This window comes from Tympanuchus pallidicinctus, unplaced genomic scaffold (assembly GCF_026119805.1).
Source record: "Tympanuchus pallidicinctus isolate F22 unplaced genomic scaffold, pur_lepc_1.0 scaffold1, whole genome shotgun sequence".
NCBI classification, from domain to species: domain Eukaryota; kingdom Metazoa; phylum Chordata; class Aves; order Galliformes; family Phasianidae; genus Tympanuchus; species Tympanuchus pallidicinctus.
This window is the reverse complement of record NW_026294618.1, coordinates 91982679-92124044: the sequence shown is the minus strand read 5'-3', so window position 1 is coordinate 92124044 and position 141366 is coordinate 91982679. Positions and strand designations below refer to the sequence as shown.

The window sequence follows — 141366 nt, the reverse complement described above, 5'->3', positions numbered from 1 at the left end:
CCAGTGCGTTTTCATTGCTGTTTGTGATTACTCAGTGTTAGGAAGAAAACATCTATCCGTGGTGGACAGATGTATTAAATGAAAGAGACTAGGAAAAAAAGAAGAATTAAATGACTTACTTACAAAAAATAAAAAATTTTAAAAAATCAAGATGTATGTAGATTATCACAAATTCCAATGGTCAAAACAAGATAGGACAAAGGATGTGCATATTATTTCTGTCTTTGGCACAACTATGCTGCGTTATCTCAGCAAAGACACAGCTTTCCTGTGGCCTACAGGTTGAAAGACTGAGCAGAACTGGAGAGCTTCAGTACTACTGCCTGAATCCACATAAGAACACAAGCTGAGTGAAACAAAGTTGAATGTAATCTAAAGGAAGAATAAAGCAGCAACATAAACATTTGTGTCCTGTTAAAATTCAAGAAAAAGCATGTTTACTTGTCATAAGCATTTCTCAAGAGAACAAATGCAGGCACTGTGAAATTTTCACTCCAGCTGAGCCTAATCTAGAACAGTATTGCCATCATTTCACCTACATCCCACAAAGGTTTTATCCTTTTAGGAAAACACTCTTCCTACACTTCAATTTAACTCCTGGTCTTAGACCTGGAGCAAAAGCAAGGTCTGTGAACAGCACACTTTTAGATTTTCTTTATATGCTTGAAGAATAACAACAAAAGAACCTCCAGAGAACACTCTCCCACATATTACAACAATCACTTCAATGACAGGAGGCACTTAGATACACCACAAAGCACAGACTTCTTCAGCATCAACACTTGTTTGGATTGGTGTCCTCATTCCCGAGTAGAATCATTTAAACCTCTCTAAATTCATGTGCAGCAACATTTACTCCAGAAATTACTTCTTGAAATACAGTAACATAAAGAGAAGATTCAAACACACCCACCTGGTGCTGGAAGTTTGCAGCTCATGGTAACAGGTTTAGACTTAATCTGTTCCCACCTGATCCTAGCTTAGTCATTCACACCCCCTCTTTTTACTGCGCTCAAACTATTTTGCAATCCAAGATTTTTCTGACTACTGTACCATTTGGCCTTTAAATAACTGAGGCAAACTTAAGTTTTACCCCAAAACATCAGATTCCCTCTCTAACACTACACACTTGTTTTTATCAAGCTGTATCACCTTCACTATGGATGTGACAGTCCAGGCTGCCAGTGTGGGTAAAAGCCCTTGATCCTCAGAAAGGAGGCAGGATTAACAGTAGAGCCCTAACTAACATTTCGACATCCTCTGTCAGTATAGGCAAAGTATCACATTGTATTCATTTAATAAGTGCATTGCACATCTAGAATTGAGGAAATAAACCTGGATTTTAGGTACTGTGAATGACAAATACAACAGCTGTCAATGTAAAAAGACAGCACTCAAAGCTTTCTGTCTGAAGTGTGGAAATGGTGATCTCTGCATCATTAGCTTGCAGAATTCCTTCTGACAGGTTGGATGGGAAAACAAGAGGCTACTTTACACATTAGCATAAGTGAAAGGAAGTAGCAAAGGGGAAACTAGTGTAAGAAATCTCAAATCCAAAGAAAATGCATTCACACTCTAGTGTCTCTGTAGAAACACGCTACTCTAAAAGAAACATAGTAATACTACACTCAGCAGCAGATACCAAAGGGAACATCAGTCATTTGGTGCAACAGCATTGCACAAGCACACAGCTGTACACACAGGTGGCCAAACAAAACTATCCCCATGTGGGCCTTTAGGCAACGCTCAGCAATTAACCACAAAGCGCTTCATGTTTCTTCAACCGAGAAACATTTGAGATCTTTGCTAGAAGCCTTTTGCAGAAAAGACATAATTACGGAGTTACAGTTCCACAGAACAATCAGGATAATAGGAAAGAAATCTCCTCTTTCATGAGAGCTACAATACCCTGTTTTATTTAACCAACAACCCAAAGTGTCCCACCAGTCAATCCCAGCAGGTGTGTGGAAACAAGAATTACAACCAATCCTACAACTTACACTGTTGGTCTGTTAACGGCCTGTAGTACAGGGAATGATTTGCCAAAAACCCATATTCAGTTTCATCAGCATAAACACCCCTTAGGACTCAATTCTCTGCACATCAAGTGATATCACATATTTCAAAATGATACAAAATAGAACACATTTGAACCGCCCACCCCAGTGTTGCCACATGCAAAGCTCTACTGGGAAGCAAACCATTCCAAAGCAGCAGACAGCTCACTGTGTGAAGACCTGCACCACAGGCAGCTGTCATAAAGAGACTCATATGGAAACCTTTCCAAACGGTGGACCCCAAAACTCTAGTAGATAAAGCAAGTGAGGGGAAGAAAGTGAACTGTACGCAAAGGTGGGTGCTGGGGATAACCAGGCAGATGATTTTATAGCCACCAGCCAGGCTACGTACTTTTGTGCTGCTATCACTCTCAGACACAGAGGTAAAGAATGAAAGGCAGTAGCAACTGTCCCTGCAGCAGTACTTCATACCCCAACTAACATGCTGTTACTTCCTTCAAGCTTAGGAACTGCTCACATATCAAGATTTGTCGATCTTGATTTAAAATCTGTTCATGAGAAAGAATTACAAACAAAGGCCAAAAGCTTCACGTGCTTTACTCTGCTGTGTTTCTTCTAATATTAACTGCAAAGAGAGGTGTATGGGAACTGCTGAGTCATGGCCTGAACCTCTGATTGATCACCTGAGGCGAGCCATGAGTCAGCCAGAGGAGCACAGGTGAAGGCAATTCTCCTGTGCTGCAGGAAGGGGTGGAGCCAGGCCCCAGCCCTCCTAGACCTATTTAAGAGCTGGCTGCCAGTGGGGAAGGATCTCTTCTGGAGATCTGCTCTGCTGTTGTTCTGTGAGTGAGCCCAGGATAGTGGTAAGCCTTCTATCTATTCTCTTTTGTTATCATAGTCTGCTTTGCCTAAACTCTCTTGTTTATTTTGTGATTATAACAGCCTAATATTCTTTGATTATACGAGAGGAGAGCCTTGTTAGTTAGATCTGTGGAGACTTAAGAGCTCAAGAAACTGAAGTGTTTCATTAAGATGTATTACGTTCATGCTAGCCTTAAAGCTGAGCTACTAACAGTGAATGAAAAGCACGCAAAACCATTTGCACTTACCGATATATATTCCATGTTGCTATTGGCAAATTAAGGAGGAAGATGAACCAGTGCAATGAAATAAGCATTAATACAGTGACAACAGCATGGCCAATCACCTCAGGGACAACCCACTGTAAAAAAATAATAATAATTTTTTAAAAGATAGAAAATAAAGTTACATAGACAAATGTAAATTCCTTTCTGAAATAAAAATCTGCATCATTCCCTAATCATATCAAACAGAAAACTCATGGAGGCATGTGATTTCATCATTATGTGGGGAAATGAATACCTTCAATCAGATTCCACATGAGTAAGCCAAAAATCATGCCTTAAAGTACTAAAACAGAGGTTCTATATTTAACACAGTGTTTTCTAGAATGAAACACAGCAGCCATTCAATCACAGCTATATTACACAAATGTTAAAGAAAATAAGAAAGTATGCAGAGCTCATCTGAAATCACTGCAGAGAATGCTTGATGTGGGAATGTAAGAAGCAGATAACTAAAACTGCAGACACAGGACATACAAGCACCTTCAGGCATGGCAGAAATAAGAACATGGACCAATATGAAAACAGACATGGGTAAACTGGGTCAGCCCCTAGCAAGAACGCATTTTTGGCTTGACAATACCTTTGAATCAGAGCAAACAGACATATGAATGTCATACTGATTTAGCAAAACAGTTCCAAGTGGATTTGATTAAAATTGTGCTTTTTTTTTTTTAATCTCAGCAAAATTCTCTGCTGCTCAGGAGGTTTGGAACTATACACAAGTGTCAAAGACAGCTGCTGTAAGGATCCCTGAGTTCAGCCACAAGCAGACATCGCTACTTGGTGGCACACTCACACAGAGGAAAGCTGAAAAGCTCCATGATGAGTAAAGTTCACGTGCCATGAATTCAGAATAGCAGCCCACCTCTGAGCTCTGACAGCCAGCAGAATGGCCTCTGGGAACTAACTTACTGACAGACAGGGACCTGACAAAGACAGGCAGACTGAAATAAAGGATAAACAGTTTGAAAAAGTATTGCCAATCCAGGCTCTTCAGATATACATTAGCTTTTGTTATTTGTGATGCGGAGATGCCAGATTGCATTTGGTGGGGCTTTAAAAAACAAAGAATAATCATTTACTTTATTGAGTTTTGAACAGCAAGACCTCGCGTTGATGTAATCGCATTCCAAATCTGACAGCGTAATTATCTGAAGGTAGCAATAAGGAACAACTGTACTCTAAGTCAGAATACTCAGGCACTCAAAGGAGAGGTTCAAGCTGGTTCTGCCCAGAGGGTGGTGGGCACAGAACAGGCTGCCCAGGGCAGTGGGTACAGCCCCAGTACCGGAGTTCAAAGGGCATTTGGGCACTGCTCTCAGACACAGGGTTGGGATTTTGGGTGGAGCCAGCAGCTGGACTCAGTGATTCTTATGTGGCCCTTTCAGCTTGGAATCTTCTATGATTCTATATTTGCATGCAGGATGCTGAGGAGAGTGCTGTGCCCTGGGTGCAGATGGCTGTTCCGCAGCACACCTGCCACAGGCACATTTCCATCAGCTCTCCCTGCAGCACAGCGTTAGGCCACGCTTCACTATCAGTCTCAATGACTTTATGGCACTTCTCCACCGGCAGCTATTGTACAAAGTTCAGCTCGAGGCCGAAAGGAGAGCAGGGAGGTACACTCAATGATTTCACAGAACAGCGAGGGTTGGAAGGGACTCAAGGATCATGAATCTCCAACCCCCCTGCCACAATGCAGAACCACCAACCTCCACATTTAACACTAGACCAGGCTGCCCAGGGCCCCTTCCAATCTGTCCTTGAATACTTCCAGGGACAGGGCATCCACAACCTCTCTGGGCAGCCTGTGCCAGCACCTCACCACTCACTGTAAAGAACTTCCCCCGACATCCAATCTGAATCTTCCCTCCCTCAACTTAAAACCATTTCCTCTTATCCTACAGTTATCTACCCTACCTATCAAAGAGTTGATTCCCCTCCTGTTTGTAGGCTCCCTTTAGGTACCGAAAGGCTGCAATGAGGTCACTCTGCAGCCTTCTTTTCTCCAGGCTGAACAAGCCCAGCTCCCTCAGCCTGTCTCCATAGAGGAGGTACTCCAGTCCTCTGATCATCTTTGTGGCTCTCCTCTGGACCCTCTCCAACAGCTCCCTGTCTTTCTTGTAGTGGGAGCTCCAGACCTGGGCACAGTACCGCAGATAGGGCCTCACAAGAGCAGAGTATAGGGGGACAATCACCTCCCTGTCCCTGCTGGCCACCTCTCTTGTGATGGATCCCAGGATACCATTTGCTTTCCGAGCCGCAAGCATTAAGCGTTTCAGCAGTAAGAGTCGGGAGCACGAGGGGCAGCACGAAGAGCGCACCGCACCCCGCCCCGCCGAGCGCCCTCCCCAGCCGCACACCGCCGCAGCCGCAGAGCCAGGAGCTCAGCACCCCCCACAGCCCCGTCCCGAGGTCTCTCCCCGCCGCGAGGCCGGGCCCGCTCCGCCCGCAGCCCCTCGCAGCCGCCACAGAGCCCGGCCTCCGTCGGGCGCGGCCCCGATCCGGCGCGGCGCGGCCCCGACCCGACCGCAGAAGGATACGAAGTAGACGGAGAGGAAGATGAGAGCGCAGCAGTCGATAAGCGAGAAGATGAAGACCACCGACTCCATCCCGCCGACCTCCCGGCCGCCGTACGCCCCGCCCGGATCCCGCAGGACCCGCCCGCCGCCGGGCACGCCGGGAAGAGGAGTCCAGCCAGCCACGGCGCGGGCGCGCGGCGGCGATGCGGAGCCGGCCGGGCTCCTTCGTGGACCTGCGGCTGAAGCAGCGCGTGAAGCAGGTCCGTGCCTCGCCTCTTCCCTCAGCCCCGGGGAGCGGGACGGGCCGCGGGCGGAGGGCGCGAGGGGAAAGGCCTCGTCTCGTCGTTGTGCTTCCCGCTGCCGCTCCGGCCTTAGGATGGTGCCGAGTGAGCGGAGGGAAGGAGAAAAGGCGCGGTTGCCTCCGCAGCCCGTCGATGAGGGGCAGACCGCGCCGCTCCCCCCGCCGCAGCCCGCCTGGGTTTGTGGAAGCTTCGCTCGCGGGCGGGACGGCTCGGAGCTGTGCCCGGCCTCCTTGTGACTGCCGAGCCTCGAGCAGGCGGGTGCTCTGGTGAAGTGAGTGACCAGGTCTGATTCGCCTCCAAACGTGTCTAAGTTCTTTACAGAGACAGTGGAACGGGCTGCCCAGAGAGGTTGTGGATGCCCCGTCCCTGGAGGTGTTCAAGGCCAGATTGGATGGGGCTCTGGGCAGCCTGGTCTAGTATTAAATGTGGAGGTTGGTGGCCCTGCGTGTGGCGGGGGGGTTGGAGATTCATGATCTTTGAGGTTCCTTCCAGCCCTGGCCATTCTGTGATTCTGTGTCTCATTTCAGTACCTTGCAAGCAGCAAGTGTGGCCATTATGTGGACATTGGGATCCTGGCCTCTGATCTGCAGAAAACCTATAGGTGAGCAAGGATAGGTGTCCTTATATTCCACACTCGGGATATAAAACGTATCATTTTGTATTTGTGTGCTGTCAAAATTCTAATTTTCTGTTACCTTCTTTGTCCGTTGTTGAGGTTAATTGGAACAGTAAGATTGTTTCTGCTCCCGTGTTTTCCTCTGCTGGTGTATCAACTTGCTTACATTATATCATTATGTTAGCTTCATGATTCAACTGTTACTGAAGAATTACAGATGCATTAGAGCATGTTAATCCTTACCCTACAGAGCTGAAAATGTAGAAAAAAATAACACCTGGGTGCAGGCAGATGAGGTGGCTGCAGGACACTGACTTTTGCTCAGTGGGACAGCCAGCCATGCCAAATTATTTGTCAGCCATTTTCACTGTGGGGAGAAAGATTGTGTTCCAGTAGGTTGTGTATGGATGTGGGAGTAAAGGATGGTAGAGAAGGATGTTCATTTATGTTTGCACTATCTATTTTTTAATGTCTTGTTAGAGAAAGGATGATAGAATAAGGGGAAATGGCTTTGTGTTTAAATAGTGTAGGTGTAACCTGGCTATAAGAAGAAAGTTTTTTACACTGAGGGTAATAAGGCACTGGAACCGATTGCCTAGAGATGTGGTTGATGGCCCATCCCTGGAGGCTTTCAAGGTCAGGCTGGACAGGACTCTGAGCACCTGTTCTGCTGCAGGTGTCCCTGTTCATTGCAGGGGAATTGGACTAGATGGCCTTTAAAGGTCCCTTCTAACTCTAATGATACTGTGATTCTATGAAACCCTTGACTTGGATTTTTATGGATCTTGGCATTTTGTTTTTCTGTCAGCTATTATATAAAACCAAACAAAATGGTCTCTCCTGAAGTGAAAGTAAAATGTTAATGATAATTTATTTGCAGTTAAGGATGCTCATTGGATCAGGTTTTCTTTCATTGACATGTTATTATACATCCCAATTGTTCTAACTGGATTGTCCTTTCTAGGATGTAGTCCTGTGTCCACATGTTCTTGTCTAAATTAAAATAAGAAAATCAGTAGTGTTGTTGTGAAATAGAATCCATTGTGCTCATCTGTACATTATGTCTCTCTATAGCAAAAGAAGGCTTAAGTACTTTTTACTAAACATCCCTTTAGAGATCGAGGTATTCTGATGTTGTTTTCATCCTGCTGATTGACTTATTCCGGCCTTAAGAAAAAAATGATCATGCAATCGGGCTGGTTCTTAATAAGAATTTGTGCAGAACTTTGGCTACCAACTAACAATGCATACATGACGTTTTGTTGGTTTTCTTTTTTTTCAGTACTGAATACGGACGAAGAAAACGAAATGCTTTTAGAATACAAGTTGCAAAAGGTAGTTCTGTCAGTATCGTGTCCACAGTGCCAGAATTTGGTTATGCTTTGGTTGTTTGGCTAACGTGTTTCAACTTTTTCTTCAGTGTTTGGAATAATCAGCAATGAAAAAAAAAAAGAAGATTTAACAGCTTTAGAAGCTGAACATTTGGCAAAAAGAGCAAGGCATGAACACAAGAGAAATGAGTAAGAAGAATTTTTACCATTTGATAACTTTAACACTGCCCTTAATATTTAGCTTTTCTTTAAAGCTTTCTGTCTCTGTATTATTAAGTTTTGGTAGTTCAAAGGTTATAGGCCTGTCCTTAATTTCCTGTAGGCTTGTCTTCCAAGCATATGTTAAAGACTAAATTATAGTTTCTCTACAGTAGTAAACGTATGGCCTTGAATTACTGGATATCCTTGTGACTTCCGGATAGTTTTCTATATGTTTAAGTTCCTTTGTTTTGTTTTGTTTTTAATCTTTGATGTGTGTTATAGATATCATCTAAATCTGGAGGAGAAGGCTACAGGAGAAGCTATTCTGAGTAAATCACAGCTAGCAGGGAGGTTGGCATTAAGCTTCCTGACTTCTAAATCTATGCATAGTCTCATGGAAGATCATGTTTTCTAACCTGTGATAAATATCAAGGATCTCAAGAACAATTAAGACACTGTAATCAGAAGGACTACTATAATTCAGCAGTGATTTACAGTAGCTTCCCTTGTGCTAGCCTTGGTGATTATGTGGTTTCATGGTAAGCTGGATCACGTTGGCACCACATTCCTACCCTGTCTGTCTTTCAGGCAGGATACCACATCGATCCAAACCATCGCAGCCATGGAAAGAATGCATTTTTAGACTCTTCACAGTAGTAAACTTAGAACACTGTTTTCACCCTTATCCTGCGTTTCTTAATTGCAGGGAGCAATGTTGTGAAAATTGCATTTGTACAGTTTTGTGCGTGTGTCTCTCTTTCGGTTTTTCTCTGATAGATCTTGTTTTTATCTTCTTACCATGTAAAGGACTACAGGAAGTTCTACAGAGGACTCTGAGGATGATGATTATCCAGAAGATTTAGTAAGTTATATTAAATTATGATTTCTTGTATTTATGTAACATATGATTGTGTTTTGTAAAATTGCAGTGGAAGTTTAAAAATAGTGCTAAAAGTTGGCTAACTTCTGGCAGTAAAGGAAGAAGCTGTGGTGAGGAATCACTCTTGAAGAAAGCATGCTGGAGGGCCAGAAGAGTTGAGCATCAAATGATTGAAGTGATGGAAGGAACTGACACATCTGACTATTACTGAAATTATAGCTGTTGTTTCAGGGTAAATCGTAAAGCCTATTGCCTGTTCAACCAGCAGATGTGGTTTTGTCTGCAGTGTTTGACCTCAAATGGAGTTTGATGGAAGATATATGATTACTTTTTCCAATGAGGCTAATACTGACTGATGTTTATGGAATGAATACTTTTCATTGACTTCTTAACACACATAACCCAAATTACAACCTTTATTTTCTGTTTTTCTTTTAAAATACATGAATTTGCAGTCTACAAATCACATGAACAGTTCTCTGATGACATTATACAAGAAAGGAAATCCTGATTCTGTTCTAGTCACTCCAAAAAATGAACCAATGGAAGCCTCCACTCCTGTGCAAACAGCTCCTCAGACAAGCACCCTTTCACCAGCACCTCAGGTTGAAACACGCATCTCTAAAGGTGGCTGGTTCATCGATAAGACTCCAAGTGGGAAAGACTTCTTCATTGACCTTTCTGAGGATGGAGAAGGAGATGAGAAGAAAGTGATTTCTGAGGTATTGTATTTTACAAACCCCATGTAATTTAGTAGCAGGTGGCTATTAATTCCTATGTAATTTAACAGGCTTCCGAAGTCAGATACTAAGACCAAAAGGACTGTCTGTCTTTGTGGATTTTAAAATTACTTTTATTACAGATATGCATGCTTTTTTAACTGCAGCAGAAATCTTAAATAGAAGGGAAGATTGGCTTGAGCCTGGTAGACTACAAATTTTTAGCTTGGTTTCTAAAGAAGATGAGGCTTAGGCCGTTGATCTGTCATGTCAGAAGTGATTTTTGAACCTTCTGGCAGATTTCAGTCCAAAAGTTAAGAAAACTTGTATAATTTTGGGGAAAGATGTAGTCCTTAGTAGTAGGGAGACCCAAATTAGTGCCCCTACTGAGGGAAAGGTAAGTGGAACTTTATTATTATTTATTCCATTTGCCAGCGACCAGTGTTACTATCACCAAGCGTATTTTTTGCTGTAGCCATAGCATATGGTCTCCCTTAGTCAGTGGCTACTTTCAGTGAGCCTGGAGAGATTGTTTGGATGGATGAGGATTGGGGAAGTTGAAAGGCTTGGAAGTATATGGATGTATAATGCAGTTAAAAATGGAAGGTACCTCCTATCCAAACCTACTGCTGGCTTTGTGGTTTTTCTCCATGTGTTTTGTTTTTTTTTTTTTTCATTTCACAACCTTTGTTTAGCTATTACAAGCTCTATTTATTTGTAGGAAACAACATTTAATTTTATTGTGTATTTTATTTTAATGAAGGGATAACTGCATTTACAGCTACCTTTTGAATAGACAAAGTGCTTATTGAATAGGCAGATTTGACAAATTATCCCTTGATTAGGTTAGATTGTGAGGTTTTTTTAGTTGTTGTAATGTGGTTATGAGTCTGTACTTCTAGCAAAAATGTGACTGATATAATGTAAATGTGACTGATATAATGCTTGTAAAAAATAATTTAAAAAAAGACAAGGCAAAATTTAAATCTAAATAATGTGTAGTTAAGCATCATAGACACTGTGATGTTTTGTTCTTTGAAGTATTTGCAGGAATTCACTGACTGGTTATATTATTCTGTTTTTATACATTAGAAATCAACAGAATTTTCTGTCTTGGAAAGTGAAAAAAAGAAGGCAAAGGGTAAAAGAGCAAAAAGGAAAAAAGAAGAATTTCCAGATGTAGATGAAGAAATTGAATCCATCTTACTTAAAGGGAAAGGTGAGAAGTTATTTTGGGCATGCTGCTCTAAACAGAGAGATGATGGTGGGTGACCATGGAATCCATTAGAATGGATTAGAATGGAGAGCTGTTACTTTTCTGAGGTACAAAGAAGTGACCTCGAGTGTGTTGTTCATAGGCTTAGCCTTTATGTTGCATTAAAACATATTCCAGGCCTGTATGTGCTACCAAAAATAATACTTATGTACTTAGTGTACCATGTACTTAGCTCACTGTTGAGGCTGAGATCTTTTTTGTTTTATATCAGTAACTTTGATTGTGCTTTGCCTAAATTTGCATGACTTATTTTCTCCTGAGCAGGTAAAAGTAAGGGACCAGAGCTTTACCGCCCGTCAGTGAAGTTTGAGGATGTAGGAGGCAACGATGAAACTTTGAAGGTTAGTTTAAGTGTTGATTAAAACATCATGAGAAGTCCATCAGAATTCATCTGTGTGGCACTAAGAATAGTTGCTTATACCAACAGCAAGAGTTGCTGTTCTTTTTTTCCTCTGATGAATTTTTCTGAAAGCAGTCACTAACACTGTATTGATAAACCAAAGTTCTTTTTGTTTTGGTCTGTGTATAATATTAACAATTTGTAGTACTATTTTATTTTTATTTTTTCCGTTTTAAATGGAGATATCTCTTGTTCTTAATAGGAAATATGCAAGATGCTGATTCATGTTCGTCATCCTGAAGTCTATCTCCACTTAGGTGTGGTTCCACCTCGTGGTTTTCTTCTACATGGACCACCAGGATGTGGAAAGACACTACTTGCACAGGCAATTGCTGGAGTAAGATAGCTCTAAATTTAGCTTTTTCCTTTCTTAATTATGTTCAGAAAGAGAAGAAATAACCCTTTTTCATGATAGAGTAGGTCTTTTCCTCTTTTCTCTGTTCTCTTAATCCAAACTACATTATTCACTTCCTTCCCATCTGTGTTTGTACTTTATGGGACCTCCTATGAAGAGGGGATGTAACTGAATTAATTGTGCTGAGGCATTCCCTGGTGCAGTAGAGGCATGAGTAATGGGAAGGCTATACATGGAAGGCACTTTTGTTAAAATTACCATAGCAAACTTGGCTTTTGTATTCAGTTCTAGTCATACAGCAAAATGGCGTTGAGGTTATTAATTTGAGGTTAAAAAAAAATAAAATGAGGTTATTAATTATCTTTTTAAAAGGCACTTTCAGACTTATTCTTGAATACAAAATCTTCAGGTGTAAAAGATGTTGTATTGGAAAATACTTATCCTTTAGGACAATCAACATTCCTGCTGGTAATACTGTAGTGTTCCTCGTTTCTTTCAGGAACTTGAGCTCCCAATGCTGAAAGTGGCAGCAACAGAGATGGTGTCTGGAGTGTCGGGAGAATCTGAGCAGAAACTGAGAGAATTGTTTGATCAGGCTGTGGTAAGGCACCCATTGGAAATAACATTGAGTTGTTTGCCTTTTTCTTTGTAGAGATTCATGTTTTGTTGCTGTGGTTTGAATTAGAGTGAATTATTAGTGACAATCTTTATAGCGCTGCACACAAGCTACAGTGTCTCCATTTCTGTGACCAGGATTCCGTTGTGCTGTATGCAGTCACAGACCACAAAGGTTACTATTCTAAAGTCTTGACAGAAGATAGTGTCAGTGGAATGGGAGCAATGTAAATTATTTACCCATTTGGAGCTACTTGGAATTATTTGTAAAAATTAAAAAAAAAAAAACCTGTACAGGCTTTTTACTCTGCTTTTTTTTTGTGACAGGTTATTATTGTAGTTTTTGTGTGGCTTTGAATTTGAGTTAAGGCTTTGGGCCTTTAGGCATGAAGTAAGAAGTCTGGGACAAATACCAAAGAGCAGAAGTAAAGTTGCATTTAAAGTTTTGCTCTGCTTTAATATGAATATTAAACACGTAAGAGAACTGAGCTGCTATGTATCAGACATTCAGATTTGCAATGATGAAACACTCTTGTGATAAAGATGCAACTTTCAGACATTGTGAGAAACAAAGAGAACCAGGATGAAATAACTTTAGTTTGAATGAAAGCAGATTTTGTTTGTTAATAACAAAATAATGAAGACAGTTTTCTGTTTCTGGTCTCTGAGAATATTCTTGTTTTCTAACTACTCCTTTATTCTCTTTCCCCATAATTGTATGCAGGTGTTTAGGGTGTGTATAAAACAGTGATAAATAGGGCAAAGTGCTTAATTTTGAAACTGTTAGATTATGATGTTTCAGGTTTCTACTATACTTTGATTTTCTGAAGGCCTTATTAAGATGTTGTTTAGAACAGAATTAAGTAAGTGATCACAGAGTATTTAAAGTTCAATACCTTTTGTCTATATATTAGTTCATAAAAGGTTGCCTTAAAGGTTATTTGTAATAGATGAAATGCGTTGTAGAGAATAGGTTTAAAAATAAAAATCTGTTGCTTTTCCTGCTGAACTCATTTAAGTGGATTTTCCTCTTGGCTTTTGTACTTTTGTAGGGAAGGGGCCGTTCCACCGCATGTCGTGCATGTGCTGTGGAATCTTTGTGGCTCCGTTGTTTTCTTTGTCCTCTGTCAAAAGGAAGAAAAGTTGAACGACCGCTAGATGGCGCAGTTGGTGCCTGATAGCACTGGACGCTTGGGCTTCGAACACCGCTTTTCTGACTGGGAATTCAGACTTTTTTAGATGATGATTCAAGTGTTTTCCATAAGTGTTCCTTTGCACCAGAAGTGCTTTTTGATAGCATAATCTTATGTCAATTAAATGCTGCTGTTATTGTTTTATGTTAGTGTTGGCTTCTATGAATGCAAAGGGCTTGAAATGCTAGAATACACCTGGGTAACTTTGTAATGATTAGTAATTCTTGTACCTAGCTCAGTGCACCATGTGTCCTTTTCATTGATGAGATTGATGCAATCACCCCAAAAAGAGAAGTTGCTTCAAAGGACATGGAACGGAGAATTGTTGCCCAGCTCCTAACTTGTTTGGATGGTCAGTTTCACAAACCTCTGTGCTGATCTTTCTAATTATCAATCTAATTAGCTTTTCTTCATTAGTGACTTGTGGTTACTTTAGTGGAGATGGTAGTAATCGTTTTTCATGTTTTGGCACAGTTTACCTGTGTGTGAGGGGGGTGGGAAACTTCTAATAAAGCCAAGGGGATGTTACTGCATTATTTTGACATCTTCTCTGTAAAAAGACTTGATAGAAGAATATGTCAAATATTATTTGAAATGCATATTTCTGCTTAACTGTGCAAAACACCTGTTGTGGACAGTAGAAATAATGATATACAGCATCTTAGTGTGATTGTTGGTTACTTTGTGCTGTTCTAAGTATTACTGAGTGTGGCAGAAACAGAGGAACACATATATCAGAATAAAGTTGGGAAGGTGGTTATGAGTACTAACTTTCTTTCCTTCCTTTAGACTTGAATAACGTGGCTGCCACAGCCCAGGTCCTCGTTATTGGAGCAACTAACAGACCTGACTCACTGGACCCTGCGCTGAGGCGAGCTGGGAGATTCGATCGAGAAATTTGTTTAGGGATACCAGATGAAGCAGCAAGAGAAAAGTATGTGTGATAAAGCTTCTTCCTTATGAAAAAAAATAAATGGAAGGTTCCCAAACAAATTAGGGAAAAGTACTTTTATTACGCTTAGTTCTTTTTGTGCCTGCATGCACATACATATCAGCACAAACTGAAAAGCACTGAAGAGATTTAAGTGTACTTGAGAGTGCATCTACTCTGTGGCTTGGTAGCTGTACACTTGGAGTGGTTTCCTTTCTTACATGCAAATCTCATTTTAGCACTATAATTATGGGTTATGTATCTCCCTACGTAACTATTGAATTAGGGACATAAACTAAGTATAGCACTTATTTTAGTCCTCTTGAGCACATTTTAAGAAGGCCCAGATCCTTCTGTTCTAGTTCTTGTAGAAATACAGCAGTCCAGGCATTAAGCCAGGCTGCAATCACCCTGCTGTGTGTTACTGGTATTTTTTATTCAAAAACCTGTGACCCTTAGATTAGATTTTAAAACATATATTTGTCTTTCATGGTTTTTTTTGCTATTGATTTCCAGAACAGCAGAAAACGCATGAAGAGAAGTATAAAGGCAGCTGTGGCTTATTTTGTTGTCATGGGAAGGAAAGTAAAATTAAAGGATAAGTTACTGTAGCTCAAATAACCTTATTTGTGGGTTGAAAAAGCAAGCCATTTTACATGCAGCATTGATATGGTCATTTGTTATTGTCAGCACTACTGCCATTCTTCCCTCTTTTCATTCCACCTCACTGCAGATTTATAGCTCTATATGTCTGTGTTCCTCTCCTTGGTTGTGGGAAAACATGCAAGTGGTTAGAAGTTGAGACTGATTCATGAAAATTCTGATTCAATGGCATTTCTAATGTTAGTGTTAAAAATATGATGTCCCCAGAGACAGCGCTGCCTCAGAGGGTGTGAGTTGTGAATAGATAAGCCACTGTGTGCAACAGAGATTGTGCACAAGTTGGAGCATAGTTGCATTCTCACATTTTTTTGTTTTGTACAATTGTTTTATTCCTGTCCCTTGAGGTATACCCTTATTGGAATTATTTCCTCCTTTTCTGTTTTGTCTCGGGGTGTTTTTTGTTTGGGGATTTTGTTCCCTGCATTAAGGTAAAGGATCATTTAGAAACAAATAAAAGGTGTATGGAAACACAGCACTTAGCTGTCAGTTACATGGAGCTGTTCAGTATTAGTGGTGAAACTGCATAGGTTTGAGTAATTTTAGCTCTTGGCATAAGAATGAGGTAGCAACTTGACAGGAATTCCTTTTAGCTTGTTTTCCCAAATAAATGAGCCTAGTACAGTCAGATTGTTTGCTTTTTCAGTCACAAGCTTTTACCCACTGAATGACATTACCTGACTGATAGTGGTGTTTTTCACTTACCCTCCGAAAGGAAATAATGTGGCTTTCAGCTTAGTTACTTTGTAGCTGTGTGTAAACTGTACACACCGTACTGCTTCAGTTCATGTGGGCTGAAAGAAACCTTAAATTGTTGCTAACTTTTTCATATGAAAATTTTTGAAAGGCCACTTTCATCTTTATTTTGCTGTTCTTTTTTTTTCCCTTCTTGATCAGAATTCTTCAGACGCTGTGTCGAAAACTTAAGCTCCCCGAGTCCTTTGACTTTCTTCATTTAGCACATCTGACTCCAGGTTATGTGGGTGCTGACCTGATGGCACTTTGTCGCGAGGCGGCCATGTGCACAGTGAACAGGGTGCTGATAAAATCTGAGAAGCAGCAAAGGAAATATGACCAGGCTGGAGGAAACACAGCTGAAGAAAGCGTGGGAATAGAAACAGAGACCCCGGTGAAAGAGAACAGCAAACAGCTTCCTTCTAAGGTATTTGTTCTCCAAAGTGCCTGTGTGTTGTCTTAATGCTGAGCTATTTTACAGCTGTGAAAGCCTTTGCTCAGAAACCCTTAAACATCTGTGGCCAGTGTAGTGTTAAATTTAGATTTAGGCACATCAGTTTGGAAGCCAGAAGTTTAGCTCATAATGATCTGTATAATGGGATGGGACTGAACTACAGGCTCCCAAAAACCAGACCTTCTATAAATTGTGCTAATATTTTACAAAAGGTGGGGTTTTGTAATTTGTTGTTGTTCGTGCTGTGGTGTTACACTGATTGTAAGAGAATTGTAAAAATACCAAAGTTGCACTGAGATTTTACCAGGCCATTTGCCTTGTCCTCGTTGAAACATCTGTCATGATGCCCGACCATCTTCCCTAACGTGGTGGACTTAGAGCTAGCTGAAGTCTAGAAGTATTTATGCCATTTACATTTTCCTTCCAGCTGTGTGATTGTGTGCATTAAATCCCACGCAGTATGTAGTACCTACAGCAGGTTTGAGAAAGAGGCATTTAAAAACTCTGTGAAAGAGAAGTTGGATTAGTAAATGCAAATTTAGCTGCAATATTAACCTGTGGTACAGCTGGAATTCTGTTGCAGGAAATAGTGTTTGCAGTGCTGGAATTATTCTATACCACAAGTGTTGTGGCATGTGTGACATGCTGGGGACAGTGAACCAGAATATCTTTATAGGCTTTTGGCCCCGTTGCTCAACATTTTGAGCATATTGCTGGCTGTATGCATTACATGCAGGATTCCTAAAGATTCGTCTTGGAGAAGCTGAAGTTGTTTTTAAGTCCGCAGTGCCATCAGATTCTGGTTTTAGAAGGACTGTCAAAGAAAATTGTTAATGTAATTAATAAAAAGCAGTGTAAAAACCTGCAGAGAGCCTTTGTGTGAAAGTAATAGGGCCATACTGCGTACCTCCCAGCGTTTCCTGGGGCCTGATGTAACTACAAGAAAAGGGGAGGGACAGGTAGTGGCTGCTTTTATCAACAGCGCCATGATCAAAGGAATTATTGAGGATAAGGAAGTCTAATCATAACAGAGACATATTTTGATAGCTGGCAGGAGGTTGACACAGTCTAATACAGGGTATTGTCATTAAAACAGTAGCATTATATTTATCATATAAAAATAAACATATAAAACCCTTTTAAAATAATTCGCACAATTCAATAAACAAATCTGTTGGTCTCAACTATTTCATAGTTTCTCTTAATGCCTCTGTTAGAAAGAAGAGAGAGATCTTAACAGAAAATACTGGGCTCTGTAAAACACACGTTGTGGTGAGTTTCAGGGCCATCTTAGTTGCAATTAATACAAAGTGACAATTTTCCCATATTCTGCTGTGGAGAAGAACGTTGAAACTGGAAGGACTTCTGCAACTTTTTATTCCCTTTGTCTTCTAGTGAAAATTCTAGTTTTGCTTGAGGTGCAGTATCATATTGCTTTCGTATGGCCTTTCTGTATTACAAGTGTTCTTTAATGAGCTGTTTTCTCAGATGGCTTCCCGAATTAGGAATTGGTTTTCAGTAACTGTTACATACCTGTCTTCCCCAGCCCTTGGCAGGCCGTGCTCTGCAGGATGAAAAGTGTTAAAAAGCGTTTTGCTGTATCTCTTTGTTTTCCATTTGCCCAAACTTAATCAGGTCCTGGTTACAAAACCAGGTCTCATCAGCCTGAGGAAATGAACTGCCAACTTGAAATCAAATTACATCAAATGAACACTTATCATCTAAGCGTGTATGTTAAGAGTTCTAAAGATCTACATGAAATGTGGTATTCCACAAATTGTCCAGTTTGGTAGAGTTGTGAGAGAAACAGCAGGGAAAAAATCGAGGACAGAATAGATGTGTTAGTTCTGGTTGTGTAGCATTTAAATCAAGATTGGTGTCTGTCAACTCAACGCTTTAACTGAAAAAAAATTTACGTTGTGCTTTTCTGGAGCACTTTTATTAATGTCAGTCTTTAATGCTATTTTTATGTTCTACGTTACATTCTGCTATGTCTGTATTATACACAATACTTTGTTTTACAATAATGAATATTATCACTGGGGAAAGTATTGCTCAAAAAAAAACCCTTGGAAAAGGTTTTAAACATCTTAACTCGTGCAATGTTTTCTCTGCGTTTCTCTGTACCCTAAGGAAGAATTACAGAGACTTTTAGATTTGCTGAAGAAGCCAGAGCCCTTGCCTGAGGAACAGCTGCAGAAGCTGTGCATTGAGATGAATGATTTCATTGTCGCACTGTCATCAGTGCAACCCTCTGCCAAGAGAGAAGGCTTTGTCACAATTCCTGATGTGACGTGGGCAGATATTGGAGCCCTGGAGGATGTTCGGGAGGAGCTGACCATGGCAATATTGGTATGTGTTCATGTTACTTTTGAAAGGTTTTGGGTTTTTTTTGCACCTCCCCCTATGCAGGAAAGAAAACTATTCCTGTATGTTTGTTTGTGTTTATTTAAGCTATAATGTGTCGCTCGTGAGTTCTAGCGTGCTACAAACTAGAAATATTGCAACATCTTCATTTAAAATAGACTTTTATAATTTGCTTTCCAATTTGTTACAAGTCTGGTGCGTGTATTAAATACTTCATTTTTTGTATTCAAGATTTGATTTTTCAATATACTCATAATTACTGAGTGCTAAGTATTCTAGAAGTTTTCTACCAATAACCTTCGTTAGACAGTTGCTGTATGGGGGGAAAAAAACCAACATTGAGACTGCTTAATAGTCTTGCTGCTGGTCATAGCATAGAATCATTGAGGCTGAAAAAGACTCTAGGATCATCTAGTCCAACTGCCAGCCCATCCCCACCATGGCTGCTAACCCATGTCCCTCTGTGCCACATCTCCATGGCTCATGAACACCTCCAGGGACTTTACCATCTCCCTGGGCAGCTTGTGCCACTGCCTCACCACTCTTGTCTCTGAATAATGATGCTTCTCCCTCTTTTGGGAGGTATTTATCAATGCAAGGTAATAAGATTCCTGTTGACTGACTGTGTATATTCATTTAAACTGTAAAGCATTAGAACTACTTGCTTACAAATGAATTTTCTTCCAGCTGCAACTGAAATGTTGGCTTGTTTGTCACAGATAACCATGATAACTTATTTCATAGGCACCTGTGCGGAACCCAGAGCAGTTTAAAGCTCTGGGCCTGACTACTCCAGCTGGTGTTCTGCTTGCAGGGCCTCCTGGTTGTGGCAAAACACTCTTGGCTAAGGTAATACACTTTTCTGAACATGTTTAAAAATAATGGAGAGTCTTGGTGAAGTGGGTGTTTTTGTGAGAATGACTGAGTTTGGATGATACTGCCAGAAGCATCATCCCCATTAAAGTAGAAGTATCACTGTCCCAATAAAGGGAGAGCACCTTGCTAAATCCTCCAACCTCTGACACTCTTAACTGCATACAGTGATGCTTCGTGCTGTTTTCAGTAGGTGACCACTATGCTATGTTCCCTCTCCAGGCTTTTGTAGTTTTGTGGACAGAACCAAAGAATACATGAAAAAATGACTTTCTCTGTATACATCTTTTTGACAGGCTGTGGCAAATGAATCTGGGCTGAACTTCATATCTGTGAAAGGTCCTGAACTGCTAAATATGGTATGTGCTGGTCATTGTGCTTCTGTTAGAAGCAACAGAAGTTGTGTTGTTTACTCTCTGCTTAAAATGTTCAGTAGTGATGGATGTCTTGTGATAAGGAAAAAGTTATCTCTGTAGCTTAAATACTTCTTGGTTTAAATCACTGTTTAATGTGTTTCTGGGCAGATGGATCTTCTTGAGTGAAAGAGAATTTCTAAATGACCAACTACATGCATTAGTGCTGTTATGTAGATCAGAACAAAAATTCATATCAAAAGTGATTTTGATTGGTAATTGGTAGCAGCAAGTGAGCAGTTTGCAAAGTTTTTGATTTCCAATTTTGGTCATGTGTTTGGAGAATCTTCATCTTCTTAACAGAAGACTGAAACCTTGGGAAGCCATGGTTTTGAGTTGATCAGAGTAATTGATGAAGTTTTTATATGTTAACAGATAAAGGCACTGTAGTCTGATTATATTTTTTTTAGAGTTAAGAGTGTTGAACTGAAAGGAGATGGCTGCATTCCATATCTTAGAAGAATGACAGTTATGGATTTATCAGTAATTTGGAAGCTGAAGCCAAAACACTGAATTTGTTTATTCTTTCTCCAAGCTTTTTGCTGTGTATTTCAAGTAATGCTATCAGCCAAGAAATATAAGTTAATAAAGAGTCCCATTTCCTTGTGAAGGGAAAAAGTGCTTGGCTGTGATTCAGAGACTGTGATGAGAAGTTAATTGTATCAAAACACGTATGTTTAGAAGAAGCTGTTTCCATTTGCAGCTTGACAAACCCACTCATAATGACTCAAAGTGAGATTCCGGCTTATATTCCAGTTCCCTGTCTCCCAGTCCCCCTGTCCTTGAGCAATTCTGTTATGAACTTCAAATATTCATTGTGTTTTTACTCCCATTGTTTATAAGCAGATAAGGAACAACAGGATCCTTAATGAAGATTGTACTTGTTATTTCTCATCATCAGAATGACAGCAAGTTAGATTAATTCCCTAGAAAGTAAGAATTCTCTTAAACTCGTAGAGTACTGGGAACTGCCAGAAGTGAGCTAATGACAACCAGTTCCCATGCACTAGTCCACTATTGTATTTAAGGCTGATTCTTTCTTCCAAGCATTATTGTCATGGCTTACACTGTTTCATTGTGATGTGTCACTCATTTCAGTATGTTGGTGAAAGCGAACGCGCTGTACGTCAAGTATTCCAGCGTGCCAGGAATTCAGCCCCTTGTGTTATATTTTTTGATGAAGTTGATGCTTTGTGCCCTCGGAGGTCTGACCGTGAAGTGAGTCTGAAAATACTTTCATAAATAAACTCTCAGTTTGCCTTTTGAGGCAATGTGCTAGCAATATGTTATAAGCGTTTTATTTTAAATTGTATAAAGCTTAATTATTGTGTTAGCATCTGTGTATTTAAAAAATAATAGCTGGAGAATGTGACTGCCTACCAACTTGAGAAAGCCATAGGAAAAAATGAAGGAGTGCAGTTTAATACCATGATTAATTTGTGGCCAAATCCTGATGCTTATATGCAATGTAATGCTTGCATGAAGTGCATACAGATTGGAACAATGTGAGTAATGAATATATTTGAGACCAGAGCAGGTCTGGAATGCATTACACTTCAAAGCTATTCCACTCATCAAATTTTCTGTCTTGATTTTTGTTTTGGAGTTGTTGTTTATATATACCTAAAATTAACATGTGCTTTGGGGATGGGGAGGTGTTGTTTCTGCTGCAGACTGCTTGTATGTTGAATGGAAAGGTGTTCTTTTTTTTATGCAGAGAAAATGTGTCTGCTTTAATGATGATGTACTGGGTCATTGGCTGGAAGAGATATATGCTGTTTTCAGTATAAAAGCTGAGTAAAGCACTGTTCAGATATTGCCATCCATGCCTTTAACAGAAGTTAAAGTTCCAATCTGTAGGAGAGAGGAGGTTTGATCAGCTGTTTGAATTGAGTCATACCTTGTCTTCCAAATTTGCATACTTTTTTTCCTCTAAAAGACAGCCAAGCTGAAATGTTCAGACTTGACTCCTTGAAAGTGCTGAGCTAGTGGTTTCCACAGGGCCTTAAAAGAGAATGTTGAGTATTAGCTATCACAGTAGGCAGTGGTGATAGCCAAGGAGTGGAATAAGCATGCTCTGGCCTTGCTATGTTTCCTTTCTGTAGCAGCAACAGGCAAAAACTGGTTGCTTAGACCAGCTTGTCCTGCTCTTACAGCCACTTTGAACAAGTAGAGGTGTTGTCTGAGCAGAGTGATGCCTGTCTTTTGCCAGCTGTAATTGAGATTCGCAAGTGTTTGGTGTTTTTACTGACTTCTTGAAGCCTGCATGCCTTTTCATCATCTATTCTACTTATCTATAGGCAAATGTATATTTTTGTATGTTTAATATACAGCGTTGCTCAAAACCACGAAGCAGTTTTGCTGCATATCTAAAACTGTTGTTCTCCAACTCCAGTGCTTTTTTTTGTCTCCTCAGCTCTAGAATGAAATTCAAATTAATCTATTGAATTAGGTCATAGAATCTTAGTACTATGAAGTCAATATTAAACTATGAGTTGCTCCTTTCCAGTGAGGACAGATGCAGAAACTTTTTTTTTTTTTTTAAAGCCCCAGTAATGAGGACTTCTGGACTTTTTTGTGCAGGTAGATGGGAGAATACTTAGTACACTTATCCAAGTGTATTTAAGTGAGTCCTTCATTTTCAGTGGGGAAGAAAAGCTTTGCTAAGGTACAGCAAGCATAGGGATAACTTGTTTGTACCCCAAATTTATGCTGAGGATATGAAGAAATTCAGAATGCATCTGTATTAAAGATGTTAAATAGAAGCTTTCTTAGGGGAGTGTTTCTGTGTGGAGAATGAATACATCTTTTGTTTCTTTTATTTTAAAATATTTACATTCTCACTGTTCTTGTTTTGTTTGTTTGTTTCTTTGTTTGTTTTGGCATGTTTCTCCTTCTGAAGTCAGGAGCCAGTGTTCGAGTCGTGAACCAGTTACTCACAGAAATGGATGGGCTGGAGAATCGCCAGCAGGTTTTCATTATGGCTGCCACAAACAGGCCAGGTGAGGACCCAAAAACCATAAGCAAGAGAGACATAACAAATCAAACATTACTTCTCTTGTCTGGAAGTGACGTGTTCTTATATGTTTGAATTTAGTAATTAGCCTTGTTTTGTACTTAAAATTACAATGTGTCATCAAATTCAATCCTTTCCCAATCAATTTATTTGGTTTCCAAATCTCAGTATGGAGAGAACATTATGATTTATTGTGATGGAAAGCTTTGAAATTCCTAAAAGGGAAGCATCATTCCTTTGTTCAAAGTGCATGAAGTGCACTTTGATGAAGTGCATCTAATTAGTGAATTTGACCAAAGAGTAAATACTAATGGCTGTGCTACATGGTTTTAATTTTTCAGGTTCTATAGAGAACTTGAGTCCCAAAGGTTGAGGAAAAGCCCAGTTCTGAGCTAACAGTGTGCCATGAATTTATTTGTACGATGGGCAGCGCAGATCTGTTTTGAACTGCCATATGGGCTTTGCTTTGTAAAACTTCATTACTGCAGTTTTTGAGTTAGTGGGAGTTATGTCAATTCTTTGAATGCAGGCCATGCATTTGTTTCCATAATAAATGGATGAACACATCTTTAGCCTGGATTAGTAACTTGGACGTGTGGCAAGTGCTGTTATCCCAATGTGTAAAATGGAAACAGTATTTTCCATGCCAGTACTGTTAAAGAGCTTTTTAATGGAAAACTTAAGTGCATGATGCTGTAATACAATCCCTATGGAGAGTTTTTGTTTTGATTATTACAATTCATCTGTTGTGTAAACTTTATAATCTCATCTTAATAGGCAGCAAAACTTCCTTCTGCAGAGAGAGACAAAAACAGGAAAGTGCTTTTGTGCCGATAGCAAGAGAAAGTCTGATCTAACACTGAGCACAGAAGTACAGGAAAGAGATTCTTGTCTGGGCCTGCCATGGCAGTGTTGTGTTCAAACCATGTTTCATCTGACTGGATTAAATTCGTACATCATCTTAAAAGTTGTTTTCTTTTTTCCTGCCATTCCTGTCATATTCACAATAGCTGGTTTTACCAGAACATCTATGACCAGAGGCATCTATCTTGGGGGGAGGGGGAAATGGTTTTTATACTCCAGAAAAAAATAGCGGAGCAATTTTTAATGTATGCATTCATTCCAGTTTTTGCCCTCTAAGCACAGGTGGCTGCTTGAGCAAAACTGTGTTCATCTTTCAGAAGGGGAGAAAGATCATACTGTGATAGGACCAGGTAGCTGGAATCTCAGTGGAGTCAAGCAAATGTTTTTATTTTTTCCTGCAAAATAGGTTTGTTTGGTTGTATTTTTTTTGCTGTAGCTGCCCAAGACATCTGTAGAGCTTACAGACTTAGTTTGTTATATTAAAAATACAATTTTCTGTATCTTCGGTGGGTGCTTCTGTGACTTTGGTCTTCACACTACTGTAGTACATAGGTATGGATTTTTAGAATCCCATAGAAGTAGGGCAAGTAATACCTTCATCATTTTTGTAGATGGGGAAACGAGGCATCAAGGAGCTAAGTCGTTTAGAATCCAAGTATTTGTGCTGAAACATGGACAGGAATGACAGGAATTTAGGTCTTTCCCAGATTATACATCCTGTTTGTGTCTCCTGTTATACCAGTATAACAATGCTCAGTATTTATATCCTGATCTGCTGTTTGTAGAGGTTCTGTAGTGGAACCCATGGTGCTGAAAGCTTGCTGGAGATTTCTATTACATTTAAGTTTTAAATGTTTTTCTAAAAACTTCTGTGATAATTTTTGATTTCTTCTTCAGACATGGTAAGATCTGAAGTACTTCCTGGGAAACAAATTCTGTACTTTGAAGGTCTATTTTGTGTCTTTGTGGGAATCTTATATTACCATCCATAAAGTTACTGAAATTAATGTGTAGTAGAAAAACAAACAAAAAATAAGTTATGTGTGAGTAATTATGATTGGCCCCATGTACTTGTGAATTAATTTATCATGGTGGCTGTCATGCAGATTTGCAAGGTTAATATAGGTAGAGTTTTTTCTAGCAGAACAAAATGAAAAGCAGAGTTTTGCCTTTTTATATATTGTGAAATTCCTCACTTGACTCTGCTAGGTCTGGCAGAAAAAATGTTCTACTGTATATTCAAGGAGAGTCGTCCTTGTTTGTGACCAGATGAAACTAGTGCTTACGAGCCATATTTGACCACATGCAGCTCAGCTGCACTGGGTAATAATGTCTCCTCCTGGACAGAGATGAAACTACTTCAGTCGATAGTCCTAGTGTTCAGAGCTTCACCTCGTGGCATGAACACTTTTTGAAACTCTGTTCAATTCCCTCCATGTATCACTTTTCATTTCCTAAGGGCACATCTCATTTCTGGATTGTTTTGTCTTTTTCCCCCCCGCCTAAGATATCATTGACCCAGCTATCCTGCGTCCTGGTAGACTGGATAAAACACTCTACGTGGGATTGCCACCTCCTGAAGATCGCCTTGCTATTTTAAAGACAATCACCAAGGTGAGTATTTGGAAATGAATTCTTACCTGGGACCTCGGTGGAATGATGTAAAACAAATTAAACCTGACAAAAGAATTGCAGGATCCTGTCTCATGAAGCATTGTTAAATATTGCACAAAGCCATGAAATACACAATCAGTCACATCTGCTGCTCAATTTGCTCTAAGGGATGATAAATGTTGAGCAAAGCTCACCTGTTAAACATAGAAGCTGCTGGCTTTATAGTCCCAATTTAAAGAGATTTAATTAAAAGATTCCTATCTATGTGAGTAAAGGGCCTGTAAGTGTTTTGTAAGCATTTTGAGGGAGGAAGGAGGTTTCCTCACATTCAGTGATATGATTCAATAGCTCCAGCTGTATTTACTCAATACTTAATTGTGACACTTAATTCTCTTTACGAGTAATAGCAAGCATGTGATGAGGAAGCTGTGGGTCCAAGTGTATGTTAAAACTTTAAAAATTGTTAAAATGTATAAAGATTTTAAATATTTTAAGGTGTAAAAATGTTAAAATAAAAAGACTGGTCCTCATGGGCCTTCCTTACTCTACTGGCACATTCCACCACTTGAGAGATTTGGATTTCTCTCAGTACAGCAGTAATCAAAGCCTTACAAGAAGAAGCCTTAGAATCAAAGCCTTGAATGCTTAGAAGCATCATGAATTATTCAGATATCTGCTACTTTTTCTAGTAGATCAGATTTTCTTGAGCTGCAAAGGAGACCAGGTATTACTTATAGAGGAGATAAAGTGCTGATGTTATAAAAAATATGGAAAAATGTTATAAAAAGAGAACTCTCAGACTTACATCAGCATAAAGTGATGGCATAGGCACTAGTTAATGCTGTAGGAGAATTCAGGAAGTTAGGACAAATTCAAGTGTTTTTTTTCATGCCAAAATATTTGTTCAAAAATCAAACTGTTGATATGAATTCAAAGTCTTACTTCCCTATGTTTGTTTCATTACTTCATTAAGGAAAAAAAAAAAGTATATATTTGCCATTAGCATTTTATTGTTTCTGAGTTTTATAAAAATATCTCAGTAGAAAGTTTATACAATGTGATTCTTGCCTTTTAAGAAACAGCAATAATGTGAGTGTTTAATCCAGATTACAAGCCATTTTTCAAACATCCTATAAGGAATTACTTCTTTTTCTATTTTGCAATTTATTTGAAAATTTGAAACTTATTTAAAAATCGGGCTTATAAGATTGTTCTGACTTAAACTGCCTCCTTCTTCTGGAAGAAGTGGGTGGTAATGGTCGGTCGTTAGACTTTCTAAACGGAATGGAAAGATTCTCTGATTAGGATAGTGTATACTTGCTCTCTTCTTATTTTTTTTTACATACAGGTATTAATTCTCACTATTTTTTGCTGGAGAACCTTTGGATGTTTGTAACCATCAGTTACAATTCAGGTTGTGATTAGACTAATTAGTGATTTTAGTAAAATGATGCAGCAGATCTTGGTTCAAGACTATGTGGGAGAAGAAGGTGGTATTAAACAAGACTTACTTCTGTCACTCTCAAACTTAACACTTGCTCACACTCTCACAGTTATGTGTAGTCACCAAGATGCACGCACCCAAGTGGAAAGGCCAGAATCACATCAAAGATAAGGACTTCGGAGTGTTTTGACCTCACTTCATCTCTTGGCTTCCTCTTGACTAGCAATGGCAAACTTGCTGTTAGAGAAAACTGTTTTCTAGGTTCTCAGACTCTTAGTTCAGCTGCTGTAGATCTTGGTGAGTTTGCTGCAAACTGTCCTTGTTCTCTTCTTCTGAATAACTTTATGGACACAGTCTGCACAACACAAGAGGAGTGGTACATCTGATGTGGTAACCTTGTCATTATCCTGTTATCAGAGCACAGATTTTCTATTGACAAACAATCTCTGCTGTGACCTTATCTGATTATGGTCTTCCCTGTTATCATAAGCAACACATTGCACAGTGTTTACCAGCTTGATTCCTGTCTTTAGTTATCAGTGCGTGTTATTTTTGGAATGGCAGACATTTCCGTGCACGCTTAATTCATATTAGTCAATGTTTTGGCTACAAATCTTTATAATGAAGATGTTAAGTCACTAATTGATTATTTTTCTCAGTTTTTAGTTAAATGACCCTGAGGATAATTAGAGGGCTGTAGAACCTTTTCTATGGATTGTTCAGCCTGGAGAAGAGGAGGCTTTGGAGAGACCTTATAAGTTTCCTTTAGTACTTTTTGAGGGCCTACAGTGGGGAGGGACTCATTATAGGGAGTGTAGTGATGGACCAAGGCTTAGAGTTATAAGGACGATTTAGGTTAGGTGTTAGAGAGAGACATTCTTTGCTCAGTGGTGAGGTGCTGGTACAGCATATCCAAAGAAGCTGTGGTGCTTGTGAATTTCAAGGTCAGGTTGGACGGGGCCCTGGACAGCCTGAGCTGGGGGGGCCAGCCCTGCCTGTGGCTGGGGGTTGGGGCTGGATGATCTTCCAACCTCAGACACTCCATGGTTCTGTGATTTTAAGATGCCAGCAGAAATGAGATTCGTTCCATGAGTGAATCTTGTTGCTTAGTTCTGTGCTCGTTCCATGATGAGAATGGTGCTGTTCTTGCTGTACTACTACTGCATTTATAGAGTTTTTACAAAGTTAGGTAAAGATCAGTATTTCTAACACTAAGAACAGGAAATATGTTATTCTCTTGAAAAATATATAGGAGACATTTTTCTGTCCCCTGGTTCCTGTAGATATTTTAAATTAATTGAAATGCCTTATTCTCTGTCAGACTTCATCCCTGCACTGTGAGTAAGAAAACTTGAACAATCTCTGTGCAGGAGCACATGTTTAAGTGGACACTCAGACACAACAAAAGATGTTATCTAGATGTGTGTGGATTCTGGGTGATGGTAGTCATTCCCCAAAATCCTAGAGGAATACTTGCACAGTAATGTTGAAGGAAAATCTGCTTACAAAGGCAGTGGGAGGAGTAGGAAGAGGAGTTGTGAGAGCAGTGGGGTATAAGGAAACACCATAGATGGAGTTTGAAGCTTTGAGTTTTATTTCAGATCACTTGTACAAATCAGTCATTTTCAAATTGCATATTAATTATGCAAGAGAAGCATGTCTTCACACGCCTATGTTCCCAGTGTACTGATGTTCCTGTAAGCTCCATCAGCTTCTCTGGTGCACGTAGTGCTGAGCTCATCCCACTCAAAAATGCTCAATGTATTCTACTCACAGTAATTGGTAAAATGTTTCTTGTTAGTAGAGGTGTCTCACTGCCTTGCAGTCTTGTACAACAATTATTAAAGTATCCCACATGCAATTGTATAGAGCTTCCTTGTGCCCATGTTAGGGTCTCTTATCCTTTCAAGGTGTTTCAACATGACGCTGTTCCCTTGCCTCTATTTCTTCCTTTCCAAGTTGGCATTCTACCCAAGGTTCATTAGAAATTGCTCTCTTAGTCTACCTAGGCCCCCCTGCTTGGTTATTTGACTGTCAGTTTCCTGTTCAAGGCTTTTAATTTGCCAGTTGCTATACACTTTCTTTATCTTGAAGGCGTTTTAGGTATGTGGTACTTTAGATTCACCTGAACAAGTCAGAAAAGGATTATTTGTGTATTTCTGTCAAATGAGTTAAATTTCATGGCAGAACTGAATCAGTCCTATCAAAAAATGTCCTTTCACATCTAAATTCAGGTATTAGTTCATACTGTAGACATCTAGAATCTCTATACTGCCTTGATATTGCCTTACTGTACGGGCTTACAGTATTTGAAACAATTTTGTTGGCTGGCTTATACAACATATAATGCTGAATATTTTTTGTTGTTGGAGATGCAAAAATAAAAATAAGCCACTTCTGTGGTCTTTGTGGAGAAAGCAGCACTAGTATGCAAGCTTGGTGTCAACAAGTTTACTTTCTATATGAACTCAAAGAATCCAGAATGAAAAACTTCCAGGTCTGAAAGTGTATGTTTGTCTAGAATATAAAAGGTATGCAGTAATTAAGTTTTAAAGGTGATGAGGCAAGACTAAATCTCCATGCCTATTGCTGAGCTATATGATTTCAACATCTAACAAAAGTGGAGGAAGTTCAGATAAACAGTGCTGTTGATACAAGCAGCTACATGAGCACGTCTGTGTATGCAGTGGTGTCAGTGTGACCACACTGTGACAAGCTGGCCGCAGTTTTGACAACAGAAAACCTAATCTGCTGGTGGGAAGTTACAATTGACATCATAAATTATTTCGTAATTAAATGCTGTTAAGGCTGATGATCCTTCCTGTCAGTTTGACACAAAAACAATGGTGGTATTTGTGAATATCTCAGAGAGCTTCTCAGACTCCTTGATCCCTATTTGGTAAAATTAATCACTTAGGAGATGGCATGTGTAAAAAATATATATATATATATATATGTGTGTGTGTATATATATATATGTGTGTGTGTGTGTGTATTTATACACATGTATAATAATAATCAAAACAAAAACTTACATTTTTATCTCTCATTATCAACTCACTTAGGATGGCACCCGGCCTCCGCTAGATACAGATGTAAACCTTGAAGAAATTGCTTACAGTCAACAATGTGATTGTTATACGTGAGTATTTCCTAATTTTTACTTTAATTTTCTTGTGCAGTGATGCACAGTAATTTGTGCTGTTTTTCTTACATTCATGTGTGCATTTTTCCAAAGACTGGGTGGGAGTCTATGGATGCTAAAATCTTTGTCATGTGGGATAGCCTTCTTCATCTTGTAAATCCAGATTGGGAGAGACTATTTTTTCATCTTAACATTGCTTGGCCTTGTATTTCTTGCATCATCTGAGGATAAAAGAGCCCTGTTTAAGCTGTTGATCCATATACAGCGATGATGAAAGCAAATAGGTTAAACAACCAGAACTAACTTGTTCTCTCACACAACTGAAAGCAATGTGTTTGACACAGTAATAGGGAGGGCCTATTCCAACCTGTGCTCTGTGAATACTGACGTATGTTTTTTAGGAAATCTTGATAACCATCTCTGTCAGAGTAATTTGCAAAGTCAGTGTTTTACAGAACTCCAGAAAGTTTCAGTCTGTTAGATATTTTAGTATTTGTGTTACTAGTTGATTATTTTCTGGAGTTCACAAAAGATAATGACATACCGCATGTCACAATATTGCTTTTGAGTCTAGAAGTCGAGGCTACCACAGCAGTCATTTATAGTTTGTCTCTGTTTTAGATCTAGGAGGTTGTGTTCTCTCCCCAGCCTGGGGCAGAGGGGTGGGGAGTGTTTAAATACAGGAATAGTCCTGCCATCACCAAAGGAAGCATGGGGTGTTAATTGCAAGTGTTTTATTTCAGCAGCTTGCACTAATCTGAAGGCTTGTGAAAAGTTTAACAGCTGGAAAGTGGGAACAAGATTTCAAAAGTCTGTTCTGACCGCATTTTGTGGATGATGTTATTTTAAGAGCATGTTCATTTATCTGGAGATCCAGCTTTGGGCAATACCTCTGTGTTGTAATAATGGCTGATTTCATTTGAATCTTTCATAAGACCAATTGAAAAAAAAAAAAGTATCATGTTCCCACTGAGTGCACAACATTAAACAATTCCTGGATATTTTTGATGAGGCTAGATGGATTTTGCCTCTTCCCTTGATTCTCATTCTTTTGATCTAAATCTGAGGCTGAAAGCTGGAGGGTTTCATTCCACGATAGAGCTTGCAGCACTGGACAGTCCTTGAACATCTTCTCAGAGTTCATACAGTGATCCTTCTCTGTCATATTTTGCTTTCTTTCTTCTGAAGGTACCCTATAGCTTTTCTGTGCTCTTTCTGTTGGGTAGAAGGAAGAATGCAACCATGTACAAGAGAGCAAAGGGGAATGTAGCCCACTGACAGCATTTTAACTGTTGATGCATTTAGCTCTGCAACTAAACAATCTTCAATTTCTAAGCCTGCAAGGTATTCTAGGTCTTAAATTGAAACTAGAGTGAGTATTTTTTCATTTTTTAAGTGTAATAATTTCTGTGGTAGGTATTCAAGAAGCTTTTGCAAATTCCCTTACCTTTTGCCAATCTCCTCTAACTATCTGTAGTGTCTTCTATATCTATAGATTTTATAAACTCATTCTAAGATAACTTGCTCTGGTTTTGTACATAGAGGTGCAGATCTTTCTGCTTTAGTGCGTGAGGCTTCGATTTGTGCGCTGAGACAGGAAATGGCCCTGCCAAGCACTGAAAGCAAGAAAGGTAAGAAAGCTTTCCAAAAATCCTAACTGAACAGTGAGAAGATAAATGGAATGTGAAGTGTTTAATACAAGTACAGATGTGTTTGCTTTCATAAATGGTTGATATCTACTGATCCAAACAAAAATCAAGTCAGATTTGTTTTCAGAAAATGTATGAAGCAGTTATAGTGGAGAGGAACAGGGGAAAAACCACTGATCCTGGAGCCCATTTGCTCTTCTGAACTTATCAAAAGCCAGCATTAAGTGGCAGTATAAGCAGATAATTTACATGCCTGACTGAATACATCGTTGCCCAATTTTCACATAATTATCAAAGACTAATTATACTGATCTATTTGCAGATTTGAGTAGCAGTAGCAGCAGTAGTTCCAAGCCTGCCTTTGGCATGCAATTGGGTTGTGTAATTACGTGCAAGCAATCAATAGTAATGGTGCTAGGAAAAGCTGAGTGTTTTTCATTTTAGGTGTTGAGCTTATCTTTGGCTTTTATTTATCCTGGCCTTTTTGCCAAGATTTTAACAGGGAGTTAAAATTGTTTCATGTGCAATTTCTGCCTTTTCTATATCTCTACAATTGTTTCATTTTTCTTTCCTTTCTTCAGTGCATTCAGATAAGAAAATGTAATTGAAAACTGTTCTTTGTGTGCATCTATTTTTTTTCTTCCAGTAACAACTTCTGTTATTTTACTTAAGTCAAAATGAGAATGGTAAGATGGAAAGCTAAGGTGTCAGATTGCCTTGAAAAATACATTCAGCTTTCATTCTGCTTCTGCTTTGTGAGAGTCACACTGGCATTTTATGGTTCTGAATCATTCTTTTTGATCCCAGCCCCTTGCTGCAAGGGAGCAATTTAGAGGGAGAAAAAGAAAAGTCTACAAAAAGTCACATTGTTGTGTGAAGGGATTACTCATTTGCTTGCTCTTGATTCTTAGATGGAAATCTTTGAACTTATCTCGTTTGGTTTTATGACTATTCCAGATGGAGCACATTTGATTCAAAAATGTTATTCACTTCAGTCTGGTCTTTAAGCCCAAGGTCCCAGCCTGACCACTGATTGTATTGATCAGTGGCAGCCAGGAAGTCCATCAAATGGGCACAGATTGATCCACATGCATAGCAGCTGTTTGTGTGAGATGTGGAGTTCCAGGGTGTCACCCTTAGCCAGGATGAAAGGTGAAAGGTACAATTTGATTTGAAGCCTTGTTCATTTACACCTTCAGAAGGGCAGTGCCCATGCACAGTCTGGGAGTTTCTTTCTTCAGTCTTACTACAGGACACACGCAAGGCTTGAAATCATCTATAAAGCTGATCTTGTTAAGCAAAGCGTATGTGGAGTTTTTCTAAGAAAATTGCTAAAAGTAACCACACATACTTAATTTCCCCACACTAAATAGTTTTGCAGGCAAAAAAAGCAAGGCAAGCTATATGAATGCAAGTAGCAAAGGTACAGATTACTGACACTAACAAGCACTGTGCCTGCTCTTACCACACAGGAAATGCAAAGCCCCCAACGCACTCTTGCTGAGAGGTAAACTTTTACATAGCAGTAGATGAGTGAATGCTTGTCACAGCAAATACATTTAGATTTGTATCACAAACTATTTCACTAGAACTTTTTCTGATAGTCAGTGAGGAAGACACTAAGGACATCACTAATGCTGTTTTCTTTTTATTCTCCCTTTAGCTGAGACTGTATTTTGTTTAATAATTCAAGTAAACAGACTTTAAAAAAAAAAGTGAAAGCAAACAATTCTCATTGCTGTCTTTTTATATTTAATGGAGTTTTGATGACTTGCTATTGAAGGCACATGACTTCTGTGAAGTTGAGCTTTTTCCTCACTAACTGTAGGTGTTGTCTTGGTGAAATAGGATACTGACATTCAGATGTTAAGCTTACACCTTTTATTTTTTTACTAGTATAAAATCATGTTGTAGTGGGAATCTTGAATAAAAGATTCAGAGAACCAAGATGAGAAGCGGCAAAGTTGTGTGCTTAGTTTGCTGAACTTAATCTGCAGCTTGAACACGTTCTCATATTTAGGCATCTCCACCTGCTATGCAGCAGAACACTTTTCTGAATTCTGACATCAAATATATTGAAAAGTTTAAAGTATTGTAACATCTGCACATCCTATTCTCATGACAAACATGTCTGCAAAGGCACTGGCTGTACATATCCCTGGAAGCAAAAGGTTTCTTAATGAAATGCATGAAAAATGCACCAAATTAACTGTAAGCATACTTTTGTTTACCTCTACCTTTGATAACTATGCATGCTAGCACTGTACTGAATCCGTGGTAGTGGCATCTAGACTACAGAAGGGTTGCTTTCTGAGAACAGAGGAAGCCATGATTTATTTGAGGTATGCTTACCTGGTAGCAGACCAGAAAAACCAAACCACAAACCTGTTCCTCAAGTATATGGTTAGGAAAAAATTACTCCAGGCAGCTGCTTTAGGGTCAGAAAGGGGATTTGTATACACACACAAAAAAACCAGCAACTGAAAAAGTAAAGACAGCTTTCAGTTCTGGTTGAGGTCAAACAAAATGATACGAAGTGAATTATTTAGGAATTGAGCATCTTGTGGTGGAATCTGGATAACAATCTAGGTATTCAAATAAACATAATTAAATATTAATTTATACATTTATATAAATTTCTAGGTGTTTATTACATAGCATTCCGTAGGGAAGCTTGATGTTGAACATATCTAAGATAGTAAAGCCCAGAAATAAAAGCAGCAGGATTAGCACATGGAATTAGGTTTCATGAATGCTGCATTACAATACATGCAAAAAAAAAAAAAAAAAAAAAAAATCACTTGATGTCACATACCTGCAGTCTCCCTGTATAATGTATTCACTTTGTTTTTAAGGAAGAATCAAGATTTCCCATAAACACTTTGAAGAAGCTTTTAGAAAAGTGAAATCTTCAGTATCAAAAAAGGTAAGAACAGCTTCAGGTGTGTGAGGCTGACCGCCCCTCTGAAAAGGGTTCTTTTTATTTGCTAGAGACTGGTAGAAGTACTTAAAGCTGCAAACTATTTGCTTGCATTTCACTAACTACTGACGCTACCTGTTTCTGCATTAAACAAACCAGACTTTCGTTTCTGAACTTCTGGGAAAGACCTCCCTCTTCATCTGCAGATAAATGATGGCTTGTGGTAAATGCATTACCACAGTGCCAAGGTTAGCATTTAGGGTAGTACCTTGAACTTTTAATTGATGTTTCCAGACTAGTTATTCACCTGACCCTCACCTCTTAAATGAATATTCCACAGGCACAAAAGTCAAGGCATTGCACTTTGCCACCACTATTTTCCCCCCAATGGATATGCACTTAAAGGTGCTCAGCCATCTCTGTTAAGGTGAAGATGCATCATTTAAAGTTTTCTTTATGTCCTATCATTTTTGTTTTTAAATCATTTGCATTTGTCAAGGAAGTTCATTTTAAAGGTTATCTTATGACTAGTTATTTTGAAATGAAAGTTGCTCAGTTATCTTAATTACTATAATTGAGAATATAGAAATTGCTAGTTAATAGCTCTCCCTGTACAGCCAAGAGTGTTCATCAAAATAAATATTTTGAACTGTCTTTTAAAGTACAGAATACTGATCCCCCATTTCCATATGCTATTTCTTACCTGCTAGATAAATTGAATCAAGCAAATCTCTACATACTCTCCTGTCAATACTGGGAAACAGCTGAATCTGACTGATTCATTTCTCAGTCTTTTCCCTCCTACATACATCTCTCAGTTGACTTACTGTGTATTTGATTGACCTGAGGCTAACCATAAGTTATTTTTGGAGCCAGATATCTACTGAATGCTGCTAATTTTAGTAGAAGTTAACATTTTTAAAGTATTCGCCTTCCTCAAAACTATCATTTTGAGTGATGGGTGGAAAGGTAAAGGAACAGTTACTGTTAACCAAGACCAGCAAAAGATATACTTGTCTGCTTATTTTTGGCAGAAGTAGACAAGAGAGTGACAATTTGGGAGCTCTCCTAGCAAAAAGAACACTAGTGCTCTTGTGATGTTCTGAGCCTAGCATGGCAACGTGAATGACATGAACTCTGCCAAAGCCTTCTGTTAACTACATACCACTGCTGAAAGCCTCATTCACAAGGCCAGCAGGATCTTGTTTGCCCTTAGTTAGCTTTCTTTCTGGTAAATATTTTAAAAGTAGAGCTAGTGTCTCATATAGGTGTTAAGTTTTGTTTTTTTTTAAAAAAGAAGACAGAAGACAAGCTCTTAAGTGCTGCATATGTTTTTTCCCATTGTCTAAAGTCTTTTCTTCTCGTCTTTGCACTTTTAGGATCAAATAATGTATGAAGAACTGCGTCAGTCACTGTGCAGGTGATACATTTTCTCCTAGAAGAGACTTCTGCAGAGAATTTTGTAACACCTGTGCCAGATTTCAAGATGCAGGTTGGAAAGTACCTCATCTCCCTGAACTTGTCATCGTGCACCTGAAAAAAGTCACTGTAATCTACTGTTGTAAGCAATCCTTAAACTATTTATAGAATAGAAGATGCAATATACGTTTTCTACTCATCATATTTACAGTTTAAAAATAAATGCTTTTAGTGCTAAAGATCTGAAGCCATTCTGCATTAATATTTGGTGTCCTTAATCAGAAATCCCTCAGAAGCAGACAGGCTTCTTCCACATTTGTGCTACTCAAAGAGGTATCTTCAACAATTAATTAAAACACCTATGTTTTCAAGAACAGGGATTCTGGAAGAATTACATGGAGAAGAGAGTTGTGAAAGGAGACTGGGAATATAGTGCAGTGTGTAACTCTATTAATCATGCTGTTTGGAAATAGTGATACACTGATTGTGCCAGCACAGCTACTCACAGTTTGACATACTGTATGAAAATGAGCTAGCCAGAGATGGCTGAAAAGTTACCTTGGAAATCTCAGAAAGGGTGTGATGTTATGATTAAGCTACTTAAGAAGTACTTCAAATTAACTGTTAACAACTGTTAGAATTGTTAGTGTTAAAAACCCTGAAAATTCTTACCAACTTGAATTTCTTAATTCAGCATTCTGATATCCTTTAGATGATATTACTGTTGTAAGAAACAGGCCAAGGAAGAGCCTCAAACTACATTTTTTACTTTAAGTGATCATTAATTCACAACTGAGAAACAGCCTTAATCAGCCGAAACACACTTGAAAGACCTCATTCTTTTACACGATGTAAAAGAGACTCATTTTGCTCAATTTCATTCTTCCAGCCACCTTAAAGCGCTGCTGGAAATCCAGCTTGATGGCATTTTTCAGTATGTTCTTGATCAGATTCTTTCATTTGTTCTCACAGTTGGGTCTTAACACAAAGTTGTATGTTTTGAAACAAGAAAATTGCATCTTGGAAAGATGGCTATAACATTCAGCATCAGCAAGCTGGGAAGTATCTAAGTTAAAACACTGAAGCATTACTGATGGGGCAACTGATTTCTGACACCTACTTGCCTTCAGATTTTTACTGCTGTCATCATTCTACAAAGTTCCTTTAAGAGGCAACAAAAGGAACATTAATCCCTATAGCTACCTATAATCACTCTTCCTAAAGGCAGTCCAACTATCAGTCAAGCATCAGAAAAGGAAATGTTTCTACTAGCAAACTTCACAGAAAGCCTACAATGGAATCTGTGTTTAAAGAGCATGTGCTGAATCAAACAGCAATTCTGAAATTGCAAGCAGTTCTGCTTTTAGAATGATAGTTCTAGCCATCATAGTTTTTGGGTTTTTTTTTTTTTTTAAACTCACTGGCAACATGCAACAGTTTCAAACAAGAAATAAGCTACATATAAAATTTAGAAGAAAAGTGTGTATCACTGAAGTTGCACCACAATGCAGAAATACCTGGCATCCTTTCTTACAAAAAGGTGTGGCAAGCAAGCCGCTCTTTCACAACTGAAAATAACCACATGGATGTTTTCCTCCATATATCCATAACAGAAAACCCTGCTATCAGACTTAAGTATAGCTATAGTTAACAAGCTTACAAATGAGTCAAATCCTCAAGTCCTGGCATATATGTTAAGAATTCTCTCCTCCTTTTCTCTTGCCATGATATTATTCCTATGTATATACAAGAAACAAGAAAGCAGGGTAGAAGCAAGATCAAGAAAGAAATACTATGTAAGTAGTAGTAATAGCTTGTCTTGCTGAAATATGTGTAATGTTCAAGGTGTCTGATGATCATTCCTCTTAAAGTGTGACATTTGAAAAGTAACTCAGTGTAGGAAGATTTGAAATTACCAAAAATTTGAAGTTGAAGCTGCTTACCATGTCTGGGCTACCTGTTTGTCAAGGAGCAGGAAAGCATTCAGCTGTACTCTGTTTGAGTGCTCACACAAGTATACCCACACTCCTTTTTCTTGTGAGGAGTTCTGCTTAGGCTACAACATTCATCACTGAAAAACTGTTCATAAGAAAAAATGCAAGATTCTTTGTGCCCATACATAAAAAAAAATAGACATCACTTCAAGAACAAGCCTGTTCTTACTGCACAGAGAAGACTTTGTTCTGCATATGCAGCTGCTTGCTTAATAGCAGATGTATCTAAAGGAAGTTTTCCCTCTAGTCATCTTATTTCTGTTGGGACAAGATCAAGAAAAAGTTTATCATGCCATTCTTCCCTCCTTTTTCCTGAGGCTAGCCACGGATCTAAATCACAATGAGTCTCTACCAGGGCATATTATGTGGTAGCTTAAGCATGCATAGGGAGCGGAGATGGTTCAGAGAAGTCTCAACACAAAATCTGCTGGTGTAGGATCAATTGGAAAGTTTTGGAAATTCTTCTCCTAAAGAAGTCTTATCTATTATTGCAGGCTTGATTGAAATACAGGATTTGACAGAATTGCACATGTACAGTTACAGATTGCTATAAAGGCATATCTGCATGCTAGAAATACCTGGCTTTGTGCTAAGTACAACAGAATTTGTTCTGCCCTAAGTCTCAAAACTCAAGTTACAAAAGAGTGCACTTTTCTAAAGCTGTATCTTGAACAGCACATAGTGCCCTTGCCTACTATCTGAAACCAACTTTTCTACTCGTCATCCACCAGAATGGGCATGGCAGCCTGCAGATTCATCCATAGCACTGGCACTTTAAGCAGAGGAGAAGTGCCAGTGACCAAGTACATGGCATGAGGCCACCTTACTGATTGTGGAACTTGGTTATATATTGGAAAATGGATGAAAGTTCCGCTGCAGCACTGCACTTCATCTGGTGTGAGAACAAAGGGCGAGGGGGCGGAGACACTGCTGAGCTCATTATGTAACACTGCCTGCTAACCTAGAAAAGATCATTTCTCAGCATTTATAGATTTTCATTTAAAGCACGTGTTATGTACTTGCAAGCTACATTTAAAGCCTTAGCAGAAAAGTTTTAATATAGATACAGAACCAGAAACCATAACTACTTTTTGATTGACATATGGCTCCAAGTAAAAAGACTTGCTTGGATCTGAAAGTATGGAGTCATACAGACAGAAGGGTGCAGCCATTTAATCTGGGATAATTTGGCTACTGTCCTGCAACAGACAGGTTCCACAGCAAAACTGGAATGCCAAAGGCATTTTGAAAGAGGAATTAATCTACACCTGTCCTGTGGGAAAACTGTCTTGGATCAGATTCCAGGATGCATTACTTACTGCACTTAAGCAACTTCAAATAATCGGGGGCAGGGGAAGGAAGTGTGGAGAACCATGAACAGCAATTTACTCTGAAAACTTTGCTCAGAAAGAGTTGCTCAGAAAGCCCTGAGGGGCATTCAGAGCTCTGCACTATTTAACTGCAGCTACAATACTTGGATGACATTTAACAGTTGACCCTTGGTCAGCTGTGTTTTGACAGTTAAACTCCAGGCTGATTTCACATAAAGGAAAAGTTTAACTGACAACCTAGTAAGATGCTTTAGTCACACAGGACAGAATAAACTCAAACAGCTCATTAATCTAAGCTCATTCCATCTGACTAGAATTGAAAATAACTGTCAAAGTCCTTAGTGCTCTTTAGGTTGAGTTTCATCTTCACTGGCTAGTTGATGCTGCCTCCATCATGTTATGTCTTTCAAGAATAATACCAAGCTGCTTCTGCCAGACACATTTTAGCAGCATTAATGAAGACTATTTAATTCCTTAAACAATAACTACACTGTCCGTATAAATAAGAAGTTTGTTTATGTTTCTTATTTGTGTTGTACTGTCAGACTGAAAAATCATAACAGTTAAGAATATATCTAATACAAATGCAGTACTCCCAAATGATCTTAATTTCTTCACAGTGGTTCAGAAGGGCTCTTAACTTTCTCTTTAAGAATGAAGCTACGCTGCAATATAGGTCAGCTCTGAGATGATCTGCTTCTAGCACAACGCCTGCTATTGAAGTTAGATGCAGATAACTCTTATGCAATGCAGAGATTAGACACCTCAGAAGGGTAGTTACCCATGCTGGCAAAAACCTAATGAGTTCAGATCCAAACATTAAGTCTTACTGGCTCAGATTAACCTAGTACAAGTGTTCCTCGAATCATAGCTAGAGGTTTCAGAAAGATGATGGCAAGCATAGATAACTTCCTCAGATCTCTCCACCATCCTGCACTTAAAAGTGTTTGTGATCAGAGTTGAAAGTAGGCTACTAAGCCTAACAAAAGAAGTTCATCTCTGATCTCAGTTTTCCTAGGTAACTAAAGATAATTGATTTATCCAGTCTTGTAGCTATAAAACCTTATGGAGGGACTTCCCATCCTTCATTTTGCTATGGTGAGCCATCAACACTGAAGATACTTGCTACCACCATTCAATTCCTCACTTGAGCAGACATACAAAAGGGGCTTAAAAATAAACTGTTTTACAATTTAACTCCATTCAAATCTTCCAAACCAAATTTTCTTCAGAGTAGAAAGAATAGGCAGTAATTCTTAACAGTTCATTCCACAACACCACTCAGCAGGACAGCTCTTCTTGCAGCAACCATCTGAATACTAGCTTGATCTAGAACTTCAGTGTTAAGGGATCAGTTAAAAACTCACCCAATTATTACTTCAATCTTTGCTTTTTAATCACATGTAAAAATACTGAATAAGGTCTACTTGGACATTACACTGTACCCTGAGCAATATGCTGGCTAAATACTACATCATTAGTATCACAATGAAGTCATGTTGTAAATGGTTGGTTGGCATACCTTCATACCACTTCTATTACTTAATCACATATAAGGGCCCAGGCTTCTATAGAAAAAAAGCAAAAGCTCTATTAGAAATAGAACTGCAATCAAGTGAGGATTAAGATGTAAGGATGTATGCTTCTCAGGTATTCCATCTAAAAAAAAAAAAATGCAGGCATGAAAGGCATCAAAAAAATGAAATTATAGCAGACCAGCATAGACAGCAGCCTGAGCCTTCTACCTTTATCAGATTCCACCTTTTAAAAAGAAGAACACGTCATAGAATCACCGTTTGATATTTGGGAGCAATTTGTATCCATCTTCCACAACTTAAGATTATCACCAACGCATTAAATGATACAAAAGAAGTATGCTGTGTTGAGGTACATAAAGGTTCTTCAGTGCTCAGTAAATCCATTCTTTGTTCCCACTTTAAATGCTTCAAGTAATTCAATAGCATCACCTGTGCTCTCACCACATTTTATTATGTAAGTAAGACCAGTGTTTATGTAGGGTAGGTTTAAAAAAAAAAAAAAAAAAAAAAGAACATTTAGCAACAGCTTTCTGCACACATAAAGAACTAATACACTGAAAAGGTCAAGTTGCAGTTGTTGTAGCTAGCATTGTTTGCCAGAACACTATCTGGTTCAACTGATTTGGTCGTCCATACCAGCCAAATTTCCAAGCAAGTGTAAATATTAGAGGCAGTATTTAAATCCATGGAAACAGCAGAACCAACCAGATTCTACCTTCTCATTTTCCTTTGTAGATAATAAGAATTCCAAACCATAGCAAGATTTTTGCAGTAAGAGAAACCTCAATTATGCCAAGTTCCCTCACAGCAGGTACAACTTCAGGCACTGGCTGTTCAAGCTATATACTAGCACAAGTCACTTAAGGAGTAGGTGAGGACACTCAACAACAGTGATACCATCAAATTCCCCCCTTTTAACAAGGCCACCACATAAGCCATCTAGAACATGGCTATTTCATTCTAAGTGACACGTTGCTCCTTTAGAGTACTCTCTGTAGAGCAGGTAGTTTTGAGTAATGCTTCAAACAACATTACCTACTTCAACAAGAACAGATATTTTGTTTTTCCACCCCTGAACCAGGAAATAAGTTCAACAGGAGATTTAAGTTGACCGAATCATGTTAGTTTAGAATTAACAGATAAGTACAGCATCTTAATACTACCATCGTCTAAACTGCATGGTAGGGGCAGTGCATTACATTAAGAACTTGTAAAATATGAGCGCCAAACACATTTCATACAGATTTAACACCTGCCAAAGTAAATCCTGTAACAAAGAGATTTAGCGTTGTGTATATAACACTGATCCTTAGGCAAACAAACACATTTAACCAATGAATCTGAGTACTGCTAGGAATGCTGTAGATGGAAGTAGCCTCCTACAAAATAACCTTAAGAATGCATTGCTGTGTTGCTGTGGATCTTAACTCAGGACACTAGTTAACATCTTTAGCAAGAGACTTTGTACCAGTCACTTCAAAGCAAGCAGACAAAGTTTTTTCGGTTGCCAGAAGTTTAATCTTGCTTCACTTCACCCTTTAATTGCCTTTTCATGCGTGAGTAAGGGCTGATTGTATCATCCATCACGAAGTCATAAAGTACTTTTATCCAAGAGTTATACTGTGGCAGGTTGTCATAGTATTCAGCTGCTATTTTCTTCACCTAAAGAGAGATACGAGATTCATTTACTATTTACATTACTATTTCCACTAGCACCAGTTTAGATGTTAGACTCTAGAACAGCTATTAGTGTCATAATGTGGCAATTTGTTGAAACAACTCAGTAGTTTGAAAAGCTCGTACACTGGAGAGGAGAGCCAGAACAAGCTGAGCCTACCCCTGAGGTCTGTTTACCATGCTGCCTACAGAACCATGCAGCTCACCAGCCCTGAGAAAGCACAAAAGCTGTTGGCTTGCTGGCTGAAGTGACTCAGTCCAGAGCTGGCTCATGCATATACAAGTCTCACTTTAAAAAAAAAAAAAAAAAAAAAAAAAAAAAAAAAAAGGGATGTTGCGAAATTGAAAGAGTTAACAGCCATTTTAAGATAGAGTTTCAAACCTCACTCTGAACACTATTTCTCTTTACTTTTTTACTCTTAGATGTAGAGGCTGAACAGACTGCTTTTCTAAGCTAGAGGTCTAGAAATGCTGGAGTTTCAATCAAATATCCTTGACATTTATTTCTAATTAACCATCCTGAAGCCATAAGAGCCTGAACACAACAAAACTGAGCTTTCACTGAGTTCCACAGAATTTACTCTCAGAGGATTATCATTAATCTCTATAAGCAACAAACAGAACCAAGTTATTTACATGCTGGGTTCATAGCTGAGGATACTTCTGATTTATCATCACACCTATGAAATAGGTCATTAAAGCAGATGCAGCTCAGCAGTACCCCACTACTTCAGCTATCTTCAGCTCTCCAAATAGCAGACTCTAGTCCAACAAAATTAACTACACTTCTTTTAAAAACAATCCTATTTTCTTATTCAAGCCATAGCCTACCAGTTCTGTAGCAGCAAAAACTAATTCCCTATTTAGAATTTAAATACATATATAAATTAAGTAAAATCTGGTTCACCAGCACAAAGCTAGGTATGAACAGCAAGTCAGTGAGTCCCAGCATCGAGCTGAAAGAGGGAGAAAACCAGTGTGAAAGTCCCACCTGCCACTCGTGCAGATGCCGCAAGCCTAAGTCTTAGCTTTGAAGCCTTAACTGTCAGTGTACAGCTGACACTTATCAAAGAGTTCAAAGGTTCTCACTAGACAAAACTGAAACTACTCCAGAACAGAAAGCTATTGGACGTTTGTAGAATTACAACACATAGTAGCAGTATCTCTGGTCTTATCTTTTCCTTACCAGAGAATGTCTTTGGTAAAGGTGATTGAAGGATAAATACACATTATTATTTTACTTAAGATACCTGAAACAGAGCTGACAAAATTTTGGAGGTGCCTCTAACTTCTTAACTACATTTCTGCATACTTCCAAACTGAAAAAGAACACTGGTGGCCTGCTGTAATTACAGAAACCTAGGAGTCAGATAAAACACAGAGCCAAGATAGCATGAGGACAGGCCTTTCCCCTCCTTTAAGGAATGGTGGAACAGCAAGTTAGAATCTGTTCAGCATTTCTCCTTCGTTCAACTCTTGAACTTAAGAGATTCTCCATACTCAAACTTCTGGGGTTTTTCTAGCTTCCATTCTTCTAATAGCACGTGTTCTTCCCAATTCTCACATCAGAGTAGGGCTCAGCTTAAGAAAAAGAACTGCCTCAGAACTAAACTTACCAGTGGAAGGCTCTTGCCAGGAATATTGGGGAAGTCATGGTGCTCGTTGTGATAGCCAACATTAAAAGTGAGCAAATTAAGTGGCCCATAATAGGAATAAGTCTCGTGCCCCTTTAAGAACATGTAATGTTCAGCTATGAAGTGTCCTGAAATCGGGTGCAACCCAAGGCCAAGTAATGAGCCAGCAAGCATGTAAAAAAGGGATTTGGCTCCCCACAAATAGTAGATCACAATATCGAAGGAAAGCTGAGCCAGCAAGTTGATGATTTCAAGTCGAGTAATTGGTTTGGGATTAATGCAGAGGGGTCTAATGGCATAGAAAAATGGCTGAAGAACAATCCAGATGAACTTCCTGAAGCGAGTGCAGAAAAACCAGCCTTCAAAGTTGGTGGGAATGTCCACATCAATTCCATCGCCTCCCAAGTATCGATGGTGATCCATGTGGTATCGCTTGAAGGATATTGAGTAGGGCAGCCCAAGGGGGAGGTTGGCAAATATTCCAAACCATCGATTCCACATCGCTCTGCAGTTGCCAAAGGCACTGTTGTGAGAGATTTCATGAATGGCCAGAGTCATGGAGTGGCTGATGCAGCTTCCAAACACATATGCCCAGAATACCACCCACTTCCAGTCCAGGTCTCTAACCAGATAGAAGGCAGTCAGCTGCGCCGCGACCATCAGCACCACCACCCAGATCAGGTTGTAGTCAGGCTTCATCAGCTCTTTGATCTCCGGGTGTTTGGCTACGGGGAGAGAGTTACGCAAAATACAGATACCACAGAACCACTGAGGTCAGAAGAGACCTCTAAGATCATCGTGTCCAACCATCAGGGCACCACCACAAACCTTCCCTTACAGAATTCTAGCCTAATAAAGCCACAGAAACACACAGACATGCTTTCCCCTCCACTAAGCAAGGACTCATCTACCACGGGAACAAAAACACGCTTCTAATGATACCTATAAGAGGTCTTTCAGAATTCAGCCATTTCTGCATTTTTCCGTCGCTCAGCAGCTTGCCAGTAACGTGGCAAGAGCTAATGTCACCTCAACCTATCTGGGAAGGAAATGGCGTGGAGCCGACAACCCACACACAACGCACAAGCCCTGATGCGAGCTTTCCGGTCACTATCCAACACCGTCGCTGTCCGCCCTCTCTCTCTCTCTCCTTCCTTCCTTCCCGCTCCTTCCCCTTCCCCCCCCCGCCCCGATCAAGGCGGCGGCCGCCACCCCCACGTCCTCAGGCCCGGCCCGAAGCCCCATCCCCGCACCCCCCCGCCCCAGCGGCTCGGCCCGGGCGCTCCGCCGCCTCCAAGGCTCCTTGACGGCGAGGCCGGCAGCCATTTTGCGGGGAGCCCCCTCGCCACGCAGCCCGCGCCAAGGAGCGCCTCAGCCGCCTCCCCTCACCCAGGATCTCCTTGCGGCGGTCGGCGTGAGGCTGGTCCGTGTACACCCACTCGAAGTCCTCCCTGGCGACGGTGTTACCCATGGCGACAACTCTAACGCCCCCACTCTTCAGCCGCCTGACTGCCGGCGCCCACCGGCACGGCCTTTTTTATATGGCTGAGAGAGAGAGTGCCCGCCCCCATATCGTTCTCTCTTCTGATTGGGCGTCTCGAGCTGTCAGGCTGTCAGGCCTCGCCTCCCAGCCTGCCCTCAGGGGCCGCCTGGCTGCCGGCGCCTCGGCGCAGCAGGGTGGGGCGGGCTGTTGCCCTCGGGGTAGCGGTGTCGCGGTCGCGCCGCGAGGAGAGAGCCGTCCCTTTGCTGCCCGGCGGAGCGGAAGCCCGGTCGCCCTCCCTGGGCCTCGTCTGAACTCAGCCCCGCTGTCGTAAGGGCTCCTTAAAGCCACTGGGCCGGAGCAAGGAGACGCATGGAAGGAACTGGCGTTTCGAACTGGTAACAGCGTTGTCTGCATTATTAGTTTGTAATAATGCTGTATGCATGATTAATTAGGAGTTAAGGACACTCCTTGGCTTGTAATTCTCGCTTTACCACTGCGAGCCCTCTGGTTCCGCAGCGTCACGGAAACCAAACGTCCCTCTGTCCCCATCCCACAACTCAAAATGGCAGAAAGCACCGCCCGTCCTGTGGGGAAGTGAGTTTGCCGCGACCCGCGCACCCGGCTGCCACCACAGCCACCTCCCCGGCCTGCCCTGCGGACGCGAGGCAGTGCACTGTAGGACAGCTCTCGTGCTGGGGTCCCGGCCCGCCTGCCCTTCAGAAACGCTGTCTTCAGACAGCAAGGTTGGACTAAGGGCAGGGGGTACGAGATGGAACACAGGAGCTTCCATACAGACGCAAGGAAAAACTTTACTTTGAAGGTGACGGAGCACTGGAACAGCTCCCAGAGAGGTTGTGGACTCTGCTTCTTGGAGTTGAAATTCAAGATCTGCTTCCCTGTGCAACCTACTGCAAGGAATGGCTGTAGCAGAGGGTTGGACATGATGATCTTCAGAGGTCCCTTCCAAGCCCTACGATTCTGTGAGTGTGATTTGGGTGATTCTGTGCCCCTTTCGGCTGTTTGGACATGTCCAAAAGCTGTCAGAGGCATGTGGGCAGACAATGCACTTCCCTGTGACTCATTTTCTTAGGCAGCGAGAGTGCAAATAACAGTGTGTTACAGCAGCTGTACTCAGGATATAAATAAAGCAGTAACATATTTTTGGATCATTAAAATATTGTTAGAATAAATAGGATGTTAAAATAATACAACGAGAATTAAATACATAATAAGAAAGTATAGCAGTTCTTTAAACAAAACATGTTCTATTCCAAAGGTAAGGGATGTGTGGCTTTAAGGACTTGCCATCATCTGGCCAAAATACACATTTCTAAAGGTGCCAAAAGGTATTTAACTGCAATTCAAAATGCCCCAGCCAGTGTCTCTGATTTCTTCATGTTTTCTATTATTTTAGGAAGAATTTTGGCAAATTCCTCTCTAAGAGCCAAACTCAATTTAATCTGCTCCTGCATCTCTGTTTTGTACAATACTGTGAACTGTTTGCCTACCAGGATGATTTTAAGTAAAACAACTGTTTGCTTGGAATTTTTGTTGTCCACAAACCCACTGAAATTAAAATAATCAAAATCCATAGCAGCTATAAAAAGAACAGGAAACATTATCACAAAGAAAACTAGACCTTATCTATTAATGTCACATGAATATCTCAGTGCTCATGATGACTCATTTAAAATGTATTAATAATAATGAATCAAGGTTAGTACACATGAGCTTCTAAAAGTCTGAGCCGTAGCTGTACCAAACACAGGGGAAATACAAACTCCTTTTCAAAACGGTGTAAAGTAATGGACAAAGCACAGGCTCTGTAAAATAGAACAGTAAATGTCTTTGGTTACATGCATTTTTAATCTCTGTGTTAAAATGTGCAGTGAAAAAAAAGGAGCACTCTAAGCCCTGTATATAACATTTCTGAAAATTATCCCTTAGGGTTGCAGTTCAAATATTAGCACTGCTATCCATCGTGGCACTAAACGCCTTCTCATCTGTTGGGATGATCCTGCCAAAGAATGAATGGGTCTGCCTGATAAGAAAGGTTTCTGATGGTTTCTATGAGCACTCAAGGAGTACTAGAGCTCGGTACACAGAGGCAGTGTTATTGTGCTGAAGGTTTGTGAAACCACAAGTTTCAATGGGAAAAATTAATACAGCATTCCATAAACATTCATAAACTAAACAGCTCATGTCAGCCAAACAAAGCTTAAGTAGCTGAGAAAGATATTAAATAGGAAAGTGTTGTTATTATTATTATATATTTTTTTTTTCTGTTTAATCGTTGAGTCTTTCTGGTTTAAGCAGTCCATAGAACAAATCCAGATTCATTAGGTTTTCAGAAAGCTAACAGGTTTCCTACCTGATATTTTCTTTTTAGAAGACAGAGACGCAGCATGTAGCATGTCATCAGATGGCACAAGGGTAGGACAAAAATCCTGCAGTGTTTGGTTACACAGAAACCAAAGCTGGCCCAACCAGGAAGGTGTGATGCAGTGAGCAAGACTCCACCACAGCAGAGGACACGCAGGCTGCTCCAAATACGGTGCAGAGTGCCACAGGCATGGAACTGGATTGCTTTAGTATAGTTGACAATTAGTAGACACTTTACTATAAAATACTCCAAAGTGAAATTACTGATTAACATAAGAATGGTCTGACACTGCAATTTTCCAGTTATGTTCTCAAAACCAGGAGGAATACCAAGAGATTGGTTAGTCCTATTTGAAGACTGATTTAACTACATGCTATGCCATCCTATTTACAAGAGGGTCTTGATGCTGAAAATTCCCTCGACAGCCTCAGCTGATAAGACAACTTCCCATAGTTAACTGTTAGAAGAGCTCAACAAAAGCAATTGGATTTCTGTTTCAAAACAGCCTTAACTTTTATGTGAAGAAACTATGTGAAGATATCCTCATAACATCAGTCACTTCTGTGATTAATGCATTATGAAAAGGGTATTAGGAATTTAAGAATTTACCAGCTCTTGAATCTGAACGATCTATTTTGCTAAGCAGGCAGTCTTCCTTACTGCAGGGCTTTCACCAATTACATTCATCAGGCCTTGTTCAGAAGATGCTTGTGTTCTGTACTTCCATACTCACAGGAAAATGCCGTGTTGTTCCATTTGGGGAGCAGGATGTGACTGCTAACAGCCCCTTCCTCAGAAAGTATCACTGTACAGCTTCTAGAGTCTTCTGAGGCCGTCTGCACCACGTTCATTACATATACAAATGTAGGAAAAAATAACCCACCAAACAACTGTGAAACAAAAAGGAAGCTGCTGGTTTTATAAAATAAGCTCAAGAAGGAAAGCCAGCCTTGCTGTTAAGCCATTTCCAGAAACGAACCACGGAAAACCAGTGCTATCGCTTTCCTTCCACTTTGAGTTGCTCAGTCCCAGCCCTTGCTACAAGTCATAAAGCTACAGTCTGATAACTGGCTGCAAATAAAACACTTTTCGTGTTACTTCATGAACAACACCTCAGTCTGACTGGTTTGAGGTTCTCCTTGATTGTATGGTCACTAGTTGCAACGATCACTGCACTTTACCATGTTGACACACTAAGCCTTGTAAACTTGCACAGAAATCAAAATTAATTTAGTTTTACTTCAGCCTAGGTATCAACTTGTTAGTGTATTGCAAAATGCATCCTTTTTTATTTAATAAGGTACAACACAGAGTCAGAAGTTAACGTCCAGCTATTTTCTCTAAGCTATTAATTCACTCTGTTTTCTACATTCTGTACCACTGATGTGTATTCCAGTCCTTTTGGGACCATCCAGTGCTGAACTCTCCCTTCCCAGGAAGTGGAAAGGAAAATAGGCTGTGCACTTTTCTTGAGTCCTTAGTGGCATTTCTTAGAGCTTGTTTTACTGCTCCTCTCTACCCGTGCAGCTGAGTGGGCTTGGTTCAATTGCAGTGTGCTTGGCAGTGTGCCGAGGGTCAGGATGCACCTGCTGACTTGCAGCTTCCTTGAGCTGAAGGTTCCGACTTGGCACCACACTTGGATAATGTTTCATGTAACAATACACTGTTGTTCTTTGAATCTCAGTTTACACATAGCTCTACAGGTTCACCAGCATATTAAAAAAAGGCACTGCTGCTGACTATCTCGAATGTCCCTGTGTGTTGTGAAGAGTGTCATTTGCATCTCGCAGAAGCACACAAAGACACTAAAGTGAAAGATGTTAAGAGATGTACCAACAAGCCTCAATAAATGCAATAAAAATAAGTTTATGCTTGTTCAGAAGTATTTAACCACAAGTATCTGGTAATTGGATCGTTATGTTACTTTGTCTACCTGAAAGACCATCAAATGAATTTATATTGAAAGATACAGCTAGCATGCTGGCATGTGGAATGATTCATAGTACCAACCTTCAGGAGTAAAAAATACAAGAGCAGTGGAAGACCAGTAACAGCAAATCGGCCTTTACCGGGTAATGTCTCCCCCAGGTAACCTTGCACCACTTGTTCAGTGCTCTTCTTCAGAAACATGCCTTCTGAAAAGCCTAAAACTGTCAAACAGGTATATTTGAAAATCATCTACCAAAAATTTGGCATTTGCAGTGTCAGTCCTGATATGAGCCCATATGTCCCAGAAGCAAAATCTTGAAGTTTCAGGAAAAATATCTGTTCTCCTACAATTTTGGAACATTTGGCCAGACGATTTCTGGTTCTGTTGGTGATTCACGTACAACCCCCATGTCAGCACTACAAGAAAGCCACACTTTAACCTCTGGTAAGGGTGTCAGAGTTCTGAACAGCTACAAAGCAGCATTTGCACTTTCAGTGCCATGCCAAGTTGAATTGGGCACCACCTAGGCCGAAAGCAGAAAAAACAAACAAACAAGAAAAAACCCCTAAAACTTAAATCAAATGATAAAGCTACATAGTTTAGTACATTAAAACAAAACTAAGGACAATAGTACTTGTATAAGGTTCCAAAAATATACAGATAAGAAAAGAAAATCACTGTATACAACTCTGAGGTTGTTAAAGTGAGCAGGGAGATTGAAGGTGTGAGACATGCTATCCCAGTGACAAGCTCAAAACAGAAGTGCAAAAGAAATTAAAGCTTTGTCTGAAGCGATTTACCTGTCAGGACAAAGAAGGCTGGAATATTGGCCTCAGTATTACAGAGAAATCTCCACTCCACTCCCAACACATACACACAAAATAGCTTAAATTTTTCTGTAATACAGCATTTCATTCAAATGGCGTCCCCCTGAGTTTAGTTACCAGAGAGACAGTTTGTCTGATTCTTATGTTTGCCTATGTATCAAGTGATGCATAGGTGGCTTCTCAATTCTCCTGCTTTGGCCAACAATCCCTGCAAGTTGCAGGCAGTGAAAGCAGCAGGTAGCCTGCACATAGCTGGCTCCCAATGCTCCTGCTGCTAGCTCTGCAAGACCACCCTGCTGTAAGAAAGCAGTTGTGCTGCATGCAGGTGTGGAGCTGTGGCTGAGGAATGAAGGAATTGTTCTACAGGGCTCTGTACTCAGAGAGAAGGACAACTTCAGACAAGTGCTTTTAGCAGGCTAAGCTCTACATGCATCTATGCATGCAAATGTAGAATATGGCTGCCAAGACCTAGAACTAGGGCGTGTGCATGTGATGATTGCATAATAGGCCTTTCCTTATAAGTTTACAAAAATATATAGGCAATAGCGTAACTGAAGAAGTCTGTTTTACTTGTTACAGAGATCCCAAAAAAGTATTTGCTGCTTTTCAGACATTCCAGACAAGGTCACTTGTAACAAAAAAGTCAAGTTCTCTAAAACATGATTTTAAAAGCGTTTCTTCAAGTGAACAGGACATCTGCTTTTAAGCTCAACTTTTTAGTCAGTTAAGACTGAATTTATTTAAGATTTTATGTGAACATACGCATAAACACAAATAAGTTTACTTTCAACACGTTTGCACGGAGAAAAAAAAAAAAAAAAAAAAAAAGGTTAACCCTTCAAAATGTAACAGAGCAGGTCTGGTTAGTATGTATCTATTGCAAATCTTAGAGATCCTGTGATTTAGGCCCACCCATCCAGAAAGCAGGGGAAAAGTCTCAATGAAAGAAAATTCACGTTCAAGTCTAAGTGGTGTGTTGAAGAGCCAGCAGCCTACGTGACACCATGAAGCTAATCACAGTATCCAGAGGAGCAGACCTGCCTGGGCTACTAAAGCAGTGTATCTTCCTGAAGGCGTCAGTGACTCCCCAAGTTATTTTCTGTTTCGAAGGCGTTTAGATTTCCTAGGACAGTCTGTGGATTCAACCGCCTTCCTCCGTTTTCTAGGAGATTGTTCATTTGAACCAGAACCTGAAGAACTTCCTACTGCGCTCTCCATCACCTCTCGCAGCTTGCGTTCGAGCTCAGCCAATCGGGCGTTCTGTTCACCTATGATTTGGGTTTGCTCTAGCAGTTTCTGATCTTGATCTTGGAGCTGTTTCTGTTGCTCTTGCACTTTGGTGCGAAGCTCTGAGATTTCTCGCTTTAGCACTGTCACACCTGCACCGTTTGCTTTTACTTGCTGCTGGAGTTTGGTGACTTCCTGTCTTGAAGGATTCTGCTTGGAGAACAGCTGCATTGTTGTTAGTGCTGCAGAAGGCCCTGGAACTTCAGAGGAAATTCTGGTTAGTACTCCACACGTTTAGACAAAAGCAGAGATCGTGTCCCACCTCTCCTACTTTGCTTACCCCTACATCACCCCCAAGCACAAATCTGAATACTGGCTGGGTGAACATGGAAACAGACTTACTGTTATTTTAAGTATCTAACAAGAGCACGTGGCATTTCAGGTCACAGCTAGTTCAATTTTAAATACTTGGATTTCCAGTAACATGGAAAACAGCTCATTCTTCATTTTCCATATATAAGCCCCCCCCACCTTCAGCCAGATCAACAATTACAGAGAGAACATGTGGTCAGCTAGAGTTAGTGACACATGTTAAGTCAAAAACCTGCAGTACAGCTATAAATTAGACGTATTATACAATATCTATGTGAAATGTATTTCAGTAGGGCACTCTTATTCTGCTGTCATAGTTGTAGATAGCTACAATTCTAATTGTTTCCTATTCAGGGCTTAACAAGATATCTCAGTTTAACTTACTTTTTAGAAGAAGGGGATTTATTTTCCATGATGATGTATACTCATTCTTCCTAAGTCCTAAAATCATACTGGAGTTTGAGCTTGGGAATGTTGTTTTTATTAAAATTCCTGCAAATCAAGGAGACTAACAGCTACTGTATAATTTCTTTCACTTCTTCTAACATAAAAAGCTATCCATCACTTTTTCTACTGTTTTACTCTTCTAGCAATGCAGTGCAAGTAAAATGAAGACAGAACAATCTGGAACAGCCTTGAACAGTCATCCTCTCCTTTTTTTTCTTTAAGATCCTCTTATTTGACACTAGAGGGTTACCATTACATATGCTACTCCCTCAACACAGGATAGGTACTTTCACATCACATTAAGCCTTGGGTTTGGTGAGCAGATTGACATCAACTATGGTTTTGGGCAACGCTTCCTTAGCTGACAGACTCATTGGAATTGAGGTATAATTATCTAGATATAATTAAGAGGTGGAATACAGCCTTATGGCTAAAGGGATGGACGAGACATGCAGCAAACCACATGCAGTTCCTACAGTTCAACCTCTCATTTTTGGTTAAGCTGTAATATTTTTTTTTTTGAGTTATCCTTTCAAAGAGCATATTCTGCAATCCAGTTCTCCAATGGTGTGTGGAAAGAAGTTCAGGACGGGGAAAACACTACAGTTCTACTAACTTTTTGCTTCTGGCCATTCTATGAGGCAACTACCTTAGCACTTCGGTTCACATCAATTATGGAAAGCCTGAGAGGTTTACAAAGGACCAGTTTGTTTATTTACAGACTATTATTTTAGCTGCCTTTTCAGTGTTACCCACAAGCATTTTGATTGTTAACATATACCTTGTTGCTTTGGGAATGCAAAGAAAGCACAAACTTGTGTGTTCTAGCTCTCTATGTACTACAGCAACTTAGGCCAATTCATTTGCTGATCCTTACTAAATATAAAAGGCGTCTTGAGTTGTCATCTCATGTGCCAAATTTCAACCAAGTGCAACGATAAAGTCTCATTCATTGGTGGCACAAAAGCGTTTGTTTAATGAATACACACTGTGCATAATTGTAACATACATTCAAGTGACCGTTCTTTTGCCAATACAAAGCCTCCTTAAATTACAAAGCGAATGAATTTCATGGCTGGCATTCTTAAGAAACAAGTATCGTTAATTCCTATGTGATAAAGCTCACTTATTGAAGGGAGGGAGCTTTAAAAAGATAGTGCTCTGAGTTTTAATAAATAAAATAATAAAAAAACAACAACAAAAAAACCCACTTAGCTATACATTGGAATTAATACCTGGGGCAGCTCCTATCAGACGTCCTGATACATCTGACCCAGGAAGCTTCCTTTTCAGTATTGGAACAATCTTCTCATCAAAATATTCCATAGCCATGGAAGAAATGTCCCTTAGTTCTTGAAGAACTTCATGAGCTCTTTGAGGAGCTCTTGTAGAGTTTACATACCTTAGCACACGGTAAATTTCATCTATTACCTAAAACATTTAAGAAGAATTAGGATTTTTCTGATAAAGACAAGATTATCTCAGATCATTCTAAAAGCGTTGGCACATCAGAGACTTTCACTACAGAACTACTACTCCTGCACATCACTCTGTGTGTTAGTTCTTTATTGGTGTTTGGAAATGAAGTATCGTTTGCGATATACCAGACAAAAGCATTCACTTGATGGATCACAGTTCTATTGAAACTCATGAATTAACACGTGTGAAATTGTTTTACTGCATCCATACTGACATTTTACATGCTCAGTAAAGCATCGTCATTTCTTTTTGGAGAACCAAGATAAAAACTGTTCAGTAAGCAGTCATTCTCACAGCCAGTCATGAGATGTACACAACACAGGAATGGAATAACAAGAATTACTGTTATGTCAGTCTGAAGAGCTGTAAATATTTACATGAATTCACTTGCTCCTACTCAAAATATTGCAAATTTGGATTACACCCAAAATGTATTACTTTATGAAATACCAATCCAGGACTGGCAGAGAGCATAAGCACCCTCTTAAACAGGCTTGAAAAGCAGCCTTTTGTTTAGCAGAACTACAGAGATGAAAGGTGCCTCACTAATCTATGAATTACAGTTTGTGCAGGCCAAGATAGAGTGCTGGTTTCTTACTACAGAAACTACCAAGCCAGGAATTTTGCACATGATTAAGAATGGCTTAAGACTTTACTGAAGGATGTGGGCCTCAAGAGCCTAGAATCAACAGAGCATCCCATCTCACAAGAGAAAGAAGCTCCCAAAGGCTTCTTTCTCTAATTTTATTCACATTATATCCCGTCAGTAACAACATCCACAAAGCATTTTTTTGCTATCCTCAACATAAAATCTTGCAGTGGCACTTCACTATGAATTGTTAAGAACCCTTAACACAATATGCTGAACCTCAAACCAGGATTCACGTGTTCTAACACATTCATTTCCTGAAAGTTCTGCAGCAGCTTCATTCAAACATGGCAGCTGGGGGAAAATCACATGCTGAACCTTGAATAGGCTTGACCAAAATCTGACTTCCTGGTGAACTGATAACTGTGGTGAAAGAGCAGCAGCGGTATCGAGCTCGTATACCAAGCAAACAGTTAAAAAGATCTCTTTTAGCTGTTACATAGGAATACAAATAATGTCTTTATGACCCAGTGCCCAGAAGGAAAATGGCTGCCAAACTTGTTTGCACAACTTCTACACACCCCAGGTCTAGCTTCAGCACTGCCTTTCCACCTGCTCCTCAGGAAAAGTAAGGCAACATTTCTTTTAGGTATTCTATTCAGTACATGAATATCACAGCCTTACATTTATTTGACTTTGTTATATTACACTGTATTTTAAATTAGATTATAGATATAAAAGTAATATAAACTTAATAAACCTAAATATATTAAACTATAGTAATTTAGATTAACTTAGTATCAAGGCAATAAAAATGCATGGAAATCAAGTTACCTCTTCAAGACAAAAACTGTTTCATGCTGATAGCCTATCCTGCTGTACTGAATGCAGAAACGCCTGCCATGCTTCATCTCAATCCAACAGCTAACTTCTGCATTCATCCCAGAGCAACCCAGTTCAGCCCATGAATAGCAGAATGTTAAGCTAATGGACACAGATTTTGTTTCAATCCAAGCTTTTTTTGAGTTTCTTCCTCAGACAATGATCTTGTCAGTTCCCCTCTATTCCTCTGTTTTTACAGCTTATAAAACAATCCTATAACTTGATTAATTTATACTTTATGCTGGGGTAGTAGTCTGAAATATCAGAACTGTTTAGTAGTAATAATACTGAACAAAGTTTACGTACATTTAAAGTTTACCCACCTAATTTACAGAAGCACCTCGTCCACAGCAACACTGAAAGGTGCTTCCACATACTATATACATCTCACTTCAATTAACTTGAAGTATTCAAACACATATGAAAAAAAACTTAGTCTTCTGCTGTATCTTCTGATGACCTGGAGTCCAGCTATTTTGTACAGTTACAGTTCAGAGTTAAACCCTACATGTCCTGTGTTATAAAAATCCTTGTAAAAATCCTGAGGGAAAGTAGATATTAAATTTTAAATGGTATTTAGATACAGTCTGGTTCATTCATTTCACACTGCCTGTTACATAGGAGCATTAACTTGTGTGTTCTAAGTATCTCAATCAGTTTCAGTAGCATATACATTACACAATCTGGAGCAGCTGGGACAAATTTACTTGAAGTTACACAATCATGTTTTTTAAAAAACATACACATTCACATAAATTAGACTACATTTTACCTTTCCAGGTATGAAGCAACAGAGATTGGAATCCACATACTTCATGAAAGTCATATTTAACAAAGAGAGTCTCGTTTCTACAGCAGCAAGGATGTCTGCATGACGAGCTAACGAATGGTTTCTTCTTTCTGACTCTCGTCTAGAAGACAGACCATTAAGTGATTTACATGCAGTAATTCAACAAGGAGTTCACAAAATAAAACTTTAACTGTCACTCAATTTAATCCTTAAAACCATTTAGAGGTTTGAAAACATAACCGCTACATTTGTTCTGTCTACGGACAAAACACGGCAGAGATTAGATATCAGCTCATAACAGCATTGCACACTTTCTGAAGACAATTTTTTTTTTCTCTAAGTAATTACATCTTCTGCTACCCATAAACTCTGTATGTCATTTGGGATGCTAAAAGCAGGCTTTCAGTACTAACTAGCAGCAGACAATGAGTCAGGGTGGTTATTTTTATCCTCCCATATTCCTGCATTTAATATTTCAACGCAACACACAGATTTAATACAGCATTACTGCTGGCTACAAAGCTCAAGCTGAAGTACAAGCTTTTGGCAAATAATCTCAGCAGTAAGTAGCATTTAGTTTCTTCACTTTGATTGGGAAATCTGATAGGATAGGGCAGCAGCAATTGCACATATACACTGGAAAGAGGAGAAAAAATACTGCTTTTAAGAGAACCTTAAGCTCCCAGTAATGAGAGCTCACAGTCTCCTCCCTTTCCTAATTTAATCCCTGGCACTGAAGAACTTTGCCTTTTAAGCAGAGCCATAGACAAATCATCAGTTTGTCTTGAAGAGGAATAGCATTTATTCATTCTAGGCATCCCTTCTGGCTTTGCCAGAAAGGCTGAAGAACACAAGACTCTTCTTTACACTGTTTAGAACACCAGAGACAATTTCCAATATTCCAGCTCCTAGTATAGTATAATGCAAGGTACATTCATCCACACCATTATCTTGTAATTAGATCTTAGGTTATAATGCTTTCGGGGGGAAAAATAGAAAACAAAAGAGATTCAAATTCTCAAGATATGTAACCAAATTAGCCAGCAAGAATCTCCCTTTTAGTATAATGCTAAAAAAAAATCTAGCACATTGAAGTTCAACAATTTTAGCTGGTACATACCTTGGAAGCTGAGCTTTAACTTGCTTTTGACACAAGTTGTGGTATCTTTCCACTTTTAGAAATCCCTGATTTAACATTCGTTGACAAACCAAGTCCATTCGTTTACAAACCTGTATTTAAGTAAAACAAAAAAATCTTTTAAGTATCAAATAATGTCACAAGACACTTTTACTATTTATTATCTTACACATACTTGCTGAGTACCACAAGATTCCCTTAGCAGTTTTTCTTGAATTTCAAGACACAGAAACTGCAGTACAACTTAAGGCACTGCCATCTCTAATACTGATCAGGAAGGAATGCTACATTCCACACAGTTCACAAGCAAGTCTCCTGATTCTGCATAACAAGAGACAGTAGGCTGAATTCCACTCATGCATAAGCAGACAAAATTTCCTTCTAATGATAGTGGAAGTTGAAAAGCCCTCTTGTCACTCAGAGTCACTCTGGTAGATGGTCTTGGAGGTCTTTTCCAACCTTGGTGTTCTATGATTCTATGAAGTCAGTATTATCTCAGAAAGATGCCTTAAGAAATGATGTTTTTCCTTCGATGCTTATAGTTCATCTTTTGGAAGACAGACAGAATGAAAGAATTATGCACTCTAGCACACAAGAAGCAAGATTGTGTGCTAGATTCCTTTTAGATTCCTTTTCACACAGAAGTCTTCTCTGTTTAACAGATTCCTTTGCTGGCTATGTTGGATACCAACAGCTGTTTTCTTTCACAGCAGTAGGTAGTAATGACATTAATACCTGCTCTAATGCTACCAAACCCTGAAACAGAAAGTCACACTTGCACAAGGGCTGTGTTAACAATACAGTTATTCAGCAGGAGAAAAACAAGCAAGCAAAAAACTCCAAAATCCAAGATACATTGTTAGGGACAAACAGTGGAGAAGCACAAAGGGAAATTTTCATCATGTTTATACTGACATCTGGTGGCAGAAAATACCTCCCATATCCAAAAGGCAGCAGGCTGTAACAGCTAAGAACTGCACTGGATTTTTAAACATAAGATTTTCTAATTTTACTAATTTGCCCTGGTTTCTGGACACTGTCCATGTTTGTGACAACAAGCAGTCTAGAACCCAAACACTAAACTGATGCCATCAGAAACCAATAATGACTGTCTGCAGCTTATTTAATGTCACCTCTTAGATCTCAACTGATTCCCTGTGACACCATTTAAAAATACGACACTTGAAGTTACAAGAATGCCTGTCTTGGACTGCTTTATCAGCAGTCATACCTAAAGCAGCATATCACCATTTTCAGTGCTCATATTGGTCCAAGACAGTTTCTGATATTTCCTATCCCAATGGACTGTAAGAAAGCCAGAAGTTCAAACTTGCTCATATTTGCCGAGTTTTGTGGATATTTCCTTACTCTAGCCATAAAGCTACATCAGCCCACATTCCCTCAAATGCCAGCCCAAGTAGAACACTGTGTTCAAATTTCAGTGTTAGAAAGTTGTTTCCAATACCATATGAAATGTAAAAGGTGGCTCTGCTTAGCATGATGACATGTATACAGTAACAGATCTGGCAGAAGAGCTCATTTTCCACTTCGTTATAAACAAAGCGACTCAATCTGCTAGAGGACCAACAGCTTCCCTTCCTTCAAGCACGTGTTATTTCTTCCCAACTTCACTAACAGATGACCAGTATCAAAACTGGAGGTAAAAATGTATTCCAAGTGTTCAGATTCATTGCATGTTCTTTTTTAAAATCAATAGAGGCTACACAGACACTGTATTTCATAACGCCTTTGTAGGTTAAAGAATAAGTGACAAAATGCTGATGACTTCAGCAAGCCTTAAAATAGAAATGCCTGTAAATACAGATTTATTGAAACTGTGGGAAGATTAAAGCTGAGCAGTCCTTATTTGCGCTCTGCAGAACACTAGTGCAAAGTTGCTGCACAATCTAAGACACTTCTGATATGTGCCTCAATCCAAGGTAACCTTATCTTCAGTGTTCATGGAAGGCATTTATTAATTGTTTGCTTTTCACTGTGGGACTGTTTGTTTGCAGTCATGTGGCAATAGCCTGAATGGAAATGTATTTCCAAGCTGAGACTAAGGACATCATTATTACCCCACTTCAGAAGTGTCCAGCTCTCATCCTCTTGGCTGACTGCATCTGGAAAGAGAACTTAGAGGGGCACAAGCCCATCCTACTGTTTTAGGACAACTGACCAAAGTTCGGTGACTGTGACACCGCTACAGTAAACTGTTATGTAGCAGCCATGCTCAAAACTAACTACCCTTCATTAGGAGGAGCACTACTCAGCATTCCAAATGTCACATAATTGCATCTCAAAAAGAAGACTTGTTTCTTCCAGACAAGGATGTTACCACATTTAATAGACAGTACACATATACATTTACCAGTAGAATTCAAAGTGATTTCAGAAGGAAGTACTGACTCAATTTTACTCTATTTTATTCAGGAAAGTGCAGGCTCCACTTAAGTGAATATAGCATCATACAAATAAGGCATAATTAAGTGAAATGACTTGTTCCAGGAAAATGGCTCTAGGTTTTCATTCCTGCTTTGCCATTTTCCTATTCACAATGTAAGGCTACTTAAAAAGCGTTCCTTCCCCCTGCAACAGCATTCAAAGCTATCAGTTTAGGGACTCCACACTTTCTGTCAGTGTATGTAAGGTTTGTTTAGGCCAATTGATGCCCTGCCTTCCCCAAGGTGCTTTAACCCTAAGAATGCATTCCATGGGATAATGAGGCTGTTTCGGAGCATACTTTTAATGAGCATGAGACCTAAGGAATTTAATCCCTGCCATTCAATTAATTTGGTCCCATAACATATCCTTAGCAGAATCCTACTCATTATGAAATGCATTCTGAGAAGCAACTCAAGTAAATTCTCAAAGAAAAGTTTGCTGTTTGTGCAATGCACAAACACACAAGTGTATCCTAAAGTTATCTGCCCTTAAAAACCTGACAATGATGAATTTCCATTATGAACTCATGCCTAAACAATGTTATTTTGAAATGCTACCGTAATTCTCCATCAATATTGTCTGGAGTTATGTCCAGTTTCCTCACCTCTGTTTAGCCTCCAGTGAACCACCAAAATAACACCTTTAGTTCTGCATGGCAATTGAAAAGATCGAGATGATCAAGTATATGTGGTTTTGATTAGGCCAGACCAGAAGGGCAGTGAGTCTTGACGTTAGTGCTTGTTAAACAAGACAAGTGTGCTTTTCGTGTATTTTCTCACCTTGTGTGCTTAAGGGCACCATGAGGAATGCAATGAAAATTAAGGTTTTTGGCTGTCAGCTACTCATAAATTAAAAATAGGGAAAGATCAATTTCCCCAGTGCCCATATGCCATGCTGTCCCACTGGCATCATCCAAGGGGACCCCTGGGGCAACAAAGCCAGTGAAGGGTGTAGAGCACCAGGGGAGGTTCAGGTTGAATATTAGGAAAACGTTCTCTGAAAGTATGGTTAAGCATTAGCACAGGCTGTCCATGGAGGTGTTGGAGTCAGTGTCCCTGGAGGTGCTCAAGAAACGTGTAGATGTGGCATTTGCAGACAGGGTGGTGATGGTCAACAGTTAGATAAGATGATCTGAAACATCTTTTCCTGCCTTCATGATTCTATGAGTAGTTTCCCTCATCTACATCTAGTTTTATTCCTTGTATGTGCATCTCTACTGATATTTATCCACTTTGTTTTTGCTGTTCTTGAAATGGCTCATAGCAACAGTCTTCTTGAAAAAATGGACTTGTGCTACATAAGAGAGGTTGTTTCACTTCTTAAGAAACATGGAGAATTAAGCAGTTATTTAAGTCCTTATACCACCTTTCCCATTCTGAACTTCACTGCTGACAAAGCATTGTTTATAAACACTAACAGCCTTAGAGGAAGAAGAAAACCCTCCTACTGCTTAGTGACAGTTCCCACAGCTACCATTTATAAAATGCAACAGGAAAACTGAAGCAAAGAGCGGTGCCTAGTGCAGCAATAGAGAGTATATGACAGTAAGCACACCCAAACACAGTACATGTACACATGTACACAGTACACAGTACAGTACACAGTACACAGTACATGTACACATGTACTTCCCTTTATCCAAACTGTAGAGGCTGCCATCCATAAAAGTCATACTATTTTTTTTCCCCCACACATCCACTATCTACTCTCACAGAAGAGGCAAATCTTTGGAGATTATAGGACTGACAGCATGCTAGAAATATTAAGTACCATATCATAGAATGGTGTGGGTTGGAGGGGACTCTGAAGCCCACCCAGCCCCAACCCCCAGCCATGGGCAGGGCTGTGCCCCCAACTCAGCTGCCCAGGGCCCCATCCTACCTGGCCTGCAGCACCTCCAGCGATGGGGCACCACAGCTCTATGGGCAGCTGTGCCAGGGCCTCACCGCCCTCTGAGTTAAAGACTGTACTGTGTGTTTGGTGCAGTATGAATAAAACCAGAGCTTCTGCTTAAAGAGCTTTCAGTTTAGAATCAGGTTGCTGATCTGGGACAAATGCGGTCCAATTCTCTGCAGAAATACATATGTAATACTATCTGGTTTAAGCTAATGAGTTCTTAAACTAGAAACAGCACAGGCAAGTTGACAGAGGGTTACATAAGCTGCGTATTAATTCCCTCACTATTATTCCATACATGATCTCATACAAAATTGAGCAAGATCACAGCCAGTCATATTATGGCACAGTTTACACGAGGCTCCTGAGGCAGTTGAAGACTAATACTGATCTCCTCGCTGACCTCCGAGCTTTTTTGGGCACAACGAAGTTTGCAGGTGGAGCTCGTATCTTTTATTAGATCCGTGAGCACGGCTGGGAGCAGCAGGCGGACTCTCGGGCAGACACGGCTTTAAGTCTTCCTTTCCTGCCCCACTTTTCTTTCTAGACACCGGGTAAGGTCCTCGGAGCAGCGATCTCGCCACCTCCTACACCCGGGGATTTACGTCTCCGGCACCCCGCGCTGCTTTACAGGGCTCGGAATGGGATCAAAGGCGTGAAGAGGCGGCAGGGTCCCTCTAGGAACGCGGGCACGGCTCACACCTGCACGCCCGTGCGGGAGGCGCGGGGCAGGCAGAATGGGGAAGCTTCAGCCCTGCCCAACCGGCTGCCCGCCTCCTCCCCGGCGCTGCTTCCGCTCCGGCGGCTCCCGGGGCGGCCGCGGCACGGACCCTCGCCCGCCTTCCCTCCCCTCCCCAGCCCCTACCAGGCGGAGCTGGCTCGTCTCGTCGTAGGACAGGAAGCTGAGGATGCTCTCGATGGCCACGATGGGCAGCCCCATCAGCGTGTTGCTCTGAGGCGGCTGCTCCAAGGGCGCCGGGGCTTCGGGAGACTGCGAGAGCGGGGGCGGGGAGAGCCGCGCCGAACCCGGGGCGCCGCCTTCCCCCTCCGACAGGAGCCGCTCCTCCGCCGCCGCCATCTTACAGCCCGTCCTTCCTCCGCTGAGGGCGGGCGGCCGGCCTTCCTCTGACGGCACTTCCGCTCTCGCTTGAGGAGGGCGGGGACTGCCGTGGGTCCCCGGGGCCCTGTAGGGTCAGGGGGAGCGGACAAGGTGGAGCAGGGCTCGCTGCCTGCGGGAGATCCGCTGCGAGGGGTGGCTGAGGGCACAGGTGACCCTGTCAGCGAGAATAGAGCGGGATAAAAGCATCTGGATCTGGTGTGTTCTTTACACCAAGTACTTGAAGTAACTACTGTTGTTGCAGATGAGCTTAGTAAACCAGCAGTTTGCCTCGCACTGCTGGTTTTATACAGAACTGTAGAGGGTGGAAAGGACCTCTAGGGATCGTCTGGTCCAACCCCCTGCTGCAGCAGCTCCCCACAGCAGGTCACACATGGAGGCGTATCTTCAGAGGAGAGTCTGCAGCCTTTCTGGGCAGCCTGTTCCAGCACTGCACCGTTCTCACACTAAAAACTTCCTTCTTTCCTGTGTTTGGACTCTGACAACTCCATATGGAACAGTAACATTGTGAATTTTTGTTACAAAACTGTAACAGTCTTGTGAAGGCCCCAGAACAAGACCTGTACTTTAACACTTTTGTGAAGGGTACTGAGCAACCCTATGCTGTGCGCAAGTGCAAGTCAGGAATTAGTGGTCTTGCTTAAGGTGATCTTAGGTCCTTCACACAACCACAACCCTCCATGGCCACTATGTGAATGGAGAAGCACGGCTGGTACAGCATGCATGCAGTGCTTGATACTGGACATCCTATGCCTGGCAACAACTCCTGGCTCAAGTAGAAGGGACCATCATACAGCATAAAAGGCATATGCTTTTGTCAGCCAGTGGCGCTTGCTCCTGTACATCCTCAGCCACCCCAGAAGCAGAAGGACAGACCCTCAGAATATAGAATCACAGAACTAAGGCTGTTTTGTACAACTCCCCTGCAATTAACAGGGACACCACAGCTAGACCAGGTTGCCCAGGGCCTTATCCAGCCTCACCTTGAAAGTCTCCAGGGATGGAGCATCAATCATATCCCTAGGCAACCTGTTCCATTGCCTCAATACCCTCACTATAAAAGATTTTTTCCTTATATCTAACCTAAATCTACCCTCTCTGAGCTTAAACATCATGAGATTCACAGCAGTGACTTACTTTTCTTTCCCTTTCTCTGTCTCCTTTTCCTCTCTTGCTCTCCCATCTTTTAATAAATAAAGGCACACTTCTGCTTGATTAACAACTTGACTATTTTCTGAGTCTTAATTCGGAGGGACTGAGATTGATACAACAAACTGCAAGCCATTTCGGCTTGCAACACATGGAACGTCCCATGATCCAGTTGGTGTCCACTGCCCCTTTTTCTTTCGCTGGCCTCATCCACTTGACTTTTGCCCATTAGGTATTCATTAGCATTGATAAGATCTCCTCTCAGTCTCCTCCAGGCTGAACAGCCCCAGGTCTCTCAGCCTTTCCTTGTCCAAAAGATGCTCCAGGCCCTCATCATCTCTATGGCCTTGCACTGGACTCTCTCTAGGAGATTCCTGTTGTTTTTTTTTTAACCAGGGATCCCAGAACTGGACACAGTACTCCAAATGTGGCCTCACCAGGGCAGTTAGAGGGGGAGGATCACCTCCCTCAACCTCTTGGCCACAACAATTGATGCGCACTAATGATGCACTGTGTTAGTCTCATGCAGTTCACTGTAAAGCTACAGGGTTTTCCTTTCACTCTGTGAAAGAGAAGAAAGAGTAAGGTGGTCACACTGGGAACTGTATGAGTTTGACTTTCAGAGGTGTAATGGCTGCAAAGAGAGCTGGTTGCTGTGTTACAACGCCGCAGTAATCCCCCAACACAGCCAGACCTAACAAAATGCACAATTAATCAAATTCTGCTCTTTTATTTGCCTATACATTAGTGATGTTTCTTGGTCATAGTAGCTGTATCTGGTGTGGGAGTGCAGAGCAATGGGACCAAAGGCTGTTTCTGGAACCTTCCTGATGCTTCTTAGTGTAGCCACTGGCACTTGCACTGTAGCTTCACAGCCATTTTACTCTGATAGGGGTGGGCACAGTTTTTGAAAGCTAGTAGTGTGAGTGTGCATATAATATTAGGGAATGGTGTTGCTTAAAACTGTCTTACTGAAGGAAGTCACTGTCAGTGTGGGAAGTGACAGCAACAAAGCCTATGGGAAAAATTCACAAAATGTCTGGGAAGAATGGGACTGCTCATTATAGTACCTGTGCCAAGGTAGTACAGCCTTAATTAATGTAGGACTAAAGCAGTGGCTGCCTGCAGCATTCTGGTACAATTTTTTTTCGGCTAAACTTATGGTCTTTGAAGGTTTATCATGACCCTTTTAATGTTCAGCTTCTTCCTTGGAAACCCATCTGGAACCTCTATCATAAAAGAAAAAAAAGGAAAATATTATCTTGGGAGCAGGGAAAATGTGTGAGACTTTATGTGTGTCATCCTAATGGCACTCCAAAAATGTGCACTGAAATTAATATTTCCTTTTTAGGAGCAGAACACATTGTGTATTTCCCCTCCTCCCTTTCCCATGTCATCAATGCTGCTGTAAAACGATCTGGCTATCTTAGAGAACAAGGGGTTATTTATGGGAATGGTTTTATGGTTTCTCCTTTCAGATGCACTCTGAGTGGTTTAAAACACACTTGAGAGAACTCTTTGTAATCTTGTGACTTGGCATGGGAAGTCTATGCTGGTAGTCCACTAATATTGTAAAAGCAAGTGTTTTTTTTTTCCTCTTAATATATGTAATTTAAAATAGTTTCAAGAATGCTTTCTGTTTATTCATGTAATTTGAGCAGTTGGAGGTTTTGAGTACTGCTTTACGTTTTAAGACAAACCTTTATGCCTAATAATATATAAGCTGCATTTTCTATACGTTTATTATATTAGTAAGTATAGTGTAACTGTGCTTACATAGGAACTGACAAGTGTAGGAACTGAAAAGTGGACATCTGGAAAGACAGGAGCAAAGGAAAGAAATCCAGCAGCTGAAGCTGAAGGTAGGTGTGTAACCAGGCCAAGAACTGTGAGGTTAATAGGGAATATAGCAGCGAAGAGGAATAACGTGCTGAGAAATTCAGTATAAGAGCAGAAGCTGGGTGGGAGGAGAACAGATTTGTTTTATTAAGTTAGTATAATCAAGAGAAAAATAGAAAATGCCTTCCCACAAGGCAGGTTTTCTTTTCTCGGGTGGTGGCAGTTTGCTCACTTTGTGTATCTTACATATATATATATATATATGTAAAAGGTGCTAAATTTGAAATCAGACAGTTATATTTGAGTAGCTGTATTTTTATACAGGCTGCTGGATACTGAGGCAAAGTCTAAGGCTTAAAACTAATGCAAAATCTTGGTGCAAGTCCACGTCCACACAAAGCTTAGGGCATGGGTTATAAAGGAGAGTAGTTACATGTAGACAGACTGTTGCTTTTGAGCCTGGAATTAAAAGAAACCAATCAGGCAAACAAAAATAAACAAATATCAGCACCACAGCCATTTCGTTTTTACAGGTTTCTAACAAGAGTAGGCAGAAGTGTAAATTTGCACGTATTCATGTTTTGCAACTAAAAATGCTATGAAATAATAGGTAACTTGATACTTACTTTCATTTGTATTTATAGTTTCAGAAAGCAGTGTAATCCCAGTTTTGTTAAATGAATATGTTTAAGTGGATGCTTTGTAGTTTTGCAAATTTGGGGCCCAGTGGTGCTAGATGTATAAAAACCTGATTGAGAAACCACCTCTACAACCTCCATCCACCTTTTAATTTATTTGTAGTACCCTGTGTAAGGTCTCTGATATTAATCTTAAAATGAAGCTCAGAGGCAGAACAGTGAGGATGAAAGAAAACATTCTCTGCAGATTTTCTCAGCTAAAAGCGCAGGGACCAAACTAACCTTGAGTAGTTTTGGTAGGCTAAGTATGTTGCACAGTCAGGCTCTCATTAAATAGAATTTTTGGTTTTAGATTTCCAAAAAAAGTTTAAATAAGTATTTTCAAATCCACAAGCGACTGAGGGTTTGTGGACAAGTAATATGTTTATTAGGTAAGCTGTGGAATCGTGTATTGGCTAGCACGTTGCCTTGGCCATGTTAAGTGTCTTCACACTGCTGTGCTCAGGTGTAAGCTCAGTGGAAAAACCTACCTTAACAGAAAGGCAGTCTTAATCACGTGAGTTTTGCTATTGTTCTTTATTACATTTCTTCTTCCCTAGGGCAAAGATTCAGTTTCCACCATTAGAAAGTACTCAGTTTTTCTGCTAGTCTGCTTGATGTAAGTTTCAAGGAACTCTCTTGATTTTTTGCATATTACCATATACTTAAACTATGATAAAGAGAATTTGGTGGAGACACCAGTAATGTCGTAATGTCCCTTAGTGTCTCATCGTTTCAGCTCAGTGAAACATCGCTGGCTGTACCAATAGTGCTGATGTGTAAGAAAATGAGAGCTTCTAAAGTGTCAGTTGTTCTTTGTAGACCATACACCTCTGTCTGATGTTAGAAGGTTGGGTTAGAATTGCTGATGCACAGCTCTGTGTGAGAATGTGAAAAGAAAATGAGTACACTAACCAGAAGTAACAACGATGCAGTCTCCTCAATTCTGTGGTTCCCTTACAAAAAAGAGTGTTGGGCCTGATCTTGAAATCATTTTGTGTTTTCTGAAATCCTACAGATTTCATTCTCTCTTGACCCCAGAGGAATTGCTAGCATGAGCTAAGGCTGGCTTCTTGGCAGCTGAGAAACAGGAACAAGGGAGCAATAAAATGGAAGCATTCATTTAACTCTCCACATGCTCTAACCTCCTGCTAGGATGTAGCTCCACTGTATGACCAAGCAGAGTCCCAAAGCTGATGATAAAGAATGGGATTTTGATCATAAAATTCCTGTTTGCAAAAGCTGAATCTGTATGTTCTTAATTAGCATGTTGTTTAATTCCTTCCCATTCTTCCTTATTGACCAACTCCCCTATGGGATAGCTTGAGGCAGACACAACTGCAGTAATTGCCTCATGCAGACATTCTGCTACAGAGGGTCTTCAGTCAGGATTCGTGCTGAGATAAATTGACAGAAATCCAGAGTGAGTCCGATGAATATAATGTTATTATTGAGAATAGCAGCTGTACATGATGCATACAAAACACTGATTTCTGCCAGCCTACCTTTGTTCCAGGGATGCTGAGGACTAATGGAAGAGGAAGCATTTCTCCTGTCTCTGGGGGACTTTCCAGACTTGCTTTAGATGGCTGGTTGACCTTCTGTTGAGTTACCTCTGGAAAAAAAGTCTGAATTTATATTACATGGAAAATAATTTAGTATGGAAATTAGCGTTTTCTTCTAGCAAATAATTCAAAGAAGCTTTAGTTTACCGAAGTTAAATAATTCCTAGCTGATATGGAAAGAATTGAAGACTTTTGTTTGCTGTGAGTGATGCTTACACAGGGAGATGTTAATGCTACTTTCTACTTTTGCAGATTCACCATTTGAAATTGTTGTTGAGTCATCAGCTTATGAGCTGAATAGATTGCAGCAAAATCAATGCAGATTTCAGAAGCAGTTTCTGAGTGCTGCTGGTCTCTGAGTGCTGCTGACTTCTTAGAATTATTTATTAGCTGACTGGGTGATGTGATCAAATGAGCGCACTGCACAGTGGGGTGCATATGTGATTTAGATAAAGTGATTAGCTGACAGAGAGCGGGTTCACAGCTGAAGAAAGTAATTTTAGTTACCAGACTCAGATGTTTTGGAAAGAAGTACCTTTTCCCCAGGAGGAAGGTATGCCTTTTATATCACTCCTCAATGACAAAAACACCCCCAACCTTTTATACCTAATACATTGGACGTGACAAGTTGTGGCAAGTTGCAATGTCTTAATTAAAAATTCACATCTGCCAAATGCCTCTTTATGTTTTGTTTTGAATACAACTTGAGTTTTTCTTCTGCAGGAGCCACCTGGGTGATGATATAGGGTGTCCTGGCTTGTGTGGTTAACAGATTCCTTTAGGGATTTCATCAGTCTCAGCTGCAGATTTCAGTACTGGTGAACCTTTTTTCCATCTGGGAAGTAGACTCAGTCACTGCTGTACATTTTCTGCAAAACTCTTTCCGCTGCAAAGTCTATGATTTGACATTTAAAAACAAAATAAATACTGAAAATGGTGTGCATAACTTTGTGAATGCAGAGGGCTTGAACAGCCTGGCAGTGCACAGCTTGTCCACAGGAAGCAGAGGGGTCTGCCTTGAGGGCAGCCAGACACCACGTATTATCCATTCCCTACTCAGCAGCAGAGCTTGGACACAAAGGTATCCTGGGGCTAACCCTCCGGTATGGAACCAGTGGCTGAGCTTGCTGAGCCCTGTCTCAGCACTGATGAAGTACTGGAGATTGGATGCTCTCATACTCAGTGGCTTGCCCAACTCCTGCCCAAAGTTAGCATTACAGATAAGAGAGAGAGTTTTGGGTTAGAGTTAGGGTTTGGTTAGCAATTATGGCTATATTATTAGAGAGTATTAGGATTATGTTTTGGGTTAAGGTTAAGGCTAGTCAGTGTCCAGGGTTAGGGCTATGGGTTAATGTTAGTTTTAGGGTTAGGGTTTAGTGTTAGAATTAAAGTGAGTGGTTATATTTAGAGTTAGGGTTAGAGTTATGTGTTTATGTTAGGGATATGTTTAAGGTTAGGTGTTAGGGCTGGAGGTTAGTGTTACGACTGACCTCGCTAGTGCCAGGTTTTAGGGGATAGGAGTTCTGGTTCTAGCGAGCATTAGGATTTAGGGTTAGTGAATAGCATTAGGGCTATGTTTAGTTTTAGGATTAGGGTCTGGTTTAGGGTTAATGTTAGAGATCTTCATCCCCAACCCACTCAGTTTAAATGAACAATTATCTTGGCTTATTGCATTCTTCTTCCTGCCTTTCTTATTTTAGAAGCTTTCCATTCTGTACTCTTATGCTTTAAACTTCAGTAGTGGATCATAAAATTGATATGGTGCTGTTTCAACAGTAGGCGGCAGTGGGTAGCAAACCTGAGGCTGTTGCATTGATGTTGCTGTGTTGATTTGTGACAAACTTTCTCACATGACTGCTTTAGAAACAGTCTAAGAACCAGGATCACAGCCTTTTTGATGAAAAATGAAAGGGGTTCTTGCAATAGTGACCATCACTACCGCTGTTATCTGTAGTATCTTTCTGCTTTTGCAATTTTCTGCAGTTTAGATCAAGTAGATGTCTTTTGCAGGGAGAGAAGAGGAATTACTCTGGTACATTTTTGTCTTTTTTTTTTTCCCCTCCTTCCCTTAGATGCTTTTCAAGCAATGCCATGAATATCAACTTCAGCTGGCCCCTTGCTGTGACTGTTTTTCAGGCACTGCATATGTTCTTGGTCCCCCACAGTCTCTCAGGAAGCAGAGGAGGTGCAGGGCTTCAGCTGTTGGTGCTGTTGGCTCCCACTCCTGTGATCTCATCTTTTTTGTGATAGCTCTGCATGCACAGGAGCAGGAACCATTGCCTCTGCCAGTTCTTATGTGGGTTATGTTGTTATCACCAACTGTTGGCACCCTGGAGACTGAACCTGAGAGCAGAAACGCTTATGCTCCTTCTCACTGGGGGGAACCCAGTTAAAGCTCTTTTAACAAACCCTGTTCATTGTAATAACACTCTCCTATGATTAATAAACTGTCGTGGGAAATTCCTGCCATCATGGGGAGGTAAGAAATGGTGCTAAGGGTTGCACAGGTGCAGGCAGTGATGGCCCTGCTTAACACACAGAACAGGTGGAGGGAGGCTGCTCCAAACCTGCTGCCAGCTGGCATGGGAAGCATAGAGCCTGGCACTGACATGGGGAAAATGTAGGCACCCCCTGAAGCTTCATTTCCTTAGCAGGGATGGGGTGGCAGCTTTGTGTGGGAAATGGAACGATGAGAAGCTATGCCTACAGAGACTTCTGCGGATTGACCTGCAAGGAGCATGTGCTAGCAAAATGTCATTACTGCACATATCAGAAAGCTGTTCTCTACTCGATGTTTCTCTAACCATTTCTGTATTTCTTTTATAAGCTCATAAATGGTTTGTACCAGTCAGTATTTGGGAGATGCATTAGAAGATCTCAGTCCTTATTTTATCCTGAATCAGTTGGACGCTCCAAAAAACTCAGCAAGGATCTGCAGAAGGCCCTTGCTGATGTACTTACAGCTGTGGGCACCAGAACCCTGACACGTGGCCAACATGTTAGTCTTTATTTTGATTTTGCAGACCAGAGGTGGTAGCCTCAAGTAATGCCAGAGGAGCTGCAGATTGGATACTGGGAAACATCTCTTCTCAGAGAGGTGATACAGTGACACAGGTTGCCCAGGGAGGTGGTGGAATCTCTGTACCTGGATGGGTTCAAGAAATGGGGATGGGGACGTGGCACTGAGGGATGTGGTCAGTGGGCATGGTGAGGACGGTTTGGTGGTTGGATGTGACGATCTTAGTGGTCTTTTCCAACTTTAATGGTTCTGCGACTCGGGTGCTTGGGCATCCTTCACACAGCTGCACCCCCAGCCATGGGATGGTCACACATACACAGCTGGCTGCAGAACTCTCTCCCTTTACAGTTCTGTTGGGTTACTCCATTTCATCTTGCCAGGGCCAAGCCCATCGTGTGGCCAGAAGGTTTTGGGTTTGGGAAGTGAGAGCTGCTGCCATATCTCCATCTCATTTCCGTACTGATGGGCGTGGACATTAATACGTTATCAGCTCATAATGAACCTAAAGCTCCCTTACAGGGCACTCCGCCCTTCGTTAACACCACTGCATCACGCCTTTGGCCATGTTTGTACCAAACCCCTTTCCTCCTTAGATCGGAGGGGCCGTGCATCCTCGCCCCTGAAGTGGGACAAGAGCCCGAAGCACGCAGTGACAGCGGAGAGTACAGCGCGGGGCTGCGCGGGCCCCGCTGTGGGACTTGCAGCCGTGACGTCACCCGGGGCGGGGCTGTGACGTCACGGGAAGCAACGCGGGGTTTTCACCCGGCGCCCAATGCGCGTCGGGGCCGGTGATGTCATGCAGGCGGGCAGAGAAACGTGCCTTTTGTTTTGCTGGCAGCGGCAAAAGTGGCTCTGGGACCTCTTCCTAGCTTTTTAAAAATTCTTACTCTATTTTTTTTCTTTTATTTCCCCCCTGCTGCCGTAGTACCACCCCCTCCTCGATGATCTCACAAGAAAGTTACCTAGCTTTTCATCCGCGCCGCTGAAGTTTTATTTCACCCCTTCAGCAAAGAGGCGTTCGCCTGAATTAGCTCCGGGACTCCGTTCTCCCTTCGTCAGGGAGCCCCTAATCCCCTTGCATCCTGTTTAATCACAGGGAAGCTTTCCACACGAGCGGGAGAAGCAGATGAGGCCGCTCCCCCCGAGCCCCGTCAGGCAGCAGGCGCAGCGCGCGCGACTCGACCCGGCTCCGTCGAATCCCCGCACACCGCTCCAGGCCCGCGGGAGCCGCGCCGGCCCCTCCCGGGGGTGGGGGGCGGGAGGAGGCAGGCGGGGAGGGGCGGGGTGGCTCCTCCCTGCTGGCCCGGGGCCGCTTTCGGAGCGGAGTCGGCGGGAGAGCGGCGCCCGGCGGGGACAAAGCGGAGGAGGCCGGGCTGAATCGGGTGCTTCCGCAACAGGTCCCGGCTCGGCGCTCTGCCGCTGCGGGCGGCGGGGCCGCCACCGACCGTCCCCATGCGGTTCGGCTCCAAGATGATGCCGGTGAGCGCCGGGGGTGGAAAGTTGGAGCGGGGCAGTGGGAGGGAGAGAAAATGGAGCCTCGGAGGGGGCGGGGGGCGAGGCTGCCTTCCCCTGCCCTCTCCTGGCCATGGGGCTGCGCGAGGGGGCTTCCACTTCCCCTTTCCTCTCTCTACTTTTTCTTTTCCTTTTTCTCTCTCTTTTTCTTCTTTCTTTTTTTCATCTTTTTTTTTTTTTCTTTCCCTCGCTCACTTCGGGCCCAACCCGTCAGACGGGCTCTCTGGAAGTCAGCCAGCGCCGGGGGCCATCGGGCCCCACACCGCCACCGTCCTCCGCCCCTCTGGGGCCGCCCTCTCTGCGCCCCGCTTTACGCGTCTTTATTTTTTCGATGATTTATGACCTTAAAGTTCTCTAAGTTGGCTCGAAACGCGCCGCGTGTGCACGGGGGGTGGTTTTGTTCTAAGCTGCGGGGTAAGATGGTGTCCGCGTCGTGCGCGACTCCCGGGCGGGCCGGGCCCCTCCAGCTGCGGGCCGGGGGCTTCGCTTCTTCTCCCGGTGGGGAGTGGAGGGGGTCGCGTCCCGACGGGAGCGCGAAGCGGGTCTTAAATGACGCCGCTCCTATCGGCTGAGGTTGGGCGAGAGCTCGGCTCGGCTACTTTGGCCGTCAGCACAAAAGGCGTGAGGGGGATGATGTGCAGTACTTGGTTTTCTTTTTAAAAACCCAAACGTAAAAGGCAAGCGTAACAGTGTCTGTCTCGGAGTATGTGGTTTCAACAGCGGGGATGCCAAAATGAAACCCTAATTCTCTGTTGTTTAGAGAGGCTGATGTGTGTATAGGGAACCTTAGCAAATTTAATGCCCACTTGTTCCTTGCTGAGGGAGTTTCCAAATGGTCCTCCTGCACACAGCCTGGCCCCCAGATGCTGTGGGCATGGGGAAGCCCTGAGGAGCACTGCTTTAGGCAAGAGAGAATGGCTTCAGGTTGGATATTAGGAAAAATTTCTTCTCAGAAAGAGCCATGATGCAGTGGCACAGGCTGCTCAGGGGAGTGGTAGAATCACCATCCCTGAAGATGGTCAGGAACTGTAGAGGTGTGGCAATGAAGGATGTGGTTACTGGGCATGGTGGGGTTGGTGGTTGGCATGGTGATCTTAGTGGTCTTTTCCAACCTTAATGATTCTATGATTCTTAAGGGGCATTTCTAGCTGAGCTCTAGGAGGCAGCAGGGAAGGAGCTGAGCTGGGTCTGAGACCCAAGATCTGTGCTGAAAGGTGTTGGGGCGTGCTGTGACTGCCTTGTTTTCTATCAGTATGAGGCTCTTCCCCTGCAATTAGGAGGAAGTAATGAGCAATAATTTAATTGCACCCAACCTTAGCAAGGGCTGCTTGACTTTATTGCTGTAACTAATGATGGAGGAATGGGCAACATACAAGCTTAACTACAGATGGAACAGCCAGCTTGTTGTGCAACTGTGGTATTGTCTTCATGTGAAAACTGAGAAACAAGTGGTAAATAGAGAGATCAGTCCATTCCAGAACTGAGCCAAATAGCACCTTGGTGTTTGGGATCATTCAATCTGGAGAAGAGGAGGCAGGGGAGACCTACTCTCTACAGCTGCCTGAAAGGAGGGAGTGTTGAGGTGGGGGGTCTCCTGCTTCCAGGTGACAGCACTAGACTGAGAGGTAGTGGCCTTAAGTTGCACCAGAGGAAGTTCAGGTTGGATGTTAGAAATCTCTTCTCAAAAGCGCAGTGAGGCAGTGGCACAGGCTGCCTGGGGAGGTGGTAAAGTCACCATCTGTGGCGGTGTTCAAGAACCATGGAGATGAAGCATTGAGGGACATGGGTTAGTGGGGATGGGTCGATAGTTGGGCATGATGATCTTAGTGGCCTTTTCCAATCTTAATGACTCTAGCAGATGTAGCAGTAAAATCTGGAGATGCTGTTGCTGGTCTCTTCCATGTCACTGAGCTCAAACAGAGGAAGGAGCAGGAGCAGCCATGGGCCATGCAGGTGGCAGGAGCACTTTATCTGCTGGCTCAGGCTTTCCTCTGTTTTTATGACTGAACACGAATCTGTTTTTTAACTCATAAATAAGGGGGTGAATGCAGCCTTTTCACATCATGCTTCTTGCAAATGATGGAAGATCAGTGAGAACTGAATGTTGGTAAAAAGAACTAAAAATGAAAGATTACAAATATTGTTAGTTACCACCTTTAAAACAAAAACACAGACCCCTCAAACTGAGTTTTGAGATAGTCTTTAGGGATTTGTGGGGCTGGTGACCCCAAATAGGGAGCACAGGGATTGTGAGCCCAGCAGGAATTCACCTTTTGACTGGTTGCCACTGAAAAGCTTTGAAACTGCTGAAACAGCACAACAGCTCCTACTCTTTGGAGACTTCCCTGAAATTGAAGTGTTTTTGTGCTGGTAATAGCAGCTAGACGCTAAACTGCGCTCTCACCACATGTCAAGACAATGTGATTAGGAGTGTGCCTAAGAGTGTAATAGAAGGCAACTTGCGTATAGCTATGCTGATGAAGGTAATAATAGGGTTAATGCTGATGAGCTGTGAGAAGTTCTCACCTTTCATCTGCCAGAGGCTTGTGGGAGTGTGACTGGTTCTGTTAAACACCTTCAAAAATAGCCTATTTTTCTGCAGCATAATTGGTCTCTCTCCCTAATTTTACACTATTACCCTAAAGATGAGCATGCATTGAGAAGTAATTTGCGTCATTATACATACTGGATAAATTTTTTTTTTCCAGGTAGTGGGAGGTAGCACAGATGGAGTTACCTTTTAGTGCCCAGTCAGGTTTTTAATATTTTCCCCCCCTCTCCGGCAAAGATCTGGGTGAGGCTCCATTTTACAGTTTGTCTCAAGTGCAGTGCTTATTGGGAGCCTCTTTGATATCAGGATGGATCAGTCAGACAGATACATTGTTAGGAAGAAACTGGGAAACCAGAGAGTGCTTACATTCCTACATTAGTTTTGCCATCCATCATCGCAAGTAAGGAGAATTTCTGGAACTGAAGTTTCCCAATAGCCATGTGTTATTTTCTGAGTAAGGTAATGGGTGCTGTGGAGTCCGTAAGGGGGTCTGCAGTGCATTGCAGTAGTGCAGTAGAGGCCATGGGGAAATGGAGTTTGCAGCGGAGGTTGTAATGGTGCAATGGATGCAGTGGGATTTACAGTAGTGCTTATGGGAGCTGTGGGAGTTGCACTGCTTTATATGGTGTGATGGATGCAAAGGGGTTTGCGGTGGGGTCTGTGGGGTTGCAGTGGTGTAATTCGAGCTCTGTGGAGTTTGCAGTGGGGCAAAGCTTTGCAGAGCACCGGCAGTTTAATGGCAATAAGTGATCTGTGGCATCCCAGTGCCGTTCCTTGCAGCCTGTTAATTATTGAAGCTCTGATCAGGTTTATCAGCCATATAGCACTGCTGTTCTTATCTGTCTGTATGGATTTAGTGCACGGACAGGACTTCAGACTGGGTGCTTCTGAGCATATGTCTTAAAGTATTTAGTAGTGGTTGTGTATTATTCTGAATGATTTCCTAGCTAATGTCAGGCATTTAGAAGTTCCAGCATTGTGATTGTATTTAAATATTTTAGAGTGGTATTCAAGTTCCAAGTGTCTGGAATGCTGAAAAAGACTTAGGTGGCTGTCTGGGGGCAGCTTTCTGACCTCTGTGCTTCTTTCACTTTGCACTTCTCTTATGTGTTGTGACCTTCATCATTATTCCCTCTAGGAAAACATTACCTCAAGATCTCTGCAGTGCATTTTTTTCTTTCATGTTGTTACTATTCATGGGAAAAATCGTGCTTTTTTTTTTTTTTTTTTTTTTTTTTGTATGAAAAAAGCTGTATGAAAAGCTATTGTTTTCTGAGGTGGCTTCCCATCTGAAATGTGTGCCAAGTAGCGTTGTGTACCTCCATTTCTTTGTGAGGTTTTTATCAGAAGTGGGGGAAGGGCAGCATTATGAACTCTTGCAGCAGTGGGACTGGGGGAGGTGGTTGATTATGCTGCTTCTGATCTGCGCAGCAGAGCAAAGTGTGAATGCCTTGTGGGACTCCTGCATTTACTGCTTCAAGGAGTATTTAGCATTTGCTACTATGGCTTGGGATGGGGGAAAACTCGCAGGATTTAGTGTTTTCTAGTGTCACCAGATCAGATTCCTGCTTTATTGACCATCAGGTCTGCTTTGTGAGGTTCATTTCCATGTGAGTCAGTTGGACTTTGAAACAGGCAGGTGTGAAGGTACCTTCTGAGGAACAAACTAGCAGAGTGGAAGTGGCAATGTGGCTCACATTCCTTTTGGTTATTGACCGAGAGCTGCCCTCCAAAGCCCGGTTGCCATCTGCTGCCCCTGAAAGCAGTGCCTGGGGCTTCTCCCTCTGCTCCCACCCAGCCGTGGGATGGTGGCAATCCTGCTGCCAGCCCCTCGGGGGGGGAGGGGTGCTTTCTTCTAGAGTGCTCTGGGAAACCTCTCACTGCTCTCAGTTTTATTATCTTCAGGCCTGCTTTCTCCTGGCTTAGTCACTTCTGAGTCAGACAACTGTCTTTTTTGATCTCTGTTTCTTAAAGAGTCAGATGATACTGTGTATAAAGTTCACCAGAAATCCTGGATATCATGAGAAGTGTACCTAATTACCTTAGTCACCGTTGCTCAACTGTTTCAGAAGTTTCACATTCCACAGAAATGCCTGAAAGGCTGTTTAAAGCAATGTTGGATAACTCTTTGCTGTAGTTTGGGGTATGGAGAGTGCACGTTAAGTGAATGGGGGAAAGAGAATAATCATGGTCCCATCACGATGCTGGACATGCATAAAGCAGTTTCCCACTTGCTTTTTTCTGTTTGCTTTTTGTTAATCATTAATGTTCTGGGTCTCACTTTGAGTGCTTAGAGTTGGTCACGCCTGCATCCTCACCGGTTTCACCACAGTCACAGCATTATGTGGATGTTTAACTCAATCTCGGTTATGTATAAATGATGAGTCCTTTGTGTTTCAGTGCTGCGGCATCCATGCCAAGAAATTTCAATAGTGAGATGGTAATGTTATTTCAGTAATAGTTTCTCGCTTGTGTGGGCTTCTATTTAAAAGAAAAAGGGGGTTTAGGAGTCTTCTGGACTTCTTCACCTTTTTGTAAATCCTACTCTTAGATTCTTTTTTTTTAAATCATCCTTTTACAAAATAAAGCATATGAATGTTAGTATCAAGCATGCTGCAGTTATCCATATTTTTGCGTTGTTCTCTGTTTACAGTCCCCAGACTACATTAAAAACATGGATGCTTTCATACTGCTCACCTAAAAGCTTCTGATATTGCTCTTCTCAGTTGTTTAATATCAAAATCCGGTCTCTAAAATACCGGATCATAGCTTTTATTGAAGGGAACTGGAACTGCAGGGAGGTTAAGCAACCTGTTAAAGGTCACTCAGCAGATTCAGCTTGGGATTTGGGAGACAGGATTCCCCTAGAGTCAAACCCACTGGTATATTGTGGTGTGCTATTGTAGCTGCACTGTAGCTATGTCGTGTCCAGTCTAAGAGTTAAATGAGCTGGTGTATGGTAACTGTCTTCCCAGCACCTGCATCTCCTGTGCATATGGTTCTGTAGGGTCAGATGGCCTGAGGGTGCTTCCTTGAGAACAGACCTTAAAAGAGAAGGTTGTTCACACATCTTTTGCATGTGTGTGAAGTGAATATTCGCTGTTCACTGATTAAGGCATATCCTGGGTATAAGGAGGTTTACTTTTTTTTTCTCTCGGTGTTTTTCTCAAGCTAAGAGGTTACCCATGTCTTTTTATACTCTTATATTGTGAGGTTGAACTGCTTAAGGAGCAATTTAGATCTTGCCTTAGATTACCAGTTTCCCTCAATTGTAGTGAAGTGCTAAATCCCATTGTTTCTTAAAATTGAAAGCTAAGGCAGAGTCTCAGGAGTTGTATATTTTTCTTACCTTAAGTTTCTGTTTTTTTTTTTTTTTCTTTAAAGAAGGAGATCATATTTTTCTTAAATCTTCATCAGTTTTTTTTTGTTTTTTTTTTTTAATTTTGTCGTTGTTATCCCACTTGAGTCTTACACTGTACTGAGCTGCCTGTTTGCTGCAGTATGAATCAGGAGCTGGGAGGCCACACACAGGTACTGATGCAGAGCATCCCTCTTGCGAAAGCTGAAGTTGAGCAAACTGAGCCAACAAACCATACAAAAACATCCAAAAAAGGATCCTAATAACTGTAGCTGAGGCTGTTCTTCAGCTGCTCCTGGCATATCTGTGTATAGCTGTAAATCAGGGATAGTTTCCTTGCTGTTTCGAAGTGGTGACTTGTACTGTATCCAAACCCCTCTCTCTCTGCTCTCATCCCACACGAGTGTACTCCCCCGAATGCAAAACCTTACCCAGACTGGTATCTGGGTCATGCAGTGCAGTGATCTGTAGCTCCTGCCCTGCCTTCTCTGGGGAAGTCAGAGACTTGGAGCACCCTGAGGCTGGGAAGATCCTCTCAGGGATGGGATTCCCACAGCTTGCCTCTCAACATAATTAAGTGTTACAGGAAAGCCTGTCTGGCTTAGGAGAGAATGTGGATGATTTCTGCCTGCAAAAGAAGGGCCAGGGCAGGGAAAGAGCAGGTTGTACAGGAGCCAGGTGAAACACTCCAGACCACTTGGAGAGTGCCATGAAGCTTTCTTGTGAGATACCAAAAATGGCAAAGCAGCACTGGCTCAGCTCTTGTGTTCTGAGCTGAGCGATCCCAGGGCTCTCAGCCACTCCTCACACTCCTTTCCTTACAGACCCTTCTCCATTTTCATAGCTCTCCTTTGGACTCTCTAGTTTTGTCTTATGAGTGCTACCTCCCTGGCCTGCCTTCCCTCCCCCCTCCCTTGTAGACCCACAATGTGTCTTGCAGCTTTCTGAGAACAGACCTTACTACATGTAAGGTTTGTGCAGGGAAGCTATGGAAACAGCGCTGCATACCTCCTGCCTCTGCAGCATTGTTCCTGTGCTATCATACATACGTCCTGCCCACGAGGCCTTTCTGCAGTGTGGTTTCCTAGCATTGCACAAAACTAGTATTACTTAGGGTGCTTCTCTTGAAAGCAGCCAATGTTGAGGTTGGAAAGAGAAAATGTATTCTGCCTTCAGGGAAGCTGAGTGACTGGCCAAATAGAAGTGGGCTGAGGGGAGTGTTTTCTGTAATTTTTGAGGCAAAAGAAACATGTTGAGGAATCGTGCCAAATACAAATGTTGATTTAATCAAACTTCTCTTTTCTCTGTTTGTGTCAGTACCAGTAGCTGTGACATCACCTCGATGGCCACCATTTCACACACAGCCGTCTGTGGGGAGCTCTGTTGTGATTTTGGTTATGGCAGCATGCAGAGCCACTCAGCAGGCCAGCTGCTTTGCTCTGATGAACTGCTCTCCCTTCCTTGACTTCTCAGCTGTCTGTATAGAGCTTGGTACTGCCTGGAAAGTGCCCCTGGGAGTGTGTGGTACTCAAATAAAACCTGTCAGACAGTGATCAGCTGCACAGTCTGCCAGCCTTCTGCAGCTCCTGGTACAGGAGCTGAGTGTTGCTGATGAAAGGTAAAGCATGTCAAAGCTCTGTTACAGGAGTATGGGTTAGATCAAGCTGGCTGCTTGGTGGGACAACAGGTGAATTGGTAGGGCTGAGTTTCTCCTCCTGGTTCTACTAGTAGTAGGGAAGTTGCACATATCCTCTTATAATGTGATTGACTAGACCAATAGCCATTGTTTCCCATACTGGAATAGCCCCCATCATTCTCTTTTTGCTTGCAAAATAAAAGCAATCCATCTGTTGTGGTGCAAAAGCTCAATGTGTCTTCTGTGCCAGTTGAATGTATGCCACTGTAGTGCAATGTTATTCAGTATCTGTACAATTCCTAATGACTTCCTGTGTGTTTGCAGCCCAGAAGTGGTGGAACAAAAGTTCTTCTTGGCTTTGAACAATAACTTCAGTTGTTGTAAAACAGATACAATCACCAAGCATGGACACTTCCTTGTGGTTGTCTTTGACACTGCTGGTGGCAATGTTGTCAGCCTCCATTACCATGGGCAGATTGCTTTCAGTATGCTGGCAATCATCTGAGTTCAACAAGTGAGCATCATTCTTCAGAGGATACTTCCATTGTAGCAGAAATGCATTCACACCCAGAAGTGGTGGTAAATTGAAAAGGGCTGCCCTACTGTAAGGATATGGTGTGATGTTACACCTAATTAATTTAATAGTAGGATGCTGCTCAAATGGATGCCTTTGTTCCTTTGATTCCCACCTCCTCCCAAGCCACGTGCCCTTGTAGCTTCCCAATGAATTTAGCAAGGAGTTGAATGATGGCTGATTGGAGGAATAACCACCTACGCTACAGGCAGGAAAGGAACAAGAAAGCTTGTGTGATGGAAGTGATTTGCCACGTGTGTATGTAATCTGACCTGGTGGGGAAGGGCATGACTGCTGTCTCTGGCGGTTCACCATTTAGGTGGGCTGAGCTGTAGCAGTCAGGTGAGGGGTCTGGAGTACAAATCTTATGAGGAGCAACTGAGGGAGCTGGGATTGTTCAGTCTGGAGAAGAGGAGGCTCAGGGGAGACCTCATTGCACTCTACAACTTCCTGAAGAGAGGTCGTGATGAGGAGGGGTTTGGCTTCTTTTCCCAGGCAACAAACGGGACCCGAGGAAATGGCTGCAAGTTATACCAGAGGAGGTTTAGGTTAGAGATAAGGAAAAACTTTTTGTCTCGGAGAGTGGTTAGATGCTGGAATGGCCTGTCCAGGGAGGTGGTGGAGGGATGGAGTCACCATCCCTGGCAGCGTTCAAGAGGGGTCTGGATGAGGGGCTATGAGATATGGTTTAGTAGGTTGTGGTAGCAATGGTGATGGGAGGGTGGTTGGACTAGTCCTTCCCAGCCTTATGATTCTATGATGCTGCATGCTTTCCTTGTGTTCCACGTTGTCTTGGGAGGATTTCTCTAACATCTTCAGGTATCCTCATTATTTAAGTTGGAGTAACTTGGACTAACATGGATGTATGCAATTCATACAGCAGGAAGCCTTTGCTTCCTGGAGGTATGTATGAAGCCAGAGTTCACTCTGAAAGCAGTAAAACATGCGGACCAATGTGCTGTGGGACCTGAAATGTCTTTATTTCCCTTTTTGTTTGTCGTGGAAGTGGATGGCTGGACAGCTTGTTCTGGAGTCCTAGCATAAAGGAGATGTTTCCCATGTGCTTGAATATGCGTCATTGTTTCAGTTGCTACAAACTGTGTGGCTGCTGACCCACCTCTGTAGGTCATGAGCACTGGGTTTGTCAGAGATCTTTCATGGAGGGAGGACGCAGGTGTGGGCAGTTGTTTTCTTAGAGGAGTGATTAATGTGATGGAAGGAGTGGTATTTTCAGAAGTGTTTGGCACTCTTCTCTATGAAGTTGCAGAGATTGGAGTAAACTAGTGTTCTGTGTCTCTTTCTCCTTGCTACGTAATTTGCTTTGTTTCAACAGGAAATCACCAGAACTTCAGCTCAATTGCTCTCTTAAAACTGCTTGAGATACTATCTCATTACAAATATCCCTCCTTTCTGCTTTGATACTGTGCCTCCCTCGAGGGTGCTCCCGGAGCTGCTGGTAAGCAGAAGGTAATAAGTGAGCCAGGTGTGTGGGTCGGGCATGTGTCGCGTGACAAACATTGGGTTTGACCTGCATGTCCTGGTGGGCTGATGCACAGAACCTCCTGGGTGTGAACGCTGAGTGTCTTTTCATTGGCAAGATCATTACATGTTGACTGAAAGAGTAGAAACTTGGTATTTTTAAGTGTGAGGATGTGTTGGTGCCTTAGCCTGCAGGCGGTGTGGTGTGGGTGGTAGAGCTGCCAGGTCGCTGTGACAGCCTGCACTGCTGTGGTGTAGGTGGTTAAAAATGCTTTCATCCCTGGTGCAGGTGTAACTTTGTTTATCTCTATGTTTGTATGAAGCCTGCTTCTTTGGCTACCAGCAGAGCTACTAGGCTCACTTTTTCCATCATAAGAATATACTTGCTCTTTAAAGATCTGTTTTGAGAGGGGTAGCTCTCAAGCATCCTAACAGGTAGCACTTGGGTTGTCTTCTCGTGGGTCTATAGCTGTCCAGGAGGCTCAAAAAAATAGGAGTGCTTATTTCCAGCGTGGGCATATCTAGAGCTACGAGAGCAGCTTAGTTTCTTTTTATTTGTTTATTTAGTACAAAGACTGCCTTTGGGGTTTTACGCAAATACAGAAAATTGAGATGATTCAGGCTTAAGTCTGAGTTCACAACCCTGCTCGTTATGCATGGGTGCTGTGTTTAGGCTCTTCTGTGAGGTGCAGCGTGTGTCGTGACACTGAGGAATGAGCTGGACTGTAAAGCCAGTGGGGCTGACAGGAATCAGGCAGAATGTAGGAGCTTTTTTAGCAATTAGGTGGTGGTGCGTGCCTGGAAATTATACTCTTCCTATGTACTAAGTGTTCATAACAACACTGAGTAGTTCAGAGAGAGCCTGACTCAAGGGACAAGTCTCCAAATACTTGACCTTCCTGTCGTTCACTCTACAAGGAGAAGCATCTCCAAACAGGGCAGCAGCACTGGCCATGGGATCACTGTGTAGGGCTGGCTCTTCAGTCAGCTAGCGTGGGGATTTTGTGCAGTGTTGAACAGTGTGTGACTGGCTTTAAGGAGTGGTGTGGGGAGAAAGCTTTGAGTGGGGAAGGGGATGAGTACTGAAAGGGAATGTGGGAAGGATTGGAACTTCAAAGCACAGATGGTAATGGGAAGAGGCTTGTGAGCATGCTGTGGTGTGGTACAACGTGAGGAACGTTGTCAGGATTTGCTTACCCTAAATTCCTAGAGTTGTTTAACTAAATTGGTATAAATCCAAGTGTGGATTCAGGTCTGAACAGAATCAGCTATACACGATGTGTTGGTTAATGAGGGTGCTCAGTGAAAGGCTGTGGTTTCCTATGTATGTTATTGAAACTAGATTTGCTTCTCTTTTAAAATGTATGGGCCAGTTTGTTTGTGTTTTTTTTTTTTTTTTCTAGAGCATTTCCTTCTGTCAAAGGCTGATGTTGGGATGAATTCCTGCAGTGTGAAAGTGGCTTTAAAAGTTCCCCTTGAGTTGAGACACTCTTTTCCTTCAGTGATATGTGGTGTGGTGACTTGACCTCCTGAGTTTTGAGTTTCAGTGTTCATCTGACCTTCACAATTATAATTGTTTGCCCAGACCTTTCGGCTGTCTGGCCTATGTGGGGACTTCTGCTCTGTTCTTGTCTAAGGATGACAGAAGAAAAAAAAGTTAGAAAAATGCATCTTGGATGCAGAGTACAAGACTTTGCTGACACAAATGTTTTCTTAATGACTTTGTGCATAATACCCTGCAGAAGTAGGAGGATGTAGGTTAGGAACCCTCTATTTACCAGTCATGAGGTTATGTCTGACAGATTCTAGAAAAACAATACAGCTAAACTAGGATGATAATGATGATACTCTGTTAAGTTTGGCAGGAAGGTTGAAATTGCACCTTCCTCATCTGTAGGCCTGATCCAGAGCCCTGAGTTTTGTCTTTGGAGCTGCTGTCTGTGAAGTAGGTGGGTCACAAACCATCCATTAACTGCAGCTGGTGACAGTGCTTGGCCAGAACTTTGTTTTCCTTGCAAGTCTTCAGATTCCCATAATGATGATTCACATGTGTGCCTGATAGGGGGATGAAATATGGCAAAGACTGAGGTTTGTGCTATAGCTGTTGTCCAGTGCACTATTGTGTTCCAAAAGCAGATGGCTTTCATTCTGTAGAGGATTAAAAAAAAAAAAAGGGGGGGGGAGGGGAGAAGCTTCCTCTTTACTGTTTCCCATTCTCATTTTCCTGCCCAGAAATGCATACAGATGTTTTAAATGCTGGAAAAACTGACATCTTTACCAAAGATCAGTTGATCGTGTGTTTAAAAATGATGTATACATGCAGAAACTGCCATGCCTTTGAGAGTAGAGGCTGAGTTCTGTTTTCTCTTGTGATACAATTGAAAGGAAAAAGGGCTGTTCTTTATATAGACTGGGAATAATTTGAACAATTCTATGGTGCTTCCTACAGTACTCCACCTACCTTGCATCATAACTTCCTTTCTCACACTTATGGCCAAGAGCCAGTGCAATATAAACGGAGTAGTGTGCGCTGCAGATGAGACAGGAGGAACCTCACTCCATGTATTTGGGTGTGGCTATAGGTAAACATTAAACTTCACTTTGTTTCTGTTTCAACGCAGCTTTATTGAACAGCTGAATATGAAAAAAAATCAGGGTTAGTAATCATCCCGTGTGCCTATCTTCTAGTAAGTCTATTGTATAATCTTTTGCTTCCCTTAATCTTTTGCTTCCCTTAATCTGCAGGTACAATGAGTGAGTGTGTTGCCTACGGAAGGGCTATTGTAAGGTTCTGAGGGACTTCATATGACAGGGTTGCTAATTTACTTTATTAAGGTACACTTTATGGGTCTTAACTTTTATTGTAACCATGTACCAGTTTCAAATGCTGTTTATTAGAACGTGAAAATCTGCCATCGCGCAGGCTGTCTTCTCTTTTTTTAAGAAGTTGCATCAAGTCAGCAAAAATATCTATTTTAGTATCTGATTTCTTTATGGCTGTCTAGGAAGGTGCAGCGTCAGTGCTCCTACTAGGTAAGCTGCTTCCTTTTAAAACTGTTTGAAGGATTTTTGTACTTATCAGGGAAAAAATCCCTCGTTGTTAAAACTTTCACTATTGAGTCTGTGGGTGGAATCAGTTATTTCTGTCATCTGTACTTAAAATTTGATAGTTAATCTATTCATTATAAAAATTGTGTGGTGCTAAAATAAACTTCTTAAAATGTTTTAGTTTCAGGATCTAAATTGTGTTGTTGTAATTTCTCTCCGTCCCACGCACTGTTCCAAAAAAGCTATTTCTCATTTGAAACAATGGCTTTTCAGAATAGAAGCGTATTGCTGCTGTGTAACCGTGTTCTGTGGAGAAGTCATTGAAGGGCATGCAGTGAGCTCCTTCTTGGAAGCTTGTCTATACAGCAAATCAGGTGTGCATGCTGTCTGTGTGGCAGGAAAATATATTACCTATCTTGAACCCTTTGCAGCCTACGTCAGTAGGTGTAACTCGGGTAACAAGAGAGGGAATATGACTGCAAAGCATTACTTTGTTAACCTTAACAGTGACTTTAAACACTTCCTTAAAAATTGGTATCTAAGAAAATTTGTTATGCAAGCCAAAACCATTATTTAGCTGTGCTATGGAAGCAAACCAAACAGCCAACAACATGAGTACTGTGTGATTCAAGAACAGTAGCGTTCACTCTAAAGCGCACAATATAGAATGTGACGTACAATTATATTATTAGTTCTAATGCAAGGTAATGAATCATGATTTCAGGAGGTTGTATGCTTGTTTGATGAGTAAATAGTGTTGTTTCTGTCATTGCCTGCTTTGCTTCAGTCTCCCAGTCTGTAAAGTCGGAAACTGCTTGCTTTTGTCAGGGCTTCCTGGTTGTAGAATGCTTTGAAGATGAAAAATAGTTCATGAGTAGATGCTGCAGTTCGTATTGTATATTGTGTGGTTTGCAGGAAAGGACTGCGTGAGGTTAGGAGTTGAGGAAGTACTGAAAAAGACGGGTAAGTTAGTATTCTTAAGAAACTCCCTTCTTGGATGTAATATTTCATAAGCTACTTTCCTTGGAAGATTGTTGTCTGTTGTTGAAATTTAATGATGTGAATTAGATCTTTGGCTAGAGACTGTCTGGGGGAAGGGAGGGATAGAAAGAAAAACTATGCTTATCCTCTCAAACTTCGAACTAAAGTAGCTTCAGGAATTCAGTGTTTTAAACTGTATCATGCAGAATAATCAAGTTTTCCACTGAATGCACTCATCCTGAGAATTACTGCTGCTGCTGAAACTTATTAATATAATTGATTATTATTATTATATTAATTAGGAAGCATACAACTTAACAGCATTCTAATACTTAAGATGTGTGGTATCAGTTTTATAGCATGAGATCTCTGCTCCTTACAGAAGCACTGTCTCTCTTCAAAGCTGAAGAGAGAAAAATATTTTAATCAATTTTAATCAATAGTTGAGCTCTTCTTACTAAAGCTGGTTGTTGATATAAAATGGTGTCTTTTGATAAAGATGTAAGTTCTAACGTGTTTGTTTTAACTTGTATTCCAAGTAGTTTTGAAACCTGTTTTTTTTTTTTGTTTGTTTGTTTTTAATATGGTCATGGTCTAATGTTTCTGTAGAGCTATCCTTAAATGTTTTGGTTCAAGTTGAAAACAGACCTCAACACCTGCAAATAAGTTAGGCTGTATGTGATGCTGGTGCAATTATATGAGATGATCCCGTTGATGAGTTTAACAGCGTGTGGGTCAGATGTGCAGGCAGATGTTAGGCTATTTAGGACAGATGTACAGGAGAGGAGGAGTAAGGTGGGGTGTGACTCGCTTTAATTGATGCTTTCTTATGTCCTCCTTTATTTTGGTTGCTTTTCTCTTCCTGGTCCTGGGGTGTGTTACAGTCCAGACTTAGTGGCTGTATTTGGAGCGATGCACGGATAACACAGGTTGGAACAAAATAACACATTACGTGTTGGGAGGACACAAGTTTTAGTTCATACCACTTTGGATTTTCTTAGATTTGTGTGACAGGCTTTTTTAGGACCTCCTTTATGTCTGGTACTTTGCTAGTAAGTCTTTCATCACAGCCATTCCTTGCAAAAATGATCCCTTGCTTTAGTTCGTGTGCCCTTGGTCATCACTGTGCCCTTGCTGCACCCGATCGAACTGCCTCATTTGGTGGCTCTGTAACTGCAAAATTTTATTTTCTGAGCTGTAGCAGAGTCAGCTGAAATCTGTGATGTGACTTTAAAGGGAGCTGCTCTGTTCCTTTTACAACATGCCTCTGGTTTCCTGTAAGTATGCTGCATTACTGGGATGTTTCTACATTGTAAAGCTTTTCAGCACTTACAAACAGTGAGTAATGTCTTGAGGGGAAAAGTGGGTTGGGGGATTGTTAGTTCAGAATTTTAGCCAGAGTAAGATCTCTAACTAAAAGTTCTCAGCTATACATGCTGAGCATTCCTAAAACTCAATCCTTTAAAATTTAAAAGATGTAATCCAAGGCTATATGGAATTGTCAGGTATTGTCAGGCACTGTCTGTCTGGGTGCTGTCTGTAAAAGAAAGTATAAGATCTGAGATTTTTCTTCCCTTTACTTTAGCGCATCTTTTAGTACAGGGTGGTTGAGGCTGGCAGAGATCTCTGGGTCCATCAGGTCCAACCCCTGCTCAAGCAGGGACACTCAGTACAGGCTGCCCAGGCCCACGTCCAGGAAGCTTTTGGAGATCTCCAAGGAGGAAACTCCACAGCCTCTCTGGGCAGCGTGTGCCAGTGCTTGGAGGACTTCCAAGTGGTCTTGAAATTGTCCTTGGGGCTCAGGGAAAGTGGAAGGAGGCAACTGTGAAGGTCACCTCAATTGTGCGGACGTGTTTTTAGGTAATTTGTAGGGAGTGATGTTTCCCCCCATCCCCAGTTCCTAGAACATGGGGGACAGATTTAATGCAGATGCCACTCTCACGTCCCCTGCTCAACAGGTTTGCGTGCTCTCAGCCTAACGTGTTAGTAATTATCTTGAGCATTGTGGATAGAAACCACAACTCGTGATCCTTCCTGTGTAGCTGTCTGTGTCTGTAAATCCTGAGGATTAAGGACTGGAGATAAACAGGCACACTGAAGAGTGAACAGCCCTGCTAGGGTCAAATTAGGTCTGCTTTGTGTGCAATACCATGTTTTTGTATAACTTGCTCTTAATTCCTCTCTATGAGCTCATCTTTTAAAACTAACAAATCTTACTGCTGACACACCACCTGTGCAGTTTAGTTAGATGAGTACAAGATTATGCAGCATTAAACGTGAAGAGTTTGTGTCTTGTGTTCCTATATAACCTTGCTCTAAAGCTGTTTGAGAGTCTGATTTTTATCTATACTTTTCTGCCACGGTTTTTGTGATTAAATAGTATTTTTACCTGGTTGCGTATGACATCCCTCACTGTCAGCCTCGAGAAATGCTAAACGTAAAGCAAGTGTGCAATAATGAGACGCCAGCAGCATATGGAGGTGCTGTTTGGAAAGCTTTGTCTCCTAATTTAGGTCAGTACTTCAGCGTGCTGTGCTGTTTACAGCACAGCAGTTGTCAGCCTTCTCCATCTAATAGGCATATGTGGTTAGCTGATCCCACCTGCAGGCCTGCAGTGTGGCTCTGGCCCTATGCACAGCGTGGCGTTATAGAATGGTTTAGTTTGAAGGGGACCTTAAAGATTATCTAGTCCCAAGCTGCTCTGTGGGCAGGGCTGCCCCCCACCAGTTTGGGCTGCCTGGGGCCCCATCCAACTTAGACCTGAGTGCCTTCAGGGGATGGGCCATCCAAAACTTCTCTGAGCAGCGTGTTCCAACATGATGGCTTTAGAGAGGCAGCACAGTTGTGTGGGGTGTTCATGCAGAGTAATAATCAAAGATCCATCTATAGCTGTGACAAAAAAGCTGAGTAAAATAGTCTCTTTCCCTCTGATGGTGGTTTGGGGGAGACCTTACATTCATCTTAATGCATCCTAGTTGCCTAATGGCAAGTCAGCTTGTATTGTGTGAGAAACTACAGTGCTAAGTGCAAATGTTCTGCTTCCTCTGTACTAAATTCCGGTCTTCTACATCTGTTTCTCCCCTTGTTTTTCCATGATAGAGAATATCTGTGAATTCTAAGTGACTGTTCTGCTGTGTCAGCTGAGTGCAGTGTGTAAGTATGGTGTAAGGAGTTCTGGCACATCACTTAGGAGAGAAGGAAGGATCTGTATTGTCCAGATTTGAAAAACAAACAATCCCGCAGTAATTCTGAGGATTACTTCTGTAGCATCTCACTGGTTTATACCTTTAAAGGAAACCTGGGTTTGTTTTGAAAATCAATATACACAGTAGTTAATGGTGAATGGTCCTATTATATGGAAAATAATGTGAGAAATAAGATTTGTGCCTTCAGTGTACAGACTGCCTTTGTGATCTGAAGCAAGCATGTCCTGTTGTCTTTGTCTTTTCCAGATGTTTCTGACAGTGTACCTCAGTAACAATGAACAGCACTTCACCGAGGTGCCAGTCACCCCTGAGACAACATGCAGAGATGTGGTGGAGCTGTGCAAGGAGCCTGGTGAGAGTGAGTGCCACCTGGCTGAGGTGTGGTGTGGCTCAGGTAGGTTAGACTTCAGCACAGTGACCTGATAGACACAGTCCTCCCCCTAGGGAATTTCTGTCTTATGTTTTTGTTAAACTTTTTATCAGAATTGCTGTATAAAATTGCATCCATAGGAAGGTGCAGGCATGCAACAAATTATTAAAAGTGGGGAGGAAAAAAAAAAGAGTCAAGCATGCAAATTTTCTTATGCATCTGCAGCTCTTCTCCAGCTCGAATGAGTCTTGGAAGGTTGTAGGGGAGTTGCTTTCCTTCTCTTCCAAGTGGCTTATGTGGGGTTTTTGAAGTGGTAAGTAGTTCTAAGGAACAGTCTTCTTAAATCCCTTATCTACTTTCAATTGCTTGAATTGCAAACTTCCTTGTTTGGCTGTTGCCTTTGTCATTCATTAATAGAGTCTGGGAGGGGAGGAATGTTACCAGAAGTAGCCGGAGCCATGTGATACTAAATGGTTCTAAACAAAGGTATATAGTGGGTGAGAGGAATGAGGTGGGACAGGGACAAGTTCAAAACTCCATAACCTTCCAGTACTCTGAGACTGGAGAACATGTCAACAAATAGATCAAAAGCTGAAGTATGGCTAACTTTTAGTGGTATAAATGGGAAGCCACTCTTATGCCCTGTGTCCATTTTTTTTTCTGAGATTACTATTTGCAGAGCCTATTCTCATGGTTAGTGGCAGTTTATTCTCAGAAGACCAAAGACCCTATTATTTGTTGATAAGGTAAAAATATTGGCGATCATTTGGGAAACTAAATTGTTCTTCCCTTCGTGGACCCTGTCATGTTTACTAATTATATACTACTACGTACAAGCACCTGTGTGTGTGTGTGTTTGCACACAGTTTCAAATTGTACTTCTAAACAAAAAATGCAGTTGTCTTAAATCACATGCTATTAAGTGACTTGGGTACTGGAAGAAGCAAATGCATGTTGTTCTGATAAAAGCATATCCTTCTTTTAAGCATCTGTATACCATCTATTAGCAACCCTTTGCAAAATAATGTTTTCATTTATATTTTGGACTTTTTCGAGAGGATTGGGATGCTCTTAACTTTGCTTACATCTAAAACAAAAGAAGGTAAAGTTCACTGTCTTGTTTTCCAAGACACCCCATGGTTTCTATTACAGCAAGCAAGTTAAACTTGATTTTAAAATAAACATGGCACATGCCAACCATCCTTCTGAGGCAGAAACAGAAGATGAATGTTGAAAAATGAGTGCCTGGATTTCAGTTACTAAGATCCTTCTGAGATAGCTTGTCTCTCTTTCCCTTCCTGACGCTTGCTCAGGAATTTAAACCTCTGTTGTCAGACCATATTAAACATACTTTGAAACATTGCTGCAAGTGAGCTTGAGGCACTCTGCTCCCTGAATGGGGGGCAGGCTTACTGCTCTCCCTGTCCTCCCAGTTTTGCTTGAAATTTGATGAGTATCAGGGCAAGCTTCTTGATCTTTCTGTTAGTGTCAGAATTCTGTTAGATGGCTATCTTGAGTACAGAAAGCAGCCAAAAGTGTATCTGTAAAGGCTGTTTTTTCTTTTTTCCCCTTTTTTTTTCTTCCCACTTTAGGAGATGGAGAATAAAAACTGAGGTCTGATAGTTTGTCTTTAGTTCTTGAGCTTTTCAAATATAGCTTTGTTTTATGTTTGGAGATCCCTTTGACCTTGCTTTTGAAGTCACTGAGTGATACTGAATCCTTGGGTAGAGTGCATCTCTCTTGATAGTTTCAGTTGAAGTACTGCCTTGCTGCTACAAAGCTGTCTCATAAGACTGCTATATTCTTAAGATGGAAATTTGTCAGTCATACTGTTTTTTTTTTTGGTTTTTTTTTTTAATGAAGGTTTAGCAGATGAGGAGCTTTTTTAGCTGTCTAGACAAGTAACTGCTAAGAGGCTGCTTTTTCTGTAACAGTGACCTACTTGCTTATTCCGTAAAGCTAATCTCTTTTGACAGTGACTCCAGAAATTTTCCTTCCTAGATTGCTTGAGCACAGCTGCAGTATTTTAAAGAAACCCTTTTATATTGAAAAAAGGCTTTTCATGTGCTGAAAACATTTTAGTAGCTCCTCTTCTTTTTAAACTGAACGCGTTTATTCTTAACACCATCAATTTTGTCCCTGAAATGATTGTTCCATATTGAGACAGTTACTTTGAAAGACTTTCCACTGAATGTGGATGAACTGCTGATTTCTTTTTTTCTTTCCTTGTCTAAACAATGAAAGGAAATATCCAACAAAGCCATTGTTGGGACAAACCAAACTGGTGGTGTTTAATTTCAGTCTTTGTCTGCTTACCTCCTTCCTCTTGATGGGTAATACTTCTTGTTCATCTGGCACTGTGTGCAAATGGATCTAACTTGATTGTGAGCCTCAGATATTGTCATAAGGTACTGTGATCATGTCCTAACTACATAAAATTGATTACTTACAATGTATTAACTGCATAGCTGCAATCACTTTTAACAGAGGCATAAAGATGTGTGTTAATGTATTTAGAATAACAAAATTAATTGCTTTCCAGTAAAGATTAAGGACAGTTAACAATTCTGATTATATCCAGCCTGTGAGTGCCTAGCTATGAAATGTGTAGAATTTGGAAGAGCACTAATAAGGAAAAACAAGAGTACTACTAAATAAAGGCAGCAGGCTCTGGCTTCCATTGGGTTTTTGTAGTATCAAAAGGCAAAGAGTAAGCGTTAAAATTAGAGACAAGACTGAATCCTGAACTTGAGAGCAGATGCAGGAACAACAATTCAGTTGAACACATGCGTTTTTCTTAAACTTCATCTTAATTGTCTGAAAACAAATAGCAGGTTCTGTCTGGAGTCACTTTTCACTTTCTCATAAACTGAAGGGATCCTTGTAGGAATTGGGGGTAAAGAGCCTTTGAGGACTGGGAATTATAGGTCATTGAGTTATTCTGAGGTACCACAGGAGTGGTGAACAGATCCAGCAGTTCTGTTCCTATGATGGTGAGTTGGTACTGTGATTTGCAAATGCAAAACTAAGGTGCTCCAGCTAAAAGCTCTAAACTGCCTGTTTGTGTTTCCTTGGGCTGTGATGGGGCCTTCAGCTTTTCTTTGACTTCTGAAGGGCTCTGTCAGCTTTTCCGAGGTGTTGGCTCACATTCTGAAGCAAGGGGTAGTGCAGAGCTTATGGAAAAAGTAGAAAGGCATTGGGCGAGGGCAAGAGTTAGGTCTGCATGCTGCACCTTGACGATAACAGCATTTGATAGGTGATGGATGAATAGTTTTGTTACATCTCCAAGCTGTATGGCAATGTGATTGTAAACTGTCTTTTTACCTTTTCAGAACGGCCTATAGCTGATAATGAACGGATGCTGGATATTTTGCAGCGCTTTGGGATGCAGAGAGGTGAAGTTCGTTTCTTTCTTAGGCATGAACGCTCTCCCTGCCGGGAATCAGGTAGGTGTTGTTCTTAGCTGTTAAAGTGAGTTTTCTTTAATTCCTCAAGGTTAAGGAAACAACATGCACATATTACACACTACTATTGGTAACCAGTATGGTATTGCAGATCTTTTTGGTCTGACCTTTACTTTCTTATGTGGAGGGAATACTAATAACAGAAAACTGCACTTGCTACTCACTCTCCTTTTTCATTTTTAGTGAAGACTTTATCTTCCTGTATCTGGTGTGGAAAATATCAAATCTGAGTGGAAACATTAGCAGCTTTTCTAGAGCTCAGCATGACCACAGCATCTAAGAGCATTCTGTGCTAAATGTATTAGCCAGAGTTAAATATCTAGAGATGTGTGATTAGTCTCTTAAATGCAGAAATTGTGATCTTTTCTGTTGCATTTAGTAACCAAACTGCTGTCTGGTGATGCCTTTTATTATGTGAGATTAGTATGTTCCATCTGGATAGTAATTGGCAAAAGGTAGTGTTCATTCAGGTTATAAACAAGAAGTTGTTTCTTCTTTAGTATTGAATGCTATGTCTGAAGAAGTAAGAAAAATCCCAAAATATCTTACCATCTGTGTTATCCTGTATTTCTGTGTAGGGACTGGACCAAGGTCTCAAGATCCAGTCTTAAAAAGAAATGGTGTGAAAGTGTCCAGTGATCGAAGAATGGAGAATGGAGTAAGTTTTTGGTGTATTGGCCAGTGTAGTAAAAACAGGTCTCCCTTCTTCTGAGAAGCTTGTGCAAATTCTACCCTGGAAGCTAAGAGGTGTTTCTGGTGAAATTTCTCAGGACTGCTCTAAAATAGGCACAGGGCCTCTAACAATTATCACTCTTATTTTCAGTTCTTAAGTTTTCGACAAGGCCTGTTATTTGCCATACGTTTGTACCAAGGATCACAGAGAAAGAAAGAAAAATCAGTGTTGCTTTCCCTCCTCTACTCCCATCCAAAAATTTGTCTCCTTTTTCTTCAGTTCACTCACTGATCAATTCTTTCCACGTTCAGTTTGATGTCAGAGTAGTGGCCTGCTTTTAGTTCCAGTTTTCAAGTTGAGACCAGTTAGTGTCTTGGAATTTAATCCATTGTATGTCATTTCTTCTTGCTTCGGAAGATGTAAATATGAATATAGGATTAAATCTAGATTCAGGAAGGATGCAAACAGATAACTAATGTAAAATACTGCTACCTTTGGTTTCCTTCTTTCTTTAAATTTTCTATTTTCTTCAATTTATGTTGAAATACTTTGAATAGCATTGATAAATGTACAACCACTAATCTGCTTTGCCATGAGCTGGGCATTCTGGGCTCAGTCAGTCAAAGCTGATCCATGCTGAGCTTAATTATAAAGGGCTCTGAAATGTCACTTTAAAATGCCACTGGGATTTTGCTAGAAATATCAATTTTTCAAGAAATTTTAGTTGCACGTGTTGCTGGTTTGGGGTATGCATCCGTACAGACTTCCAAGTAGTTATGTCCTTTAACATAGAAAAGTGTTATTTCTTTCCAATTATTGAATATTCTGTTTTCATCAATTTTAAAGATTTTAATCATAGTTTTCTGCAGTAGCTATATTGAATTGCACACTAGCCAAATTAGAAATTCTAGTATTCTAATGCTTTGGGTTTTCATTGGCAGGTCAGTGCACCAAGGATGGATATGACACTGGCTGAACTTCAGGAAATGGCATCGCGCCAGCAGCAACAAATTGAGGCTCAACAACAAATGCTGGCTAACAAGGTGAGCTTGGAAGAAAGCTGTCTACAACTGCGAATGTAGATGGTAGGAGTTATGAGATGGAAGAAGCACTAGGGATTTGTGTGTGTTTTTCTTCTTTTATTTATTTCATCCCTCATCTCTCATAAACAGAGAACTCCCTTTCTTTAGCTGCTGCTTCTTAAATTTGTAAGTCAGCTTATACACATTTCTAGTAGTAAAACACTAAAATAGTACTGGTGATAGCAGTGACCCTATAGCTTACTAAAAGGATAGAGCATATAGTGTTAATGTTGTCATTTATCCTGATGTCTGTGCCAGCCCTCTTTGTGCTCTGTGTGGTGACCAGCTATTCACCGGTTTGATCAGTGAGCAATGCTTTTGTCTCTAGACATAATACTGTCCTGTAATGATATCTTGCTTTCTACTGATAGAGTTCAGTGTGCCTGGCTTCCTGGGGCAGCTGTCTGAAAAAGATTACCTTCATGTGATGAAGTAACTAGGACAGTGACTTATAAAATGTTTACTGAACAGTACAGGAAAGCTAATGACAGGTGCTGGGTGCTCCTGAATTGTTTAGGAGAAAAAATATTCTGACACATCTGCAGAATGGTAGCATGGATTTTTTTTGTTTGACTTCAGCATTGTTGTTATGCACTGTTCTTGAAAACACCACTGACAACACTGCTGTTGGCAGAGAGTCTTTATGCATGAGCCCAACCTGAAGAGGGTTTGACTCTGATTGGATTAGTTCCCAAAGCCCTGCAAAGTGTGCTTTGCTGAGGAGGAAGGCTGCTCTGAGGCTCCTGTCTTACTACTCTTCCTTTCTCAGAAGCCCTTCCTCACTTGACTGATTCACTAATAAGTAACAGTAATAGATGTTGGTCTTACAAGGTCTTATAAGCGCTGACACTGTGGTTACCATATACAGAGAGCCCCAAATAGGAAAAATTCATATATTTACTGTAAGGGGAGTCATACAAGACTTAAAAAGTTAAGAGTTTGTCTGCATCCTGTCCGTTAGGTAGATGTCTTGCTGCAGTTGGTGGCAGAGTAGCATTGTGGGTATCCTGATGTACAGTTTATCATCTAAGATGCCTTTCACAGAATCACAGAAGTGTAGGGGTTGGAAGGGACCTCCAGAGATCATCGAGTCCAACCCCCCTGCCAAAGCAGGTTCCCTACAGCAGGTCGCACAGGTAGGCATCCAGGCAGGTCTTGAACATCTCCAGAGAAGGAGACTCCACCACCTCCCTGGGCAGCCTGTTCCAGTGCTCCGTCACCTCACTGTAAAGAAGTTCTTGCGCACATTTGTGCAGAACTTCCTATGCTGCAGTTTCCAGCCGTTTCCCCTTGTCCTGTCTCCACTCACCACTGAAAAGAGTCTGGCCTCACCATTCTGCCCCCCACACCTTAGATATTTACAGACCTGGATCAGGTCCCCTCTCAGTCTTTTCTCAAGGCTGAACAGACCCAGATCACTCAGCCTTTCCTCATAGGAGAGATGCTCGAGGCCCTTCACCATCATCGTGGCCCTCTGCTGGACTCTCTCCAAGAGATCCCTGTCTTTTTTGTACTGGGGAGCCCAGAACTGGACACAGTACTTTCTAAAGGTGTTTGAAAAGCTGTCTTTATTCTGAAGACACACTGTTCATTCTTCTGAAATCAAATGCAGTATTAAAAATAGGTTTGGAAGGGAAGAAAACACTTTCTTTTTAGACATGGCTTGTAATACCTGTGGTTGGTTTTTTAGGTGTGGTGTTTTTTGTTTTTTTTTTTACATTTCCCTTTATAGAATTGTCTCTAAACTAGTGTATGTATTGCAGGTGTTGCCTGGCTTTCTCTGGAAAACAAGCTCACTTCTTTCCTTTTTCTTTTTTTAGTCAAAATACACAGGAGTCTGTGTTTCTAAATACAATTGGTTGGATTTTTTTTTTTTTTTTTTTTTTTTTTTTAAATTTTTATTTTAAGGCATATTTTCCTTTGGAAAAAATGTTGCATTCTAATGTTAGTAGCCACCGGTAGTCATGGCAGTTAGTCTTTGGATGCTTGGGAAGGTCTTAGCAGCTTTCCTACTACTGAAATGACATATGTTCAGAACTGAAAGACATATATAATTGTCACTAACTTAAAGGAAGTCTCTGTAGATGATCTAGTGGTTTATTTTAGCTCTGAACTCTGGATATCTGTGTATAGAAACTGATGGTGCACCACCCTACTCTTACAGTCTTGGAGAAGTGAAAGCATCCTCTCCAATTGTCCGTTGCATAAGTGGAACCAAATCACTATAAAAGTTATCCTATATCTTGAGTTGTTCTGTGTTGCGATGTTGACTATTGCCTAGAAAGGGTGAGATTTCAAAGCTTTGCTGGTCTGTGATCACCATTCTTGAGAAGTCCTAATGGAACCAGAGGAAGTAGAAAGAGTGACAGACATGATCTGTAGTTTATGAAATACTTTATATAGAAAGAATGTCTAATTGACATTAAGTCATGCTGAAAAATTATGTGTCATATGATAAAAGAAATAATGATTAGTTCCAGCTAATGAAGAACAAGTAGTCATTAAATGAAATAGGCAAACAGCATGGAACGTGAATGCTAAAATTTTTCTTAAAAGTCTTTTGAGCATGTAATGGAAGAAAAATGTACTAGAGATTGCTTGATGTGGATACTGCCTTTGTTTCAGTAGAGTCTTGCACTGCATTGTAGTGGTGCCTGTACTGGGGATTACATATATACTGTGGACATTGGGAGGTGCTTGACCTGGTCTCAAAAGCTTTCCTTGATGCTCTGAGATGTCAGAATGCTCAGCTGAAGTAACTGATGACCAGATATGTGGTGGCAATTGTATATTAGTTTTAAGATTGTTTCTGTCAGTATTTCACCATTAATTCACTTTAAAAATAAATAAATTCCTTGCCTTGCCTGCAGGAACAGCGCCTGAAATTCCTGAAGCAGCAAGATCAGCGACAGCAACAGCAAGCTGCTGAACAGGAAAAACTGAAGCGATTAAAGGAAATTGCTGAGAATCAGGAAGCCAAACTTAAGAAAGTAAGAGCGTTGAAAGGCCATGTGGAGCAAAAAAGGCTCAGCAATGGGAAGTTAGGTAAGTTGTTGCTTGCAGAAGGTAGCCTGTGCTTTTTCATGGAGCACAGTTCTTGGAACTCTGAAATCTGCGGGGATTTCAGTGATTCAGAAGAGGTACTTGCAGTATTCCAAGAAAAGTTAATCTTAATTTTCACATCTTTTATCTACCAAAAGAATTCCTGAATGACCCAGGGGGAAAAAAAAGTATTTTCATATTGTATTTCAAAATGTCACAAGTGTATTTCCCTCCAGTTTTAAGCTTAGCATTTCTGTTCTTCAATTTCAGTGTAGATTGTTTCCTTACTTGAATACTGTTGTGTACCACAGTAAGTTTTTCTATCCTTTATGTTCATACCTCATGTTTTTAGACTGTTAGGCTTTCCTTTTGGCCCCGAACAGAACTGTGAGCTGCTTGGCCTGTTACCTACGTTTCCTCTTAAGAAGGAGGTAACTTAGTGGCTGTATATTTTCAGTCAGAAAAATCAGGCTAATGTCTGGCTTTCTACAGTACTAGTTGAGTGTTTGCATCAACTTGCTGAACTGTAGTATTAAATGTTTTGTTTCAGACTTCATGTCTGAAATACATTCTCCTTCCTCTCTTTTCCTTCCTCTGTATCCATATCATGCAGAACTTGTTTCTGTGTGTATTCAATGAAAACATTGCTTATTATTATTAGTTGCCATCTTTTTTTTTTTTTTTTTTTTTAAGAAGAAAGCATAATGCTGTACAGATAAAAGCAAAAGACTTTCTATGGGAAAAATAGGTATTCTATCCAATATTTATTTTATATAATGCAACTCAGTTTAAAGGAAGAGAAAAGCAGCAAAGTAACACAAAGGAATGACAGCTGAGACTACATAGCATGTGTATCTGCTTCCCTGCACCACCCCCAGCAGGTCTGGTCTTGGCACGTGCTTGAACAATTCCCTGTTCTTCAGGTTTTATTCTAAAATACTACAGTTTTGAATAATGAGAACAGCTGTTGATGATCATGTGTGGTAAACCCTAAAAAGGCTTTGTTTAGTGTAACAGATTGAGTGTTTTGTCATTGTTATCTGTCATTCCTCTGATGTAAACTCAGGATTTTTGAGCATCATGCATTTGCCTTGTTTGAGTGAGCATCCTTCTGTGGAATCTTAGCATTATGTGAATTTAGCAGCTCTGCCTGTGTGCTCTGAGCAGAGAGACTTTCTGTTGCCTTGCTGCCGAGTTTGCTTGTTCAGCTCCCTCAAGAAAGAGCTGTTTTTCCAGGGGCCACAGGCTTGCAGCAGCCAGCTGATCTGTGCCCCCGCCGTGCTGCCTTGGAAGCAGCCCACGCTGGGCCGTTTCTCAGGGCAGCTATTGTGCTCTCTCGCCCTCTTCAGTGGAGGAGATTGAACAGATGAACAGCCTGTTCCAGCAAAAGCAGCGTGAGCTGGTGCTGGCGGTCTCAAAGGTAGAGGAACTCACCAGGCAACTGGAGATGCTGAAGAACGGCCGGATTGATGGCTACCACGACAACCAGTCGGCTGTAGCTGAGCTCGACCGCCTGTACAAGGAGCTGCAGGTAGTGTGGAGGGTGGGAAGGTGACTGGGTGGCTTTTTGCCTAATTGGGAGAAAACCCCGTGCCCTTGCTCCAAGCAGAGCTCTGCAGTTTCTGAGGGCTGTGAATGCAGGGCCGGCTGTGTTGAGCTCAAGGTAGAGAAGGGACAGAACACTCAGCTTTGACCTTGAAGGCAGTTTGGAGATGACCCAACATTTTTATATATATATATTTTTTTTTTCAGAATATAATCTCGGAGAATATAGTCTGTTGCAGTATGTAGTTTTGGGAGTCATGCAAGACTTGACTTCTCAGAAAGTTTCTCTCTTCATAGCTGTTTCCTGTCCCCTATCCCCATCCTGAAAGTTAATTTGTTTTGATGTTTTTGTTGTTTTCTTCCTGCTTCCCCCCCCCTCGTGAATTTATTCAGCTGAGGAACAAACTGAACCAGGAGCAGAATGCCAAGCTGCAGCAACAGAGGGAGTGTTTGAACAAGCGCAACTCAGAGGTGGCAGTCATGGACAAGCGTGTTAATGAGCTGCGGGAGCGCCTGTGGAAGAAAAAGGCAGCTCTGCAACAGAAAGAGAATGTACCAGTAAGTGGTGGATTCTTCAGTTACAAAAAAAAAAAACTTGTGGCACATATGGACTAAAGTGAAAGCTTGCTTGGGGAGGGCTGTTCAGATGTTAGATGTGTAGTTTTTCTCCATTCATGGTGGAAGTCTTGTATTATTAAAGTACTTCTCATGGTACATTGATGCTAACCTACTTACTGTTTATGAACAAGATGACATCTTACGTTGTGGAATTTTTTTCAGATATTATTACTGCATCATTTATATCTGCTGAGGCTTCTAAGAAGGCTTCTTTTTTAGTACTTGAATATGATTTTGTATTTGTTTTATATTTTTGACTTCTAGTTCAGACTTTTTGTACAGCATACAGTTAATTACATTTTTTTCTTAATTTTTTTAAGGTTTCTTCTGATGGGAATCTACCCCAGGCAGTGGGTTCTGCTCCAAGCCGAGTGGCAGCAGTTGGTCCTTATATCCAGTCCTCTACTATGCCACGTATTGCTTCCAGACCTGAACTCTTGGTGAAGCCAGCATTTTCAGATGGGACTCAAGCTTTGCAGGCATCTGATGGTCCATTGAAAACACAAACTTTGCCAAACATGCGAGCTGGGAGCAGTTCACAAGCTAAGGTTCCTGCAGGTAATAACTTACAATCAATGTTTATTCTCTAGAACTATTTTATTCTAATTCACCAGCCCTGGCTTTTTTTTGCTTTTTAAATAAAGTATTATTTGAGTTGGAAGTCTTCTTGGAATTATCCTGACCCAGTGAATGTATTTTACAAGCACTGAGGCTGTAGGATTAAATGCGTTTAAAGATGAAGTAATCCTCTTACAGATTAATCTGAGATGTGATACAGCATAGAACATAGGATGATTAATCTTCTGTGTTTTTCTTGTTCTCATAACGTTCTCCTAAATATACAAAAATACTTGCTCAAGTTTTAGTGGCAGTTCTAGCATGCACATGGCTAACCTGTTGTCTGGCCTGAATAACTAACAAAGTCAAGTTTTCTGATAATGCATTTCTGAAATGACATATGTAAAAGATTAACAAATAATACAAGAAATATTATAAAGGTGGCAATTGATTCTAACATAGAAATAGAAATGAAGTTTTGCTGAAGTTTTGGTGACACAAAAGTGTGGATTGATCACAGCTGTCCCACTCCTGATGTGGAGCCTGGCACTGAGCGCTGGTGGAGGTTTGCCTGGTTTCTCTTTGGTTCTCTCCTATGAGATACAGTTCAGCTCAGAGAGCAGGAATCAGAAGAAACGTGGAGATGCAAACACCTTTTCTGTTGGCATCTTTCAGAGTTGCTTTTCAACAGGAGATAAAGAAACCCAAATCTCAAAAGGAAAAACAAGCTGTGCTCATAGAACAGTTCTATTCCTTCATCACTCTCCCCTTTCCACTGCTGGCTGATGTTTATAAAGTACCAAGTTTCTTCTGCTCTATTAGAGGATGGGGAACACTTTGGTTTGGTTTTATGTAAGTTTAGATCCTAAAATTACTAGGTTGGAATTTTAGCTCTGATCTGTACAAAATCCAAATGTTTGCTGCAGGGGTGTATGGTAGTGTGCTAATTGAACTAAGCTACCATGCCTTTTCTAGCATTTGGGCAAAATGACTGTTTTGCTAGAGAGAGGATATCTGATAATTTCTCCTTTTCTGCTCATCACTAATATTTGAGCTGGATACCACTTACAGTGATAGCTGATGCAACCTATTTCTCTCAAGTTCTATTACAAGTTATAATCTTATTTTTGAAGCAGACTGAGTATCTGCTCCAGTGAACATAAAGATCAACTTTAATGCAATGCCTTTATATGCACTGAACACACAAATGATTTTCTATTGTTACGGGTATCACTACCAGGATTTATTTCTGCTTTAATGCATCACTTTTTTTTTTTTTCTTTTCTTTGGTGCATGATCTTTTCCACCCCCTACTGGGGTGATGATCAACAGTCAGCTGAACATGAGCCAGTAGCATGCCCTGGTTGACAGGACAAGGGAAGTGATTGTCCCCCTGTACGTGGCTCTGGTGAGACTGTACCCTGAGTACTGTGTTCACTTTTGGGCCCCTCACTACAAGAATGATTTTGAGTTACTGGAACATGTTCAGAGGAGCAGTGAAGCTGGTGAAAGGACTGGAAAACAAGATGTGTAAGGAGGGGCTGAAGGAATTGGGATTTTTCAATCTAGAGAAAAGGAGCCGGAGGGGAGACCTCATTGCTCTCTGCATCTGCCTGAAAGGAAGTTGTAGTGAAGGTAGCTGTCAGGCTTTTTTCTCAGGGGACAAGTAATAGGACACGAATAAAAGTCCTGAAATTTGCACTCCGGGAGGTTTAGATTGGGTATCAGGAAGATTTTCTTCATGGAAACAGTGGTGAGCCATTGGAACAAGCTTCCAATGGAGGTGCTAGAATCACCATCCTTGGAGGTATTTAAGAAATAGGTGAGTGAGGCACTGTAGGATATGATTTAGTACTGGACTTGGTAGTTAGATGGATACTTGGACTTGTTCTTCAGGTTGTTTTCCAACTTACATAATTCTATGAACTAGAACCTGAAGTGATGGTTTTCCACAGTAGTTATTCTGTGTATGATGCTTGTATACTGTCTGAACCGACTCCTCCTAAAAAAACAAAACTCCAGAAAACTCCACTCTCCAGTAAATAAGTAAATAAAACAAAATATAGCTTTGAACTTTCATTTTCTTTTAAACTGTTTCATTTGTTTTCTCCTAGGTTCTGTGGTACCCAGTTCAAAACCTTCCCCATCTGCTGAGTGGAGTAGCTTAAATACAGACAATCATTTAAGTCAAGGATCTGCCTTGACTTCAGGAAAGGGAGTTGTGGCTGGTGAAGGTCAAGGTAGGCTCTCTGTGCTTGGCTAATCTTAAAATATGGAGACTCAAGTTAATGACATCTGTTTTCCCTAAACATGCCTCACTTAATAATATGATTGAGAGCACAGAAAGTTAAAGGATATTGCCATATAGGCTGCCGTGCAGTGTTGCAGGGATTTTTTTTTTTAAGATACCTTATTTGAGGAGGTGAAGTAGATACTAATGCCTCAGAAATGCTTCCATTTGATTAGCAAGACTGCAGTTGGCGTGCCCTTGAGTCCTTACTACAGAAGAAAGGGTACAGAAAAGCATCCCTTGGGTACACAGTCTTGAATTTTGCACAGAACAGGATTCTTACTCCTACAGTTGTCGCCATTTTAAAAAAAAAAATCTTTCTGTTTAACAACAGCTGAAGGAGATGCTTTTTTACGAGACAAAGAGAAGAAAGTACGTCCGTTCTCAATGTTTGATTCTGTGGATCAGTCTGCTGGGCTGGGTACACTAAGGAAGAACCAGAGCAGCGAAGATCTTTTGCGAGAGGCTCAGGTATGCGTGGAACACAAACTGCTGTGCAGCTCTAAACTTTGCTAAGTTTTCCTACATGGATGGAGATTACTACACAGCTTTACAAAAAGTGCTATCAGGAAGCTATTGGAAAAGTTGTCTTTGAAAAAACTTCTCCTAGGGAGAAAAATTTCTCATGTGTTTTGACTTATGACATAAAATAGCAGTGTTACTTGTGTTAGTGTGCATGTGGGTATTTTTTTCCAAAGGCTGAACGTACAGAGGCTTTTAAAATCATTTACATACTTGTTCCATTGTTCAATTTATCAACATCCTTCACATGGTTGGTTGCAGCATGACTTCCCACCTAAATCTTTGCACAAGGGAATGATATGATTGTGTAGGTGTGGAGTAACATAACATAACTGAGAATGTCAGGTGGTACATTGGAAACAACTTATTTCCATACAGATTCTAATGAGTCCTCTGCTATTTTTAGAGTAATTACTGTGCCCAGTCATCACTTGAAATTTTGAACATGGCTGCCACAGAAGGAATTAAGGAGAACAGGGTCTCCTTAGGTATAACTAAGTTGATAAAATGTTTGGAGAAGTGTCTTCATGTTTCCAACAAGACTGTAAACAGTTTTGCAGAGATAGTACAAGTGCTAGATGCTGTGTTGTCTTTTGGGGATCTTTGGTCCTTCCCAGCAGATTTCTTAATGTGCTTTTTTTTTTTTTCTTTTCCTTTCAGACAGCCAATAAAAACGTAACAAAGGTACCACCTCCTGTCCCCACTAAACCAAAACAGATAAACTTGCCTTATTTTGGTCAAGCCAGTCACCAGCAACTTTCTGACCCAAAGTTGGATGGCAACCTACAGAAGTTGCCTTTGGCTGTCGCATCTGTGGGAAGCAAACAAAAGCCAGTGGCACAACAGCCCTCCCATCCTCAGCAGATACAGCGGATTTCTGTACCCCCTGTAGGTCCTTCCTCTAGCCAGGACCAAATTCTTTCCTCCTCCAAACAGGAGAGTCCCCCAGCAGCTGCTGTAAGACCTTTTACCCCTCAGCCATCAAAAGAGAACTCACTGCCTCCATTTCGAAAGCCACAAACTGTGGCTGCAAGTTCAATTTATAGTATGTACACACAACAGCAGACTCCTGGGAAGAACTTCCAGCAAGCAGTGCAAAGTGCTTTGACAAGGGCACAGACCAGAGCACCACACTTCCCTAGTGGTAAGCTTGTAGCTCTTTACCTCTCTTCTGTTTTCGTAAACCTCAGAGCTATTTTCCCCTTAATCTGTGGGTAGTGGGTACAAAGCTGTTCTTGGGGGGCAGTTCAGCAAGTTAGTGCAGCTGCAAGAATCTCAGGTGGATCTTGCATGTTGTAAATAAACATTATCAAAGAGCATGAAGTACCTGTCTTCCATCTCTACGTTAATGATGACGGTAAACCTGGTTACAAGTTGAATTCTGTTTCGTCGATTCTACTGTTGTGCTTCTCTGCCTTAGGCAGATGAATGGAGTTGCATGTTCTTGATAGGCTTATCAATCAAGTTTTCACAGTTTCTTCCCTACCATTCTCTGACTCTCTAGTGTATGGCAAGCCTGTGATGGCAGGAGCAGGTGTACAGAATCAGCTGCCGCAGACAGAGAACATCTACTCAAACCTGCAAGGCAAACCTGGCAGTCCAGAGCCTGAGATGGAAACGACAGCTTCTGCTCATGAAAGTCACGAAACAGAGCGAATCCCCCGTCCCCTCAGCCCAACCAAGTTGCTGCCTTTTCTGTCCAATCCGTACCGCAACCAAAGTGACGCTGATTTGGAAGCACTACGGAAGAAGCTGTCCAACGCGCCCAGACCTCTGAAGAAACGTAGCTCCATTACTGAGCCAGAGGGACCTAACGGCCCCAATATTCAAAAGCTGCTGTATCAGAGGACGACTCTGGCTGCTATGGAGACTATCTCAGCTCCATCGCATCCCTCCAAACAGACGGCATCAGCTGTCAGTCCTGAAAGCCCAGTGGAAATCCCAAATCCTTACGCAAGTGCAGAACCAGAGAAAGAAACTGTTTCTTCTCTGCCTGAACCAACCATTGCTGAGGAAGCAGAAAACATACCAGCAGATCAGAGCGAAGCTGTTCTTCCCTCCACTGCTTTAGACCCAGTACCTGAAGGGGTATCGGATAGTGATGAGTCCATGCAGCCGAAAATGGAAGAACCGAGCCATGAGGCCCCGCTACCACTGGAAGTATACATGGAGGAGTATCCTCCATACCCACCACCTCCATATCCATCAGGGGAGCCAGAGAGTTTGGGAGAGGACTCATTCAGTATGCGGCCTCCTGAAGTTACAGGGCAGTTCTCCTTACCTCCTGTGAGTATTGGCTAGCCTATAACTTGAGCGCTCTGTGAGTCACCGTAAGCTCTGCTGTAAATCCTGTCTTTCCTATTGTAGACATTAAGTGGATGTAGGAGCACTGTTGTGCAAACAGGCTAAAAGTGTCTCTATGGGTATCAGTTTTCAATGACAGTAATGAAAAGCCTCTGTAATCTCTGAAGAGAATGACATGGTGAAGTTTAAATGGAGTTTGATACACAAATAGAACTCTTCTGAGCTTTCTAAACCATTCCTTATAGAAGTCTGCTTGTTATGTCCAAACAATACTTCCTTCTTAAGGAAATTAAACTATTTTTGAGGCAATACGTATTTCAGAGCACTTCCCACTTTTGCTCATATGAGATGCAATCCAGGATTAAGGGAATTAGTTTCCACTTGTTTGTAAGTGCACTGCTTGAAAAGTGAGGGGGAATTTACTCCTTTAGTTTCTGCTTTAGTAACTCATTTGGAGGTAGCTGCTTGCATTTTTTTTTTCTACTGAAATGTTTTCTGATTCATTTATTTAGTAACTTTGACATCAGTTACTTCTCAAGTCAAATGGAGCCCCTTTGGGCTAAGGTTAAGGCAGTCTTGTTTGTTTGGGACATATGTCTGTGTGCATAATATGGTGTTTTCTCACTGTTCTAGAACAGAAATTTTTAATACTTTGGATTCCTCAAAGAGTTTTTTTAAAATTTATAGTGAATAGAATTTTAATAGCCATATGATGAAAGAATTTTATTCCTCCATCACTTCAGTGCTGAGGAGTTAAAAGCTTTAGCATGCTTTTTTTTTTTTTTTTTTTTTTTTTTTTTTTTTTTTTTTTTTTTAGCCTTGGAATAGTCATTGCAAGTTTTCATGCTTTTGGGACTGTCCTTCCTCCCTTTAGCAAGGAAACTTGAACAGTAGGATTTCCTAATTTGTATAAACTCTGTTCTGGTTGGCTTTGTAATAATTCTGCTATTATGAGAAGAAACCAACCTAACTTCCCAACTTCATATTTAAGATCTGGTTTGTGCTGACTAGGTCTTTCTTTAAAAAGCCTGTGCTTTTGATATACACATATGTCAGTGGGCAGGAGAGTATTTTCTGGGAATCTCTTATAAAACTTCCATCTTCACATGCTTGCTCTTGCAAAACATGAGTCATTTCTATTCATCTTTGCTTGGACATCTGTTGGGAATTTGCATAGCCTTATGAATGGTGTTTATTGCTGCTGCACAGCCAGCTGGGGAGAGCTCTGATCTAATGTATGCATATTCTCTACAGGAAAGAGTACAAATTAAGCTATAGAAATGCTTGCTTTCCAGTATCACTGGGAGCATCTGAAGCCATTCTACATTTGGTTCTACAGGCTTACCAGAATCATTTTCCTTAACTGTTTCTGTTCCTGTTAACTTCTGCTTAACTTAGCATCTCAACTTAAAACATAACAAAACCCAAAGAGACTCTGTGTTACTTGATACAGTCTTTCCAGTTTCTTGTTTTGTTTAACAGCCCTGAGAGCTAATGCTAAAATAATCTGAAAACAATTTTTTTTTCCCTGATTTTTAGGGATCTGAAAGTTTTGGGATTTTGAGGAGTTTGATCAAGGTGTTGCTTGAGTTGAATATAGGAACCTTGCCTGGAATAATGGCAGAGATCTGTTATAACCTGCTGTGTTCATTATGTGGTAGAAGTGGTAGAAAATAGCCTATTTCACATTAAACACTGACTTGTTTGTTTCTGCCGTTGTTCTCAAGTGCATGACTTTGTATTCTTGTTCTTCCAGTAAAAATGTCCTGTAACTGTGCTACCTTCTCATAGGGGAAGAGGACAAATTTGCGTAAGGCCGGCTCTGACAGAATTGCTCATGGAATGAGAGTAAAGTTCAACCCCCTTGCACTGCTTCTGGATTCATCATTGGAGGGGGAGTTTGACCTTGTGCAGAGAATCATTTATGAGGTACGAATCTTAGACTTGTTTGAGTTGGAAAGGACTTTGGAAGTCATCTAGTCTAACTCAAATGCTGCCTTCTAACAGAAAGACTAGCAATCCCAGTTCCAACTGGGCTGTCACAGCTTTTCTGGATGGGGTTGAGAAGCTAAAATAGCAGTGCATAACAGAGATCTGCCCTTGAGAGAATGGAAAGCAGTCCTAGTAGGAAATGGTCACTTGGAGGCTGGTTTGTGTTAAATCCAATCTGGTATTTTGCACCAGAACTGTAAATATGCAGGAGAGGATTTATCACCCATTTTCTTACAGTACTTTTGCCTCCTATTCAGATAAATTGTGCTTATAGTCAATAGGCAAATCCTTGAAATTTATTATAAAACCTTTTGCTATGTTATCTGTTTACTGCTTCTTTGAACCAGTTTAGCTTCTCAGTGTTAAATGGAGGCTATAAGCTTATATGTGAATCTTCTGGTGAGATGGGTTACTGCCGTAGCTTTCTTCCTGTTGACGATATCCCCCATAGGATTTTGAGCCATAATTCTATTTCAGAAGAGGATTGCTCACTTTTTGTACACAGACATTTATTATAGAGATTCTAAATGGTTCCTTTTTCTGACTGGATAGGTTGAAGATCCAAGCATGCCCAACGATGAAGGGATTACTGCTCTGCACAACGCTGTGTGTGCTGGGCACACAGAAATTGTGAAGTTCCTGGTGCAGTTTGGTGTGAATGTAAATGCTGCAGACAGTGATGGATGGTAAGGCTTTCTTTAAGTTGTACCTTATGGTGCTGTCTGCTAGCCCACTGAGACTAAGTTAGAAAGCCTACCATCTGCACTCTAGGCAAGTAACAGATAGTGAGTTGCAAATACTTCTTAAAGGATGCTAAGATAGGTTATTGATAGAAGTGTATGGGAAGGTGATTTACTGTTAATTTCATCTGTAACAGAAGTGTCTAATGCCCAAGACTGAAAAAAGATGCTTGTTATCCCTGAGCAATTATTCCAATCACTTGTACTTGTCATCAGATCGCGTTTTGAAGTCGCTGTCAATTTTGTAATAGGCTGTGATTTCAGGAGGGTTCCTGAGTGTGGGTTATTCCTTTTTTTTTTTTTTTTTTTTTTTTTTTTTTTTTTTTTATTGCTTTCTTATTGCCTTGGTGACCATTCTTAAAATGTTGGTGAATTAACAAAGCATAATGTTACTATAGAGATTCATATGCAGCTTTAGGGCTCGGGCAGCTCTTGGTGGTGTAACCCCTGAACTGTGAAAAGCAATTGCTCTTCCTACCCGAAGCACTTAACTCAGGGTGGCAAGTCCTCAGTGATATACAGTACTGATTGCTGGTGGTTGCACATGATGGTTATTTACTCCAAGGAGCCTGTAAGTACTGCTATGAATAATAATTTTCTCATCTTCTTGTCTTACAGGACCCCATTGCACTGTGCAGCATCTTGCAATAATGTGCAGGTGTGCAAGTTCCTGGTGGAGTCAGGCGCAGCTGTATTTGCTATGACCTACAGCGACATGCAGACAGCTGCAGACAAGTGTGAGGAAATGGAGGAAGGCTACACACAGTGTTCCCAGTTCTTATACGGTACGTGATGACAACCATCCTGGGTAACCAGGTCTCCTGTTTCCTTCCAGAGAGGGTTCACATTTTCCCTAGTCTTCCTTTTATTCGTGATGTATTTACAGAAGCTTTTCTGGTTGCCCTTGATGTCTCTAGCCAAATTTAGTTCAGTCTGGGATTTAGCTTTCCTTACCTGATCTCTGCTTGGACAGTTTCTCTGTATTCTCTCAGGCTTGCACCCTCCACAGGCTTCCTCCTAGTGTTTGAGTTTGTCCTTGTTATCCATGCAGACCTGCTGATGTTTTTACCTGGCTTTCTCTGTTGAGATGCATTGCTCCTAAGCTTGCAGAAGGTGATTCTTAAATATCAACTAGCTTTCTTGGTCTCTTCTTCCCTCCAGGGATTTATCTTATGGAACTCTACCAAGCAGACTTGGACCAAAGAGGCCCAAAGCTGCCTTTGAGCTTCACATTCCCTAATGGCCCCCATCTTGTTGGTGAGGTATAGCACCTCTTCTTGAGGGCTTCCCTATTGCCTGGAGAAGGAGGTTATCTTCCATGTATTCCAGGGAACTTCCTGCATTGCTTATGCCTTGCTGTGTTGTCCCTCCACAGATATTGGAGTGGTTGAAGACTTAACCAAAAGCAAGCAGGTGTTCCAAGCATAGGTATAAAAGGAGGCTTGTTTTAAAGGTCAAAAACAAAGTGACACAGGCAGAAAGTGGCACCCAGGCAATAAGATGGAAGTGGGAGTCAGCATAAGCAGGTGGAGCGGTCTCCTCATGACAGTAAGGGGATGACTGATGAATTAAGAGTACAAACAGGGGCTTCTTGTTCATCACTTATGTATGGAAAATGTGAACACCAATATGAAAATCTTGCCTCTTATTAATCACTGCTCTACTCATGTTCCCTTCCTGTTACCTCATGTTATCTGATCATGATGTAAAGAAGAAATCTGCCTGCTGTGCGCAGAGGCTGACTTTGCAATACTGCCAGTTCCCTGGCTGACTTTGGCAGGCTGGTGACAAAAAGGAGCTACATGTGATTGAAGGCATTAAGATACTTTTCCTGGATTGCTGCTGTGCTCTTGTACAGTATTTCCAACTGTCTATTTTTTGGTATCTTTTAAATTGAGCTGCTGTATATTTTTCATATTGCAGGAGTCCAGGAGAAAATGGGAATAATGAACAAAGGAGTGATTTATGGACTGTGGGATTATGAGGCTCAGAATGATGATGAGCTCTCAATGAAAGAAGGAGACTGCATGACAATCCTGCGCCGGGAGGATGAAGATGAGATTGAGTGGTGGTGGGCACGGCTGAATGACAAGGAAGGCTACGTTCCCCGCAATCTGCTTGGGGTGAGTCTTCATTATTTTTTGGAGTCAGTTTAAAAAAACAAAATGTTATGTGAAATATTCACAACATTCTTCTCACACATCTAAGTTACATGTGGTTTAAAAAGTGTAAAGGCAGGAGTTGAAGTTCTCCATTTATTCCAGAGGAGAGTGAGGTCGCACCCTTTGTTTAGATACCCACTAGATGATATTAATGGGTGCACAGAACACGCATTGCTGCCCTGCTATACATGTCAGATTGTAATACTAACCTTGTCTCATTATGATCTGCTCTCTTCTCATGACCTGCTTGCTAGAAAACTGCAGCAGATGGACACATTAAAAATTCTGTTAAGCTTTTATCTACATATCCAGCATGCCTGCTGCAGGAGATGAGAGCTTCAGCTGATGCTAAAGATTAACTGCTGTGAATTTTATCTGATTGATGTATGATGCTTGAAAGAGCCTGGTCTTCCTTCCTCATGCAGATAGTGTGTATATTCCTAAGCTGCTAGACTTTACAGAGCTGCTTTATCTAATGCAAAATTAATTTTCATTTCTATATCACTGTCAGGTCACTCCTACCCACAAGGTAATATAAAGTACTGCATAAAGGAAAATTTCCGCTGAGTTTTTCCTCTCCAAATGTAAACATTTCTGAACTGAAAGTAGCCTCAGCCCTGCACAGTAAAGTCTTTTTTCCTGCCACATGGTGAACTGGGCATGTATAGCTTCTTCATGAACTTGCGCACAGCCTTGAGCACAGGTGTTCAAAAATAGAGGAACACCTGTGCTTCTGCAATGAAAAGTACAAGGCAGCACAACTCAGACTAGGGCCCACTCCTCCTCCTTTAGCAGCACAATCCCAACAGAACCTTTGGAATAACTACCCCATTCAGTTGTTCTAGTATCATCACCTGAGTATTCTTTTTGTTGCTTTCAAAAAACAGTTCCTGGATTCTTAATGTTGCAGCTGAAATCCAGGCTAAGCTGTTAAGCCTAGATAAAAATGTTTGGTAGTTCACTATATGAAGTTGTCCTTTTATCACAGCTTCTTCATCCTTTTGCAATTGGGTGCACAGAAGAAAAGCAAGGATGAATTAATCTGCCTCAGTATTCTGCCCTTCTTAGTGACTCAGTAGCTTGCTAAGCTGTGCAAGACCTCTAAAACTGAATGCAAATAGGATGATACTGTCAAAATACTGACTGCTTAATGCCAAATAAAATCTTTTGAAGACTGACTTCATCTCTGCTGGGGTGAAATCACAGTTATCAGGCTGAGACAAATCTTTTGAGTGAATTTGCTGGTCTTCTATTAATCAATTATTAGCTTATTGAGCTTCGTGCTCAATTAAGAGTAAGAAGAAAGCTAGAGCCTTCCCCTAAATGGGGAAGAGAATATCTTTAAGAACTTCACTTGAAAAACAGCAGTATGTAAGGTAGACATGTTACAGCTTAGAGCATGGCGGGTGCATCCTTCCTAATTGAATGAAGTGCATCCTTCTATTTCTGTACATCAGTAGCCATACTTTGCACAGTAGGAGTTGCTCCAAAGCCCTTTTCAAGTGAGGTCTAAGAGCTTCCCAAAAACTCAGTTCTTCTGTGTACTGCATCAAGTCATATCACATCCATCGTTATGCTATAGCTGAGGCTGGGGAACTTCTGTACCTCCATATGCATACTTAGAACGGGTGAATGGCAGAATGTAGCTGAAGGGCTGTGAGGTGGCAGATACTGATTAACAGCCAGGCATCGGGGTGAATTTAAGTGGCTACTTGCTATCTGCTAATCAATGTGTGGCTTTTACATTTCTGTGGTCCTTTTGCAGCCAGATGTTTCCATATGGCCCAAAGCTGTAGATCTGTAAAGGCTGATGTGCATAAAGAGACTGAAAACAAAACACTTCAGTACCTCTCTGTTTCCCTTTATAAAGCAGATTGAAAAAAAAACAAAAAACAAAAACAACAATGCCTCACTGAGCATAAAAGTCTCTTGACTTACAAACCATACAGTTCTCTTAGCCCACCCACCTGGGCAGAGCTGGTCTGTGCTTTTCAATGCCTTCCTTTTGTACTGACAAGGTTAGTAATTTTTAAGCTTGTCTAAGGTTGCTGAATTTACTTTTGTTAGTGCTCTGAATGTTTTCTGTAAGTATGCTTTTCCTACTCAGGATTATATTAGAATTGTATCACCAGAGAGAAATTAAAAAAAAAAAAGTAACCTTTTTAAACACTAAAATTTTAAATCCCATTTCTGTTTTACCCTCAGCTGTACCCAAGGATTAAGCCTAGACAAAGAAGCTTGGCATGAAGTAACAGATGCCAGATTCTTGAAGTACTTGCTAATCGTGGATGACTTGCAAAGAAAAAATTCATTCTGTGTTGGTTCCAGTATCATGAGACTTATTTCAATGACAGTGTAATTTGAAACGATGAAGAATGTGCTTTGAAAACAAATGAAGGATTGATACATTAGCAAATAGAGGAGGGCATTCTACAAGCTGAAATAGCGCTTGCAAGCAAACAGAATTATTCTGTCTGTGGTCTAAGCGAGCCAAATGTTGAGGTACCTACTTTGATTTCTCCAAGCGTGGCAGAAAAGACTTTCACACTTTTCTGCATTAAGAAACTTTTCAGTGTACCATTGAAGGAGTTGTCATGAGACAGACAACCAGCTTTGTCCCGAGGCTTTTTCCAGATGGGAGAAATTAGAAAAGTACGTGCGCAGAACCCAAATGCTTATCGCTGGGAGAGAACATTTGCTGAAGAAGTGAAATTGAAGTGCATCTGAGCAGTGGAAAACATGTGACCAATCCAGTAAGCAATAACTTCTAAAATGCTGTAGCATCTTAGGAATTCTATGTATTCAAAATATTATGTGCTATAACTGACAATGTAGTTTTAGATTCCTCTTTTTGCAAAAAGTCTCATGTATTTATTGCCTTTTTTTACTTTTAAAACTAAATGTAGAAACTTTCTGTAGTCCTTGACAACTTACTTATTTTTACTTGACCGTGATACCATTAAACTTTTGTGTCCTCTTAAGCTTCATCTCTGGGTGCTTTCCTGTAAAGGTTCTATTAGACCATCTGAAAATGTTGCCAAATGACACACTGCTGTTCTACATTATGGTCACATTCAATTACTTTCTCTATTCATACCCCCCCACCAATTAATTAAAAATTGTCTTTCTGTATTTAAGCCTTACCTGATAGTTGCACACAACCTGTGTTAACCTCAGCTTCTAAGAGATATGTTTAAGAAAAAAAATTTGAGCAGCGTATTTTCCAAATACAAATTGCCAGTGGAAATATTGTTTATAGCTATCAGTTCAGGGACAATCATTCGGTAATCAAAGTTATTTAGTAGAAAGGATCAAATATTTCCTCAAAGGTAAGGGATTTGTGATGTACCTCTGCCTCACCTTCAGGCTTGTGCTTTCTTACAGGGTAAGTTCTTGCTGCTCTCTCAAAAGGTTTCCCTAAGTAAAAGAGAGTGTAAAAAGGATACAAATTCTCAAGTGGATGAAGTTTTGTCAGCTGTAGTGAGAATTCTGCTTGTGTTCATACCCTCACTATTCTAATAGGTCAGGTAAGAGGTATATATAGGAGTGATCATCTTTCTTGAAAACAGTTTTTCAAGCATTAATCTTTTAAAGTGTCAGGCTGTCTAGTACTGCATTAAGAGATGTACATTCAATGTCTGTTAGTGCCTACTCAGCTCCAAAATGTGTTTTGATTTCTTTTTTTTCCATATTAAAAGGCAACTGGTTCTGTTTTGGACAACTGAAGCTCTGCATATATTCTGCAAGGCTCTCTCCCAAAGAAATGTTGCTCGTTTTCAGAAACAATAAGGATCTTGCAAACCTTATTTCCACTGTTATCTTTTTATTTAAATACTTCCTTATATTTCAAAGGAAGATAAAAAAAGATGCAGGAACTCAAGACCTGAGAGCATGTGCTTTATCTGGTGAGGGCTGAGTTGCTGACAGCCTTTTCCCACTCCAGGGGTATCAGTGGTCAGGGCGCAAAGATTTGTCTTCAGTTGATTTAAATGTGTTACTTGCTAATCAAGTCCTTCAAAAAATACTTAACCTGAATGAATAATGCTGAAGCTTAACAGAAAACATGCAGGGCCCCAGGTCTTACCTGAACACCCATGTTATGAGGGGTTGCAATACCATCCGCTTTCAGGTATGTGGGACTTTGTGGTGCTGCTATTATAAAAGCCTTTATTCAAGCATAATGATCTTTCTTCCAACATTACATAGGAAGATATTGGTAAAGAAATATTTTCAGAAGCTGCACTGAGAATTTATACAGTAATAAAGCTGTACAGAGGGTACATAGGATTATATAAAGACTATTAAATCTATCAAACAAGGTTGCATATTCTTCTGCCATGGAATTAGCTCTTTCCTCCTTGTAAGCATGTGCAAAGTTCCCATTTGTGAGTTAAGGCACGTGTAATTTAGCATATATGTAATTTTTTGCTTTGTATGCTGTTTGATTGTCTTCATCTGATCTTCACCTTTTTGAAGCATCGTAGGCTGATGGCAGTAGTTCAAATGACAGTGAAGAGGAGCCACTATGAGAGAGAAAAATGGCCTGAAATTTAATGAAAAATGCCCAGAGCAAGTATGAATGTTTCTACTTCTACCATAAGGAGTGTAAATATTATTACAGAAGTAACTTTAAGATATGACTTGAATGAGTTAAATTTATCTCACTTGTTGTAGAGGAACTTCAGAATGATACATGCATTCCTCATTTGGTCCAGATATAAGTTGTTAACTGAACTTCAGTAACAGGTTAGTTTTCTCCTAGCTCTCTATAGGACACACATAATGGTGAAGAAAGCATTTATCCTCCATTCCTGTGAATACTCTCATGCCTACATTTTACCCTGTTATTGACAGAAAAGGCAGGGAAGAGACCTACACAAGTAGGTCTCAACTAAAATTACTTCCAGTAAATGAGTGACTTCTGATTAAAATATTGCATCTTATTTGAGGCTGGCTATAGGTACAGCTTAGAAAAGGATATTTCTCAAGACAATTATATAAGCAATATAAACCTAACATATATGAGAATACATACCCAGCCATAACTAGGCAGAATAGAGCAGGATGCTCTTTGCTATTAACTCCCTCCACCTCCCAAATAAGAAAGGAACCTTTTAGAACGGAATGAACTTACATTAATGAGGTTCAATTCTATTGTCCCAGTTTTCTCGGTATCCAGTTTTTGAAACATTTCTGTGGAATGAGATGATGGAGAAAAATGAATATAGGGACCAACTGGAAAGATTTCCTCTTCTCTGTGCTTCAGCTCAGAGATGAGTTTATGACAGACCAACAGACTTCACAGTAGCACTTTTTAGCTCAGGGTGAAATCATCCTCCTAAGGACAGACATATTGTGTCTGTAAGCCAGTGTACAAGAACTGCTTGCCAAGTAGGCAGAAAAAGATTTTGTAATAGTTCTGTCTGTAATATTAACAAATGTTAATTTAAAACAGCTTTCAGCATCCAATAGCCTTATAGTGAAAAGGCAAAGCAGCAGAGTTTGGTTTTTAAACCTGTACTCACTGAACAAGGTTTCCAGCCGAATCAAGCACCGGACAAAATTATCAAAGTCAATGATGAGGTTTTCATCGGCAAACCGAGCCACAATGATTTGATGTAACTGGCCGTTCAACTTGAACCCTATAATATGATGTCAAGGATTGGAGGAGAAGAAGAAAGGAAAAAAAACGAACAACAAAACCATAAAAAAAAAACACCAACTATTGACAGTGCTAGAAAATTAAAGATATACTTTTGGTTAAATTGTCAAATTTTAAGGAGTATCTATTCAATTTTGGAAAGGCTCCCACCACCCCCTCCTCACTTGGAGTTATTTAAGCTCCTGACAGTGTCTTGTGTGCTTCCTATGGTGCAAACTCTCACATTTCATTAGCAAACTGACTCTTGTAATGCTACTGTGAGCATCACACCTTGGTTAAGCTACCTCCCTTCCCTAAGTCGCAGTATCCCTGGTGAAAAATCCAGACTAAGTGGAAGTCTTTCAGGTGTGGATGAATGAGATGTTTCAGCTTAGAAATCACGTACAGGAGTGCAGTGAGCATCTGCCACCTCAGCTTGAACGTGCTATAATACTAAAAAGACAATTACCTGCAGCTTCCAGTGCTCTCCTCATCTCGTATGAATTCATAGTTCCAGATCGATCCACGTCAATTTCCCGGTAAATTTTCTGCAGGACATAAAACCCAAAGTCAAAACTTGTCAACATTTGGGAGTGCTTTTCGGCTTCAGTCAAAAGGGTGAAGAGAAGCTGTGGATGCTGAGGGCTAAAACCTTGGCACTGAGGACGCATGAGTTGCAGGAGGCGCATCATACGCCTTCCCAAAGGTGTCACAGCACTGGAATGCATGGCTGTCACCCAGCTTCTGGTCAGCATGGCCTCAAGCAGACAGCATAGGACTTCCAAGCAAAACACTCCAAGCCAACCAGATCATTTTCTGGCTACTTCATGTTCTGTAGAACTCTAGGGGAGTTTTGGTTGTGCTCGCAGTTTGCTAGATAACTGACCAGCTTCAATTAGAATTGACATGGGTGTTAAGTAACTTGGCCTAGTGCATACATTCGGCTGCTGTTCTTGAGTTTCCCTTTCTAGTCTGTCTTGATCCTCTGCAAACTCAGAGGAGCACCAGTCATGAAGAGGCCTCATCTCCTTCAGACTGGTTTCTTTTCAATAGAACGGGATTTGCAGTGATTGCATTCAAAGGAGCTGCGTGCAAAACTTGCAATTAAACTTTCTGGTAGCTATATGTCGTATGAGGCAAAACAATCCATGTTTTATTGTATGTACTCCCCCAAAAGTTGTGTCTTACCTGGTATTTCTGAATCTTTGTCCAGAGTGTGTGGAACTCCTTCAGTCCCAGTTTTCCACTCCCATCATTCTTGCTGGAGTCAAGGTAATTTCTTTGCATGTCAGAAAAAGGGTTTTCCCTATTTGTGCTGGGCTAATTAACATGAGCATTTGTGACTTAATTGCTTTTTTTTTTTTAAATATTAAGAAAAGGATGCAAGTCCTCTCTAGAGCTTATGTTTCTGTTTGTCTCTTTTGGGTTTGTTTAAGCATTCTGTTGAATACACAAATGTTCTCCAAGGCTTCTTGTCTTTCTAAGTCAATACAGTGACTGATTCATTTAAACTGTGATCAGTTCACAACCCCTTCTCACTCCTCCTTTGGTAATTCTCTGTCTTTTCAATACATGTATAAAGCAGCACAGATGATGCCATTTTGCTCTCCGTAATTGGTTTGACACCTGCAGTTACAGGAGTTTGTAAGTCTAGGTTATAAACAGGAAAAGACACAACTAAGCCTGCTATTTAGAGAACTTTTGCACAGACAGCTAACAAAAAAACCTGGTCATTTATTGCTTCCCTCCCCAAAAGCACTAAGTAGTCAGTACTGGCTGCTAACACAAGATTTTAGCAGATAATCATTTTGTTTGGTAATTTTTCATTTATTTCTGAGTACACAGTTCAACTCCCACTGAATAGAGAAGCTGGATGTAACTATTCTTACACCTAAGTCCTTCATCCTACACTTTTGTGCTTATTCTTGGATGTAGAAACTCCTAAAAATCAGTATAGTCTCTGGCTCCTGTTATTTGCTTACTTTGTTTTCTGTTTATTAAATCCTTATGGCTTTACAGTGCCTTTCCCAACTCCAGCCAGATAACAAAGTGTGTAAGTACAGCCAGCTGTGTGCATCTAAACTACCAGCCAAGCCTGTCCCCACCCTGCTGAGAGCTGCCTGTTCCCAGCAAACGTTACTGTGGCATCAGCTAAACCCTAATATGCAAGACTTAAAAACAGATGGCCCTGTCTGGAAATGGAGTTCCCCCACTGCCTGAGAGAATGTGTATGTCGTGGTCAGCGGCCAAAGCAAGGACTGCAGTTTTTATGTGGGGTACCAGAGCAAAAACAGCTTATCTGCTTCAGGAGGCATTGCAAAAGCAGCAGCTCACCTACTTCAGGCAGAAAAATAGCACCCTTAGGGAACAGCCTTAAAGGATACATCTAGCAGGTCAACCATTATTTTGCATGTCTCAATGCTGAAGCCATCAGATTTAATATCTTGGCCTGTAAAGAAAGAGCAAGAGATGGAATTATGGCTGCTTAATGTACCAAAGGACCTTCCTCTATTGCCTAGGAGTAACCAGTGTACACACCTCTACCCTTAACTGCTTGTCTTTTCAGAGGCTTTGCAACTGGCAAGATGACCTTTTCATTTGGGTAATTTCATTTCTTCATAATTAGTGCTTAGCACTTTGCCTTGTCTGTGGCAAATTAGTTACTCAATGGCAGTGTGGTGTCTCCTTCACATCTGCACTTACAATGAGGTGTTCTACTGTATGGCTGCCGTGGTCTGGGCCAAACCAGCACAGCAGGCAGGAGGGAATGCCTGCCTGCTGCTCTGGGAATTACAAACAGCATCCTCAGCCTTTGGGATCTAGCAGTTGCATTGGTACCCCTTATAAGGTAAGCTTGTCCTTAAAGATAGTTCTGGTCTTGTACAAGAGAGGGACACAGCACTGAAGCAGACAAATGAATGCTAATAAACAACTTTTTTTTTTCCTGACAGAGAGACTTTAGGGTGAAAGTTTGCTGTGATATTTCCTCGAGCAAACAGCCCAGTTAGTCTAGTTTGTAGGTATGCTGCAGAAACAAGAGACAGAGATAAGCAGACAAGTTCAGGAAGGCTTTACAGAGACGATGGACAACATGGACTTTTGAACTGTGGAGGTCAGTGCTGGGTAGCTGCATTCATCAAATCAAGCTTGGTAACCAGTAATACACCATTGATAACTAGTGTTCCATGTAGCACAGCCCTGGCTTCCTAGCTAAGATTTCACTTTGGAAATTTAAGAGAATTTCTTCTCCAGGCTCAAACACTGCTTCATGTAAAAGAAAATAATCCTTAGCCAAGCTCTGAATGACTTCACAGAAAACCTGTGGGCTGCTGTTGTAGAGCTCTGACTACTGGTTCTGCCAACAGGCAAGTGATAGGACTTGGGAGCTGCAAACGGTACTGGAACTGCAGAGGCACCAGTTGTTCTGTCATGGTCTTAACAGCTCCTCTCCAGCAGAAACTGTTCCCAGATGCAAAATCTTTCAGGTAGGAAATCAGTTTTCTTGTAGAGACAAATTTCTTTGTGAACAAATTACTCATGTAAACTTCTTTTCACTTGGGATGTCAATGTGATCTCCTGGTCCCTCAACCAGGATCACTCAGGGCAATGGTTCATGTCAGGTTTGAATCCTGCATGGTTTAATACCACGTACCAGCAGTACCCTCCCCTGATTACTACCAAGCACTAATTGCAGAACCACTTAGCTTGGAATAGACCTTCAAGATCCTCAGATCCAACCACCAACCCGTGCTACCAAGTCCCCTCACTAAATCAGTCCATCTTCCTGGCAGTCAGTTCCCCATACCAGGCACCGGAATAAAAGGCACCTGTTTGCAGCAGGCTTGCAAACATGCCCTACCAGAGCGCACAGCCTGAGATACGTGAACACAGCCCACATGTTTCTGCAGCTCCCTCAGGCTGCAGGGCATGTGGCCCTGGCCATGTGAAGAGAGGATCTCATGGCTGCACTGGGAGCCCTGCTGGGGGCAGGTACTTACGCTTAGCCAAGATTTTATTCAGGATGCTGCGCAGCTCAAAGGCAGAGATCTCTGCATCCTGAAGAAAAGAGGAAAATAATTTCTTCACTGGGAGACACAGGCACCGTATCATAAGCAGCCTCCTACTCCTTAGGGATTGATGGTCAAGATCAGCGTCCCTCAGAGTTTCTGTCTGATGTGGGTGTGCCCTTATCATGAAACCCATTTGGCCAGTCTGAATCCATTGGCACCAGTGACTGGGAGCCGTTCCTCTTGCACACCCACCCGTGCCACCAGTAAGACATAACAGTGAAATACTCACGCTTCCTGCCAGCTGCCCAAAAAGCTTTTTGAAGCTAGGCTCAATGTCATCTTCACTGATCTCAGTCTAGAAGAGAGATAGAAAAACAGAATATGGAAAGGAGGAACTTTTCTGCCTGAGAAGGACTTAATGTCCTTCTAATAATGATGCAGTTTAAATGGCAAAGTTGTAGGTTGTTGTAGTTGTATTGTTTGCTTTGATTTTGATCATTTTTAGATTTAGGGAATGCTTAGAATGTTGTTGCAAACACTGAAGGATTAAGAACTTCTGCAATGGTTTTCACTAAAAAAAAAAGAACATTCTTTATCAAATTCTGTATCAAAAAAGGACACAACCAAATTCACAATCTTGCTGTTGCTGCTACTCAGCTGGGCTAGCTGTCCTCATTTTAAGAAAAGATTGCAAAATGTAAGTTCTCATGTTGGAAAAAAAATCCCATAGTCATGTAGAGACACATTACTGGGTGAAACATTCTCAGCCCTTACAACACAAAACCTATGGTGAGCCACTTCCTACTCATGGAAACAACATCCCATGAGAAAGTATACCTATGGCTAAAGGCTTGTGCTCCTGGATTCCTGGACAGCAAAGGGAATTTCCTATGGCTTCAGCTTATCTCTGCAGGCAGCACCTGATCCTGGGCACCTGGAGAGCCCAAGCTCCCCACCTCAAAAAGACACAACTTTTTTTTCCATTATTGCTTATGGTGTTTTCTAGTCACTGGTCTGGACATTCAATTATGCATATCCAAAAATCTGTTTCTAAAGTGGGATAAGTTCTTGCTAATGCCTGCAGAAAAATGCCATCTGCCTGGACTGCAAAGGGAACAGGACAGCCCAACCCCATTTATTTATGACAAAAATTATCTCAATTTAAAATATTTAAAACATACCTCTTCAAAATTGGCCTCTATTTCATCATCTATAACCCTAGAAAGATACAGAAATTGATATCAAAAACAAAATAAGTCACTTTTCTGATTCAATTACTTTAAGGTCCAAATTCTTTAAATTACGGTAATAATAATGCATGCTTACAGCTGAGAGGTTGGTGGAGTGAACCTCAGACACACTGACATTCCAGTATTCTCATTGGTATAGAAAATACTCAAGGAGAGAAAGGTTTCTGCTTGCAGTGAAGGAGGTAAGTTGCTGTGAAAGATCTCCCACCCCTTCCCAAGGCCCCATCCCCTGTGCTGTATAGGACATGTCACATCTGCAGCCAACAGTGTGCTTTGAGCCAGCTCTACTAAAACCCAGCTCAGTGTTATTAAAGACAGCAATTGGCTGAACAATTGTCTTGTTTTCTTCTCAGCATGATTTCAGAGGTGTGGACTATTTCTCGTAGTTAGTGTGCTCACCACCAATGCAAAGCATGTCTTTCTGTGGCTTTCTTGTTTCCACAAATCAGGCTAGGCTGTGGGACCCAGCTGGCTACACTCCAAAGGCTCCAAAAAGCATCTATGCAGACAGAAATTACTATAAAATAAATAATAATTGTAACAAACCATCCCATTCCTAGTAAATAACCTGTAGCACAAAGCTACGTACGCTGAGTTTGCGTTTTTCTCTGAGAAGACTCGGAGGCAGAAGTCTCCATTCAAGTTGGGTTCAAAGGTAGAGGGCACAACGATGTATTCTCCTGCGGGGAGCTTGAACCGATTCAGCACTTCCCGGAGGTTGATGAAGGTGTTGGATTTTTCTCTTGCTTTGTTAGTCAGGAAAAAATTTTTGCTCAAATGAATATTCGTCTGGCCAGAAAACTTAGGGAAAGCAAGAAAACAGAGAAAACCCATCATTGGCACGTATTTGTTCTTTTTAGTTACAAACACAACAGAGAGGACAATTACCTAGGTGTGAAGAGAAAAATGTATGCTCCACCAAAATGAAAGAGAAAAGAGAAAGGGAGTGGTGTCTCGCACCACAGTACTCCTGTATTGCAGACCATCTCTCTACAGCATTCAAATAATGCTTATGTTTAGCAGATTGTGAAAAAATCTGACAACTCTTTTTGGAGACTAACATGGTCTGATAGTGACAGGACAAGGGAGAAACTGAAAGAGGAGAGATTCAGGTTACATTTTAGGAAATCTTTCACAACGAGGACAGTGAGGCCATGGCACAGCTGATCAGAGAAGCTGTGGTGCCCCATCCCTGGGGGTGCTCAAGGCCAGGTTGAATGGGGCCCTGGGCAGCCTGAGCTGGTGAGAGATTCAATGGCAGGAGATTAGAACTGGATGGTCTTTTAGGTCCCTTTCAACCCAACCCATTCTATGTTTCTAGATGTTCTTTCATCCCTGATTTTATTTGAAGGCCAGATGTATTGCAGCTGATGCCCAGCCCCAGGACTACTGCCACGAGGGCATTGCAGCTCTGCTTCCCCAAGCCGCCCTGCAGCAGAGAGCCCAGTTCTGCAGGGCTCTGAGAATAAAATCAGCACTGCATGTTACAGAAGTGTATTTGAGTGGTGACATCTTCCAGAACAAACTCTTCAGGGCAGGGATTTAAAGACAAGCTATTTCAGATCCAGAAGCAGACACCAGGAACATGCTCTGCTTAGAAAACCCCACTTCCCCTCTGTCCAGATTTTTAAGAATGCAAAACCTGTCAGACCTGCTGCAGCTATGGCGGAAAAGTCAACAGACTGTAGTTTGAGTCTTTTGGTACGCAGAATAGATTTTAGACCACTAGGGTATGAGCCAAGGAGTAACAAAATGTTGCTAAAGCAGTCAGAAGGCAGGTAAGAAATTAAATGAACTGGTAACTCCACGTTTTACGTAGCAACCAAATATGCTGCATGCTGTTCCTGTGCCTCGGGGATCTGAGTGCACCCTGTCAGGTACAGCAAGCCATGGCTGAGGTCACCCTGGCACTTTGCTCCACCTCATTTGTCTGAGAGGGGCCTGCAGCCCTGCCTTGCATTGCTCAGCCATCACACCCCACTGCATGCCCTTCTCTGACCTCTAGGGCATGCTGTTAATTGCCTGCAGGTAGAATCTGAGAGAAGAAAGAGGATGCCCTGGGGAATGAGAATGAACACCTTTGTGGAAGATTAATTGCATCAGGCATGACCTCTGTGCAGGGCAGGAGCAGGTGTGGGTCTGTGTTGGGAGAATAGCTGTTGCATTGCCTACTACAAATAGCCATGAAGGAGCTGCTCTTGTGAGTTTCTGCTGTACTGGGAGCTCTCATCTGAACCCAGAACATTTTGAAAATGCAATACAGGCTCAATCCCACCTCAGAATAAATGGCCACTAACTTCAGACTCTGCATAGCCCATATGGTCCTTCAGGGAAGGAGGATCCTCTCAATTGTTTTTGCCCACAGACATCAGCCTCAAAGCTGTACTTTGAACTCTTTGACATCACTGCGTGCTACGTACCTCTGGGGGCACCTGCAGAGAGAAAAGGACAGTTAGTTGTGTGCTGCAGTGCAGTTAAGGCAACATTTGTATTTCTAAACAAAGTGACTGATTAAGGAGCTGCCATAGACACATCCCTGAACTTTTAGTCAGCAGACAGGGTTTTACAGGTGTTTTGGCTCATTCTGCCCCTGGGCTCATACTTCCCAAGCTGTGCAGATGCCCTGGCTAGCATTGCATTCCTGTTATAGCTGCTCTTCTTTAGTCTCTATTCATCATAGCATAATAAATAAAGTTCAGACTGTGTTTCTCCACTCTGCAAGTTTCTTTTTTTTTTTTTTTTCCCTTCTTTCTTTGTTTTAAATGGTTTTTTTTTGCTCCTCCATGTACAACCATAGAATACTATAGTTGAGAGAAGCCCATATGGGTCATTGGATCCACACCCCCCGCTCAAATCAAGGCCAGTACTGAAGCTAGGTGGGGCTACTTGGGACCTTGTCCAGATCAGATGTGAATATCTCCAAGAACATAGCTTCTGTAATCTCTCTGGATTGTTGTCCGTGTGTTTGACCACTGTTTTGGTGTAGGAAATGGAATTTTCCCTCTGCCTACTGGTATCTGATTCAGCCCTGGTTTGGGTTGGAAGGCCAACTTTACTCAGGTAGAGCACAGAAGGAACTGGGGACTTTGCTGGGTTAATAGAGTGAGTGACTTTTCCTTCCATGCATCTTACTTGCCTCATAAATTGCAAAACCAATGGTATGCATGTCCTCTCCCATCTTCCTCTGCTTCCTCCGATGCTTCTGAATCAGGCCAATAAGAAATGTGCAGCCTCCCTCAGGATCATCAGGATCCTCATCTTCTTCCTCCAGCTTAATTAAATACTGTGGATTCGTCCAGAAAGTGTCTGTGAAGTGGATATATGAAAACTGCTCAGAGACTTCTTTGATAAAGCTGACACATGCCAGCTAGGACAGACACAGCCCTGACTTCCAAATTAAGCTGTGATCAATGCTTCCCTTCCGGCCTCACAACCACAAGTAGACCCTCATTATGGAGCCGTGTCTTTCATGCACTTGCATTTTCTGGATATCATTCCCTGATACTTCCAGCATGTCATAAGCCACCCCAGACCAGTGAACATCAAGGACAAAGGTGCGTTAGGCAAGCAGGACTGACCAAAGCCAACACCAAAGTCAACATTACACCAGACTCAGAAAGGTTTCTCACCACTGTGCCACTGGGGTTATGGCTTCAACCCAATCCTTTACACTGCAGAATATCTATGTGGAGACTGAAGCTCCCAGAGCAACAAGCGGATGAGCACACTCTTACTTGGGTAATTCCTGCAGCCCCCCGCAGTAGCTCCTCGCCTCCAGTTCCCGTCCAGCTTCAGCAATCTCCACTTCTTGTACCTGTCACTTGTCAGAGTGTCTGGAGTCAGATTGCAGATTTCCAGGCGGGAGTAGTGCCTCAGAAAGTCGTTGAAGGCCATCCTGGGGGAGGCAATGCCATCTCTTTAAGATGGTCAGTATTTCCAGACAGCCACCTTGTCCTTCTTCTACTCAGCAATTTAGCACTGGGAATTGGGGTGAACTTACTCACTCATCTTGGAGAGTGTGGTGGGAGAGGGTACTTTGTATGGGAAAAAGGCTCATTCACTTACCAAAACTCCCCATCCTCATGTCTCCTCGTCAGCCGCTCTCGCACCTCAGGGTCAACACCACTCCAGTTTGGGCAGCTGAAAGACAAACCCACATTAACTGCAGTTTAAAAAAGTTAAATCTTAATGTAACTGGTCTGGCACAATGACTCAGTTTTCTCACAGCCCTACACAATTGCTACACTCCATGACACCCACCTGACAGCGGCTCTAGGGCTCTCAAACAACAGCAGAATGGAAATACAGGCACATTAAGTACCTGGCCTGTTAAAATGCAAGGCAGGAGTTTTATTTTCACAAAATACTGATGCCTTGACTGAAACAGAGCAGGAAGACCCAGAGTAAATACTGTTCAGCCACAACAGTACATAAACTCCAGCTTTCATTGCTAACACAGAAAGGCATTTTTACAGCCCTTATATAAAGTAGGTTTTCAGAAGCTCACCACTGAATCTGGGCTGTTAAAACAGCAGAAACAACAAAAAGACTTGCAGGAATCACAAACCAAACCACCCCATCTAGCCCAAAAGCAGGTGTTTGTATGGAGGGCACTGTAGCATGGGAGACAAAGTGGTGGGATGCCTCTTTTAACCAGCTCAGTATGAACATCGCATCCAGGCATGACTTAAAGTGAAGCTGGAGGTAGGGAGAAGACAGAGGACAACAGGAACACAAGCACTTCCCTGCAGTCAACACCTATAGGCAACATGCAAGCCATTGACTCACTTATCATTCCATTTCCCCGTCCACTCCACTTCCCCCCAGGGATTTCGGATTCTGATGAGCTTCTGGATACTTCCACGGAAGTTCACCTGGTGGGATCAGAACACAGAAAGTCACTCAAGGACTCAGCTCTGTGCTCTCCTCCATTTTTTTTTTTTAATCTGCCCATTGCTGTGCACACAGAGCCTGAGACAAACAAAGCTCTACGAGGTCCAGTGAGAACAGTCATTTTTTACGAGGAACATGCAGTTCTGGAGGCAGGAGCTGCAGCATCACTAGAGCAAACAGAGGAGAGCGGGCAGGGCAGAGCTCCAAAGTCCAAGGATGGGTCTCCATAACAAACTCTCCATACAAAGCCTGCAAACATCTCTAAAGGAGAAGCTTGCCTATCTTTTTGTGAATTAAGGTCGAATTCCCTCCTGATTCTTCTTCTGTGACAGGAGGACCAAGTGCATGCACCCCAACCTGCCTGCGAGCACTGCCCATCGCCTTGCAACAAGCCTGTGGCTGGGGACTCATCACACCTCACTTTGCCATTTTATACGTACTTCAAAAATAACTACTGGAGTGACCAAATGTCCTTTATACATGTGAAGGATGCCATGACCTGTCTGCTTCCTTTTGTTTTTGCACACTTTAACTTTGTTGATCACCTACTCTTGGCTGGGCACCTGGCTCTCACACACAGTGCTCTACTGGAAGGTGCTGATTGCTGTTAATTAATACACAATAATATTTTTTTTGCCTGGCATGTCTCACACATCTTGCCGTGCACCTAAGGTGTAATCCACCAACAGATAATGCGCCCTCTGCACAGAGCTTTCTCAAGAACTCAAGTTTGCATTTACCCAAAGCACACAGATTAACTCGCTATTTCTTCACACAGAAGTGACTCAGAAATCTGGTTCTGCAGAGACTGAAGAATTTTTGGCTATGAAGACCAATCTGTTGCTGCTGCGGCTCAGGGAGGATCACGCACGGGGCTGGCTGCATTTGTCCCCGTGTTGGGGCACAGCACCTACCTCCTCTGCCCCAGTGACGGAGTACGCATGTCCCTTCACCAGTTTCTGCGATGTGACTGCCTCCGTCTCAGCTGCACTGGTGATCTGTAAGAGCAAAGAAGCTATTACAACACTTGACTAGTCTGACCTATGAACACCGCAAAGAAAATCACTCCTCACAAGAAAGTGGCTGCTTGACATCCTGATTTAAAGCTTCTTCAACCTCCATTAAACATGTTCGTCACTCTCCTTCCTCCTTATCAGAAGGTATGTGATCTTCAAACAAGCATACTTGAAGCTTAGAGGAAAAAAAAATAAAGAAGGGAGTGGGATCAAGCAGACAGAATTCCTGCTGCCATTTCATGCCCTATTTTTACTACAGGGCATTATAATGCTTAACTTCTATTCCCCTTTTTCGCTGACAGACAAGAAGAAAAGAATTTACAGGATTTTTCAAAGACCAAACTCACTAACAATTACTTTACAGTGTATAAAGCACTCACCAACAAAGGAATATATTTACTTTTCCCCACCCCCAGCATGAGGTTTGTATCGTTCTGGAGCAAAAATCCAGATACCAGATTCTTATCTAAATGCAGACTAGAACATGACTGGAAAGTGCTGTAAAGTTGCACGTTAACATTAACAAAGTATTTTTCCTGCTGTGAAACTTCCCTCTCTTGTGACTGGGATTTAAAACAAAACAAAACAAAAAAAACAAACAAAAAAAAAAAAAAAAAGGGAGGAAACACTTGAGTTTAAATTATGAATGCAATTCTTGTCAACAATTTACCTTTTCTTTAGACACAACTAAGATTTAATCTCCTTTGGGAGTACATTGGTTATCGCAGTAATGATACCCAGATTAATTTCAGTGAGGCCAAAAGCAATGCTGAATTGCTGTAGTCAGTGACAAAAAGCTGCTCATTTCTTTATAGCACAGATATAGATTTTGGCAATGTGTTTTCTGATAAAGCCTTTGAAGTGACCAAGAACAGCCTCCCTGACTGGACAATGTATCCCAGTTGTTTTTGCTTCAGTTTTCTTTTTTGGAACCTTTGGGTACAACCTGTACAACAAACAGGATGGAGACCGCAACAACTGAGCGCACAATGGAGGAACCATTAGCAGCAGCTCTTTGCCCAAAGCCACTTAGCCTGTGGCAATCTGCTGCCAAGTCACAGACTTTCTGAAGAACAAACATGTACACTGGGATCCCTAATGAGTTACCCCTATGATTCTTCACCATGAGCCTAAAAACAGCAGAAATTTTCATAGAATATCCTGAGTTGGAAGGGACTCATGAGAATCAAGTCCAACTCCTGGGTCTTAAGGAAGAAAAATAACTAAGGCAAAGAGCTTTAACACATGAACTAATTAGATCTATGTTTCAACCTATTCTCATTGCTGTGTCGTGCTTCCGGGTCAAACTCTCCAGGCAGAAGGAAGAGCAGAGAACTGATCTTCAAGAGGCAGAGGGAAGCATCCTCTGTGCGCCTCCTGCGGTTGGAGCACAGGTCCACCTCCCATGGGCCCGCATGCAGAGTGAGAGCCAAGCACCCAGCAGTAAGCACCAACTCACATCGATGGAGCAGCCAAGGAGCGAGCCTTTCTGCAGTGCTTTCTGAATGATTTTGAAGAGGTTGGGCGGTGCCTTCTGCAGCTCATACCATTCTGCAATCCCACCAGTGAAGTCCTCAAAGCCTTCAGTGGTGGTGCCACCGGAGAGAGCCTCGTATGATCCATTCAGCCTGCATGAAAGCACACACCCACAAAACCATCAGGTTCCCTGTTCTCTTGGAGATTGGCACTCGGTTGTGGAAACTGTCACAGCACTTCTGCTTTCAGCAGCACCATGGCAGCTACAAAGGCAACCTCCTTCCTTCAGCTTTCCTTCTTATAGCTCTTTAGAGTAAGGCTGAATGTGATCATTTGCAAGTTCAGTCATATCAATGACAAAAAAAAAAAAAAAACAACCACAAACGAACTTGGATGCTATTCAAACAAAAAAAAAAACAACCCCCAAAACTCAAAAAACAAGAACCAACAACATACTTGTTCACTCCCTTAAGCAATCATGGGATTGACTTTCAGCTGCTCTAGAATAGTTCTGTTTCTTGAGTCAATTTAAAAATTGTAATGTTATATGGCAGAATTCCTCCCTGACCCCCTCCCAAACTTGAAATTCACCTTCGAGCATCTTCACCCTGAAGACAGATCTGGGCAGATGGACTGACATGCTTTGCATACCAGCAGTGCAGCTGAAAACCCTCACAGGTGCTCAGAGCACATGAAATGGAGCTCCCAGACCCCAGGAACAGGAGATGACACTCAAAGAACAGGCTTGCCAGGGGATGTTTTTCTTGGCTAGCAGCAAAGACAGTACTTTTGGCTGCTGTCAGTAGCACCTGTCAGCACAGCTTCACTAAAGCAGCTGCTGTGATAATGAGGCTGACATTTTAATGTGTAGTATCTGCTCTGTGGTGGATGCTATGGGGAAATAGAAGCAGTAAGTGAGAACAAGCAGCTCCTCTTGTCCCAGGCGGCCACCCAGGCCTTACTCACTTGGCGTAGGCCTTCTCCAGCAGCGCGCTCCAGAACTCGCTGCCTTCCGCTGAGTGCACAAAGAGCAGCTCCCCATTCTTGGTGGGCAGCCGGTCGTCCACCACAACATCCACCCACTCTCCATACTGCCAGAACTGGGAGAGAATGCAAACACCTCATCAATGGCCCATGTCCACCAACAAATAGAACCCCTGCTCCTGGCTCTTTGGTCATTGGCTTCTTCCCTCCATCACCATCACTCAGCTTGGATTTTGATGCCTGGTTTTTTGATGTCCCCCAAGATGTTCCGAGAGACATCTTGCATGTAGACATGACCAACCACACAGGTTCCTGGCAAACAGCACTCAGGAGACGGCGAGAGCCAGATTTCCACATACCTGAAAGTGGAAAATTCCTGCATATTCATCCTGGAAGCTCTGGTCTCTGGGAACAACACGGGCCAGAATTTCTTCATTCAGAGTGAGGGAGGCAATAGCTGCCAAGAGCCAGCAGTCCCCTGTAAAAAAAAAAAAAAACAACACACATTACTCAAAGTTATTCTTTAACTTTTGCACTGAATAAGGATTGTGCATTATAACCAGCATGGGGATCACTGTGCCTTCTCAGAAATGAACCACCTCAGCCGTGATGAGATGATCCCACTCATCACTTTACCTCTAGGACACATTAAATGTATGCATACAAATATATGCCATTTCCAAGCAGATGTGTTTTCCCAAGATTTAAAAACAAACAAACAAACAAACAAACAAAAGTAATAGCAATAATTATCACCCATGCTGGAACTATTTGAAAAAGAAATAAATATTCAATTGAGTATACAGCATAGGTTAGCATGAGTGAGTATACAGCATGGGGAAAAGTCAAAGAGCACAAAGGTTCCCTGGGGTGCAATTTCTCCTCAAAAGGCTTGTGTTTTCTCAAGAATAGGCTGCTTTCTTTTCCTTCCTCTACATTTCACCGATGCTTATTGACTTGACACCCAGACATCTATCCTAGGGCTGAGTTCCTGCTAAAGTTCCCTTGCAATCTCCTGCCAAACAGGAGCTCCTTTGACCTTATACACCTCTGGAGGCTTGTTAGAGGCCTCTTTGTCCTGTGCAGCATCCAATCTGACACTGGTCAGAAGAGAGGCAGGAAAGACCTGAAGGCAGGCACTGTTTCTCGAGCCTACACACCTCTTCACTCTTCCAGGGATGGAGCCAACACACACTAAGCCAGGCTGGGTCCAGGCTGTTTGGACAGTACTTTTCCACACCATCCCTCTCCAAGCAGGAGACTGCAACTGTTGCATTTATTTTCAGAAACAAATGTTGTTTTAAGAGTGGTCACCTTCCAGTTAAGCGCATTAAGAGCGTGGTTACTGACATAAGGACTCAGTGCCACCCTGACTCCTGCAACCCATAGGAAGAAGTGGCATTTCAGAATTCCTCCTTAGGAGAATCACAGAGTCACTGAGGTTGGAAAAGACCACTAGGATCATGTAGTGTCATCCATCACCACCATGTCTGCTAAGCTGCGTAATCAGAGCTGCTGTTGCTACTCTGTTTTGTGAGCACAGAAATGATGGCATTATGCATCAGATCCCCCAGTACTGTCCTGCAGCATGCGTTGGATGGCAGGCTTAGGAAACACACATCAGCTGCTAGCAAGTCAGAGGCCTGCCACTTTGAGTAGGGCCCTTGTGTGGCCAAAATCAGGACATTCCCATCACTGAATTGAGACCTCATTGTCTCCTCCTCTTCCCGGACTTGTTTCTCTCTCACTGGCACTCATTGCACAACATCACAAAGCATCACAAAAATTCACTAACACAGGCAAAAAAAATCCTTCTGTTTCTTCTTCACAGTAAGGATGACAGAGCACTGGAACAAGCTGCCAGAAAGGTTGTGGAGTCTCCTTCTATGGAGATATTCAAGACATGTCTGAACGCCTACCTGTGTGACCTACTGTAGGGTACCTTCTTTAGCTGGGGGTTGGACTCAATGATCTATTGAGGTCCCTTCCAAGCCTTGCAATTCCGTGATTTATGAAGTTAAAGGAGGTTACAGGGACAGAGAGGTGGGTTATTAAGTATTTGGCATATTGGGCTTCAGATAGCAGAGACATTCTGGACAGTGGGAGAAGGGGATGGATGTAAATACACATGTGCATAAGATATGACAAATAGACAATCTCAAAGCACCCTTAACACTAGGATCAGGCATGAGACATGTCAAAAAATCACAGATTAGTGGGTTATTAGGTCTCAGCACACAGGCCAAATAATCTATCATCAGTCACAGAGGCAAAAGGCTGGATTAAAGTTTATCAGTAGGACTGTACTAGTGATCTGGCCATATCAGCTTCCATTTCCAAACTTTATAATCAGCATGCCAAGTACATCAACACAGTAAAACAAACATAATCTCTCAGAAACTGCAGTGCAGGTGGCAGAGGTGTGCAGGAAGCTTGCGTCCTGCACAGCAGCCACCCTTCCCCTTCCATCCCTGCTGGGCTGCCCACAGCATTCCCATCTGAGCAGCACTGACATACATCTCCTTCCCTGCAAGGCTTTGCAGATGTGCACAAAGCAAGTCTGACATCTCAGGCTGACAGCAGGTGGATTCAGGCTAGCTCAGAGGATGCTCACCCACACTGCTGGGACACCTTCCTTTGGCCAGGCAGTTGCATGCTCTTCTCCAGAATAAATCAAATAAACTCACAAAAACAGCAACTCAGCCTGCTCAGCACAGCTGTATTGGCTGTGGTGAGTATTTGGCCACAGTATGTGGCACAGCTGGATGAAACCACACAGTTCCTGGACAGCATAGCCCCTGCTCCCAGTCAGCTGAAGGGGTGTTTCCCCTCCCAGTTGCTCAACCTGCAGCAGCCAGCTGAGCACACACTGCAGAGCTTTGCTCAGCCATGCACTCGGTGACTCCAGGAGATCCCCAGAGTGTTTGACACCGTGTTATTAGCATCAGAGAAGTCATGGAGGACCTCTGAACTCTTAGCAGAATTAAAGAGGGTTTTCCTTTACCTCCTAGTTGTACCATGAAGGCAGACAGTAGAGAAGGAAACAGGAGGCTTTGATGTAAAGCCTCTCTGTGGAGCAGTTTCTAATGAAAACTTAGGAGTCAGACAACTATAGATATTGACCCTGCCTGGGCAACAGCTTCTTGGCATTAAAGGACAGATAGAGCATATATATAAAAGCTCACCACCCCTTGGCTTCTACACGTAGAGGTGCCCAGCAGTCAGGACTTAAGCTCTGCCTTTCCAAACTGACATCACTAAAAGCAGACCTGATATTTCAAAGCCTTTGAGAGTACGTGGAGTTTTAGCCTGCACTAAGCAAGCCTGAAGAAGAAGCTCCTTACCAAATATCCTTAATGATAAAACTGGTCCTTCTGTATGGCTGTTGAGCTATAGGTTCTGTATAGGGTATATTTGGAAGGGCTGACAGCCATGTTGGGCTAATCAGTGCAAATGCACAATGCAATAGACAGAACAAAGTGATCAGAAAAGAGGATATTATCAGGCTGTGAGTTTATTTATAATAACAAGAAGTAGGGTTTTTTGGTGGTTTTTTTTTCTTACTTTTTTTTTTTTTTTTTTGCATCTTGCTTCCTGTGTGCTGCTCTTGCTGTTTTACTTCTGATTTCTATGCATTCATCTGTGTATTTACCTAATCTCCAACAATAAACAACAATACTACAACAAAAAAACAAACAAAAAGAGTTACAACAAGGCAAACATAAATAGCCACAAGATGCTTGGTCTAAAATAGGCCATTCTGGACACCTAAGCAAGGCAAAGCTTATTGTACAACACGAGGGCAGCTCGTGTAGCAGTGTGGGGTCAAAGAAGAAAAGTACATTCAGTCAATCTCAAAAAGCATCAGTATATTAAAGCAGTCATAACTATAGATTAATAACTATGTCGGTGGCTGAGATATTTGTATCAGTACTGTGGGACCCCTGGAAATTTTCTGGTTGCAGACCAGAAGCAGTGTCAGCTCACCACAATAGAGTGGTTTTCTGCGTGGGAAAACCATGCATCTCATTTTCTACATTCATCCTACTCACTTTATTATTTTTCCACACATCTGTATTCAAAGAGAATATATCTATGATTAAATAGCAGATAAAAGACACTGTGCCCTATACACCTCAGTGTTGTGATACCATGGTGACATCCCTCCAAAGAATGTGGTTAAGGGTGAATAAGCTTCCTCTGCATTTGCTTTGGTTCTGCTACAATGAGTCACCACATCCCATTTGCTGCAGTTCTGGGCCAAGCCCCATAATTAACTGCAGACCTGATACTGCAAAACTGACTCCAAATACTTGTCCTAAAAAGCTTCTAATTAACAATGATAAAGCAGAATAATGGCTAACCCAAAGCCAAAAGGGGAATAACTGTGCTGTCCTGAGAACCTAATGAGCTTTTCTGTGCTGGCGATCCATGCCAAGAAGCCTGTCACAGCAGTGACAGATGCATGTGCTTTGGATACCTACTGTAAGATGCTCCAAGTAGGTTAGCACCTGCTGTAAAACACACAGGCCTGTTGCTTTCTGATCAAGCTTTTTGGGTGATAAATAGACCACTAAAGTTTTCTATGGACAAACAAAAATTTAATAATATAAAATGCAAGAACATCTGATGTCATTTAGTGCAATGTCCTTTGGAACATTCCGAAACATGATGTGTTATCAGTGTCACTAAGTGAAGTTGAAGTAAACCGAAGTTTAGTTAAATCTCTCTTTGCAAAGGTGTTAGAAGAGGCAGAGGCAAAATTAAAAGCATTTACACAGAACATCTGTGCAAAAGAACACAGATTCAAAGCAGGGTCTTAGTAACTCAGTGGCTATGGAGGAAGAACCTATAGTGTCGAATTAGTTCATCAGTAAGTAACAGAGAAGACAACTCTCTCTGCACAGATTGGTAAGAAGATAGCAAGGCCAATCACAGCATCAGTTAGTCATGCTGAAAACAAACACGAACATTGAGAGCCTCTCATTCAAATGTTGTTTCAGGAGGGAAAGGCACAGAAGCTGTGACTCAAGTCATACCCTTTGGTGGTACCCCATAACCTCAAGGGAACATCGGACTGTCAGTTATGGCAATGATGCTCCAGCCCTCTGAGCATCCTCACGGCCCTTCTCTGGACCCGCTCCAAAACCTTCACGTCTTTTGTGCACTGCCGTGCTGCAAACGGCAACCGTGAGTCAAGCTAACGAGCACACAAAGGCGGACAGCAAGCAGGGAACGGAAAACCTGCCTGCATCCTCCCTGCTCCTATCCGGCACGAGGCGATATGGTGGGAACGGGAGGGCAGAGCCCAACACGAACCCACACGGAGCAGCGCTGGGAGCAGAAAGCTGCGACCGCCGCCCCGCTTACCCAGGGCTCCTTGGCAGATGTCGGTGCGCGTGGCTCCGCCGGCGATGAACCGCGGACAGGAACACAGCTCCTGGCAACAGAACGAGCCCGGAGTTAATCGAGAAGGACGGAACCAAGAGAGGGGCGAGGGCGGGGATGGAGCCGGAGGAGCACCGCGCATCTCGGACACCCCGAGCCGGGCACCTACCGTAGGTCTACACCAGACGACGCCCTTCGTTTTGTAGGAGTTGGGCCCCAGCTCCCGGTACCCGAGAGCGGCGGGACCGGCGGGGAAGGAGGGGTCGTGGAAGAGGCGGCCGCCCTGCAGGCACTCCTGCCGCAGCGCCCCGAAGTCCTGGCCCAGGTAGGGCACGGCCTGCCCGTGCCTCCCCGCGCCAGCTGCCGCCGCTCGCTCCTTCGCCAGCGCCGCCGCCATCCCCGCCATCGCCCCGCCGCCACGCCTCTCCCGTCACGGGGCCGCCCCGGGCGTGCCGCACCCCGCGGGTCGTGGGAGGGGAACGTCAAACCAGATCCCAACCAAAAAATCCCTCGTGGGGTTGAAGGGAAGCGCGCTTCCTTCCCGCCGAGCCCGCGCATTGCCGCGGGTGTTCATCCTCCGCAAGGAAACGGACATTTTCTGAGTTTAAAGCGCTTTCAGCGGGAGGAATCCCCGCCTGGATCTGCAGCTCTCAGCGGGACGCACGAGGAGAAGGCGGATGGCATCGCTCCCAGCGTACTGCTGGCGTCGGGAGTCCCCCGCTCCAAAGCCCCGCACGTGTCCGAGGATGGCATCTGTCCACGCACAGCCCCTCGTGCTGCCTGCACGGCTCCCTGCAAGGCCGCCTCCGGCTGCGTGCCGCTGGCACCGCTGCAACGGGGCTGTCCTCCCAGCGAGAGCTCGGGCGGTTCGTGCCGTGCTTCACGTCTGACTCACAGCGCTGCCCGGCAGCGCGGAGAACCACCGCGTTTGGGGCAGCGGATCCCGAGCTCTGCACGCACTCGTAGGGCTCGTTCGGAGCCGTCCTACTGAACTAAACTCGATGCCGTTGTTTGAAAAGACTGGTAGAATACCTGGCTTTGTTGTGTGGTGAGAAGTGGGGATTTTCCCTTGAGAATCATAAAATATTTCCTTCACTGTCTAGACAAGGCTCCTCGATGTGTTGAGGGGCTCTGCAGATTTGCTTGGTGGCTTTGAGCTTCAATAATTAATGATTCCTCTGCTTATACTCAGCACACATTCTGCTTACACAGTTATGGGACAAAACATTGCCATTGCACTGGAAAACAAGCAAGTTCAACCTGAGGCAGCCATGTGCCTGGCAGCTACAAGGGCCAACAGCAGCCCGGCTGCCCCTGGCTCAGCGCTGATGTCGGGTGAAAGGAGGGCTTGTCCTGCTCTGCTCTGCTCTGTGCAGCCTCTCCTCCTGCACTAGGTGCAGATCTGGGTGCCACAAGACAGATACCACTGTGTTATTGGGCATCCAAAAGAGGGCAACAAAGATGGCGAAGGGTCTGAAGGCAACCTGTGTGAGGAGCGCTGAGGCCGCTGGGTTTGCACAGCGCAGAGCAGAGGAGTGAGGAGAGGCCTGATGGCGGTTGCAGCTCCTCACAGGGAGCGAAGGGCAGCGCTGAGTTCTGTGTGACAGCGACAGGGCCTGAGGGAACGGCATGGAACTGTCAGGGGAGGGGCAGCTGGGGGTTAGGAACAGGGTCTGCTCCAGAGGGCGGTGGGCACAGAACAGGCTGCCCAGGGCAGTGGGCACGGCCCCAGTGGCAGAGGGAGTTCAAGGGGTGTCTGGACCGTGCTCTCAGACATAAGGTTTGGATTTTGGGTGGTGCTGCAGTGTAACCTGCAGGGAGCCACGTAACCGCAGAGCTGCTCCAGAGGCACTGGTTTGGCTCCACACAGTGGATCAGAGCTGTACAGCTGCCACAGATCAGACTAACCTCATTTTCAAGAGCCATAGTAGAAGGAAACTAATGTCAGTTTAAAGCAGAGGTTTTCACTAGCCTAGAAACGAAGTCTGGTTTACGAACTCCTCTAGCTAGCTTCCAGTAGGTGCAGAAGCTTAAGTTAGATTTGTCATACAATAGCTGTTTTCTTTAGCAACCTACCCGTGCCCCATAAGGGATTACTAATGACTGCTGTAGGGGCTGCTGGCAGCGTTCCTGTAGTCTATGCCTGGATAATGATCAAGAACATCACATGTATACAAGGTTACACAGCCTCTCTGTGCAGACAGTTAACAAAGGTTTCTTGGAGTCCCTGCAGTGAGACAGGCTAAGAGGACCACAGGGATGTCCCAGGTAGGACGTGCTTGCTCTTCTTTCCCTATGTCCCCATCCTCACTCAGTAACTGGGAGCAACTCTGTGTTTCTCCTCACACCTCACAGCATCTGTCTCTCTTCTAAAGGGGGGCTATAAGAAAGAAGCGGACAGACTCATTAGCAGGGTCTGTTTTGATAGGACAAGGGGAAATGGTTTCAAACTAAAAGATGGGAGATTTAGATTGGATATAAGGAACAAGTTTTTTACAAATCGGAGTATTGGTGAGGCACTGGCACAAGTTGCCCAAAGAGGTGGTGGGTGTCCTGTCCGTGGAGGCACTCAAGGTCAGGCTGGACGAGGCCCTGAGCACCTGATTGAACTGTAGGTGTCCCTGTTCATGGCAGGGCAGTTGGACCAGATTACCTTTGGGGTTCCTTCCAACTTACATGGTTCTGTGATTCTCATCTGCCCTCGTGCTGCTCTTTCTGCCATACACAATATACAGATATTGTGGGGATAGAAGATAAAGTCTTCCCAATTGGCCAGGGGCCATGCTGGGTTCCTACTCTCCTCCCCAAGAGCACCCCTGCATGAGGATGCCTTCCTAAAGTAGAAGGCTGGCAGCAGTGTTGGTGTTTCATAACACAGGGATTTGCTTTCCCCTTTGGGGCTGGAGATTTCCTCACCATCACAAAACCCAGCCAACGCAGTGAGGGGTGTTGGCAAGGCTTTGGCAGTCTTGTGAAATGCTCTTCCCAGCTCCTCATCCCCTGGGATTGTGGAGTTTCGTTTGTGGGGCAGTGACTTCTAAAGAATAATCTTATGGACAAACACTGAAGGCATGTCATAGCTCACACTGGTCTGCCTAGTAATAGTCACTCAATTTTCAGAATAAAAGGGTGTCTAGAAGCCTGTACATCCAGAATGGGAGAATGCAAGCTCTTTAAGTCAAGCTAATCCCTTTTCACAGCTTACGGTCTACAATACAGATAAGCAGCTTTGATTCTCATTAGCAGAGTGCTGCAGTGCAGGAGGGCTATTTCATTTCCCTCTAATGCAGCACAGCAGAAATGTCTAGAGTCATTAGATTACTGGCAGTTTTCTTCTAAGAATTCCCACTGACGTGGAACAGTTTCGATTTCATGTAATTGCCACATTCTCCCTTGCAACCAAGATGATGCCTTTTCCTGGTTGATTCTATTCTTCTCCATTTATCTCACCCTCTCACCATCATCAGAAAAGGGAGAAGGAATCATGAAGAGATGAACAAAAATATGTAAATTCCAGAAGCACAAGAAATCAGATTCAGTTTTATCTTTTTTTTTTTTTTTTTTTTTTCTTCTTCCTTTTTCTTATTTGTATTTCTCTTCAGGGAGAACACCACTCCAGTAGCAAATTTGAAGTCTATGAAAAACCTTTTCCCCCCATAGCGTAATTGTCAGTGTAGTCAACTGTACAGCCACGATCTTTTCCTCTTTGTATCCTGTAGGTGGTGCTTGAGCATCACTCTCTACACAAAACAGGTCATGCTGGGGCTAATCAAGCTTGGAAATGGATTTAAAGTGCTCTCCTACGGATCACTGAGACACACTGGGTGGCTGCCTGGTCCAGACCTCCATCAGAGAAGATGTCCTCAGCCTCTTTCCAAATGTAAGGCAAAGGACAGGAAAAAAAAATCCTACAGCACATTTTACAGCAATTTACGGAGATAAAATGTGATCAGATTTCTTCCACTTCACACTTCAGCATGCTGGGGATGTGCAAGGTTTCACCCCTTCTGTGCCCTCTCATGTCCAGTGGCAACTGGAGTTACAGAGCACACAGAATATCAAAGTTACCCAAACCAAAATATATCCCAAAACCAAACGCGGGACACAAAGAATTCTGGATCAAATTGGGAACTCCCAAATACCAAAGCACCTTGCTTTTCAGGAACAGCATTGCCAAAGTTTATGGCAGTTACTGCAAAAGAGAGGTTCTGAGCCAAAGAAAAAGGGGATAGAATGTTGTGTAAGAATGTTGCAGCGAGAATGAAAGAAATATTCAGCCCAACCATCAGAGAAAGAAGATACGTCTGAATGGGTCTATTTTTCAGGAAAAAAACCAACCATTCTGAAAAGCAAAAAACCCTCCCTTCAGCCCCTTATTATTCAAATCTTCATTCTGATTCAGTACACAAACACACGCAGAAGTACTGAAATATAACAGAGATTAAATTCTGACCACTCTTCTTTACTCAATTACAACAGTATCTAATTTCATTTCTGTAGACAGTGCAATAATTCCCACACCCAGCCTTCCCTACCAGTGCCCACCTGGGACTGACCGGGTAATTTCATTTCCTCTTTTACATTCTTGCTCTTCAAATATTTGCAGACAAGTAACCCAGCTAGCCTCTGTTTGGATTCTTTATCTCAATTGGTTTCTTTCCTTAGAAATTCTCTCTTCCTTTCCCCACACCTTCTGTCTAAATGTACCAAGGGATAGTCATCAGCCATGTCCTCTTGCAAACAAAGCAACTGTTTGCCCAGCTCTGGGTAAGCAAGCAGTGGCCCTTCCTTGGGAAACCTGACTACTGAGTTGGAAAGCAGCTGGGCTCTGCTCTGCAGAAAGTTGCCCATGCTTCTTTTCTCTGGGCTAGAGATTCCCACAGCTACTGCAGCAGGGAGGCGTGCACCCATGTGACAGTGCAAGATGAACAATAAGAACAGAAACCACCAGAACCTGCTTAATGTCCAAAAAGCCTTCTGCACCTGAGGCTTTATTCTTTTTTGTTGTAAACATTTTATATCCAGGGAGCACCAAAAGTCTGGAAGCATGGTGGATAAGAATCCAATTTTTACTGCTGGGAAAGGCACCAGCTTGCCTCCCTTTGGTGATGCATAGTGCTGCACAGTTGTCCACTTTTGCCAACGGCATGTGCTGGATGGGATCCTTGCCCTTTGCAGGTTGTTTGGCCAAACAACTATCTCCAGTTCTATCAATTTCACACCTTTTGTTGCTGATCAAGCAATTGCATGCACTGTTTTCAGAGTACCAAAGACAACTTTTTTTCTTCCTTCCTCCCTCTCCCTCCACCCCCCCAAAAGGAGACTCTCTAAGCCAGAAGACAGTCCTTAGTGCTGATTCTCCTCAATTTTTCCCTAGCTTTAGCACTCCATTACCATATAGGTGGTGTCAGCCCTAGGTTTTGTGGATGCTCTGCCCTCCAGCAGTTTCAAGCTGGATTTTGGAAAGAAGGAAAGGTCTGAAGCATTTTCACT

General features: G+C 41.9%; 6 protein-coding genes across 12 annotated transcripts in view; 2 read left to right on the top strand and 4 right to left on the bottom strand.

Annotated features, from left to right (window-relative positions):
- CNIH4 (cornichon family AMPA receptor auxiliary protein 4) overlaps positions 1–5849 on the bottom strand; it is a 27019-nt gene extending 21170 nt beyond the window's left edge. The window contains exons 1-3 of one of the 2 annotated variants that reach the window (XM_052695611.1): positions 5710–5849; positions 4249–4317; positions 3128–3240 (exon numbers count right to left, since the gene is read on the bottom strand). In XM_052695611.1, coding sequence (XP_052551571.1) covers positions 3128–3240; positions 4249–4317; positions 5710–5778 — 251 coding nt within the window. In that variant the 5' untranslated portion in view covers positions 5779–5849. The remainder of the gene's footprint in view (positions 1–3127; positions 3241–4248; positions 4318–5709) is intronic. The other variant, XM_052695603.1, reaches the window with a different exon arrangement.
- On the top strand, positions 5814–36321 carry NVL (nuclear VCP like). Of its 2 annotated transcripts, XM_052695510.1 has the most exons (23): positions 5814–5948; positions 6518–6591; positions 7889–7941; positions 8027–8126; positions 8946–9000; positions 9474–9740; positions 10830–10956; positions 11278–11354; positions 11616–11750; positions 12268–12369; positions 13811–13928; positions 14366–14510; positions 16065–16329; positions 18490–18708; positions 19468–19572; positions 19893–19955; positions 21108–21227; positions 22912–23011; positions 25397–25503; positions 30013–30089; positions 31635–31723; positions 34597–34667; positions 36041–36321. In XM_052695510.1, exons 1-23 carry the CDS (start codon positions 5892–5894, stop codon positions 36083–36085), a joined length of 2571 nt encoding a protein of 856 aa, XP_052551470.1. In that variant the 5' UTR covers positions 5814–5891; the 3' UTR covers positions 36086–36321. The 2 variants fall into 2 exon arrangements, with proteins under 2 accessions (XP_052551470.1, XP_052551480.1); XM_052695520.1 differs by lacking the exons at positions 5814–5948; positions 6518–6591; positions 7889–7941 and having other exon boundaries at positions 8111–8126; positions 9541–9740.
- A 1149-nt stretch (positions 36322–37470) lies between these two features.
- Positions 37471–45787, bottom strand: DEGS1 (delta 4-desaturase, sphingolipid 1). Its single transcript, XM_052695586.1, has 3 exons — positions 45644–45787; positions 44237–44979; positions 37471–42605 (listed from the first exon to the last, which is right to left on the bottom strand). The coding sequence occupies exons 1-3, from the start codon at positions 45723–45725 to the stop codon at positions 42459–42461; spliced, it is 972 nt and encodes a 323-aa protein (XP_052551546.1). The 5' UTR covers positions 45726–45787; the 3' UTR covers positions 37471–42458.
- A 3990-nt stretch (positions 45788–49777) lies between these two features.
- FBXO28 (F-box protein 28) lies at positions 49778–63249 on the bottom strand. Of its 4 annotated transcripts, XM_052695578.1 has the most exons (7): positions 63008–63097; positions 62128–62315; positions 57784–57893; positions 56646–56784; positions 54159–54354; positions 52861–52968; positions 49778–52364 (listed from the first exon to the last, which is right to left on the bottom strand). In XM_052695578.1, the coding sequence occupies exons 3-7, from the start codon at positions 57879–57881 to the stop codon at positions 51970–51972; spliced, it is 936 nt and encodes a 311-aa protein (XP_052551538.1). In that variant the 5' UTR covers positions 57882–57893; positions 62128–62315; positions 63008–63097; the 3' UTR covers positions 49778–51969. The 4 variants fall into 4 exon arrangements, with proteins under 4 accessions (XP_052551538.1, XP_052551515.1, XP_052551524.1 ...); XM_052695555.1 differs by lacking the exon at positions 62128–62315 and having other exon boundaries at positions 63008–63249; XM_052695564.1 differs by lacking the exon at positions 62128–62315 and having other exon boundaries at positions 52861–52917; positions 63008–63249.
- A 9569-nt stretch (positions 63250–72818) lies between these two features.
- On the top strand, positions 72819–114196 carry TP53BP2 (tumor protein p53 binding protein 2). 2 transcript variants are annotated; one of them, XM_052673571.1, is made up of 18 exons: positions 72819–72987; positions 90100–90247; positions 93556–93669; positions 94266–94345; positions 95302–95403; positions 98313–98487; positions 99834–100015; positions 100423–100587; positions 100968–101205; positions 103320–103445; positions 103830–103966; positions 104678–105161; positions 105522–106303; positions 108113–108250; positions 108866–108999; positions 109672–109838; positions 110977–111176; positions 113421–114196. In XM_052673571.1, the coding sequence occupies exons 1-18, from the start codon at positions 72961–72963 to the stop codon at positions 113460–113462; spliced, it is 3441 nt and encodes a 1146-aa protein (XP_052529531.1). In that variant the 5' UTR covers positions 72819–72960; the 3' UTR covers positions 113463–114196. The 2 variants fall into 2 exon arrangements, with proteins under 2 accessions (XP_052529531.1, XP_052529537.1); XM_052673577.1 differs by lacking the exons at positions 72819–72987; positions 90100–90247 and adding an exon at positions 90870–90969.
- A 1169-nt stretch (positions 114197–115365) lies between these two features.
- On the bottom strand, positions 115366–136294 carry CAPN2 (calpain 2). Its single transcript, XM_052673588.1, has 21 exons — positions 136043–136294; positions 135856–135925; positions 130845–130963; positions 130468–130601; positions 129485–129653; positions 127924–128007; positions 126905–126990; positions 126182–126256; positions 125851–126011; positions 125253–125422; positions 124537–124548; positions 122706–122917; positions 122048–122084; positions 121156–121221; positions 120855–120912; positions 119241–119305; positions 118045–118113; positions 117326–117404; positions 116741–116857; positions 116350–116408; positions 115366–115738 (listed from the first exon to the last, which is right to left on the bottom strand). Exons 1-21 carry the CDS (start codon positions 136277–136279, stop codon positions 115715–115717), a joined length of 2103 nt encoding a protein of 700 aa, XP_052529548.1. The 5' UTR covers positions 136280–136294; the 3' UTR covers positions 115366–115714.
- Between the last annotated feature and the right edge of the window lie 5072 nt (positions 136295–141366).

What these genes read in the sequence shown, in the direction of transcription:
- TP53BP2 (XM_052673571.1), top strand. Translation starts at nt 72,961, where the DNA reads ATGCGGTTCGGCTCCAAGATGATGCCG. An exon ending in AACAAATGCTGGCTAACAAG is followed by an intron (nt 95,404 to 98,312) that starts GTGAGCTTGGAA and finishes CCTTGCCTGCAG; the next exon opens with GAACAGCGCCTGAAATTCCT. An exon ending in GTGTTCCCAGTTCTTATACG is followed by an intron (nt 109,839 to 110,976) that starts GTACGTGATGAC and finishes TTCATATTGCAG; the next exon opens with GAGTCCAGGAGAAAATGGGA.
- NVL (XM_052695510.1), top strand. Translation starts at nt 5,892, where the DNA reads ATGCGGAGCCGGCCGGGCTCCTTCGTGGACCTGCGGCTGAAGCAGCGC. An exon ending in CATGAACACAAGAGAAATGA is followed by an intron (nt 8,127 to 8,945) that starts GTAAGAAGAATT and finishes TACCATGTAAAG; the next exon opens with GACTACAGGAAGTTCTACAG. An exon ending in CATCTTACTTAAAGGGAAAG is followed by an intron (nt 10,957 to 11,277) that starts GTGAGAAGTTAT and finishes TCTCCTGAGCAG; the next exon opens with GTAAAAGTAAGGGACCAGAG.
- FBXO28 (XM_052695555.1), bottom strand. Translation starts at nt 63,220, where the DNA reads ATGGCGGCGGCGGAGGAGCGGCTCCTGTCGGAGGGGGAAGGCGGCGCC. An exon ending in AGACGAGCCAGCTCCGCCTG is followed by an intron (nt 57,894 to 63,007) that starts GTAGGGGCTGGG and finishes ACTTAAATACAG; the next exon opens with GTTTGTAAACGAATGGACTT. An exon ending in GTTAAAGCTCAGCTTCCAAG is followed by an intron (nt 56,785 to 57,783) that starts GTATGTACCAGC and finishes TCTGTCTTCTAG; the next exon opens with ACGAGAGTCAGAAAGAAGAA.
- DEGS1 (XM_052695586.1), bottom strand. Translation starts at nt 45,725, where the DNA reads ATGGGTAACACCGTCGCCAGGGAGGACTTCGAGTGGGTGTACACGGAC. An exon ending in CCGCCGCAAGGAGATCCTGG is followed by an intron (nt 44,980 to 45,643) that starts GTGAGGGGAGGC and finishes CTCTCCCCGTAG; the next exon opens with CCAAACACCCGGAGATCAAA. An exon ending in CTGGCAAGAGCCTTCCACTG is followed by an intron (nt 42,606 to 44,236) that starts GTAAGTTTAGTT and finishes ATCTCTCTTTAG; the next exon opens with GTGAAGAAAATAGCAGCTGA.
- CAPN2 (XM_052673588.1), bottom strand. Translation starts at nt 136,279, where the DNA reads ATGGCGGGGATGGCGGCGGCGCTGGCGAAGGAGCGAGCGGCGGCAGCT. An exon ending in TCCTTGGCTGCTCCATCGAT is followed by an intron (nt 128,008 to 129,484) that starts GTGAGTTGGTGC and finishes TTGCTCTTACAG; the next exon opens with ATCACCAGTGCAGCTGAGAC. An exon ending in CCGTCACTGGGGCAGAGGAG is followed by an intron (nt 126,991 to 127,923) that starts GTAGGTGCTGTG and finishes TGATCCCACCAG; the next exon opens with GTGAACTTCCGTGGAAGTAT.